Raw genomic sequence first — 144,179 nt, 5'->3', positions numbered from 1 at the left:
TATATAACTTTGCTTAATGTTATTCTGGAAACCATGTGTTGTCTAATGATGGGTTTCCTATGGGCTCCTTTCCCACTCTGAAGGGACACATTTCTGGCACTAGAGGAAAGCTAGGAGTATGTTATTTTCCTCGAGGTTCTGAATTATTGTATAAAGATTACAGTGTCTCTACCTGATATTTTTATTGACAGAGCAGGTATTTTTAACCTCCTGGAAGCCAGAGGCCTCTTCAGAAATTTTCCTAACCACCTGCTCAAGTGATGAACTGGAGTTTTGAAATGGAGGGAAAGAGCTGGCAAGACAGTAGCACTGTTAGCCAGGCCTATTTTCTTACCGGCCTGAACACTGTGACAGAACATGCCACCTTCTGTATCAGTGGTGACAATACTCTGAGGATCATTCTCAAGGTCTCCAGCAATGCAGTTCACCATCATGTAGCACCAATCCATCAAACCAAAATATACTTAGAAACAGCTAAGATTAATCACCTAAGTAAGGATACCTGGTGTGACTTTTTCAAGACATTTTCCACAAGTACTAAAACCTGAACTGCATCTGTGCATGCTCCTACCCCTTCTGCCTTTGCTTGGATCTTGGCAGTGCTTCTCACACATGAATGCTTCTCATGACTGCTCTAGAGGTCACAGGAGAGTTCAGAGAGGATCACTAACTGCTGCAAAAGGCTTAAGAGTATTTTTAACAAATAAAGTAAAATACAGTGGTGAACAACAAGAGTAGCAAATCATCCTGATATAATATTAAAAAAAAGCAGCCACTTTTCATTCAAACCCCACAGTATATGCCCTTGAAATGCTGTACCCTATTAAGGCATTCAGGGGACTTTCAGGAAGACAGAGGGATAAAAGGGCTGGTAATTTGAAAAAGTGAGAATTTCTACTTCAGATAATTAGCTTCTCAGTGGGGGAGGGGTTAGACTAACAGTGAGTACGCAGCAAATATCAGAGCACATTTCCAGAAGTAGAAAACCCTGCTCTGCCGCTTATGCTCATCCAGTCAGGGAACAGCAACAATTCCATGTGATCAAGTGAGGTTTCAGACTAAAATTGGTGCCCTTTCAGCATCACGTTTTTGGTTGTAAAATCAGCTGAGAACTTAGTTTCTTTGACAGAAATGACCAGTGGTGACCTGTGTGGTCAGGCTCTAATGATTATAACAAAACCGGTCCAGCGTGGCAGAGCGAGCAAGAAGAACCTGATGAGAAAAGGGCCCAGGACATCAGACTCTCTCTGGTTCTGCGTGGAAAGATGGGAGATGTTGCTTGCTGGGCCTTTCTATGTGGATGTCTTTGCAAGCTCATTTTGGTTGTGGATTTAGGTTTAATGAAAGGTGAAAGCGTGAGGTTACCAGAACAGTTAGTGAACTGTTAAAGAGCCTGTTAAAGGTTTGCCCCGAAGACCACACCTTGCGATGCCTGAATTTCACTGCCACCCCTTCCAGCATGCTTTCCCTCTGCTACCTTGTTATTGTAGTGATGGTGGCATTGTAAATTATAGTCCCAGCTGGATGAAGAGCCCTTCTGAACTGATCCTAGTGCTGTTCCCTATAGTATTGCTAATGATTACACAGCTGCCTACTAGGCATTCTGGAGTGTAGGCTCATGGGTCTGCCTCCAGCACAAGTTGCAATAAAGTTTATTTTCATTGAAAACAAAATATATTGGGATTATTGTCAGAGCAGCCCCAGAGGCTTGCATAGGGGGTCTAGTAAGCATTGGTAAGAATATTAGAAGCCTTGAGGTTATTAATGTTGCTAGAACAGCAAGCTTAGCGGCCAGCAGAGGTGTAATTTACCTACACTAGCATCACACACTGGAGCAAGGCAATCAAGTAAGAGGTCAAGGGACTTTAACATAACAGAGGATAGACATATAGCCCCAAGCTTTTGGGCCAGATTCTCAGCTGCTGTAAATCAATGTAGCTTCATGGGAATCAGTGGATCTATGCAGTTTTCAATGTGCTAAGAATCTGGCCTATATTCTTTATGGAAGTTATCCTGAGATCTGAAATGAATGCAGCAGCAAAACTAAATTTTCATTTTTGCTTTGTTTTAAAGCCAGTGCATGACATTTTTAGCTCAGCTGTGCATCAGTTTGGAGAGCAAGAATGTAGTTTAACACTTTTGGCAAGCACACATCTCAAAATGGTCGTGAAAAAGCTGATGAGATTCCATCAATACACATTAGCTAATAGAGAGAAAACTTAAGTAAACACAGAAGGAATGAATATCTATTTTTAACTGATTAGTAACCAAAGTTCAGGTAGCATATAGTCTTTTGCCTGCAACTGTGGTTTCTAGTCTATAAAACAGAAATTCATGTTCCTATTTACAAAAAGGAGTTAGCACATGTTTGAGTGAAAAAATAATATTATTTATTGTTGATTTAAGTGACATGAGAGTGTGCTGTGCATTCAAGCCAGGGGATACAGTGAGGAAGCTGACAGAGATAGCAGAGAGTATGAGGAAGACACCGACCAGTAGAATGTGTGCACCACTCGCTTGTGGATACACAAGGTTCAGTTCTTCTCCTGGGTATGTATGGATATAGATCCAAGCCACAACTTTTATTCATGGATTACAGTCCAAGTCTATGTCTCAGTGCAGTCCCAAAGCTGATGGAGTTTCAGGCAGCAGAGAGGGGGAATTGTGTCTAGTGTTTTTGTTCAGAATAATTTGTGGCAACTCATAAATATAAATCCTGTGGTAACACTTGAATCTCTACCAGACACTTTAGCCTCCAGTACTACTGCTTCCTGTTCTCAAGAAGTCCTTATATTTACTGATTTATCACAGTTATGCATCATGCCTGTCACAGACAGAAGATCTTACTACCTTCCTCTGATGCAAAATGTAAAGTTACGTACAAAGAAACTCCAAAAGAACAGGCATTTTTCTGAAGAGGGGTGATCAATCCATTAATCAGTCAATTTACCTTTCCTACATATCTGTGGGACCTGAGACACTTAAGGGTTGGGGTCCCAATTTTACTGTGCTCTGTAGCTGTTCTTGTCTTTACCTTAGACAAGAACCTGGCTCCAGTTGTCGCATGAGAGGAAGTTCAGGGCTGTAGTTTGCATTAATGCATTGCACTCTTGGACTCTTATTCTGTATGTATTGAAAGTCTGAGTTTCAAAACTGATCTGACATTACAAGTGGAGCAGACTCATTAACAGTCTTCAATACATATGTTATTTCTTGGCCCTGGATTTTAATCAAGTCATATTTTCCAAGTCAATAAGGTTTTAAAAAATGGAGATCCTTCTTTACTTTCTTCTCAGGGCATGTACAAAACTGGATCAGATAGTGATTTTGCAGGTCAGAACTGAAAGGAGACATAGCTTTTTGTCCATTTCAAAGCTCCTGATAATACTAGAAAAACAAACAAACAAACAAAACTCCAGATCAACAACAGTGCAAGGTGATAATATGTCCTGTGTTGAGAGCAGACAAGAGAGCAAGAAATGACAGAAGGGAATTACTATTTTCTCCTCTACATCATCTTTCTCTGAGTAGCTCTACTTTATTTCGGACCCTTGAATGAAGCAGTTTATTCCCAGCTATGCTTCCATACAGCCATTCTGGCCAGCAAGAATGGGAGTCTCTACCTACACACCTTCCTTTCTTTTATTTCCTGTCCATTTGCTCACAGTAAATAAAATCAAGCAAGAACCTGATGAAGCTTGAGGGAGCCTTTGGCCTCTTCTAGCCTCTGGCAAGACAGGCTGGGGTGAACGGACATGTTCTGTCTCCCACCTGTCCACCCTTCTGCACTGCTGGTGGCTGCTCCTCCCCAAGCAGAAACAGGAGAGCAACTTCCTCAGCTACCAGAGTTCACAGATCATCAGATTCATTAACACAAACTGAACTCAACTGTGACTTAAATTGATATACCAGACAGTCAATGGCAGTTGCTCTGGAACCAAATACATTAACTGTTCTGTTGCCACCATTGCTGCTGGAGAGGAAACCTCCAGCAGAGAACTGGGGACAGATAGATGAAGAGGATGACTTCTTAAGCTACTCCAAAACGGACCACCGCAATGCATTTGGAAGCTCCCTGTGTTACAGTCTGAGTGGCCCTGGAATAGAGTTGTAAAGCGTCTGCAGGGGGATTGGTTTTGCCATGCTCCCTTGTGTAAGTGAAACCCCCTGCCTTGCCCAACTCATCTCCTCAGAGGATCCATGCTTTCTGAAAGCAAATCTGCCTTCCAGAAGTAGGAGCTGGTCACAGGGGACCAGCTGGCATGCTTGTAACCCTTTGCTTTTATACAGGCAGTCTGCCAGGCAGATCAGTATCTAAATTTAACCGTACTGCTTCAGGTATTGTGAAAACACTGTGTTTCTGGATCACTAAGGATGCTGGGCAGTGAGCCACCCCAAGGACCAAGAGCCAGAACGTTGTCTACTGGCATGTTCTATGGAAAGCCTATAGCTGATTCTTTCTTGTCTGTTTATCTCCTATCCCAAACAAGAGGCAGACGTTTGAAGTTTTAACCCTTCCACATGTACACAAGGAGGTGACACAGACATTCATTGACAATTTCAGAATGAGTTGTCTGGTCCACTGCTCCTGTCTAAGAAAGAGAACTTAGCTCGTCAGGATGTAGTCCTCAGCTGAATGGTAATACAAGGGCTTGATTTCACCAATCTCTGGGGCATTTTGCCTGTCAATATTTACACAGAGCCTGACCCACAATTCTCCAGAGCTGACAGTATGGGATCAGAGCCCATACACAATGTAAAAAGCATCTCTTGGTGACTCCCAAAGCACTTGCAAACACAAGAGAGGATAAAATATGTGAGATGAATGGGAAGCCTGAATGAAATAGGAATTGTAAACCTTCAGGCAGCATTTCTCTCTGGAGAGTTCAGTCTCCTCTTACTAACAGGCCAGGATCACATGGCCAGTGGAGGATCACAGGCAACACCACAGCAAGATCAAAATATAAACATGATTCCTGTGTTATTTTAGCTAAACCAGGAACAAATCTGGCACCATTAGTCTCCAGCCTTTCAGCTCTGAGACAGGGCAATAACGGTATTCATGCCAGCTGGCTATTTGCTCTGCAAGTCAACAAGTTTCTTGACATGCAATGTCCTTCTATCTCATGTGTTGATTGGAGCAGTGAAATATTTATGAACCGCCGTCAGTGTCCAGCTTTTGAGTTTTGACCCAGTAAAGGATAAATATGGGACAATTTGCCTTTGGCCTTTCACTTTGGCCAGCAACCAGCTTTCTGTCCATTTGTGGTTTCAACTGGATGGGGAAACAACTGTCCCCTAGGTAAAACCCTTTCCATATCTATGACTTACTCCAGAAATAAATGATTTTAAAACCAAACACATCGAGTGAGAAACAAATCCCACACAGTTGTCCAATGGCCTTTGACCTCCTGATGGCTTTATGCCAGCTGGCTGCCAGCTGGCTACTTCACTACACTAGGAAACAAGTTTCTCACAGACAACGCTCCCTTCCATTTTTAGTCCTACCAAAAAAGAAAAAGCAAACACACCTTTCCTACAACACCCATTCAATCCAAAAAAGGGAGAAATGTGACACAGGTGGCTGCTGAACTTTCAACTCTGAGTGGCAAACTACCAACTAGCTACTGCTGGACTTCACACACCCATAGCAAAACAAAAATTTGCCTAGGCAGATCTCTGTCTCATCCCTAAAAAGAGGTATTTAAAAGCAGAGAGAGAGAAAAAAAACTCCTGAATTTGGCTAGAGATATTACTGCCTATTGGTACATGATAAGCAGTGAGTAAAGATATGTACTTTTTGGTAGATATACAAAGAGCTAAACTCCAAGCTTAGGCTCCATGCAGAAGTGTTCCTGCTTTGCACAGAGACGGATGAGATTGAAGGGATCCTTGTCTTGCAGTGGAGATTTTTCACAGCCTGATTCTGCAGACATCTGCCTTGCTCCTGAAACTAGAGCAAATATGTGCTTTCAACAGCGGGTGCGCAACCTTCCTGACCCTCCCAGCTGCCTGGCAAAATCTTCTTACAGCCAAGATCCATGAGATGCATACAAATGTCTCGGAGTGCTGAAGAAAGGAGGGCCTGGGAATAGTTTGCAGGCAGGTGATGGCAAAGGCTCCCAAGGGTTCAAGTATGCTATTGCAGGATGATGCTGGGCTGGGCATGCAGCTGGATTTGAGGGTGACCTGCCACTTAAGCTCATTTCCTTCCACAGCTGGGTATTGCGATTATCGGAGAGTCCCCACATCAACATACACGCTCACATGAGACAGATCCAGCCTGGGAAATGCATTCATATTACTCAGGAGCAATTGAACACCTATAGATTAATTATGCAAGGGTATGACTTTATATAGATTGTGTACATAAGGGATGTGGATATGTTTCTGCTTGTGTACACATATAGAGTATCAGAAATGGATGATGTGGTTCTTATTTTCCTTGGTGCAGTAAGCGTAGCAGATATAATTAGCATTAACTTTTACTGTTCAAATAATTTTTTTGAACTCCACTCATTTCCCCTTTCCCAAGACCCCGTTCCTCCTTTTTGCCCTTTGGACCATGGCATACAGACAACGGGTGTCCTCCCATTCTCTTCCCTGCTCTGCCTGCCCATGAAGACTTAAGCCGCTGCAGGAGACATGACTCTCCCGCTCTGTTTTTCCCATGACAGATTCTCTTCCATCCTGTCATTTACATTTACAGTCTGACTCTGGGCCCATTTATAGCCAGGGAAGCCTTTTCATTGACTTCTATGGGCTTTGGATCAAGCCTTTATAAACCACACATCTACCCAACAGGTATTTATTAACATAAACTGGCCATGTACTGTATGCCATGAATGTGGAAAAAACTAACAATAACTTTACAATTACCCACCTAAGCCCTCTAACAGGCTCCAAAGGCATGTCTTTTTGCCAAGCAAGCATTGAATCAAGTTTGACATTTCTAGGGTAAATCATTTTTGTGTTCTAAAAACCAAAAAAAGGGTTAGGAAAAAGTCCAAAGAGTGAGAACATCCCCATTTTTGGACAATAATATCATCCAAATGTCCTATCCAAGTGGCTTCAAATGTTCCAGAAGCAAATGTACATTCTGGGACTAGACTGCTGATGGCTAGGTAAAATTTCAGGTGGGTCTGTTTGAGGCTGGCAGATTAAGCAGAGGTTAAAATGGGTTTAATGGTGTTACCTTTTTTTCACATTAGCCATGGACATATTAGTGTTATTCACAACCTTTCCAGAGTGCTTAGGCAGCTCTGAATAGTAACCTCCTTACAAATTGACTTCTTACTTTCTGATGTTGCAGTTATTGCACAAGCTTTGCCTAAAGTTATCTTATTTTTGAGTTTAGAACATGAACTCAAATGTTATTTTTTGGTCTCTGCTAGAACTGAATAGGTGGAGTCTGTACAGTCAGAGAGGACAGCCCAGTGGACTTGGAAAGCCCTTAAATCACTGTGCTCTGGGTGAGGTCCCACAAAGGACTTTCCACACTTTTATCAGAAAGTAGCTCTAAGCCAAAAAAAAATGGATCCAGATCTAGATAAAAAGTTCCTCCCAGGACAAGTTTGATGAGCTTGAGGGTTTTCATCCAGGCCATTTTCTAGCTGTGATGTAAGACAAGAATATTTCCCTTAGTGTGTAAGTAAGTTTTGCATCATTCATTCTCTATTGCTTTTATTTTTTTCACTTTCTGCAACAAATAAATTATGATAATATTAACAAGATTTTGATTTTGTCTTGTACATGTTGTAGCACAGCTGGGTTTGGTCCTGGTGAAACATATATTGCTGAAAGACTTTTGTTTTGGAGGCGGATTTCTGCTACCAGGTTGTGTTATCTTGTTCGCAAAGGCCAAGATTTTTTAAAAAGTAAATGTCAAAAGGGGAGTTTCTGAGTCTTAAACAAGCATTTAAATAAGTGTATTGATTTTTTTTTTTTTTTTATGGTCAGTTATCCCAAGCCCACCTTTAGTAGTTCCTTATGAAAGTCATAGCTGAAATAGCTTATAGTCCTGTTCATAGAGTTTGGTCATCTTTTTTTCATTAGCTACCAACTGATGAGATATGTATCTTGGTCATTTTTTCTTTGGTTGCTATAGCTGCAAGGGTTAAACACAGAATTGTACTTTCACAGATGTGAGAATACATACTTTTTGGCAGGGCAAATGCACTAGGCAACTTCTGCATGTTTGTACTTTGAGTAAGGAGGCCACCTGCTTCTAATGTTACAGGAATATGTTGGCTAGTGGAAAGGCAGACACCATTTTTGACTAATTGAATAATCTGTGTATCTTATCCAAATGCCAGGAGATTGCTTCTATCCCATGATTAGCTGGGAGTTTTAATGGCATATTTTTTCAAAGAAAATATACATTTCAAAGTCAATTTCCTGTTTGGTCCAAATAATTTTATTCTTAGTGCAGAACGATGGGAAAATGGATATTGGATGAAAGAAATGCTAAGTAGGGGACAATCCTTTGCTTGGATTACCCAGTTTCTAGGTAGGGTGCTGTTTGGTAGGTAGGCATATTCAACAGTTTGGCACTAGTGTATGGAATAGCAAACACATGTAGCAGTTAAAATCAAGCCTGCATTAATGATTTCATTGCCTGAACTAAATTTGTAATGTAAATCATTCAGAGGTGCTCTAAGGCATTTCTATTCTTAGAAGAAAAGTCACAAACTGGAAAGTACGTCACCTTTGCAATCAGCACCCCCTTTAGCCTATAATGTAGAACACATGGTGGTTGAAGAGGTTACAGTGTTACAGAAATGTCATTACAGAATTTCTCTGTGTTAACATGTATCATCTGTCACATAATTGTTTGTTTTACAACCCATACCTATAATGGGCTAAGTGGGGACTATTTATATCAGTTAACAATGAGTGCCTTTAATTAGTATTTCATGCAACTGGAACATGTTAAAGATTCTGACACAAATCTGGCTTGGGTTGCTAAATTCCATATGAATTTCATTATGAAATTGCTAAGACATTACTGTTGCGCAGGTACTGAGGTTTATAAGTGCACTTCATCTGTTACAAAACTAGAGCAAGTCAGATGTATGTTAAAGAAAAATCTTCAAAACAACAGCTTGATAGCTGACACAGCTGAGTGAGTGTTTAAGGCAGGAAAGATGAAAACCTTTCACCATTTGAAATGTGTCTGTATTTGCTCTAAAACTGCAAATATACTAAAATTTGCATAGCTAAAGCCTAATATAGTATGGACAAAACTGTGTCCATACAATGGAGAGCCATATCATACATGAAAGTGACAATGAAAAGTTATTAAAGATGGATCGATCAACAGGGTTATTCACATGCTGTTGCTAGTATGTGGAATGAAAAGACTGTCTTTTGCTGATGGTTGAGGCTGGATAGTTAGAAGAAATATGACTGCTGCTCTGTCCTACACTTCCTGAGTGAATTCAATAAGCAAAATACTTAGACTGAGATCCCTACTCCCAGCCTGGCCTCTTTTCAGTGGATAAAAAAGACTGAAGTGGCGTACGGGACACTCAGGTGCTGTAGTTCACACAGAAGGAGACCATGAGCCTCTGTGGGACAGATCTGTGAGACTTTCCTCCATGGGCACTTGAACGTGCAATGAGAAGCCTGTGCTAGGGAACAGTGTAATATGCAGGGAGTGAAGTGAGAGGAAAATATATCTGATGTTCCTGTATTAGAAGATTTTGGACAGTGTCACGGTCCATTAAGGCAGATCAAAAGAATGTGCTAGGATCAGGCATATGTCAGGTTAGAATAGTTTGGATGATTAAGACTGGGAGAGCAAAGGATGACAGGAAATCCCAACAGCTTCCTGCCTCCACATTATACTGAGAGGTACGGACAGAGTCTCCATCCCTCTGTATGCCTCAGATCCCGGACTTAACACTGTAATTTTCTTCTATTCTTTTTATCAGACTTGTAAATTTACATATTAATGGCACACTAATTTAGCATCTATATCTAAAATCATTAGTCTTAAAGCTTTCTTCAGGATTTTTAGATGCTGAATTAGGAAAGGGAAGCAGCTTGGGATGTCTTTATTTTCTTCCTTTATTTTCTCTCCCACTTCTCTCCCCTAAAGTGCCTGCAATTCTCTGTCAAAACCAGTTTTCATCATCTTTGTTGTTAGAGATGACAGCAGATGCTTTTCAACATTCATGAAAAGAGAGTCCCTCCCTAGAGGAGCTCTCAATTGAAGATAAGAAAAACAGACAGAATTTAAGGAAAGGAGAGGAGCAACAGGCACTTACATTATCATGAAGTTACTTTACATAAAACTTCAAACAGAACTTTATGGTTCGTGTCTAATCTATCAATTAGTAAACAGGTTAAAGTATTTTTTATTTATTATTATTATTTATGGTACACAAAAAGCTGTAGGTTAGTCTAAATAAACTCATTTTAACTCCTTGTGAAATTACTAATTCAGACTCCAGGAAAAAATCCCACAGTATAGCTGATGATTCATCCTTCATTTTAATAGATTAAAAGAAAAAAAAAAAGTCATTTCCATTTGACCCCACACAGCATTTTAGCTGTCCTGTCCTAACAGAATGGAGTTAAGCAGTGGTTTGTTACTTTTGTTAAAGAAAAAAATAATTTCTGAAACATGTTGTCAGGATTTCAGACACTAGTGGCATAGGTCTTACAATACTGACCTTTTAAAATTATTTATTTTTTATAATTCTTTTAAAATTATTTATTAGAAGATTGGTGTTAGAGTTGCATTTGATTTCTACTGAGTGCCAAAATTTGAGCAGCTACTGTTTATGTGCAATTATATTCTCTTCCTCCTTCTATTCACCTGATTCCTTATGAAATACTTTGAAAAGATCTATTAACAGTAATAGTTGAGGTAGTCAGAAAATATTTTTAAGAGGAAACCATAGACTAAACTTCAAAGAAATAAGGGCTTCCAAAATGTTAACCTCCTGCCTCATGTGATTGCCTTATATTCCCACATTTCCTCTGCCAGTCTTAGTTAAACTTGTATTTACGTTAAGCTTAAATTCAATTCTTGGTTAAGCTACATTCTTCATGAAGAACCATAACATTTTTCATGATGCAAAGAACAAGGTGTCCTATGGGAATCCTCAGGCTTAGGACTTCATGAGAAATGCTATCTTGACTGAATGTTCACTATATAGAAGAGAATGGGTGTTTGAAGACTTCACCCACAATGAGAGAACATGTCAAAATATCTGAATCAAATATTCCAAAATCTGTTCATGTCAGATTTTGGCCAGATAGTTTCACCTGTACCCCCTTTTTCCTCTTCTCTATCTGCCCCCTCTCTCATCCCCCATATAATTTTCTTCCCAAACCTGTTTTTTGACTAATTGTGTCTGTTGCTCTGAATAACAACAAAAACTTTCTGGACATGCATGAAAGTAAAGTCCCTGTTCTTGTGAACTCACAGGTTATGATAAAAGACACAGATTTTCAGGAAATGGAAGGAACAATAGGCACTTTCAGAATTTATATATATACGTATATAAATATATATATATGTTTGTGTGTGTGTGATTTGGGTAGTAATTTTAAAAACTAAAGAATAAAGAGAAATTAATTGACACTGATTATCTGATTTTTGGACACTGGAAAAACTATTTTCTATAGATGGTCAGTCTGGGTTCAGTACTTTGAAGTAATAGTGATAACAGAAGAAACTGGTGAGCAATCATGCAGCTGACTTTCAAGGAAAAGGTATAAGACCAGTGAGTGGCAAGGCTTGCTCCCCAGTGATCTGTTGAAAGCTATGAGTAAGGAGGAGTAAGCTTCTTCAGTAGGGATATCAGTGTAAAACTTCAAGAGAGTTCCAGTGGCAAAAGTTAAGTTCTGGATCATTGTTTTGTTTTGAGGTTTGCTTTTGTTTTGTTTTGGTTTTGTTCTTTTAGGGTTCCCTGCTGGTCACACAAAAGCATTTATGCCCCAAAGAAGAGCTTCAAGTGTGATTCACCACCACACATTATTGTACATTCACACTATTGTCACCCCTAGGAAGAACAGTATTTATCCTGGCAAAATAGTTGGAGTTATACAGATGTGTCTGGCCTGTGGATTGAGGGATGTCAAGCAGTGGTGGTGTGGTCATTTGAAAAGTCAGTGCCTAAGACTCTTAAGTCCTCACATAGTGTTCACCCTTTCTTTCTCTTTCTTTCTCTTTCTTTCTTTCTCTTTCCTTCCTTCCTTCCTTCTTTCTCTTTCTTTCTTTCCTTCTTTCTTTCCTCTCTTTTATGTGCGTGGTTGCTTAGGTTTTTAGATCTCTAATCCTAACACACATCCTTCCACACATCTCAACAGCCACTGGAAATATAATGTGCACAGTAGTTTGTAAATTAAATATGCTTAAGTAGCAGAAAACTACAGTAAGTAGGGTTGATATATGGACTTGGAAGACTAAATCCAGCTTTGTGGATTCAATTATAATTACAGCTGTATGAGCTGGCGCATTGGCAAGATGAACCTGCCAAGACTGGCTTGCTAGAAACCATAGCAAGGCTGACCACATCATCAAAGAATAGCTCTCTGATGACATAATACCTGCAGTTCTCCAGCTGATGGCCTGCAGGTCCAGCTGAAGACACTAGCGGCTTTGGTGGGAGGAGAGAGAAGGACAAAGATTTGCAGCCAGAGTCAAGGGTAAGAGGAATGTTTCCTCTTAGAAAGTTCAGGGAGAAAACCTAAGACTCCAGAACAAAGAAGGGGAAATTACAAAAATATATTGGATTTTGTAGGAATTTGGATAGCCAAGGTGTGTCAGAGCCAGGTTACGGCTACTTATTAGGGAGGAAAGGTTCAGAAAAGCAGTGCTTAACACTCTCCCCAGCTCTGCTAAACTATTTATGAAGAGCTAACTATAATTAGAAATCCAAATTTAAAAAATAGTAAACCAAAAATTTACTTTAAAAAGTGGGCAGATGGCCAACTATTTTTACTGGGTAGCACTGGAATGTTAATGCAGAACATATGCAAAGCTGTTGTGAAATAAAATAATGAATAAAAATACACCTCTTTAATACTAATATCCAAATAGAATAAATGATAATTGCATTAGCCACCAACTGGAAGCCAGCACAGGCCCCTGAGAACTGGGAACACACTATGTGTTAGAGGATATTTGTCACTGACAGAGCTACTCTGGGACATTTTTCTGCAGAAAAAAAATATGAAAGAGGAGGAGGAAACACAATTTCTCTTGCAGAATGAATGAACCTGTTTTGTCAGTTAGTAGTAATCTGAAAAATACCTCTAATTGCATCATTCTTAAAGTGACTTTGATCTGAATTGCATGGGATGTGTATAACCTCATACCAGGTAATAGAAGTTGTGAATAATCTACATAACTGCTTTCCCAACCTGGATAGTCCATTTGGTTAAAATTAAAAAAAATAATCACCTAAATCTGCAGCATGATTTTGGCCCTTAACACATACCTACATGGAATCACAGGGAGAATTTATGGTGCGTGGAATGTAGTTATCTGACCTGGAATTTGCCCAGAACATGAGGTTAATAATGCAATGCTTTCCTGGCACATATTTCAATTCCTAATCATTATTTCCCTATGGTGGTCTTGATGAGGGGTAAGCCAAAATCACTAGGGTGAGAATTAAAGCAAAACATTTGAAAACCTGAATGCAAAGCTTAATGCTTATTATGTATTTTAGCAACAGCCACACCAGAGTGGCTCTACAAAATCAGGCTTCCAGGTTAGTGCTTCCTGCCCAGTGAAGGGGATCCTGTTACTGAGAGATGCGGCAGGGAAAAGTTTTGCCGGACTGGTGTTACTTCTCTCCATGACCTGCCTGAGTGTCTCTGCACCCTGCTTCTAGAACTGGGAAATGATGTGAGTGACTCTGCTTGGAGTCAGCCAGGTCCACCCAGAGCTCGTAGTTGTGTCTCAGCACTGGTGTTACCAGCACTAAAAGCAGAGCCAGCTACGGCAAGGGTGAAGAAGATCTGTGTGCTTGGGAGGAAAGGAAAAGACAGAGGGGACATGTTCTTCAGGTGAGTAAGGAGAACACCAAATGAAGAGCTAAAGGGAGAGGAGGATCAAGCTATAACTTATTTAAAAAGAAATTGTGACAGTCAGGGTAAAAATAAGGGAAACAAAACACTAAACCTCTGTACAATTGAATAAATGCAGTACACCCACACCTTGAACTGTGTTTAGGTCTGGTCCTGAATCCCCCAAAGGCCATAAAAGAACTAAGGAAAATACAGAGAAGAGCAGCAAAAGTGATTAAAGATATGGTACAGCACCCATATGATGAAAAATTTAAACTAGGAAAAAAGTCAAGTGAAAAAGACATAAAGTTGTGTCTATGCAAAATATGTGTGTATAAAATCATGAGTGCTATGGAAAAGGAATGATTTTTAATTGCATCTCAGTTTATAAGAAATAGAGATATCAAGGGAAACCATCAAGTAGGAGATTCAAGACAAATATAGTGAAATATTGTTTCATACAACTCACAATGTAACTGTGGAACTCATTGTCACAGGACACTAGACATGCCAGAAGTGGAGGAGGGCTCAAAAACTGGTGAGGCTCATCCACCGAAGAGAAGTACTCCAAGGGCTATTGGATACAAAGGTATTACCTCTAATTTGGGAAGTTCCTAATGCTCTGATGGCTGGAATTGGGGGAGGCTTACTCAGAAAAGAGCACTTCATGTTGCCCTGCACTTTTTCATCCCCTACTGTCAGAGGCAGGATACTGGAATGAAGAGATTTTTGTCCAGTCAAAAAGTGCCTTTTATACTGTTCTTATTTTGATAATTCATGACAATGTGCACACAGGGTACGAAGGACAGATGTTTCCTAGAAGCAGTGAACCTACCGCACAGATAAATAGGGACTCTGGAGATGTTGTACATTAAGCCCAGTGCTTCCTAAAGAGAAATCTACAGGTTTCAGCCCCACATGTATTTCTGGATATACAGCAGCTGAGTTGGAGGTGTCCAACTAGTCAGGGGTACCAGCCGTATGGAAGTCCTAGACAAATTTATAAACCCCTCAAAATCTGCCCAGATAAAACTTCCTGGCAGAGAAAGGAAAACATGCACAGGAAAATCCAGGTTTAAGGTATCTCAGAAGGTACTCATGTATTCAGAATGTATTAGTGAGCACAAAGGAAAAGAAGGTGGTGATCTTTACTTACCTGTTTCTATAGCACATAGCAAAATAATCCTACAGGAGAATAGATCCATGTTCTCGTAGAAAAATCATAAGATGTAGTACACGATCCACATTGGAAACTGAGTGATGGGTTTCTTTGACATCTATTTTGTGCCAGAAAAAAGTAAGCTGTGTTATCCTGGAGAATTTTAATACAAATAGCTTGTACTGGAAACCTCTGCTTAAAAACAAACAAACAAACAAAAAACAAACAAACAAAAAACCCAAAACAAAAAAACCCTCTCAATTTCTGGAAGTAAAATACGACAAATCAAAAGATCTTGCAGCCAACAGAAGGGAAATACCTAGTTCTCATCTTGGCATAAGCAAACCAAGTAATTGAAGAGGTAAAATCTAATAATCACCAAGGAGCAAAAATTCATGATTTCTTTCATTTGTGATATGGTGACATTAAAATGCATGCTGCTAGTGTATCTGACTCGTGCTTCAGGAGGGTTAATTTCACAGAGTTGACAAGAATAATGAATGCAAATCAAGTATAAAAAACAATTTTCAAAAAAAGGAGAGATAATGAGGAAGTGTTTAAAAAGGCTTTCTCTCTCTTATCCCAAATTCACAGGCCCAGAAAGCATAAAATGTCAAGGATGATAAAATAAAGTGACCTAACAGGGAGGAGAAATGATGACAGCATTACAAATACACAAATAAATATAATTATAAGGAAGAGGAATAGAGCAAAAAACAGCAGCAAAGCATGTATTAGACAAGGAATTGTAGCAAAAATGATGAAAGCAGCCAAAGGATACAAGAAGGAACAAATACTCTGCCAAATCAGAGAATTGTAATAGCACCAGACAAAATCTGTCAGTGTCCATGCCATTACACAGCTGGGAATGTTAAAACTACTACTACTGACACAGAGAAAGCAGTGTTCAAAAAGTATTTCTGCTTTGTATTCAGAAAACAGCCAGGGGACCCATTCTTATCAAAGGACAGTGCTAGAATGGTTCTCAATTCTACCTCAATGCAGGAGGATGTTAAATCAATAGGCAAGGATACTCATGTCTGAGATCAGGAAGAGAGGAAGCACGTGAGCTCTCTGGAATACTGAAGAAATTTCAGAGGTTTGAAAGAAAGCTAAAGTTGTGGTAATATTGTGAAAGGTTAACTATAAGCATACGACCCTGGCAAAATACTGTAGTGAGTCATCTATAATTCGTTCAATAAAGAATGAAAGAACGATATAATGAATGTCAGTGTGCACAGGTTAACGAAAACAGATCTTGTCTGTTTTTTCATATCTTTTTGATGAAATTAAGAGTTTCAGTGCTAATAGTGTTAACTTTATAGACTTCTGTAGGGTATCTGACAAGGCATTATCTTTTACTTTGACTAAGAAACATATTTTGTAGATTCAGAGTGTTGTTCCATTAAATGAAGCACTGGTTAAGCAGATGTATAGAACTGTGAACGGTTGTGAACAACTCACTTGTGAGATGTATCTGATGGAGTCCTAAAAGCTTTAATTGTTGGTCATCTGCTACTTAACATTATTATCTATTACCTGGAGGAAAACAGAATTTTTATATATAATATTTAGAGATGACCTAGGCAGAGAAGAGTGCTAATAATGAAGAGAATAACTCAGTAACACTGAATAATTTGGATTCTTTGGTCAATTGCAGGCAAATTAAGTGGATTTCAAAACAAGCAAACCATATTTACAGAATACAGAAGAAGCACCTCTGCCAGTGAGTTGTAAAGGATAAACAACTGAGCACGAATTCCCAGCAGTGAGGCAAAAAAGGATGATTGAACTCTTCAGTATCTTTGATTTGGAATCTGGAGGAAGTTACATTATCTATGTGCTGATGGAAACCACTAATGGCATACTGTGCTCTAAGTTGGTATCCTAAAGCCCTGTAGCATATTGTGAAGATAGGAAAAACTCAGGGACAAAATTATAGGATAGTGAAAGATATCGTACAACAAAGACTCATGGATCCCACTCTATTTGACAAATTTGTGAAGGAGAAAGATGACAAGAATCATGTTTGACATGTGACTAGATGAACAGACACTTTTTACAAAAGATTCTTCGATTTATCAGAAAAACCCTATACAAGACTCAGTGGCTGAATAGAAAAAAAAAAACAGTAATTTGACTTTGAAATAAGGTGGAAAGTCTCTTGTGAGTTAATTGATCATTGAAACAACTTACAGGCTTGGTTTGGGTTGCTCTATTCCTGGAAAATATTATATTTTGATGGGAAGTTTTTCTAGTTCAAACAAAAATAATTTGAATAAGGTTTATTGATTGCTTATTCTTTGAGTCAATTTAGCTAATCTTATCATATTGCGCCATTAGTGTTATTTTCTGAGGTAGATTCCTAATTATCTGCCCCAAGGAATGGATGCATGCCCACTCTTGAAGTTGGCAAGAGTTATCCATACTTATTTGGGACAGCATTTTGCTCCAGCGTGATTGCAGACTTAAAGCAAACCCAGAATGACAAATGCGTAAGTGGACAGTAATCAGAATGAAGCCCATTCTACAGAGTGAACCTACCACTGAGCACCCTGGGTTCTGGTGAAGAGACTAGTAGTGAATTCAGAATGACTAGAACAGCTTAGAGCAAAGATGACATCTTCTGTCACCAAGTTTTCGCCTTGTCTCTAAAGGGAACTCTCCATAGGAGGTCTTAGTGCTGAGCAATAGCAGGGTTGGGCTAATGATTAGAATTACCTGTGGGGTGTAAATGTTACCCCTTGTTACTTGAATGGATGGCTAGTCCTACTCGTTAAGAGAAGCAGCTTTCAGCAGTTCAGTATTTCAGTTGCAATTCTGAGTTGTTATAGGACTGTATGAAGTCTGTCTTTTCTGAATACCAGAGGGAAGTCGGGGAAAGAGTACATACTCCCATCTGCATGATGCTTTCAGTGAGCCGTCCTCCAAAGCTGCCTCTAGATCTTCTCTGAGGATTTTGCTGACCTTTCTACATCAGCTCATTCAGAGAAGACTATCAAGGAGAGGACTTCCTCCTTAGGGAGGGCAAAGACTTCCAACTCCAAGTTGGAGCAGGCAGGGAAGTAAAGGGACAAAGAGGCCTTCTGGTATGTTGGGTATGGACAGCACTAGTGCAGGGGAAGAGAGCAAACACTAGCTGTCTGCACTGGAAGGGACCGAACCATATGATGTAGCTCCTTAGTCTTTTCATAAGAAAGTCAGCTTTGCCCTGAAGGTGTAATTCTGAGTTCTTTAGAGTAAGGCTTTCATGCCAGATCCTTCCTATCCCTGGCAGCTCATGTAGTTCTCTGCTTCCTGGCTGTCCTTGGTGAAAATTCCCATCTATTCCTTTGTGCCAGCACAACTGGCTCTCGCAATGCTCTCAACCATGGAAATCATTTGATTCTGTGAAAAAATTACAAAGATTTTTTTTTTCTTTAAAACAAGCTAATTTACTGGTATGCCTGAGAACACAGCTACGTAGTTTCAATAGCAAAATCAAATAATCAATCAAGCCCAGAGGAGGGAAGGGGGTCTGTGGAGGGGAGTAAGCAGATGGAACAAGAGAGGAATAGAAAGGCACCTTTTACCCTTGTTTTGCTGCAAGATGCCACATAATGTGAGCTTCTCTGCACTTTGTTTTTTTCTCTCTTTCTCTAACACACAGATACATGTACACACATACCCTTCTCAAAAATATCCAGCAAAGCCTTCCTCCAAGATAGTTCAAATTCCTTAGTGGCCTTGGGTGTGCCTTTGTTTCAGTTTGAATATTGCTGTCACATCATAAATGAGCCTGTTTCTACTATCGTAAATGAAGAGTGACGGTCACACCCAGCAGTTCCAACTAGATTTAACCCAGCCTATAACAATATTAATCCTAGATCACAACCATAAGCTTCTGCATATGTTTCAAATAAGGGAAACTAGTGTAAACCTAGCACAGTTTTACAAGACATTGTTCTAGTTCACGAGTGGATAAACTGCAGTTTCAAAAGCTATTTTAGCCTTAACAGGAAACCAAATTATAACAAAAATGACATGCAAATCCTGTTTTCACTACAATGCTTAAAGTAAGAAAAGAATAAACTGAGATTATCAAAGCGCCGTGTGGTTATCTGTCTCAATGGCAATTTCAGCTGCCATCCACACTAAGACTAGGTACAGAAGTTGAAGAAATCTTCACCAGTACAAAAATAGCTTTCTTTCAAAGGAGGGGCTTTCTCAGGAGTGAAGGAAATGCTGGAGTAACACCTATAAAACAATTCCTTGGATAGATAGTTTCCTGGACAAACAGAGACCTGTACATCTGCCACACTTCTTTTTCTGGGTGGATAAAAGCAGTTAACTGACAATACCAATAATTTATGTTACTATATTGGGCTTTACGCAATGCTTTTTATAGTAGCCTTCCTTTTCAGTGAATTTTGATTAAAACAAAGTAGAGATTATGTTTTGCAGATTTATTTTTTAAAGTATAGACTATACAAAGCACAGTGGTAAAGACAATAGGACATAGGCATGTGGTTGCTTAAATGACTTAGGCAAATGAAATGTACATTCCTACATTGTTAGATACTTTAGCAAATATTCCCTCTGCTCTATGAATATGGATGTTCTTTTTGTTCATAAGGTTTTGTATGACTGCTTGCATACCTGAAAAGAAATAGTCACAAGCTAAAAATATTGCAGTGATACCACAGTGTTTGAGACAGTTTAAATTTGTATTTGGTAGAAATCTATTTATTTTTACATCCTTATTTATTCAAGACAGCCAGAAGGAAGTTACTAGAGGAAACTAGAGGAAGTTACTATTAGAAGCTGACACATACACAAGAATGAGATGAAGTGCAATCTGCAAGAAACTGTCAGAGAGATGAGCAAGGCTATAGGTGAGTTGATGACTACTGATTTCAGGATTTTACACTTTTTTGGTAATGATGATCCAACAGATCCTCTATTCACAGCTTTGTGATAATCTAAGATTTAGACATCTCATGACTCTTTAGCTATATAGTCTGCTGAAGAATCTGAATTTCTCCCACCACACCAGATCTCTGTTCTTGTGAAACTTTCAGCTTTCAGAGTGGTGGATAAAATGTTGAAGAACTGTACTGGTGCAATGTTGTTTTCCAACATAATTTCCTCACTTAGACTGCATCTGAGTTCTGCAATGTCAAGGTGACAATTTAGGTGTCAACACTTTAACTACCCCATGGCTGACTAATTTAGCAGAAGCTGCCTGCTAGTAGAGTAATGCCACAATTCACAACACCGTTCTCCCAGTCCTCAGCAGCCCACACCCATTCTCCCAAACCTCACATTCCCACTTCTGTGATGAACTTGTACTCTTATGAATTCAAAATAGCAAGCACATTCCAAATGGAAATTGTAGGAACAGCATAAAATTACGTTTAGCATCAGGATAAATAACACGAGGACTGCATTACAGACTACGTTGTTCATTTTACATGTAGTCATGAAAACTTCTATTATTCAATTTAAGTGAATCTGTCACATAATTTCCAGTCTCCCGCTCCAGAACACTGGAGAATCCAAGCGCCTTATTTCAGAACTCAGGTCCAGGTTCCCATCGAGCATACAGGTCCTGGAGCACATAGAAGATCTTGGGCAGCTTGTTGATGCTGTGGTAGCAGATACAGCCAGCCAAGAGTGTTTTTTTCCAGCTGTGTTTGGCAAGAAGAGCACAACCTTTCCTGTCACATGTGGTCCGTGCTCAAGTTATCATACTTTACTTACCACAAGGTTAGATTACTGTAATGCACTCCGTGTGAGGCTACATCTTGAGACCATTTGGCAACTGAATCTCTTGCACACAGTTCAACCACCTGTTTATTAAGTGGAGCATCATGCAGAGAGGACATAAAAAAAAAAAGACTCCAAAATCTGCAATGGCTGCCAATAAATTTCTGGTTTGAGTTCAAGGTGTTGGTTTTAACCTATAAAGACCTAAGTGGTTTGGGAATAGGTTACCTGAGAGACTGACTTTCTTTCCCCATGCAACAGTGCTTTAAAAGTTGATTTAAGGGGAGGAATCTGAGTTGGTAACTCTCAGGTTTAATGAGGGTGCTGCCAAGACTTTCATGTGAAAGGCCCTCCACAGTGTGTGTGCTATAAAGTTATCTATTGCAAAATGTCTCTGTTCATGGAAGAATTCAAAACTAGTATGTCAAGCTGGTTGTGAATCTAAGTTAGAACCCCTCACTGAGGCCTATTGTTATATCCTGTTTTCCTCTTATCTAACTATAGTTGTTATTTACATTGTTTAACCTTAGAAATGTAATTTGGTAATCTAAGTTAAACCTCATGCTGACTACTACTAACCCAGCTACTGCCAAAATGGCTTTCTGCATCCTGCTCTGAGGCACCCATTTCTCTTCTACATAGGATGGTACAAGATCTGATGAACTGCCTAAAGAGAGTGATATGCTACAGCAACCCAGACATTTTTCTTTGTCAGTTTTCTAGGGTGTCTGTCTCTGAGTCATGCTGGACTATTCCAGGCCCTCAGACCTATGGCTATATCTCTATCAGTAAATAACATTGTGCAGGGCCCACTGTCTGTTACGTAAAGTGTCGTGGTACAGTTTGCATCCATAAGGCTGAATTCCCCAAACTTAGTGGCCTCATGCATGCTGTTGAGAACAGTTCCTGGCCCATGAAATCCCTCAAAATGTGCCTGGGCACAGTTTGGGAGAACACTCATTAGAGTGGGCCAGAACCATGCCAGTGGGCATGCCAACATTTAAGCAGTGTGTATGATCACGGGAAAACGCTTGAGTTCAAGCCCTCATGTGTTTAGTTGACTCATAAGGAAGTAGCCTGGAAATCTTGAAGTCATTGGCCCCAGACAGTCTTTATGGCTGGTTTCTGTATATCCAAAGACTCTCAAAGGTTGATATTCCCAGCAGTGTCCTGGTCTGCTGAGCAATGGGAAGGCTGAGTTTACGGGAGTGGTCATGGGACTTTTGAAAATTTGGAAATTTGGCAATACTGGGCCCAATCTCCCTGGAGCATTTCCACTAAACTGAATTAGCATTTTTTCCCAGCCAGCTCCAGTAGAAGCTTCTCCTTTAACCTTCCTTTTTCTTGGTCTGATAGATTCTGATTATCTTAGATTTCTGGGCAAGTTGCAAAGTCCCCAAAGCAAGCACAAGGCAACACATGGCAGAATAAGTGTGAGGAAAGATTATTGATGGAAAAATCTTCCTAACAGAAAGGACATTTGGGTCCTGGAGAAGAAGGAGAAGACTTTCTGTAGAGGCAATGAAAGAAAAGTGAAAAATCTGTCCATGGTCTTTTGTGGTCTTTGCTGTAGTAATTTTTAGTATCAGACAATTGTTCATATGTTTTTATCTCATAACATCCTGGTGGGACAGGGAGGTGCTATTTCATTATATTTATGAGGAAATAAAACTTTGCAGAGATTAAGTGAGTTACCCAAAGTCATACTGAAAAGGGGGAGCTGAGCCAGGAGATAAAATTTTACCTCTGAAAGTCCAGACTTGGATCATGATCTATACTGATCCTTCCAATAAAATACAGGTCACAAAAGAATGAGGTATGAATTTACCTTTTCACATATTAGAAAAAAAACATAAACATGTTTACAGTCTTGTGTCAGAGGCAGTAAAAAAAAAAGTCTATGTCAGTGTTTCTTGCCCAGAGAAGGTTGTAAAGTCTCCATCACTGTATATCTTCAAGAGTAACATAGGTATAGATGATCCTGCTTTGGGCAGAAGTATGCATTAGATGACTACCTGAAATCTCTTGAGCCGTATGATTCTATAATCACACTTTGCTGAACGTACATTTCTGTTACTTCAAAATACAACTGAAACCATATTATTCCATCAAAAGTTGTTTGTACACTGGGATGAAGGTTGGTATATAGTCTTGCTCTTCAGGTATAAGAATAGGAGAAGACAGAATTTTCTTGGGGAATTATCTAGACTGTGGAATTAACAATCTTTACCCAACCCCTTTTGCTCCAGTTAAATTTTTCTAATGAAAGTACGTAATATTATATTTATTAAAAATAATAGACATTGCCCAGTGCGTTTCACACATTCTCTGCATAAAGAAGCCTCACTATACATTTCTGAAATCTGCAGTTTGGTTCTAAGACCCCACCTTCATAACAATATCTATTTCTTTTGGTTGATGTCAAAGATTAAAGTCATCCATACGAGAGCAGACTGAGAATATTCCACCTCACTATTCTTATGCTACTGGAACACATTGATTTGTCAAAATAAAAACTTGCCTCCAGAAGCATAGCCATTTTCATGAAACTTTCTTTGAAAGGTTTTTCATGTTAACAATTTTCTTATCCTTATGAACCTAAAGAAGTAAATAACTGTGTCACAAGGAGCTTGAAGGATATGGGGAAATCCACATTCTGCCTGATTCAAAAAAGGAAATTGTATCTCCAACTCCTAGGCTACTAGAAACTGTAGAAAAGTTCTCTTAAATTATGTAAACACTGAAGAGTCTGAGTTCATCCTGGAGCAGGCACCAAGATTTCTGATATCTAAAAATTTTTCCTGTTGAATAGAATCATTTCTCTTCCAGCTCTATGCAAAACTGATCAACATTTTTGGTCAGGTTTCTATAAAATTCAGTATCTGTTTGCCTTTTAATCAGCTTTTAATCAAACTTTTAAATCAACCTTCCATCACAAAGATTGCAAACTCTGACAGTAACACTTTTATTTGCTGCATACTCAAAGTCCTTTTCTTATCCGCCTCCACTATCCATGCTACCAGATTTTGTAAGCACTCTCAACTATAATGTTCAACATGTCATGAACCATAGCTGCTTCCCACTATGACACTTATGCTGTCTGTCTTGTGAGCAAGCAAAAAGTTGAAATTACTTTGACCCATAACTTCTTCTCTCTCGGGAATGATGAGGTCTTGTGCTAAAAGACCTTTCAAGCATCATAGACCATAATCACTTATCTCATGGTGAGTTCTACCAGCTATATCAGCAGAGGGTTCATGGTTCATGAAATGAAGATATTTTGACAATAAGGAGTCTTACAGGTTCTGCCAGCTGTACCAACAGAAACAGTAATGTCCATGACATTCAAGTGAAATACACTTTAACTATTAATGCTCCAGAGAATGCACTAGGTCCATCAGTGCTAACTAGCAAGCTTGAGTTCTCTGTTAGAGTCTTGCGAACTTTAATGCCACACTTCACATTCATTACTAATTTCCAGAAGACTGCATGAGGCACAGCTGGGACTCCAAATGATCCTTACTACTGCTTGATTGGAAACAAATACAGTAGGTTTGACAGGAAGAAGACTCTCCCTTGCCTTTATAATGTGTTTCCTAGCAGTATTGTTAAGGCTGCTTCTATTTTGGTGATGTGATTGGCTTGCGGATGCTAGTTTTAACATCATTTTTTCTTCTTTGTGCTGAAAATAATTGGAATTAAATTCATTCTGAGCTGCATTTTTTCAATTATTTTGATTAATTTATTCTCTTAATTTCTTTCTTTCTTTTTTATTTTTTATTTTTTGGAGGTTCTAGACCTCCTTATGTTGTTCAAGGTCTCCTGTCATGGATCACAGGGGTGGCTGTCTCCATGCAATGTTTTTAGCACTATTTTCTCCAGGCTGCCCAAACCTTGATGGCAAATGCAAAGCGTACTGCATTATCCTCTGGTCAGATGCATGTCATTTTTTATCATATGCCCTTTTGATAGGTCTGTAAGTGACCACACTGACTCTTGCAACAGAGTAACTTCTTGGGTCTTTCCTCCCAATCAGCTAAAGGGAACATAAGACCCCCCCCCCCCAAACAGTATTAGCATGTACCCCTCACAGAGCTCTCTTCCTCATCTACTCCTTCATACCTCCATGTAGCTTCCTACTCCAAGCTGCTGTACTATATGTTAATATATTTTTTGGCTACTCATACTCTCCATGGGCAGTTCAGTACTGAGAAGAAAACAAAAAGCCATGGTGCAGGTAACTGCTCTTAAGGCATTCATCTGAAGTTCATTAGTCTGAAAGGAACTCACAGAGTTGCTTCCTCTCTCTCAGAACCGAACCTGAGTAAATTTGTTCACTCCTTGATAGTAAGAATAAAGTGCAGATTCAGGTGTATAAAACCTGAAAGTTGACTTGCTAATCAAGGTGGACTCTCTCTATCCTCTTTGTAAAAATGCATTCAATTCTTCTGAGGTCGAATTTTAAGCTACAGTGCAGATTTCACTGGACCTTGCTATTTTTGTGAACAACAACTGAGGTCTAATAATGAGACTTTTTTTTTTTATTATGGAGTTAAATGAAAAACTTTGAAACATCTGTGTACCAGGACAAAGAACAAGTGCATTGCAGTCAGGAAAAATAACAGAAGCATATTCTGCTGTCGAGGCATTACAGACATTATAGACTTTGTTAACCTTGTATATCTTGTGTGTGTGCATCAAGATAAGATGTACTTCAAGGTATGAGGGTTGTAAAGAAAAGTAGACCAGCCCAGAGGATCTTGTAGGTCTCTTCTGGCCTCTAAAGTTTCTAAATCTGTGGGTCAGAGTGTGATAACTTCACTCGCAAAGGTTCAAGTAACAGTTTCTTCCTCTTTAAATATGGCTACTGGAGTCAATGGGACACTTGTGAGCTCTGGTGGGTAAGAGTGTAACTGAAATAAAGTAAGCTATGAACTTCAGATAGTTAAGTTTTGAGTTGTGTACAAATGATCCAAGATGAAGCATCAAGAATATACAGCAGTAATCTTCAGTTACACACCGCCCAGTAGTCAATGTGCTCTTAGGCTCTTACAAGGTTTGCAGTTTATGAAAAATATTTAAGTGTTTCTGTTACACATTTTGGTTGCCATGTTAACTTGGCTTCCATCAGACTGCAACAAACCCAAAACACCTCCTTACATACTTGCTTTATGACATTTTATTAGAATGCCAATATAACAGTTTTATAGTAAATGTAGGATATGGCAGGAGACTAAAATAACACCATATTCTCTGAACACTTTAATCTAGGTTTAATAATTTTAAGGTTTTTAGACATTTGTAACTTAACCTGTGGGCATAATCTAGTAGTAACAGTGCTTGAGAGAAGTTATGAGCAGTGCGCTCTGAGATTACAGTGGCTCAAATAACATAGTGGTTCCAAGGGAAACTAAATCTTTTTAAAACCCCTCAAACATCAGTTTAAACTGTTAACTTTAATTTTATTTTAAATTCATGCTAGCGTAATTGCATCAAGCTGGGATTATATGTTTTCTCTCATTCTGTCTTATAGCACTTCTGCCTCTTTTAACCATTTCTTAAACCAGCAGTTCTCACTGGTTGCCTATTAATGGAGGTTTCTCCCTGATGGTATATTCAATTAAAAAGATACCTTATCAGTGAGAGTTTTATTGCAGCATAATTTGCAGCATGTGTAATTTATGCATTCTGAAGGGAAGGATGCAATGCTTAGTGTATGTAAGGATCAATTATTTTGCAGCGGTTTCATCAGTTAAAAAACAGATACTCAATATCAAGCCTCATGATACAGGAGAAGATTTCTACTTTTTACTGTTTCAAGTGTACCTTCTTTTTAAACATCTAAGAACAGTGTCAAAAACAAAAAAATTTCCAAGTTTTGAAGGTCAGTATGTGTCCATGTTGTGGTACTTAACAAGGTGCACCTCACAGGAGTCCAAGATGTAGAAACTGTTGGGCAAGCACCTCTGAAAATCACACATCTCCTTTGGCCAGAACATTTGTAGCTCAGGGGAACTAGAACTGTTCTGGGAATTACAATAAATCTCATAATAATCTTAGAGAAAAAATAATATTGCCTTGTTTTACAGCAGAGGAAACTAAGAGACAGAAAGATTAAAGCGAAAAATGTCATGGAGACATTCAACAATGAAACTAGCTTGTTGTTTGAGCATTTTGAGAATAACTCCCATTCCAAAGAGGCTGAGGGGCCTACAGCAAGTAAAACAAGAAAGAAGCTTTATAAATGCTCATGTACATGCTTTTGTATATTGAATTTAGTTATGACTGCCTTCCTGGTTAATAAGCTTGCTTTCTAAATGGGCAGAGCCTCAAGGTCTAGAAACTGTTGTTTCAACAAAAGAAAGCAGGAAACCTCACCTGTGTTAACAGAAGAGAAGGACATAGCACCTTGCCAGGGAAACTCGAGTCCCCAGAGCAGGAGTGTGGTAGGACAAATAGCAAACACCAGCTGACATACCTCAGAACTGAGGATGCTGTATAGGACATACTTAGTCAAACTTTTGTCCACTTTTCCGTTATGTTGAACCAGATTAAATTCATTTAGATTTTACTTGGAGAAGAATTAACATAGGGAGTATGATCTTGAAAAGAAAAGAAAAGAAAAGAAAAGAAAAGAAAAGAAAAGAAAAGAAAAGAAAAGAAAAGAAAAGAAAGAATGGTTGCTAAAGAACAACACCTGAAAAGATAGACAAGAGACAAGTGGCTGGAGGAAATTTTTCAAATAATATTATCCGGCTGTTAAAGGAATCTGAATATGATCTGGATTTCCTTTAATCCTAAAATGTCCCTTGCCAAACTCTTGAAATGTATGTCAAAAGCTTTGATCAGTGGTTCTTGAATTATTCTGGAAAGGTAACGGTATTTTTTAATATCAACACTTACTTACAAAAGACTGAAAGAACAGTCAATACTCTCTATACATGGGTATATTGTTCAGTTTATTATATTTGGAGCCTAAATGAACAAAATGTTTCTGGAGATGTTTTATTTATAAATATTATGTCTTAATCTCCTCAAGTGTCACATTAAATTCACAGTTAAGATTAGGTCCTCCTCATTGTGCTAGGCACTGCCCAAACCAGTATTAAGAGATAAGGTCTACCTCAGGAGTTTATCCTCTCAGTAAACAGGCCAGATGAGAGGTGGAAGAAGAAGTAACCCACAGCCAAACAGTAATCTGTTTACAGAGCTGTGGGGCAGGCAGGCAAGGGAATAGGGAAAAGAGAGTGGACATTCCTTGCTTAATTTACTAGTATAGGCTTATAATTCACTTAGTTCCTTGCACATAAAGAACTGATGCTTTAGATTCCTCATTCATGGGCTTTCTTACAGCTTTTAAGAGGTTTCCTCAGCAGCTGAGCTAAAATAATAAAGGATATATCATAAAAGTAAAAGAATGTATTGATCCTCCATGGCTCTTGAATCTCAGATACTGAGGGATTTTGTTATGACTTCATTTTTTATATTTGCTGAACTGTATTTCTTCTGGGTAATGCTGGGTATTGAGCATTGTTACACCTTAATCGTACATAATCTGCCTTCCTGTGGAACCCTTAGCTGCAGGAAGAAGTGCCCAGGTGACCCTATACATAAGAAAGTGACTAAGAGAACACCACCTTCTGTATATAGTTGCCTGAAATAATGAAAAAGAAAAGCAAAGAAGTAGGTAGCTTCTCTTTCTACCACATCAGGCAATTATAGCCTCCCTCCTTACTACAGAACCAATCTGTCACTTCTTAGAAGTTTATTCAAAATGTGATGTGTCAAGAGACTTACCCTTCCTCCCAAACCTTGTTTCCTCTTCTGTGATATGATGGTGGCAAGATTTGTGTTTCCAGTGCTTTGGGAATGAAAGAGATGCCTAGTGCTACAGCAGGAAATAGGAGATAGGGCCTTTATATCTCATATGAAAGGAGCCTCTAGGTTCATCCCCCAGGAAATCTGTACCTGCTTAAATGGAAACTGCATAACCAATGAACAGAAGGCACAGGAAGGAAATCTGTCTTGGACATCTTTTTTTCTTGGCTATGAGAGCTAGTAAAGAAAGTTAGCAAGAACCATTCATCCTCCCTTCCCCAACATATACACCTTTCAAGAATGAATCCTGCACATTCTGCCCTTGTACCAACTAGTTCTGTTTTCATGATGAATGAATGGTGGTTGCTATCCTTGCCAAAAAGAAAACCCCTTCAAATGATTAATCTTTAATAAAACTTAAAAGGCTTGAGCATGTTCATATGTTATTTGGAAAAATATGGTTAACAGAAGTCACTGAGTTGTAATGTCACCTTCACTGAACTAAACATGAAATCAACAAATTTGGTGGGTTCAAGCCAATTCTTACCAGACAGGATTGTGCATTGCAAAGGCTGCACTCACTCTCTGGTATTAATTAGCAAGACTTGCTGGAAGTATCAACAGAGAAACCATAGATCGAATGAGGGCAGAATGGGGCTTTTTTACCACCCTGTATCCTGAAGGCCTGATGCCTGAAGGCCGCAAGCTCTCTGAAAAAATAGTTCTATGCTAAGGAGCAGGAGTGTATTCATGTGCAGCAGATGCTAAAGGAATGAGGTCTAAAATGGGCTAGATGAGTAGCACTCTTGAATTGCCTGTTTCTTCCCACTGTCTCCAAAGCAGCCTCATTCAGAGGCAAACTTCTACACTGCAGATTTCTAAAACTGAATAAGATGGTGGTCATTCCTGTTGTTTTTCACACTGCGTCCTCAGAAAACTAAGTTAAGTCAGTCATGATTGCTAGTGATTACCCATGACCACTCTCCTGGTAACACAAATTAAAAAAAAAATAAAATAAAAAAACCCCTTTTGACTAATTTCTCTGCTTCGTCTGTTTTCTTTGGACCATATGAAACCTGGTGCATGTTTCAGAGTGGGGAAAGCTCACTGTGTATCTGCAGATTCCATTGGATATTGATCTTCAGTCCAATACAATTCAATAATGACTATCCTCATCAAGCAATAGAAATTGACGGAAAGCTCCACCTGAGAAGATTGCCTTAAAGTGAACCTACCATCAAAGTCAGGCTGGCCAAATGATGCAAAATTAGTATTTGAGAAGAAGGATTGCTAAAGATCCTTATTTCTTTGTACTTACTTTTTACTTTTCGTCATTTTATTCTGTAAGAATGTTTGGAGAGCGAAATTTTATTTGCATGGAAATTTGGGGAAAAATAGGGTGCTGCAAAATGCCTACAGCTTACATGCTCATGCTGAAAGGTCTAGCACTCTGTTTTGAGCCAGAATGGAATAATAATGTATGATCAGAAAGTTAATGAATGTGTAAAAATACAAATCAGTCCCCATTGCAAACAGCTTGCAAGCAATCCATTTCCAGACAGACATTTTAATATGACATCCATCAAATAACTGAGAATAAAGCCCAATTAGGAAGAAGTTCAATTCAAAAAAAGCAGATGGAATGTCATGTGATATATGAGGTCCATTTGGTCTGAAAACTTAAAATCAAATGTGAAAAACTTGGTTGGTTGTTCCCTTCCCCTGCAAACTATATTTACTAATAGCATAGTTCACCTAATTCTGACTGTAGCTGACTTAAATACTCACTTTAAAAGTCTAAAGGATGTAACTAAGAACAGAAAAATACAGACTCAGTCTTTATGCAAAAAATACTTGCTGCTGAAAAAGAAATATAATGGGAAGGTCTTTGACAACTACAAAAAAGTGAAAAGGATACTGTAGCTCTGTAAGACAGGAAGCTAAGATTGTATGTTCACTGGAATGCAGTGTTGTTTGTTCCCGTGAGAAGTAGATGGAAAACATCTAAACTCAATGACAGCTAAAAACATCTGGATGCTCAGCTGCCCTGTTGGCTGAGAGGAACCAGGTACAATTGTCCTCTTGGTTAGAACTAGCCTTACACTGTTCAAGGTGGACATTACTGGAGGATGCTAGTGGCCCCCAAATGGAAACATGACTAGTCCAAACACTGGCCAAGAGATTCCCATGGTCTCTGTCTTGATTTCAAGAAGAAACAGGTACTGTCAGCAGCAGTAAGAATCTCATTTTTGAAGATCATAACCCTCTCTATTCTCTGTGTTTTCTCAGTAGGCTGTGTCCTTTGAGTCAGGCAGAGAGAGATGAGAACGCCTCAAGAAGACCTCTATTGAAGAGGAAAGAGACTCAACTGGCCTATACACTGCAAGGTTTCGTGTGCTGAGGTGTGCACTGACAGGATGTATCTGTTTAGAAGGCAGATTCATCACCAACAACATTGTTTAAGTCAACTGAATTGGAAAAAATAGTTAAAATGTATAACTGTCTTGGTCATGAATAGCACTGCCATTCTCCAAAGATGACTATATTTCAAATGACATGTTAGATGGGCCTATTTTTATGAATGAGTATCACTGAACATATAAACATTGAATACCCTAATGAACACATTTATTGGCACTTAGGTTTTGTAAAAGACACCAGTAAGACCTTATCTGCAGTAATGCATATCATTTGCCTGTGTACAAATTCAAAATGAAACAGACACAGTGAAGGTCTGTCAAAAAGAAACCAGATATGAAGCACTGATCCTTCTGAACAAGGCTTGCTTACCTTAGCATACAAAAGCTGAGGGAGATGAATACCAAGGAAGAGAATCACAGAATCACAGAATCACAGAATCACTGAGGTTGGAAGGGACCTCTGGAGAGGCCATCTAGTCCAACCCCCCTGCTCAAGCAGGGTCACCTAGAGCACATTGCACAGGATTGCATCCAGGCGCGTTTTGAATATCTCCAGAGAAGGAGACTCCACAACCTCTCGGGGCAACCTGTGCCAGTGCTCAGGCACCCTCACACTGAAGAAGTTCTTCCTCATGTTCAGATGGAACTGTCTGTGTTTCAGTTTGTGCCCATTGCCTCACGTCCTGTCGCTCGGCACCACTGAAAAGAGTCTGGTCCCATCCTCTCGACACCCTCCCTTCAGATACTTGTACACGTTGATAAGATCTCCTCTCAGCCTTCTCTTCTCCAGGCTAAACAGGCCCAGCTCTCTCAGCCTTTCCTCATAAGAGAGATGCTCCAGTCCCCTAATCATCTTTGTGGCCCTTCGCTGGACTTGCTCCAGTAGTGCCACATCCCTCTTGTACTGGGGAGCCCAGAACTGGACGCAGTACTCCAGATGTGGCCTCACCAGGGCTGAGTAGAGGGGGAGAATCACCTCCCTCGACCTGCTGGCAACACTCTTCCTGATGCACCGCAGGATACCATTGGCCTTCTTGGCCACAAGGGCACATTGCTGCCTCATGCTTAACTTGGTGTCCACCAGCACTCCCAGGTCCTTCTCCGCAGAGCTGCTTTCCAGCAGGTCAACCCCCAACCTGTACTGGTGCCTGGGGTTATTCCTCCCCAGGTGCAGGACCCTGCACTTGCCTTTGTTGAACTTCATGAGGTTCCTCTCTGCCCACCTCTCCAGCCTGTCCAGGTCTCTCTGAATGGCAGCACAGCCCTCTGGGGTATCAGCCACTCCTCCCAGTTTTGTATCGTCAGCAAACTTGCTGAGGGTGCACTCAGTCCCTTCATCCAGGTCATTGATGAAGAAGTTGAACAAGACTGGACCCAGTACTGACCCCTGGGGGACACCGCTAGCTACAGGCCTCCAACTAGACTCTGTGCCACTGATCACAACCCTCTGAGCTCTGCCATTCAGCCAGTTCTCAATCCACCTCACTGTCCACTCATCTAGCCCACACTTCCTGAGCTTGTCTATGAGGATGCTATGGGAGACAGTGTCAAAAGCCTTGCTGAAGTCAAGGTAGACAACATCCACTGCTCTCCCCTCATCTACCCAGCCAGTCATTCCATCATAGAAGGCTATCAGATTGGTTAGGCATGATTTCCCCTTGGTGAAGCCATGCTGACTACTCCTGATCACCTTCTTTTCCTCCACATGCTTGGAGATGGCCTCCAGGATGAGCTGCTCCATCACCTTTCCAGGGATGGAGGTGAGGCTGAGTGGCCTGTAGTTTCCTGGGTCCTCCTTCTTGCCCTTTTTGAAGACTGGGGTGACATTGGCTTTCTTCCAGTCCTCAGGCACCTCTCCTGTTCTCCATGACCTTTCAAAGATGATGGAGAGTGGCTTAGCAATAATGTCCGCCAGCTCCCTCAGCACTCGTGGGTGCATCCCATCAGGGCCCATGGATTTGTGGGTGTCAAGTTTGCTTAAATGATCTCTAACCCGATCCTCCTCCACCAAGGGAAAGTCTTCCTCTCTCCAGACTTTCTCTCTTGCCTCCAGGGTCTGGGATTCCTGAGGGCTGGCCTGAGCAGTAAAGACTGAAGCAAAGAAGGCATTCAGCAACTCTGCCTTCTCTGCATCCTTCGTCACCAGGGCACCCACCCCATTCAGCAAAGGGCCCACATTTTCCCTAGTCTTCCTCTTGCTGCTAATGTATTTGAAGAAGCCCTTCTTGCTGTCCTTGACATCTCTAGCCAGATTTAATTCCAAACGGGCCTTAGCCTTCCTCATCGCTTCCCTGCACACTCTGAAAATGTTCCTATATTCCTCCCAAGTGGCCTGTCCCCCTTTCCACTTTCTGTAGACTTCCCCCTTCTGGTTGAGCTTTGCCAGGAGCTCCTTGCTCATCCATGCAGGTCTCCTGCCTCCTTTGCTTGACTTCCTACTCATAGGGATGCACCGCTCTTGAGCCTGGAGGAAGTGATGTTTGAATATTAACCAGCTCTCTTGAACACTCCTTCCTTCTAGGGCCCTCACCCATGGGATTCCTCCAAGTAGGTCCCTCAAGAGGCCAAAGTTTGCTCTCCTGAAGTCCAGGGTTGTGATCCTACTTGGTGCCCTGCTGCCTCCTCGCAGGATCCTGAACTCCACCATCTCATGGTCACTGCAGCCAAGGCAGCCCCCAACCTTCACATCTTCCACCAGTCCTTCTTTGTTTGTTAGTACGAGGTCCAGCAGCACACCTCTCCTTGTTGGCTCCTCCACCACCTGTGTCTAGAAGTTGTCACCAATGCTCTGCAGGAACCTCCGGGACTGTTTGTGCCTAGCTGTGTTGTCTTTCCAGCAGATATCAGGGTGGTTGAAGAAAGAATTTAAGTTGCCACAAGAACACGTGGGTATAATAAACTGGCCATGATATGTAAGATGTGAGATGTAGGAGTCTGCAATAGCTTTGTAAGAGAGATAAACAAACAAACCACCCAAACCACTCTCAGTAGCCTTACAATGATGCATAAGAAATTAATGAGAAGACAATACAAAGTGGATGTCCAAAGAGGAGAGGACCAAACTGCCTTGACTCAGAAGAACCGTTCAAGTCCAGTTTCTAGCCTTAGCCCATTCCCATAACTATAGGGCACAGTTGTACCTTTAAGTTATTTTCATGAAGAACTGTAAGCATAGACCTCTTCTAGATAACGACCCACTCTTCTAGGTAACTATCCACAGGTGAGAAAAACAGTATCACTCCGTTCCAGCTTTGCCTTTCTCCTTTGGGAGGGGACAATAATAATCAGGGCAGTATTAATGTCAAGGAAGCTTCAGATAAAGTCTGCTGGAATAAAACTGAAGACTTGAATAAGGATAATAATGTCCTAGCACCTTCACTGTTGTCTACTCTTGGATTTCTTTCTCTGACATTTTAATGTAGACAGGATTAAGACACAAACTAACAAGTTACTTCAAGGATGTGAGCTTACAGCGGCTGCTCTTTTGCAGCTTTGCTTCTCCATATTGCTCTCTCTTGTGCTTCATGATGTATGTGGGTGTACTGCAAGTAAAAATATACAAGTTAGAAATGGAAGATAAGGTTTCCCTATGCAGCAAGTTAAACCATGCATGTAAGTAATTGCTACAAAGCAGCTGGCCAGTGTGGGACAACCTAGCCTGTAACTGATTTCTGTGTCCTATCTTCTCACGCAAGACCTGATGCACTTCAATGTGAATATTGTGTGAATCTTGTTTTTGTGACTTGTGCATTTGTAATCCACACCAATAATTTATAAACCTAAGATTAGCTCTGAAGTATGTACACATCCTGATTTGGGTTATTTTATAATGGTCTATCCAAAGCTGACTGGAGTCAATGGGATCTTTCATTTGGCTAAGCTGATTTTGGATCAGACACAAAGGAAAAAGGTAACATTACCTACCAGACTCATTTCATTGACAAAAAAAAAAAAAAAAAAAAAAAAAATCTCTGCTATCTCTACTACCTAGTCTAGTATTGCTTACTAAATGATCTATCAGAAAAAAGATAAATCATAAGATGGTGACACAGGGCACAGTTGTACCTTTACATTATTTTGCTGCCCTAAGGACTATGCTAAGAGTCACGATTTAGAAGGCAGCCTCTCCAATGCCTCTGCAATTTCTGAAGAACTGTAAAAGGTGTTCTCTTTCCTATTACAGGAATGAGAAATATTTCTAACGAGATGCTGGAATCTCCACTTAATATATAGTAACAATAAAATAGGAAATAAAAGACTCAGTAGAAACACAAACATCACAAAGGAAGCCACAAATCATACAACCATAAGGGAAAGAATAAGGATATATACATGATACAATAGCATATGAGAAAACTTACCCATACAAGAACATTTAAGTCTTAAGAGATGGTTATTCATGCTGAAATGTTTTATTAATGTTATTTTTAAATTCCAGAGCAAAATCATGTCATATGGAGATTTTTGGATGCTTTTTTCTTCACTAAGGCATAAGATCCTCCAAATCAATGCTTTAAATGGATAGAAGGTGTGAGTTCTGAATGATTTCAACTGCTGTAAACTAATAAATAAATTACTTTGGCAAATGTTGCTTTGAAAAGCACAGAACAAGGAGGTTTTTGACCAGCAGGTGGCGAGTTTTCTTCAGGATTGCACTTTCAAAAAAGATTTTATGATCCCTTCTGTTCCATAATACTCCAACTGTAATATTCCTACAGTTTTGCATACAAAAGCTTATCTCAAAATAACCTTAAGGGTATGACCTTAAACCACAAATAGCAGGAAATTCTCAGTTAGTGCTGAAACTCTGTCAGTACTTAACCTTCCCTTTGGGCCGAGGAATTACAGCATATTTTGGTATTTAGGATCACCTGATGGTGCACTCCCCTCCCTCCCCCCTCCGTTAGATGACCTTTATCTCTAACACTTCAGCATAGCTGGGTATGATAGAAAATGGTCTTTCTGACTTGACTTTTAACTTCCTTTGCTTTTGTGACTTTTAGCTGATCTCTCAGCTTTATTCCCATGTAGTTTTCAGTGGGAATTTATATCCTTTTAGAATGCTTAACCTAAAAAAGAAAAAAAGAAAAACAAAAGGAACTCCTTTTTTTTTTCTATAGTGCTGATACATATTTAGAAAGTGCTAAAAACAGGAAAAGTGTTGTGGGTAACTATATAATTAAAATGCAGATTTCTTATGTATCATTCTCAACAAACCCTAATTTAGAATCATTCCAAATAACTAAATTCTTGCCAGTTCAGCTTAACTATGTCCTTTAGCCAGATACTAGTTAGTAGCTATGTGTTAATAACAATAATACTTTGTGCTAAAATAACACCTTTCCACTGAGTACAAGCCAAGAAACTGAATCCACAGTGACACAACACTCCAGTTGTTAGCTATTACTGTCACTGAAGTCAATTGTAAAAACTCTTATAGATTCCTGTGAAGAAAACTGGAACCTCTCAACTGCTTCAAAGTCATGCAGTCATGTCAACAGTGTATTTGACTAAAGATCAACTGAGCCCTATAACTTTGATCACGATATTATAGGGGAGAGAGATTTAGAGGACTGGGGACTGATGTCACCAGAGTAAAAATGTCCTTGTCCACTATGGGATTTGGCCATTGTGAGTGCCAGTAGTGTCAGTCAATTAACAGCAGAGCTGCAGCCACAAAACTTGAAGCGGTGATAGATCCATACCTGATCACTGACTCACAGAATCCCAAAACAGTTGAGGTGGAAGGGACCTTTAAAGATCATCTAGTCCAAAACCCCTGCTCAAGCAGGGTCACTTAGAGCAGGTTGCTAAGGACTGTGTCTAGATGGCTTTTGAATATCTCCAAGGATGGAGACTCCACAACTTTTCTGGGCAACCTGTTCCTGTGCTTGGTCACCCTCACAGTGAAAAAGCTTTTCCTTATGTTCGGTCGGACCTTCCTGTGTTTCGGTTTGTGCCCGTTGCCTCTCATAACACTGGGCACCTCTGAAAAGAGTCTGGCCCCATCCTCTTTTCACCTTCCCTTCAGATATTGACTCCTGACAACATGCGTGTGTGTGCAGCAGAGAAGAAGGCCCCAGTGCATGTCTTGCAGTCCTGTAGTGGATTCCTGAGCCAGTCCTCTCACTGTAAAGGAATTGAAACAGATGTGAAATAGTGAATGTACCAAACCTGTTTTTAACACTGGCCCCTACTGACTATTGAGCAATGCTCAATATGTCTAACCCCCTTCAAAACTCTCCAAGGTCTGGGACCAGGATATTTAAAATATCATCCACATTTCTCTGCTGGAGACGGTTGGCCAACAGATCTGACCCAGTGGAGCTTCCCCAGGAACCTATCCAAGGCCGCAGAATGGGTTTGCACAGAACCTTCACAGTCTTCACTGTGTTGGTCTGCTTTCTGTATGAAATAGGCACAGCAGCAAGGACATAGAAACAAAATGCCATGATGCTCACAATCCTGGGAAGAGAGAGTGGGAGTTCTGTGGCACAAACACCAGTCTAATCTCCCCCTCATGCTACTGCAAGTGCACTAAATGTGTCATTGCCTTTGGGCTCGGGACCCTTGACTATCAAGGTGAGGAGATATTAATACTGGCAAGTGACTGAACACAGAGACCTATTTCACAACTTATCCCAGAATCTGTGCAGTGAAAAGAACCAGAAAAAGATCCCAAGTGATTAGGATATAAAATGCGGAGTCTTGTTTTTATTGCAATCTCTAGTCTGGCTAACCCCAAGGGAGCTGCACTGATGCTGAATTTCTGCCTTGAGGTGTTGCTGTGATAGGGCCTAGGAAAAACTTTTCCAGTACAACTGTTCTTGCACAGAAAAGGTCTAATTTTTCAGTCATAGCAAGATTCCTGTCTTGTAGGCATATGATCTATCAATTACTTCAGGTATATGCTTTATTACTGCTGAAGATAAAGCCTTGTATGAACACAGTAGCAGAAAAGACTCATATCCATCCCACTTCAGATATTATTGAGATGCCTAAAATAGGGATATATTATCTCTGTGTAACTGTCTTTGCATATGGTCAATCAAAAATGAAAGGTTTATTTGAAATGAGAATCAGATCTCAAAGTAGTCTGAACTTACTCCACTCTGAAGAGTCTGGGGGTCAATGTTCCTAATTTAGGCATATCAGTTTAATTGTAAGAGGAACATATCTGGAATAAAATACAGGTATCAGTGAGGCCATACAATGAGTTTCCCCTGGCTTGAGGAAGTTTTGGATCAGCTGTAGATTAGTAGCCCAACTTCACTGTGATGAAATGCCTAAGTGGAAGAAAAATCTTTTGGAATCCTCATTCCAGTCCTATGTCTGACAGACCACAACAGGCAAATGTTGCCCTTATTCCCAATGAGGTCTAGAGTCCTCCTATTAACTGTTACATATAGTAAACACAAACCTTATCAAATACCTATATCATTTCAAAAATTTCCAAAGATAAAACTGGCTGACATTCCTTGAATCAATATACATGCACCTTTAATTCTATCATGTGTATTATAAGACTTATGTCTTAATCCATCTCTTTATATATGAAGGCAATTTGCTTCTCTATGCGTACACACACATATCTGCATGTATATATAAAATTCCATGTATGTCTTTATTTCCATCTAGAAATAGCTCTTTCACCTCTATGATATATCATTCTTTCGGATCCTTTCTCCTAGCCCAACCTAAGCTAAATGAATAGGATGATACCCCTACCAGGTTTCCAGACTAGCAGAAATGCATATTTTACATCAGTAGAGAAAGGACTTTTCTGTAAAACATGTGGCATAGGCATAATCCACAGCAACATGATGCAATGTCCAGGCTCTGCTGGCATTACACTCGAGTGTCCCAATTCACACTGGTCTTTGCCTCATGGGCCTATTCCAAGCTCAAGTCACCAAAACCTTTGTATCCTATGGGGTCATTAAATCCTTGCTCAATTTCCAGCAGATATGGGAATTGCATGTGAGCAAATGCAAAGTACACAAATCATTCTAGCCACCCTTGTATTAAATGAACTTTTTAAAAAAGCTGAGTTTGACCTGATAGAATATAATGGTTTCAAGGGAACCATATAGCCATTACAATCCATCATATAAATGAATACTTAGGGACACCTAAATCCAAAGATTATTTGACTGTTATACATATTCTTGCACTAAGGGAGCTAGAGGGTAGACCCCTCAAATCTGCAATGAAAACATCTGTACTTTTAGGAAGTTCTTGTTAAATATGAGCACGTACATAAACTTTCTCAGATTTCTAAAATATTAGTCCATTTTAAACCAAAATGACCCCCAACATCAAATTACACTTTGGATGTATGGCTAGCAAATTATCATTTTCGAATGCAAAAGACTTTAGAATGATAAAGAGCATTTTATATGACTAGTTACAATTGCAGACTCTGGCTTCTCTATAACCTGATGCTTTTTCATGTGTTATTAATTATTGTGTACTGTGCTCCTTTAACATCTATGGCAGATACAGTAAAGCTTAGCAAAAGCAAGCAATATAAAATACAAAAATGTTCTCCAAACTCTGTTTTCGCTTCCTTTTGTTACTCTCTTGTAATGTAAAAACAGATAAATGGTTTCCTCTTTCAAATACAACAAAAAGAAATGACTCCTGGGAGGAGCCCTAGGATGCCAAGTTTGAGCCTGGATTGAATTTTTATGACCACTGTAAAAACTCCTGAAAATAGGAAATTATAATGGAAATGCTGACTCTCACTGCAGCAGTGTAAGCAGCACCATCACGGCATTATTAGTGATTTAAAGGGGCTGGAAGTTAAAGTGGAATCATTTACACAACCGACTTCACACCACTTTGCAAATAAGGGGGGGAGGGAAGAGGGGAGACCTTGCATTTAATTAGTTCTTTGCAAAGTCTATTGTGATTCTTGAAGATGACAAATTCCCTATCACTCTTTTCCGTGCCCTGGATTTTCTTTCCAGTCTGAAAAAGGAGCTGGCAGAAGTCTGTCCTTGCTGGGCGATCAGCCCACGGTGGGGAAGGGTGCGCGGGGCCATTCCACGCCATAACTCCTTGTGCAGACACCCCGCTTGCGTGCTGGTGGGCGCTAACCCTCTGCAGTAGCTCTTTAGCGGAGGGCAGCAATATATTCACGCGTTGAGTCAGAGCTCAGCACCGGGCTAAAAATCAAGCAATTTCCCCCTCGCTAACAAAATGGAGATGCTCCCTAATTTGGCTTTATTTTCAGGGAGCCCTAGAAGTGGAAGTAAAAAATGGCAAAAGTTGTCAGAGGAATGTTTTATGCATCTATCTGTTCATTTTTTCTTTTTTTTTTAACGGGGTGGGGGGGGCGGAGGGTGCTATCAGAGGGAGTATTTCCTCGCACTGCGTGAGCCGTTTCCACCCTCGTTGCTTGCTGCTGATCTTCCGTGTCTTGTCATTAGCAGCCATTGAAATAGAAAGGCTAAATGGAAATCGAGCTGCGCACTGAACGGGGTGCCGGGGGCGGGGGGTGAGGGGGTCAGTTTCGGAAAGGGGGTGTCGGGGCTGCTGGGCTCGGCTCCGCGCCGCCGCCGCCCCCCGCGCTGCTCGCCCGCGCTGCAGCGCGCTGCGGGCTCACCCGCGGCGGGCCGGTCTCCAGCGGCACTCCCGTCTCCGGCTGAGCCCGGTGTATCCCGGCGGTAGTCACAGCCCGCACTTCCAAATCCTTCACCGCGGTCAACACCAAAACCGCAACAAGGGGAAAAAATCGGGCAAAGCGAAGCGAAGGGTTAAAAAAAAAAAAAAAAAGCACCCAGGTGCCACTGAAAACCAGGGGTTTGTTGCAGGGGGCACCTTGCCCGGGGAGGGATGGGGGCGAGGGAGGACGCTCCGCTGCACTTGTGCCTACTCTTTCCTGCGGGTCTCTCCGGGACTGGCTCCATCCCTCGCAGTGAAGCTGCAAGCGCGAGGAGGTTTTGGAAAAGCCGTCGAGCTCAGCCGGCTGCTCTGCCCTGCTCCCCGCTCCCTTCCCCCGGGAGATTTGGGAACTGCAGAGCTGCCGACCGGAGGCAGCTCCGAACAGCCATCCCCCATCCACTGCCTCCTTGCGGGGGGGCAAGATATTCGCTGGACTCCGGGCGGCGAAGCAGCCCTTGAAACCCTCCGAGCAAGGACACATCCCCACCCTGCCCCGCCGGAGCCCGCTGCTCCTTGCAATCCCGGCGAGGCGCCCGCGGCTGATGCTTCGCAAGTGGCATGGTTGTTTCTCCCCAATAAAAGATTTTGCAAGGGGCGAGCGCGGTTACCCGGTGGGGAGAAAGTCCCAAGGAAGCAAAAGGGAGTTTTTTCCTGCACGTGGCTACGGCATGGGGCCGGGAATCGTTATTTTGCAAAAGGTTAAGTGGGTCCCGAAGGTGAAGCCGGGTGCCCCAGCTAAGGGGAACACCAGCCGGGCTGTGCAGCCCTCTCCCAGCACATGTGTAGGTAAATCCAGGGATGCTTGGCATTCGCACAAGCTTAAACCAGAGGAGGAGCGAGCCCTCATACCTGCGCTGGGCAGGATTAGCACCCGAGCCCAGAACTCGTTGGAGACGAGGTGACAGGCGCGGCGGGCTCCGCACGGCGGGGGAGGGAGGTGCCCTTGCCCGGGTCTGCTCGCAGGTGAGGCTCGAAGCCGCCTGCCCGGGCGGCGGCGGCGGGGCTGAGGCGCGGCGGCGGCGGCGGCGGCGGCGGTGGCGGGGAGCCGACCGCGGCGGGGCGGCCGCTGCTCGCCGGGATGATGCTCCCGGTGCCCGGGAGCCCCCCACCTTGCAGACACCTGGGGTGCGGATGGGACGGGTATCGAGATGGAGACGGGAATAGGGATGGGGACGGGAATAGGGATGGGGTCTCTCAAATCACCCTACAGATCTCTCTTGAAACGAATTGGGTTTCGCTGTCACGTCTAAATCCTACAAACGTGGCTGGCTTTGGGAGCAGATGCCTTTACTTTTTACGAGTCTCTTGAAGTTGCAACATTCCTAATCGACAGCAGTTCTTCACTGTGGAAAAGTGTAGTGTATTCCCTGCGTTTCAGTGCTAATAGTGGTTTTGTATCCCGTTCCCGGTATTAGGTTCCCCACCGTTACAAGTTGACATAATGCAAATTAGCAAGGGACATCATAAAAAAACATCCGAGGATAAAGGTTTTGGAAGAGCATTATCCCCATAACTTAAACACCAGATATTTAAACCAAATGCACTTAACAAGACAGCTAGCCTGAAACTTCAGTTCAATCGCCAGTGGGTTGACAAGTCCAAATATCTTTATTTTTAACAAATACGTAAATATCGGACAATACATTATCCAGGCAGCCTTCAGCTACACCATCCAGTTATGCTCTGGGACGGAATTATATCCCAACGACCTGCTTTGATTTTAAACTATTTTCTCGTGGGATTCATTTATTGTGCCTCCCTCCCCGCCAGACGTTGAGATCTTTTACTGCCCTTTATTTATATGTTTAAGCATTTGTTCAGGAACGATGGTCTCTGTAACTGGAAGTGCAATTTTTTTTTTGTTCCCTTAAACGGAGCACGTGCAGGTATCATTGCTGTTGTTAAATTTACCATCTCAACTAATCTGCTATATTTCTAAAGAGAATTACAACTTTTGTTTTATTAATACACGCACCCATCCCCAGCCATACAAAGAGCGAGATTCTTCCTTTGGGAACACAGAAATCTCCAGTTAGAAGAGTATATCTCCGGTCAGTTTCTTGGTTTAGGGAACCCTATATTCGTGTTCTGACAACAGAACTTTAAAACTACTTCTGAAAAGGCAAACTTATTCGAAGGCATCGGCTTACAGCGTCGACCACAGGATCACACTCTCGACATTTCAACTCCTAAAATAGGAATAAAACTACTAGATTTTAAGGGGGGGGGGGAGAAAAAAAAAAGAAGGAAAAGAAAAAAAAAAAGAGCAGCACGAAATGAGAGAGAACTGAAGAAGCCGTGATGGAGGAACGTCTTTGCTTCGCCTCTGCCTCTTAAAAATGTCACTCGTTTACAAAAGAAGGGAACGAAAATCTGTTCGTCTGCCCAGCCCTGCTTGTGAAAAAATGTTGGACCCTAGACTCTTTCCCGAAACAGTGATGTTCCTGGGATGAAATGTCAGGGCTAAGGTTTATTTTGCCACCCTGCCGTCGTGTTCATGAACAGTTATTCTCCAGAATGATAACGCGATGGGCAGTTGTTTTCTTGTTGCCGTTTTGTTTATTTGTTTGTTTTTCCTCCTGAGATGGGGAAAAATCAGTGTAACAACAGCAGTGACATGAACAATAAAAATAACATGCGTTATTATATGAGCACGGTACCATGTTAACCTGACGGATCTGTCTTCACTAGCGTATTATATTACCCTGGTTCTTCAGGACAATGTAATAGACCCAAGCAATTTTTCCCTCTTCGCGGATCTAAAGGAGTGTGAACGGATGGATGAATAGAAAAACAAATAAGCAAGGAGATTGTGGTCTCAGGATTAATTATAAAGCACGTTTTACATTTTTCTTCCGAGGGCTGTTTTGCTTTGCCTGGTTCGCCCGAGTGGTCTGACCTCCCCGGATCTGTGCGGGGCTCCGCACACGGCTCCGCGGCTCCTGACACCCGGGGGATCCGCACTCCGCGGAAACCCGCGCGGGGCGCAGGAGGGAGCCCGTCCTGGGGCGCGGGAGGAGGGACGGGAGGAAGGCAGCGAGCTCGGGGGAGCCGGGGCGGCAAGGGGAGCCTGGAGCGGAGCCGCCGGGGATGCTGAGGCGGGGGGAGCGGGTCCGGCCCGGCAGCGGCCTCCTCAGGTACGCGGATCCCGGGGTGCTCTCGGGGACGGCTCCAGAGAGGGAGGACGATTTCCGACCCCCTGAATCCTGCCAGAGGGAGCAGATCCCTCCCTCCACATCCCCCCCGCTTCCCCCCCCCTTTTCTTTCTTCCTTTCCTTCTTTTTCCTTCCTTTCTTTCTTTCTGTCTCTCTCCCCGCTCTCTCCCTCCCTGGGCAGTCCCCGGTGAGCCTCGGCCCCTTCCCCGCGGCTCGGCGGGGAGGGGGCGCAGCGAGGCCGGCCGGGGGCGGGAGGCGCTGCGCTGCGCGGCGCTGCGCGGTGCGGTGCGGTGCGGAGCAGAGCGGCGGACCGGGCCGGCGCAGGCAGCGCGGCCGCGCAGCGGGGCCGCCCCCCACCCCCCGCCCGGGGGGCCGCTCCGCCGCGGGGGCCGCGCGTCCGAGGGCCCCGGGGGAGATGCCCGGGGGACGCTGCGGGCTCCGGAGGCGAAGGCAGCGGGGCGGGGAGGGGGGATGGGGGGGAAGGGGGGGCGAGATCACACGTTTGCGGGCTGCGAGTTGTTGGCTGCCGCGGCGGCAGGAGAAGCGGGTTGAAAAGTTGGCTCTTCCCAGCCAGAAACTTTCTCCCTGCGTGCGCATGCCCGGCGTCTGGTGGGAGGTTGAGGGGGGGAGCCGGGAGGGGGGGTTGAAATAAGGAGGAGGCTGGAGGGAAGGGATCGGTTCAGTCGGAGCGCGGCTACTCCAGGGCGCGTTTGCGCTCAGGCAGCCGCACCCGCCCGGGCGGCAGCGGGAGGAGGGACGGCACCTCCGCGCCCGCAGCCAGGCACCTGGACACCTGGCCCGCGGCTCGCCCGGATCTGCCTGCCGCCGGCCGCAGGAGCAGCGGGGCGGGGTGGGGACAGAGCCGGGCCCCCCAGGGCCAGCAGAGACACTGACCTAGCCCAACCTTTTTTTATTATTATTATTTTTTATTATTATTATTTTGTTTTATTTTACCAGCTTCAATTTAGCCCAGGATCTTTTAACTGCTGCCAGCGGTGGAGCGCAGATCGGGATTAGGTAAATAAAAAGAACAACTCATTTTGTTTGTTTTTTGTTTTGCCAAGCCTCGAGGGTTGGGGATATCGATCCAAACGCCTCCTTTTCTCTCCCTCCTTTCTTCCTCTCCCCCCATTCCTCCCACCATGTTCTGGATGGTGCAGAAGAAGTGGGGGAATTCTGGTTCACGTGAGGAGGGCTATCCTCTCTGGGGAGGGCGGAGGGCTGGGGAAAGTCTTCACATGGGGCTTGGATATTTTGATGCTATTTAAAGATTTGTCTTCCCCTTTTAAAGCTGCTTATCCCCCCTTGCGGAGGAGCTGTGCTTTTAACCCGAGGTAAAAATGACACATATGAGCTGCAACAAGAAGTCTGAATGTCCTTCAAGGACTTGAACGTTCAGCTCTTCCCTCTCCTTTTCCTTCCCTTCTTCCCTTTCCTTCCTTTCCTTTCCTTCTTATTTTTTTTTCTTTCTTTCTACTCCATTTTATACTCCATTTATAGTGTTTTAAGGTCCAAGTAGCCTTGTCTGTTTTCTTCCAAGGCCATAAGAGAAATGAATCTGATGTTAATATTTGTCTGAATGGAGCAACACAAGTTCAGCGTAGACAGAAACTGGGCTTCTCTAGAGGCCGAGCCTATAAAGTGTCAGTGCAAAGCCGAGGATTAGGATATAGTTGTTATTTCTGGCTTTTGGGAGGGGAACTATAAAACCCGAACTTTTTGGAGATGACCGTAAAGGTGAGGGAATTGTCCGATAAACTGCAACCAGAGAAGGACGGTGAGAGCCGTGTCTCGGACAGGTGCACAGCGAGCCCGCTTTAGTATACCCGAAGCCAACCGAGAAAACGGGCCAACCCCTGAAACAGAGGCCAGCTCGGGAGCCCGGCGCGACGCGGTCTCGCCTCCCCGCTGCCTGCCCGCGCCCGGGCGCGCCGCGGCCGCGGGCGGCTGCGCTCGCGCCGCCAGGGTCCGGGATGCGCCGCGCAGCCCTGCGCGCCCCGAGGGGGACCCGCGCAAGGCGCCACCCGGCTGCGCCGCTCGCTCGCGCTCAGTGCGGGATGCGGCTGTGGGAAGCCGAGGGGTGCCCAGGGGAGAAGTCCTCCCTGCGGCGGGTCGTTAGGAAGGGCGGTTTGCTTGTGTGCAATGGAGGCACCGGGGATTTCTCGGGGGACAAAACGAGAATGAACCCTGTATTCGGGGGCCTTTCTACATTCGGGAGGATTAAAAAATAAATAAAAAGTACAAAACTCCCAGACCAACCCAAAAACTTCTCCAGGGGGAGGTTGGTAGAGCCTTGCCGCCTCCGGCCACCCCCGCCGGACTCACCCGCGCTCGCCTCCCTCGCAGCGAGCCCAGCGCCGGGGTTGCGCTCCCGCCCATGGCCCTCGTAGCCACTGTCCCATTAGGGTCCGGGCCCAGGGATTTTTTGTTTTTTGGGGGGTAAAGGCTGACCCGAGCACTGTGGAGATCGTTGGTGCGGCTGAACCCTGGTTATTATTATTATTCCGAGGCTAAAATCCGCCGCATTCATCAACATTCGCAACGGTGGTCTGGCGAGACTTGTCAACACTGATTTCGTGATAAAATGTGAATGATGATTTTATAAGGATTGAGAGGAGATATCCAAGGCACATGCTGACTGAGTCCTTCCAGTCCTCATTAATGTTAGCAATTAACTCTTTCATGCTCAATTAGTCCTGAATAAACCTGCTTTAATAGATTCTGCACACTTCATTAATACTTTGAATAAATCCGTGCTGAACAATGCACTTTATTCCTCAAGAGCACCACGCTCGAATAGTGTGGAGCGAAAGGGCAATTTTATTCCCTTTCGAGTTAGTTTCCCAAACACAGATAAATTGTAAACTCTGCTTCCTCGCTTAAACTGATAGGAAGGGGAAAATCTTGTCCCCGCAAAGGGGACAAAATTAGTAGTCGTCCTGGTAGCAAAATGTTGCAGACCGATGCGATGCACTAGAAAGGAGACGGCTACCAGACTTTAAAGGATTCAGAAAAAAATAGGGGGACTTTTTTGACAGATGAACCTGATTGCTGCAGTTTGAGGCTATCCCAAGAATGCAGCGTTTTATGCCCGCTACTTTATCATGTTTGTAAAAATAAGCAACGTTCTCAGGGTAATTTACCTCCTCCATTCTCCCATGTGGAACTAATTAGCAAACCTCATTATTTATGAGTCAGGTATTTAAGGTAACAAATATCCCTTTCAAAGGACACATCGGAAATTGACAATTCGAGGTAGAAAAGAAAAATACCTACTACTCACAGGATTACTTAAAAATCCGTTTAATTTCGCTTCGTGCTATGCTACCGGCAACAAATTGTCTGGGTTTTTCTTTTTCTTTTTTTGGTATATAATGGAGATAGAACTTAATCTGGAAGGTTAAGGTTACAATGGTCTTAAAACAATGGCAATTGGACAATAGCATTACCATATCTTCAAACAGGACAAAGGGTAAGAAAGCTGGAGACAGATGTAGTCTTTCAAGTTTATGATCCTATTTTGCAGGGTAAATTTATCTTGGCATGAGTGGGTTTTGTTTCAGTCAGAACACAAGTGTTTTTTTCTTAATTACTCAGCGAGCAGGTTTGTGTCAAAAAAGAAAACCTCGCATAGTTTTATTGTGATGGGGGAATTCAAGCAGAGAACTCACGGGGTCGTCTTCTTTAAAAATAAAAAAAATAAAAATAAAAAAGAAGCCCCGATAACGATCTGTTTACATGAAGCAGAATTAAAGGTGGAGGTGACACCGAAATCAAAGAAACATTGATCTCTCTGCGGGCAAGCGGGAGAGGGGAGAGTTACTGCACTGTGAAATACACGTTCGCTTTGATGTCCTGAAGAGAGGGGACTTCTCTGTGAAATACTCTGCTCTTCATCTATATTTTTGACTATCCCGGTTGTACAGAGCAAAAGTGCAGCTTACATTTCTGGAAAAGTGCCAAGAAACTTGTAATAACGTGAACACTCTGCTCCCACCTCCCCCCTTTCTTTTTCTTCTTTTTTTTCTGTTTTTTTTTTCCCCTGTTTTCTTTCTTTTTATTTTTTTTTCTTTTTCTTTTTGAAAAAGACGAGACTGCTCTAGCAAAAAATACTGGGGACAATGAATTCCATTATGAGCCAGTCGTATTTCTCTTTCGTTTCTGCCTCCTTCTTCGTTTGGAAAATCGAAACAGAATTTTTTAAATGTTTTCAACCAGGTTTTAACCCAAATTTTCATGGTAGATTCATGGTTATATATTCCAAATAAAATGTTTTCTAAGGATTTGAAGAAGGAGGGAGGGATAAACTCAGGAATGAACTCAGTTTACAGTAGGATGTTTCATGCTTCAAAGATCTAGGACTACCTAGTAGACATGTAGTCGTTGTGACATACAGAAACAGACATTTCAGGTATCTGGACAAGAGTATTTTCCGCGTTGTTTGTTCTCGGGGTCATCGATCGAGGTATTTGTGCTGTGAAACGGTCACGCCTAGTGTATGCGCAGCACAAACAAAAAAAGTATTTCCCCAGTCGAAGAACAAAACAATCTGGTTGTTTGATTGGCCCATAAACAGTTAAAAAAAAAAAAAAAGGAGAGGGAGGAGAATGTAATGTGTGCGTTTTTCAATCAGCCACTATTCAAAATGTATCCAATTAAAAAAGGCAAAATGTCACACTCTCTTATTCTGGGTCATTGAGATGGAATTCCTCTAAGTTTTGGGTCTCTCTTCCTGCTGCTGATTTATGTAAAACGGTGTGAAAGGTGGACTGGCGTACAGAGCTGCTCAGAGTGAATTTCTCCCTCTCACAACCTCTCAGCTGCAGCTCCTTGGTCCAGGCAGCAGCCCACATATAAATCAGATTTGTTTCCCTGATCATTAGGACTCTACTGCCACCAGTTTTTCCCCCTCGCCCCTGGCCTAGAGGGACAATTTCTGATCTGCAGCACTTTGCTACCTCCTTTTCTCCAAAAGGGCTTTACTCTTAATGTGGGAATAAACACTGCTCACCTGGGCCGAGTGCTGCGGGACCCTGTGGAGACCTTGCGGGGATCTTATAGGATCCTAAGGAGGCCCTGTGGTGATCCTATGGGGACTCTGTGGATATCCTGAAGGTATCTCACAGGGATCCTGTAGGAACCCTGCAAGGTTCTTACAGGGCCACTATGGGGACCCTGCAAGGATCCTTAAGGAACTCTGTGGGGATCTTGCCGGGACCCTACAGTGTCCCTGCACAGTTCTTGGAGGGAAGGAGCCCAAATGAGGGCAAACCTCACAGATTGCCAGGGGCAAGCAAGCACAAGCTGTGGGCCACAGAGGAAGGAGGAGGCTCCCTGGGGTTCAGGGGTGTGATGCCTCCAAAAGCTGCGGGTGCTCTCTCACATGCACAAAGAGGGGGATCTTCCTACCCACTACTGGCCCTCAGGAAGGGTCTCCTGCCAAATGGTTGACAGCAGCCAGGGCTGTGCTGGGGGCTGAATTTACGGGCAGGGCCAGATGCTCCTCCATGCTGCTCTCTGGCAGCGTTTTCCCTCCACCTTGGCAGGGGAATGGATAGGTATCTGTCCCTGAGGGGAGGCTGAGGGCTTGGCAGGACCCTGAAACACAACAAAACAGTGGTGCCTGGCCCAGTGTGGCCTTGTCCCATGGGGCCCTGAGAGTCCTAGCTCCTCTGGCTGGTGAGACGGGTGTCCCTGAGGAAAGGGTCTCCACAGGACTTGCCTTTTTCCCTTTTGAAGGGCTCTAATTAAGCGATTGCCTAAATTGGGACATGGGCTTGAAGCCAGATGCTTCCCCCGGGACGAAAAAATGGCACTTCAGATTTGTCACCCGAGCTCAGCATTTTCCTTCTTTTTGCAGTAAATGGAAGGACAACTGTTGTTTTTTCCCCCCCCTCTTATTTTTTTTTGAAGGAGGAAGGATGGGCAGCTCTGAGCACCCAATTCTCCCCACCGTCCAGGAGGCAGAAGCATGGCTAAGCCCAGGCTGCAGGGAGGTGTGCAACCCAGGGGCAGCAAGACATCCACACTCCCTCCCTGCATCACCCTGAGGGTCAGGGCTGAAGGTGGTTTCAGTGGAAAGACCCAGTGGGCAGTAGCCTACCATTCTGAAAAGGCTGTATGCCCATACAGAAAAGGACTTTAAACTGCCTGGGAGAACCCTGAACTTTGGGACTCAATATCTCCCAACTGCTCCTGCATGGAGGGTCATCAGAGGCCTGTGTGGCACAGGGATGCTGTTGGGAGAGTGAGCGGTTGTGGATGGAGCATACCCTGTGTGTGGGGAGGGTGGAAGAAGGAGGATCTGGAGGCCTGTGGGGTGCCCCTCCAAGTCAAAGGCAGTCTCCTTCCATGGCTTTGGAGAGGGGGACTAGGGAGGAATGAGATGAGAAATTCCCTTTGCTTGTATCTCTCTATAAATCCACCTCTCCCTCTTCTGCTCCTCCCTCATTTTTATTTTCCAGATCTTTTCCTCCCCCTTTCCCAAGATCCTCCTCCTGAGCGGCCACCATGGGAAGTAAGACCCTGCCAGCCCCAGTGCCTATCCACCCTTCCCTTCAGCTCACCAACTACTCTTTCCTGCAAGCGTTCAACGGGCTGCCCGCCGTGCCCTCTGATCACCTCTCCAACCTCTATGGCTTCAGTGCCCTGCACGCTGTACATTTGCACCAGTGGACTTTGGGGTACCCAGCCATGCATCTGCCCCGTTCCTCCTTCTCCAAGGTGCCCAGTGTGTCAAGCCTGGTGGATGCACGGTTCCAGCTGCCCACCTTCCCACTCTTCCCACATGTCATCCAGCCCAAGCAAGAGGCCACCAATGTGACCCTCAAAGCTAAGCCCCGCTTCGACTTTGCCAACTTAGCAGTGGCCGCCACACAAGAGGACCACTCTAAACTGGGACAAGCGGACAGCCAGGGCTCCCCACCAGGGCTGGGCTCTTTGCTTGAGGTAACTAAACTATCACCAGAGAAGAAACCCACACGGGGAAGGTTACCATCCAAAACCAAGAAGGAATTCGTGTGTAAATTCTGTGGTAGGCACTTCACCAAGTCCTACAACCTTTTGATCCATGAAAGAACCCACACTGATGAACGGCCCTACACATGTGACATTTGCCACAAGGCCTTCAGAAGACAGGATCACCTAAGGGATCACAGGTAACCATTCTTTTTTTCCCTGTCCCTTCCTCCTCAAGCACGCGTACTATCCCAGTTGCCCAGCTATGGTCATGAAGGTGCTTGTAAGAAAGGTCATGTACCTAGCCAGCAGGAGATGTTCCCTTCAGGCTTTCCTTTGCCCAGATAACTCACTTTGGAAGATAAGCTTGTTGTATTCACCCACCCTGAAAACATGTCTTGCACAGGCTACTAGCTTATATGGACATTTTCACTCACAGTTTGCATCATCTTGCTTGTGCTGCCCTAGTGATCATTCAGAACTGTCATGAAGACATGTGGCCTAGTGACTATGAAGCTCTCTAACCCTTTTTCTCTAAGAATGGCACTCTTGTAAGCCTCCTACACCCCTGTCTCTTCTTGCACACACGCACACAGAAGATCACTGGAGTGTCACACTCCAGTAGTCTTGGCCTCAGGAACTGGTGTGAAAGGGTCCAGGGTGGTCTGAGTAAGTCCCTGGGCAGGCAGGGTCACTGCTGAATCCAGGCTGGTTATTTTGACATCTTAATGTTATTTTTCTCTCTAGATATATACATTCTAAAGAAAAGCCTTTTAAGTGTCAAGAATGTGGGAAAGGATTTTGCCAGTCCAGAACGCTAGCCGTCCACAAGACACTGCACACGCAAGTAAAGGAACTGAAACCTGCCAAACTTAAGTGCTGAATCTCCAACTTCTATGAACTTTTTCTCCCCTTCAGACTTTATACCAAAACTAGAACAGAAACAAAACTGCCAGGATGGGAGCACTGAACTTTGTGTTTTGTTTTTGTTTGTACTTAAAAATGAGCAAAATCCCGCCAAGCAACTAACTTCTTAAGTTGTGGGTGAAAAAAATATTTTGTGTTTAAAATATACATGAATGACGTGCAGAGTGCTAACTGGCTTGTGTGGCTTTGATAAACTTTATGCAAAAGGTGGTGGCTCATGTGTTGGACAGGAATCTCATTAAAATCAAACAAAAACCCACAACCCCCCCCAATCCCAACAACCCCCCCCCAAAAAAAATTGTAGCTTCCAAAAGTATTACTTAAGAAAAAAAAACCTCTTATTTTATACTTATTTTTTGACTGTATAAAGCTTCTTACTTTTACACTTCAGGAAATACAGAGAGTTCCAGAAGATGATTAAGAACTGAAATGGTGGTTTCTCATCTGGCACCATTAGGACAAGGAGAAGGGCAACTTGCAAATCTTTTTGCTAGTTTGTTTTCTTAAAAGTAGAAGAAAATTAACTTTTGGAAATGACCTAAATCTCTCAAGTGGGGAGTCCTACTGTGCACTAGAAAACACATCTAGATCTTAGATCTGCAGGTCCCCTTATTTGGGACAAATCAGTGCTCATGGGACATGGAGACCTTGTTTTTTGCCTGCGGTCTAGTGCGCTGGAAGGTTTGTAACTTATGGACTTCTTAAAAAAAAAAAAGGAAGAAAGATGGCAATACATCAGACTGATGGTATGCACAACATGGTTTTAGTGGTACTTTAAAATCTGTGTGTGTCCTCATGAGAGAGAACAAATCTCAACCTGAGAGCGTATTTTTTAAATGCTGGCTTTCTGAACAGTGTATTCAAATTAAGAGACATTCCAATAAGTTTTGTTTATTAAAAAAAAGTTGTATGGCTGTTTGGCACTTTATGCTGATTATTGATAATTGACATTTATCACTGGATTGTGTGTGTTTTTTTTAAGTATTAAAATAAATCGTTATTTTACAGGCAAGTCTGCGTGGACTACACGTGTTCATTTGATCTCTGGTATCTTCTCTAGTAAACCCTCTCCGTCAGTTTTCAGAACCTTTTTTCGAATTTACTTAGTATTTCCTCAGTGCCTTTTTTTTTTTTAAACTAGCCTTGAAAAGTCTGGTTCTTTCCTTATGCATAAGCTCCCTTTTTCTTTTTCTTTTCTTTCTTTTTTCTTCTTTTTTTTTTCAGGCTGACAAAAGTAAACAGATCTGTAGGGAGTCAAATAATTTTGCGGCTAGTGTGGAAAAAAATCTTCTTGGGTAACTAAATCTTGGGTATTAGCAGATAAGATTAGGTGTCAGAAGTGTTATAAAACAAATCAGATGACTAATGGGCAAACTGTTACTGTTCTCACAGCCTGAAGGCACTGCAGGCAGAGCCGCCTTCGCACCCCCTTCTCTTCGCTTGTCAGGAGTGTGTATTTATCAATCGCATCTTCGCCCGGTTCAGCGCTGATTTGGGCGGCCTTTGATTCCCGGCAGCTGCCTTAGATCAGAGATGTTTATTCCAGTGCGAAACCGCCTTGGATCGAGACGGGGGAGAGAGCTCGGAGCGGGGGGATCCGCCTGAGGCTTTGAAGCTCCTCTTGCTTTCCTTTCTAGTCTCCTCGGCAAACCCCAAACCCTCTTCCCCCATGACAAGTCAGTGCTCCGCCCTGAAAGTCTCCTGCAGACTAGCAGTGTGACATATCCGAAATAACAGTGGACCCAACCCCGCGGCACTTGCATTTCCAAAATGCGGATGCTTGGCTCCGCAAGCCAATCGGTCCAAAGCGGTTCCTTTCCCCTTCCCCGCTCTGCTTTTAGAAAATACTTCTTTATTTGGTCAAGGAATCCTATGAGTGGCAGGAGGAAGAGTGCTGCAGTTGTTAATGTAAGGGTGGGGGGAAGAAACTTCTCTCCCCCTATTTATTTGACACCAATTCGAGCGCATCGTAGGTAATTTAAGGCACTTGCTGGACGGGTTGCAGAGTCTATCTTCACCGTAGGAAAGCCCTTGGAGAGCGCAGGGTGCTAAGCTCTGTCTGCACCCAGCTCCGGAGGCTGTGAGAAGCGACGGAGTTTGAAGGTGGTTTTACTTTGTTTCCCATCCCCCAACTCTCCTTCCTCTCAGCGTAAAGGCTTTTGGTTGTGTCTTAAAAGGCTTCTGAGAACCATCTCGGAGTAAGCAAAGATTGGGGGGAAATCACCCAAGCCTGTAGGAAGTCTGGGATATACCTCCGCACCTCGACAGCGACTGGAGCGGAGCCCTGCGCGGAGCCCGCCGGAGCAAGAAGCCCTTAGAGGCGCTAGCGTCGCATGGCGGAGCCAAATCGGGCGGCGTTTGCCCCGCAGCCTCTCTCGGGGGGCATTTTGCACTGCCTCTGAGGGTTCCCCTCGCTCCTGGTCGGGGCTTGGCTGCATCGCCTTGCTCAAACCCAGCGGGGCGGCCGCCGCACCCCGCGCGCGCCGCTGCCTGAGCCTCTCTCCTCGGAAAAGGCCGCCCGCCCCCATCAGCGCGCGGAGCAGCCCCGGCCGCCGCCGCCGCTGGACGCTGCCGGGGCAGGGGCACGGCGCCCCGCGCCTCTCCGCGGAGGGACCCGCAGCCCGGCACTGATACGGGGCTTGCTGCCAGCCCAAGGGCCGGGTGGCTCCCTCCCCGCATTGCATTTCTTGTAAAAGGAGCCGCAGAGAGAAAATCTCAGGGAAATCTCTCCTTCCCTGCTGCAGCCTCCTCGCGTCGTTCATGGCAGAGTAAGTGAACAGGGATGCTCGCGGTGTCCAGTCGCGGAGGGGGGAAGGCGAAGGGCTATGTCTCTTGGAGCCAGTCATTTTTTAAGGGTCGTGACTACGAGGTCGCTCCAAAGCGGGGGTGGTGGTGGTGGTGTAGGGAAGGTCACTCCACTGAGGAGTTCCCACGGTCGCTTCACTCTCTCCTTATCACCGCGATAACGAAACACCCGTGGCAAGGTAAGAAACCGCGTCGGTCATCGGTTCCTGGAAATCATTAAAACTGCGGGGTCGTGAAGGTGGAGAAACCTCTCCTCTCAGCTGGGCATGAAACGCGTTTCATTTATATGGCCTAAGCCTGGTGATCTGCCTGCCAAGAATTTCCCTGAACATATATCTTCATGTGAAAAAAACAGAATTGACACAATCAGAATTACAGATGTATCAAAACTACGTGGGAATACCGAGCACGGAGGGCACACACAGCCTCTTAACATCGTTTATACTATATGTATATGTTTATATATATGTGTGTGTATTTCCTCTCCCAAGAAGGCCACTTTATTCCCCGTGCAAACAAAGGGTATCTCTCTGGCTGTGCTGTTCACTGCACTGGTGAACAGTTCGCCTATTCTCTCCTTTTTTTTTTTTTATTTTCCTAGGCAGTGTCAGTGTGGTGATTCCGAGGAAAGCAAAGAAGAGGTGAAATTATGACAGTCAGAGGAGATAAGTCATATTAACCCCAAAATAAATGAAGGGAATTAGATGGAAAATGTGCCTTTTGATTCAGGATTGCAAATAATTTAAATGATTAATTACCTCTCCTTTCTATCTTTTTCTTTTCTTTTCTCTCTTTGCATGTGTTTTAATCTGACATTCATGCAGTGAATAAAACTTATTTAGGCCCCTGTCTGCCAATTGAGTGTTGATTCTGTTTTCACAGTTGCTTTAAATTTTGCATTTTCATCATAAAAATATCACTGGATGAGAGTTTGCAGGAGTTAAAACCAGGGCACCTGACTCCAATTGTCTATTTCTAAAAAGATTTACAGGGAAACAATTTTTTTTTTTTTTTACTTTTTTTTTAAAACCATTTCCAGTTACAGGAGAAAATGTAAAGATGTCTTGGCATCTTTCTCTCTCTCTTTTTTTCCTTTGCATTCCAGTCATTCTTTTTCTGCTCATAAACTGTTAATACTCTACAAGAGCCTGATTCTGCACAGCCTGCTCAGGCTGGTTTTCTGTTGGATGCAGGAAGAAGTCCCGTCAGATGGGGTCTTCAGTGAACATTCAGGAAGCAGAGCAAAAGCCTCCCTCAGACTGTGTACTGGAACAACAAATAGTTACTTCTCAGCTGTGGATTACATGTGCCTCTGAAGAGGGGATCACAAATCATTTGTTTTTTAAAGGATCCACATGAGTAGTATATTAATTCCAGTTTCCCTGGGGATCAATTAATCCCAGTTTCCCAGCATGGCTACAGACAATGCTGATGTGGTTGGGGGCAGGGAGAAGTGAGATGGGGAAAGGAGAAGGAAATTACGAAGATATATCATAGGAATACATGGCCTACCTGGCCACAAGTCATAAATGCTTGAGTTTCAGTACCTCCTCTACCTCTGCCACCATGTGAAGCAAATCACATCAGCTCCATGTTTTGGTTTCTTCATCTGTAAAATGGGAATAATGCTGCTGCTTTTTCTCCCAAGAGGACTGGACCACTCATGTGCATAATCTGCTGTATATTACTGCTGCTGGTACAGTGAGTCCTGTTCAGTCCTACTGTAGTGAAATAAGCTATTAGGATTCATACCTGGGCAGCTGAGAGCAGTGGCTGATCTGAGAGGTCTGGGTATAAGACAAGTTTGTATTCATGTGCAATTCTTTTTTATCTCTGGCAAATCTGTTAAGAGATGGAGTCCTAGAGCCCAGCATGCATTTCTTCCCTACCTTCCTATCTGGTGACTAACCAGCAGGAATGGCATGGGCCAAATTCATCCCTGGTGGGACTCCAATGACATCAGTCATCTTTATTGGAGCTTTTCGAATGAAGTCAATTGGATTTTACAAGGATTGAGTTTGGCCACAGGCATATTTAACTGCTCAGAGAGCTGCAGCAGCAAAGGAAGCTTTCTTTGTCTTAGAAAGAATCACTTCTTAGGCTGGGAAAGACAAGTTAAACCATTGACCTGTTTTACACAGTCAGGTTTACCTTATTTAAACTCAAAGAGCAGCTGAAGTGTGCTCAGCATCCAGCAGAGCATAGGAAAGACCTCAGCTGCCCCAAAATTCTTATAGCTTTTGATGAAACTTTGCATTTGTCCATACTGCTCTGAGTAGCACCATGCCATGAATACCCAGCAGACATGTTTACATGACACAGGGCAGCACTCTGCAGGAACATTGGCATGAAGCCTGCAAGCAGAATAGTGGCTTCAGCACAGTGCTATGCTGTGCACAGAGCTGTTTGGCTCTGCCCTTTATAAGACGGAGCTATTCCGGAATCTGTGTCATGCTTGTATGGCTCAGCCACTTCCAGCTCATATCCCCCTTTAGACAGCTATCTGGGACTATAATTCAGTTATACCTGATGAAAACGTGGACTATCACCAAGAGGGATGTTCCTTCCTCCCCTTGCTAGCCTTAACTGCTGGTGCTCACTCCCCCTTGATCCCTTGTGCCGGTGCTAGTACTCTTGTTAGCAATGCAGGGAGCTGGATTTGGGAACTAATCTGGCTGAAAGCTCACCTAACCAAAAGAACTGGTTTGCAGCAAGCTCAGATCTTCCTCTAGAGGGGCCTTCTCTCTGTTGACCGCACAAGGAACTTAGACCCTCTTAGATCAGCTGCCTAAGTCTTAGATGACTCAAACAAGGTAAGACCAGTTCTTCCTCATGTGACCTTTAGGCACTTTTCAAACATATCCATTACTTGGATAAGGCTTACAGTTTAAGGCCTCTTAGTGCATACTAATTCTGATGCTATTTTCTTTAGCATTTAGTTATCATCAGTATTGCAGCTCTGAATGGGAGGTGACCACAGGCAAAGGGGAAGTCAGGGAAGATGATTAAAGTAAGAGAATTATTGTTTACTTAGTTATTCCAACATGAACAACAAGATAGTCTTGATCTTCTGTATAATACATGGCAGTAGCTGTAAATATCAAGGCTTTTGCCACATTGTTTGTGCAGTGAAAGTCATCATTTTTTTCCTTTTCTGTGAGTGAACACTAAAATTTATGTTTGCCTCTGAGCAGGCTTTTGCAGAGATCTGTGTTTTTTTTTTTTTTTTTTTGATTTACCAGATCCAAGTGACCACAAGGTTCCTATTTCTTTTCGTAAAGCCTTTCAGTGATGGTCAATGTCATGATATTAAGAGATCGTATCCTGTTTCTCAGATAGATCTTTCTATATCCAAATTAAACTGATCACTTGTGAGTACTTCTCTGAGTGTATTCTTTCTTGTTCATTCTTCCCAACACATTCTTAATGCTTTACTCTATGGTCATTTCAGAATCAGAGTTAACATGGAAAAGTTGAGGAGGTATTTACATGGATAATACTGGGGACTTGATGCTAAAGTCTAAAAAACTATGTCAGAATTTGAAATGCGTGTATGTACACACACATATATACCTATCTACAATTTTTCTGTTTCCAGAATAACTATATAATTGAGAAATGTTATTTATCAGCATGCTTTCATTTTATCAGTCAAATCCACACTTTGAAAAATGTGTCTGGATTTTTTGGCTGCAGTAGTTTTACTGGAGTCCGATATCACAGAATCACAGAATGGTTGAGGTTGGAAGGGACCTCTGGAGATCATCTAGTCCATCCCCCCTGCTCAAGCAAGGTCACCTAGAGTACATTTCCCAGGATCGCATCCAGGCGGGTTTTGAATATCTCCAGAGAAGGAGACTCCACAACCTCTCGGGGCAACCTGTGCCAGTGCTCAGGCACCCTCACACTGAAGAAGTTCTTCCTCATGTTCAGATGGAACTGTCTGTGTTTCAGTTTGTGCCCGTTGCCTCGCGTCCTGTCGCTCGGCACCACTGAAAAGAGTCTGGCTCCATCCTCTTGACACCCTCCCTTCAGATACTTGTACACGTTAATAAGATCTCCTCTCAGCCTTCTCTTCTCCAGGCTAAACAGGCCCAGCTCTCTCAGCCTTTCCTCATAAGAGAGATGCTCCAGGCCCTTCTTCATCTTAGTAGCCCTCCGCTGAACTCTCTCCAGTACTGCCAAGCCTCTCTTGTACTGGGGAGCCCAGAACTGGACACAGTACTCCAGATGGGGCCTCACCAGGGCTGAGTAGAGGGGCAGGATTTCCTCCCTCGACCTGCTGGCAATACTCTTCCTAATGCACCGCAGGATACCATTGGCCTTCTTGGCCACAAGGGCATATTGCTGCCTCATGCTTAACTTGGTGTCCGCCAGCACTCCCAGGTCCTTCTCCACAGAGCTGCTTTCCAGCAGGTCAACCCCCAGTCTGCAGTTATTCCTCCCTAGGTGCAGGACCCTGCACTTGCCTTTGTTGAACTTCATGAGGTTCCTCTCTGCCCACCTCTCCAGCCTGTCCAGGTCTCTCTGAATGGCAGCACAGCCCTCTGGGGTATCAGTCGCTCCTCCCAGTTTTGTATCGTCAGCAAACTTGGAGGCTGAGGGTGCACTCTGTTCCTTCATCCAGGTCACTGATGAAGAAGTTGAACAGGGCTGGGACCCAGTACTAACCCCTGGGGGACACTGCTAGCTACAGGCCTCCAACTAGACTCTGTGCCACTGATCACAACCCTCTGAGCTCTGCCATTCAGCCAGTTCTCAATCCACCTCACTGTCCACTCATCTAGCCCACACTTCCTGAGCTTGTCTATGAGGATGCTATGGGAGACAGTGTCAAAAGCCTTGCTGAAGTCTAGGTAGACAACATCCACTGCTCTCCCCTAATCTACCCAGCCAGTCATTCCATCAGAGAAGGCTATCAGATTGGTTAGGCATGATTTCCCCTTGGTGAAGCCATGCTGACTACTCCTGATCACCTTCTTTTCCTCCACATGCTTGGAGATGGCCTCCAGGATGAGCTGCTCCATCACCTTTCCGGGGATGGAGGTGAGGCTGACTGGCCTGTAGTTTCCTGGGTCCTCCTTCTTGCCCTTTTTGAGGGTGACATTGGCTTTCTTCCAGTCCTCAGGCACCTCTCCTGTTCTCCATGACCTTTCAAAGATGATGGAGAGTGGCTTAGCAATAATGTCTGCCAGCTCCCTCAGCACTCGTGGGTGCATTCCATTGGGGCCCATGGATTTGTGGGTGTCAAGTTTGCTTAAATGATCTCTAACCCGATCCTCCTCCACCAAGGGAAAGTCTTCCTTTCTCCAGACTTTCTCTCTTGCCTCCAGGGTCTGGGATTCCTGAGGGCTGGCCTGAGCAGTAAAGACTGAAGCAAAGAAGGCATTCAGTAACTCTGCCTTCTCTGCATCCTTCGTCACCAGGGCACCCACCCCATTCAGCAAAAGGCCCACGTTTTCCCTAGTCTTCCTCTTGCTGCTGATGTATTTGAAGAAGCCCTTCTTGCTGTCCTTGACATCTCTAGCCAGATTTAATTCCAAACGGGCCTTAGCCTTCCTCATCGCATCCCTGCATACTCTGACAACATTCCTATATTCCTTCCAAGTGGCCTGTCCCCCTTTCCACTTTCTGTAGACTTCCTTCTTCTGCTTGAGTTTTGCCAGGAGCTCCTTGCTCATCCATGCAGGTCTCCTGCCTCCTTTGCTTGACTTCCTACTCATAGGGATGCACCGCTCTTGAGCCTGGAGGAAGTGATGTTTGAATATTAACCAGCTCTCTTGAACACTCCTTCCTTCTAGGGCCCTAACCCATGGGATTCCTCCAAGTAGGTCCCTCAAGAGGCCAAAGTTTGCTCTCCTGAAGTCCAGGGTTGCGATCCTACTTGGTGCCCTGCTGCCTCCTCGCAGGATCCTGAACTCCACCATCTCATGGTCACTGCAGCCAAGGCTGCCCCCAACCTTCACATCTCCAACCAGTCCTTCTTTGTTTGTTAGTACAAGGTCCAGCAGCACACCTCTCCTTGTTGGTTCCTCCACCACCTGTGTCAAGAAGTTGTCACCAGTGCTCTGCAGGAACCTCCGGGACTGTTTGTGCCTAGCTGTGTTGTCTCTCCAGCAGATATCAGGGTGGTTGAAGTCTCCCATGAGAACCAGGGTCTGTGATCATGAGGCTACTTTCCAGCTGTCTTTAGAAGGTGACTTCCTTTTCCTGATCAGGTGGCCTGTAGTAAACACCCACAACAGTGTCACCCATGCTAGCCTGCCCTTTAATCCTTACCCATAAGCTCTTGACTTGCTCTTCATCCACCCCTAGGCATAGCTCAATACATTCCAGTTGCTCTCTCACATAAAGAGCAACTCCACCACCTCGCTTTCCTGGCCTGTCTTTCCTAAAAAGCACGTAGCCATCCATGACAGCACTCCAGTCATGCGAGCTATCCCACCGTGTCTCTGTAATGGCAATGAGATCATGGCCCTGTGACCGCACACAGATCTCTAGTTCTTCCTGTTTATTCCCCATGCTGGGTGCGTTGGTGTACAGGCATTTCAGAGAAGTGATCGAGCATGCAGGTTTCCCAGGAGGGGTAAGAGAGGGTCCTCCATAGCCACATCCCATGCGCACTTCCCTGGCTGCATTCACCTGCTGGAGGCATCCTGACTTAAGCAGTCTTTTGCCAGCTACCCTGGCACTATAACTCTCCCCTTCCCCCATCTTTCCTAGTTTAAAGCCCTCCTTACCAGGTTGGCCAACCTGTTGGCAAAGACACATGTGCCCCGCTTAGTGAGGCGGGTCCCATCTCTCCCCAGCAAAGGGAAGGCCCAGCCGTAGTCGGCAGGATTTGAACCTGCACGGGGAGACCCCGATGGATTTCTAGTCCATCGCCTTAACCACTCGGCCACGACTACACCGCTGGGACCATGCAATACATATATTGCACCATACATTTAAAAATAATACTGATATTATTGTTACTGACACAGTGGCTATTGAAAAATAAAACAAAACAAGCCTGATCAGTCACAGCAATTATCCAAAGTTTGTCCACAAAGCTTTTCACCACTAATCAGTTAAAAGATTTGCAGGCTCTATTGATTCTGCTTTCTTATTTTATCTTCTAAAGAGCGACTCAGCTTTAACAGTCAGAGAACTACATAGCTAAGCTTGAGTAGCAGAATGTGTGCTCTGGTCATGTGAGGCACCTCAATTATTTTCCAAAGGACAAATGACATATTTTTTGTTCTGTTTTCTAACTTGCTTTCTGTCTTTCCTAGTTCTTTGTTTCTGTAACTTGCATTAGAGTTTCAATATTTTTACCGTATACATGTGGAATAATGACATCTGAGTTTATGGGCTTGTTCATCTCTTTTATAACAATTTGACTTGGCTGAATCAAGTGGAGCTATTCTAGTTTTGCAGTAGAAGTTATGAGAAGAAAGTTAGGCCTGCTGTTGGTTTTGCTGCAGACACAAAAATCTGTATTTTTAAAACCTACTATCTTCTTTTCTCTTTATTTTCCCAAGTTTTATTTTGCCACTTTGTCTTCTCTCCTTGTTTATCTGTATCTCATACTATGGCAATGTGAGGAGAAATAATTTTTCATTATTGGCTTTTCAACAGATATATGTCTTGTCAATTCTTCTGAGGATGTTTCTTTATCTATTTATTCTCTGGGAGTTCAGCACAGGGCTACAGAAAAATCTCAGGTAAGGTTTCAGAAAACAGAGGAGAAAACCTCCCAATAAGTAAACATTAAAGGTAAGTAAGAGCAGATTTCAGCTACAGGTACTCTAGGAAGCAGATGTCTGTATCCTAGATGCTGTCTTTAGGGAGTTAATATGTAGCGATAGGTGTGTCCTTAATCCTACTGTCCTTCCTCCCCCTGCTGCAACATGGTCAGACACATGTACAGAGGAAGGATTGTGCTATGCTCCACAGAGGCTGGAGTAGGACACCAGCAGCACATAACTATGTAATGCTGTTGGCATCTTCTTCTGCCCTGGGAAAGTCTTTTCCAGGCCTTTCCTTCATGCGAGGTTGTTAGTTCCACTATCAAACCTCATGAACATCAAATGCCTGTGTTTCTTCCCAAAGTTACACATACTGCTGAGGCCTGAGAGCACTTTAATTCGGTGCTCTAGAGCAGGTCACAGCCTTCTCTCTCCTGCTGATTTTCCTCTGTGTGAGTTGTCTCAGCTGTGTATAAAGACCACCTGCAGCTGGGCTCTAGTGACTCTTCCAGTCTGATACTCAGCTGATTTGACTAGGATCTGTTCATGGGTTGATGTGGCAGGCCACACTGTCATGAAGCCTTAAAGATGTTCTTTTTTTCCTATGGGATGAGTTTCATTTTAATTGAGCATGGTAACTGGACAGCTAATTACACACCCTTACTTTTGTTTCATAATTGTTTTATCCGAGCTTTCTAGAAATTCCATATTGTATCCAAAATAATTTTTCCCCTTTACATGGCAAATTTTGTATTATGAGTAAAACTATATTGGCTATGGGCTTACAGGTTCTTCTCCTAACAGTTTCTTTACACACATGAACCTTTGTTCATGTGAATGTTTTTGAAAAGCATGTGAAAAATAGCATCATCTGTGGCAGAATCAGTTTTCAACATAGAATTTGCAGACCTTCAAGAATGTCTTGTGCTGCTTTCCTTGGAACTGTCCATCAATTCTTGTGGTGCCTATTGTGTACTGCTTTTTGGATTCTTCCTTAAAATGCATTTCTCTTGAAAAATTACTTCTGCAACACTTTACAAATAGCTCTGGCTTGCACCACCCACCAAGTGCATAGCTGGTTGTATACTGAACATTCAGTTAATTGCTGGATGTTGTTGGTATGCCAAATTTAGATTGTGGGGCAAAGGCTGCCATGTACAGCATTGAGCACAATGTTGTCTGCTGATCTTAGTAACCAATAAATAATTAAGAAGCTATATATTTGATGATCCCTAAATAAGAATGACTCAGCTAGCCTTCCACTGTTGATTTGTTCATTAGCATAGGCATAGGTCCAGGCCAAGAACTGGTTTTCCCTTATGCATTTGTTTGGTGACCAAGTGGATGTGGCTTAAGAAACAGTTAGTGTTTCTCCAGCAGTTGGGAAGTGTTTACCTCCAGCTGTTTATTTCCCTCAGTGGATTAATAATCCTATTTCAAAGTGCAGCAAAAAGGAAAACTAGGTTTTCAAAACGGGAAATAAAGAGATCAGGGTTTTCATCAAACTCCCTTCTTCCTGCACCACAAAGGAGACATTTAGATGAATGGCTTGGGGTGTTTTAACTTCCCAATGTGCCTAATCAGATATACGAATTATGTTAAAAATAATAAAAAACAATTTTATCAATTGGGGAAATGGGGGAAATGGAAGGGACAAACAGACGGAGTTGTTAATATCCCTGAGCAGCACTATCACCTTTTGCACTGAGCTGATATCAACCTGGTTATCTAATTGTGGAAACAACTCTAGCTTTCTGCAAAGATTTCACTCAGTGTAAAACAGTCAGCAGGGAGGCCTCACTGTTTAGTGCCATTTAATTGGAGTCCTTGTGGCCCTTGAGGTCTTCTGCTCTTTTCCTCTGGTGCATTATAGTTTTAAGACTTTTGATCTTTTATACTGAGATCTTGTGTTAATTGTAAGATGACTAAGGTTGGGAATGTTGTGGCTTCTAGTGTGAGCATGAGGAAGAAACAACTATTATATGGCTGGCTGTCATTTACTGAGCTAGACTTCATATGATCCTTTTCAGTTCTAGGTGGGTGGCACATGTTGTCCTGTGCTCCTAAGGTACAGTTGGTAGGCTCCCTCAGATGGAGATCTTGTTAAAGTAGAAGGAGCCTGGTTAAAGTTGATCATGAGAGAAAAGTTCTCATTATTGCTGGCAGTCCTGTGACAGCAATGAGATGCAGGAGATGGGATTGAACAAAAACAAGAAAATAAGCCTATCTGCTAGGAATGCCAGTCTGCATGCAATCCCATGGCCAAGCAACCACACAGATGCACTGGGAAAAGTCTGTGCAGCACTTTGAATACCCTGGTGTATTTCTCTGATCCATCCCTACCACTATGGAGAAAATGGAAGACAAACAATGAAGAGAGGAGTGGCTAAACCTAGAGGTGTGAATACGGATTTAATATTCAGGACTCCAAAGCTGAATTCTAAACTTACATGTAAGCAGCAAACTCATGGTGTCTCAATATTTGGAGATGCAGAGTGCCAGAAAGTCCCAAATAAGTCTTTGTTGGCTGCAAGTTATTAGCACTTACAGCACTGGTTTTGGCGCTTGAATTCAAGATTGCTAGTTGACTCTAGTAGGGCTACCCAAATTATAAATCACTGCTTGTATTTGGCCCAATGTTTGTAGGTCTCCCGATGGAGAAGAGTGTGACCCAAAGGTGGATTTGGCAACTCTGATATGCCTTAGGTCAAACATCTGTAAGGAAAATGGGTCTGATTTCCTTACGGCTTCATCGTTTCAGTAGATGGTGTATTCAGTGCAATGCTATATCTGCTACTGAAATAACTGAATGCAAATACCAGGAACCTCTGGGAAATTTTAGTTAATAGGAAAATAATCTAAAACAAATTCATCCAGTTATACAGCCAGGAGAAAAGAAATGAAAATAAAAGCAATTACTGATCCAACCAAGTAGGCACAGAAATGAAACCCCTCTAGGATTTTCTTTTTAGGTTTTCCAAATTCCATTAATTTAACAAGCAAACTAGGTCTACAGCACAGCCTTGTTATGAATAAATGAATGCCATAGATTCACTAATATTAAAGGGGCCAAACATTCAGAATAATTTGCTGCTCTGCTGAGGGAGCTGTGGTGCGGCAGCTCCATATTTGGCTCTAATCCTAATTCAGCCATTTAGCTCTACCAGTCAATGCAACACAACTGCTATAATGAAAACGTAACTATAGAGAAAGAAGGATGCAGGATCACAAAAAATCAGTCAGCTCTGATTTCAAGTGGGAGTGAGATAAATCATGTAAATTGCATTTTGAGTTTCTACATTTGGTCTTTACGCTGATAAAAAACTCAGAGATTAGATCAAGATGTGGAAAGTTTCATCTCTCACTGTCATTACAATACTGATGTACTCTTCGATAACATAGTCAAAAATCAAAATGATTGCATAATTAAAAGACAGATCACAGATACTGTTTTCTGCACATACTGTCTTCTGTTTTGAGGAAGGAAAGCTTATTTACTGTCAGTTCACATTGGTTATGGAAAATCTCAGTGGACCCCAAAAGATAGCAGTGTTTAGTATAAATACTATTTTATTTCTTGTGTGATGGGTGGGGATCTTCATGGGAGATTCCCTATTACTTCTTTTTTTTTGCTATCCATATATGAAAGCAGAAAATTATGCAATTAAAACCTGTTGATTTAATGTCACCAACAGATGCCTTAAGTTTGGTCCTAAAAAGGCTGCTTTCCTGATTTAGAGTCAATAACTTCTTGGAACACAGGTAACATGTTATGTAACAGAATTAAAGGGAGCAGTCTGCAAAAAATTCAAAGATTGAAATATCTTTGTGTGAACAGCTTGTATATCTATAGAAACAAAAAGGCATCACAGAAATGAATAACAGCATATGCAGAAATATAGCCTAAATGTATTTATGCTGAAATTATTCACTTCATATGGTGATTAGAGCATTACGTAAAATACTGTAGTACTTTTTCCTTTAGACATACAAAGAACTTTTTGATAAACTCATCCTGAATTTATAAACTGGCTGTATATACTTCTGATTAAAAAAAAAAGTTTTAATTTTCTCCTTAAATCTAGTTGCTTACCCTTTGTCCCTACCAGATGGTGATAATCATAACATTGTACATTATCTTGTTGGACTTTATGGGAGTGCAAGGCAGGTCTGCTGTGGCTGTCAGAGCTCTTCAAGCTTGGAAGGGAAGGCTTATGTGTATTTAGATACAAGGAAAATAAAGAAGAAAACATCTACCCCACAGGCTGTAATGTAGCCATGGCCAAGTTACACCCAACTGGGGTTCTAATAAATGATCAAATTAATTGATATTGGTTATCTTTGAACAAGCAGAAAAGTGTCAATTAAATGTCTATTTTTTTTTTCATTTAGTTGGGGCTATTAACCTGTGAACCTAGCTATGTTGTTGAATTTATCACTACTTTATGTGCTTGCTTTACATAATGTAGGTTAGTGAGCCAGCATGTGCTCACGCTGAAAGATATACAGGTGCTTAAGCCATGCGCTAACTGGGGCCTTTGATTTCCAAAATAATTTGCATCAGCCTTTGTTTTATTTTATATTGATGCTGTCAGGAGCAAGAGTAACTAAGTCCTGTTGAGATTACACTCCGTCCTTGAAATAACCATTGGTGACAGCAGTAGTTTCTACAGGCATACACACATATGAATAGGCATATGCATGGCTCTTTAGTTGCATTCATGTACCCTTCTTTTATCTGCTGGCATCCATGATGACACACTGCTGTTTGGAAACTCCCGGTCTAGATGTCAGAGCTTACAATTTTCTCAGTTATCTAAAGGATAGCTTTATGATTCTTAGGATCTTGAGAAAGATTAATCTCTCAAAATGCTGACAAACTACATGAAGGAAGTAGTCTGGGCTTTAACTCTTCTTCATTTTCTGCTGGTGTGAAATGAGGAGTGATTTGCTGGAGAGGAATTTGCTGCAAGATGAGAGGTGTCTTTCAAATAAATAGTAAGGGTAGTTTATAGTACTGAAGACTTGTCTGACCCCTTCATAGTATAGGCCACCTCACAATATTTCAAATTGGGAATGTTTTCTTGTTTTGTTTTATTTTAAAAGTTTTTGTCATAGAAACAGTTCACAGTGACAATTTGACAGTCATGTGTCTGCCCACTTGAGGACAGTGTTCTACATATCATATCCTGAAGAGGCACCGATATGAACAGTACTTGAGATCTAGGATGAATTGGAAAACTTTATTCAATCTGGCCACTCTTTTCACTTATAACTGATGTTTCTATACCCACAGCATATCAAGCTATGCATTATTTGGCCTAGAGTTTACTTCTGTAACTTAGATACATCAATCTGTAGCCAAAGTTTGGCAAAAGCTGAAAAAATAAAAATACATTCAGAATGTTTGTTTAAAGCATAATACAAAATTAGTCAAATTTACGAACAAATGTTGGCTATTTGAGAGTATTAAAGTGTTTATATTGTATAGATAATCTCTGCTGTACAAATTGTTTGTGGACAGCCAATTGGCTAGACTGCCTGCCTGGCACTACTCCTTTTTCTTGATTAGATGTGTGAGTAGTACTTCTAATGAATATTTTTGCAGTTCTAGGTTCCCTGAATACTCACATACATGATCTTCACATCTGGTGTCTCTGAATGCTTTGTGCCAGCAAAAATCATGGAAACTGTGGCTCAAAGATATTAATTAATGAGTCAGGCAAAAGGATATATCTATTCAAAATAAATTGCACTATTTTCCCCAGAGTAACACACAAACACCCATGCTCTGGTGATAGACAATGCAGATACTTATAAAGAAATAAATATACATAAATAAAACAATTGAATTTTATTTCCTGTTTGCAAACTGTGTGTGGGTGGCAGCTTATTCCCTTCTCATATTCCAACTGGGTCAGATTCAAGTTGGACTTGAACATAGTTTGCATCTTGCCTTTATTCTTGTGAAACTGGGGACTTGTGGAAAGGGGTCTTTTGGCAGGGAGAAGTTTAGTGTTTAGAGTCGGAGTCAGCAGCAGTGGTGAAGCTTAGTTCATTGTACTCATACACTGGCTAGAAGCTGTTTGGTTGCTCATCTCATGTCAGCAAATCAGAAGACATATGTCTTATGCTTTTTCTTTATTTCCAGACACAGACCAGTAAGCGTCTCGCAAGGGTCAAATAAATATCCGCGTACTCAGAAACAAAAATCATGATCCTGTTGAAGAGTATAAAGTCAAATCTGAATGTTTCAGAATGTTTTTTTTAGTCAATGTCCACACCCAGGCTTTTGTTCCAAAGAGCAATTTGAAAATAAGAGATAAAATGTTTTAATATTGATGGAATTTTCAATAACAGCTTTTACATTTTTATATATACATATGTTTATGTGTTCATCTATGTTATATGTAAATATTAATCATTCTGTTTTATTTTTTATTGGTGTTCTGTAGCCACAATGTCTGTGTAGGCTGGCAGGAGTATGAGTTACACATCACACATGTGATTCTCCCCCCCCCACACACACACACTGCAAAGGTCAAACTATAGGTTTAAGCTCTAAATATCTTAGCTTCAATGTATTGGATTGGTCAGGACAGCATCCATCACATATGGCTTAAGGGTAACATCCATACTACTCATGACTGATAGACCATTGGTTCTTTAGATAACACGCTTCTGAAGCTACTTCTGTGCCAGTGCATGAAATGGGTCAGGGACTGCTCTCTGGTTGTGAGGCCAACTGGAACTTATGATCATACAGTTAAAATGAATAATTAAAGTTTATGTGTACATAATGAAAATGTCTTATCCCCCACACGCTGTTAAGGAAAAAGTAGTGCTAGGCATGCAATTATTCTAACTTTTTGTGATATCTGTAAGACATTGTTTAAGACTGGGAAATGTGGGTGTTGCATCACAAATGTATTCCTCAGAAAGATAATCATCCTGACTCTTATAGCCTCATGCTAAAAGGAATCCTGATGCAAGTCTTTGAAAATGATCTTGTTTGGCTGCGGGCTAGGCCAATGTGATATGCTGGAGTGGAGGTCTTGAGAAGCAGTGGGATAGAGGATAACAGGGAAAACCTTTTCATGACACAATATATAGAAAAAAGAATGTGTATGCCATTCTCACAAAGAAAAAATCATCCAGCAATTAGAATGCACCACAGATGATCTGGAAATGCTTGACTTCTTCTAAGCGGAATTTTCTTCCTCTGTTCTTAGAGGCTAGAAGAACTTGATTGTTAAAACATAGACTCCTCCTTTTTCCCTGGCAAATTTGCCGTCTGAAGCTGTCCTGTATCCAACAGTGCTTCTAGACTGACTGAGGCACTAACCTTAAATATCTGGTGATTCTGTCTCTCTTTCTACTGAGGCTGCTCAGCCAATGCCGTAAGTCTATCCGAGTACTTGTTTGAGAAAGTGTTTTGGCATTTCCCACTTCCCTCAGAAGTGTGTCCATAGCGCCCTAAGAAACAGAGTCTGAAGTCCGTTACTTACTGGACACCGGAGTCTATCTGAATCCTTGAGCTTTTGCTCCATTCTTCAGGAGTTTGAATGCGTTACTGCTAAAGCATAACTGAGTAGCATCTCTTGTTTCTAGTGAGTAAAAAATAATCTTTGAAAGATGGTCCCTTCTCATGTGGGCTCTTAGGACATGACTGAGCCCAGATTTAATAGCATTTTCAAACTTTATGCCTAGCATGTTCACCCAGTGGGGGAGAGGGACCTCCTTCCTAGAAAGACATCATACACTGCTGTAATTGACAACATGTGCATTACATGCAGAACCTAGAATTAAATTGACATGCCTCAGGGATTCCATCTGTTGTCAAATCTAACCGACCATGAAGTGAGAAGCAGAGCTAGGCCCAACACAGAGCCTCAGTCTCTTCTTTAAAAGAACTGCAGACAATGATATGAAATAGTGGGGATCAAGGGCACAGGATTTGTCACCATCATTCTTTTAATTCTGAAATTCTGATTATATCTGAAGAAAGATATGATCATCAGGATGAGTAATAATAACCAAAACTTGAAGTCCTCTTTGTCCCACATGATGATTTATCACTGTTTCTTACAACTTCTTCTGATGCATCTAGTGCTGTTCACTGTTGAGGGAGGTTACTGGCCAACAGATTCATCAGTTGACCTGATTTGCTATGCAAATTGTTTCTAGAAATGGGCCTGACAACAAAATCAAATAAAATGAATTATTAATGAGAATTAAAAGGACATCTGGCATCTAAAGGAATGTATAAATCTGTAAGCCAACAGAATGACTTCTAAGGCAAATATGACAAAACAGAGTCTGATCCTGTAGATGTTTGTTGAGCAGAGGGATTACTAACCCAAAGAGTCCCATTGGCCTCAGTTGTTTCCCCCTTACGGACAAAATGACTTGTGTTAGTGGGCACAGTGTTACAGGACTAGTTCCTCATTTTGCTGTGTTTTGTCAAAACGAAGTCCACATGTGTAGAGACTGCAATACTGATTTTAAAGTGAACAGGAGTAGGCATTTGCAGTTCATCTGTCAGTAACAGACAGAAAACATTTTCTTGACTTAGAAGATACTTATATTTCAAATATTTTTAGCTGTAATAGTAATCCCCAACTATTTAAAAAAAACAAACTAATTGGAAAGAACTGTTTATCACAGCCCAACATTCCCAGAAGGGGAATCAATTTATATAAACATGCTAAAACTGACCTATTTATGAAATGTTATGGAGAACTGAGAAGAGAACCACAACAGATCTTTATCTTATGTTCACTGTTTCAAAAGATCAATGGTAGGGTGAGGGCCGAGGCTAGTTATCACATATGTTTTAGACGTGAATGTTAAGGTCATTTAAAATCCGTTGCCAAAGCCACTGTGACTGCCAGCAAAATGTAAACTAATGTTCCATGGCCCTCATTATATGCTTAATATGAATATGCTTCCCTTTCCACATAAATCACTATGAATGCAGCAATCGGTTGCTCCTGTAAGTCACTAAATACAAATGTAGATGAAACGCTGCAAACTCTAAAGAAACCATCATAGGTTGTTGATGTAGCTCCTAGGGGAAAAAAACACACACACAAGAAAGCTATATTTGTAGATTAATATATGGAAATTCTATATTAAAAAAGTAACATAGGCATATGGGTGGATTTCTTTTTCATGCAGTTTCAATCTAGAAAATGAATATGCAGGTTAGAAAAAGAATTGAAAACATCAGATATGCTCTGCAAATTCTATTTCATCCATCAAATACATCTAGATGCTTTCAGAGAACTTTCTGCAGGCCTGATTTATGTTAACCAAGGAGGAAAATCCAGGCACTATTGAGATCAATAACAAAATTGCCATAGAGATCAGCAGAGCAGCAACTTCACCCAGCCTTATTTTTATATCAAGCAAAGATTGTCTTGTATAAGGACTGAAATATTTGGCTTTTCACTAGGTTAGAGACAGCTAATTATGCTTGGCCATGTGCACATAAGAAAGGCTGGGAAAATGCAAAAAGCCTTCTTCTTTTGTGACCTTTGTCTAACAGATAGGCAAAGCTCATTTGTGTCATTTGTTCATCCCCTTTATATCCAGAGGCTTTAGGAACCAAGAACTGTATTCAAACATCCCGCAGGAGGTTTGGCACATGCCACATCACCCTGTCGGGAGCAGGGCTACCTGCAGTATCATTCAGGAGCTCACCGTCTGTCAGTGATGATGTTTCTGATGTAGATACAGGTATTAGGTGCTCTACACCTAGCATCTAGTTAATGCAAAAAGGTTTAAGTCACTCCAAAACACTATCTCCCTGTTGGAGATTACAGCTCCTGGGCTCAGATTCTAAAGTTTCCCTAAAATCAGTGCAAATGTGAGGCAAAGCCTTAAAAAGCCTCATTATTACCAACCTACAAAATTGGAACAGATGGGAATGTTGAGATGAAGTGAAAGGATTTTCCAAAAGAGTGAAGCACACCAAAGTTTTGGAACATGTGTGGTGGAGATTATCTAATAATGCCTCAGAAAAGTGTTTTTGTTTATGATGTTTCACAGTAGCATTGCTAAGACCATCACAATGTAAACATGGATTTCTCTAACAGTGTTAGCTTTCTTTAGAGAGGAATTGAGTGAGAGAGAGAGAGAGAGAGAGGGAAGGTAAACATAGTGAGGAAGACGGGAGGGGAAAAGGCAACAGAAAAAACAAGGAGAGTGCCAAAGCAAGGGAGATAGTGTTTGTGTTTAAAAGAAGAACTTGAGGCTGTGCCAAATCAGAATTTTCTTTAGGAACCTGAGAGCCAACGGACTCTTCATGACCATGCACAGAGCATGGTCAGAAGAGTGACTGCAATGTCAATGTAATAGTACTGTAACGAGGCTGGGGACAGACAGCAGGGAAAAGAAAGAAATGTCCATTGACCATTACTCTAATGAACTGAGGAAGGTTCACTGGATGGACTCTGAGCCTTAGCAATTCTTACAGTCAGCCTGGCTCAAGCAGTCAACTTTTAACAAAACCCAGTAGCAGGCAAAGGATTTCATACTACTTCTACTCTGAGGCTAATAAATAAATCAATGAAATATACACATAAATACATAAACAAAAATTCTCCTGGTGGATTTGGTTTAGCTCTGAGTTTGTGGGGGGAGGTTTCTGGAAGCTGAAATTCTCTGGAACTCAGGCTGTATAAATGGACAAACTAACAAGGGTTTAAAGAAACTCCATGCAAGTTCACGAGGCTCTTGGAAAGGTACAAACACATTTCGACTGGATTTACACCACAGTTGAGTTCAGCCCAGGGAGTTTAGAGATTTCAGATTTGCTGCTTGGTGCACTGAGATCCCAGGGCTACACAAGACACTTTTGTTGGGAAAATACTGTTCATCTGAGAGATGATTTTGAAATTTTATTTCCAGCTCAGCATAAGTCTAGAATGTATGTGTGTGAACCGTAACTGTTATCAACAAAATTAGAAGAAACTATTTGCTTTTGCTGTTGTAAGCTACTAGATGATTAATCTTTTCTAATCTAGACCTAAAATATGGCATTTCATTTATGGGCTGCATAATTTAGAGAACAGTCCTCCTGCACCACATGCCTGGTTCACAGACCTGCCCTTAGACTATAAACTGTTAAACTAAGACAGAACCTAAGGCTCCCCTCTCCACAGAAGGAAACAGTGAGGGTCAGGGCATCAGTGTAAAGTGTTCTGAACATGTAATAAGGGATATTAACTCACAAGAGTTAACTGTCTTACCATCATTGAAAGTGTTCAATACCTACCAAAAAGGACGAGACAACGGGCCATCATTTCTCCCCTGTCCCTCTCCCAACATGGGGCAGTATGATGCACTACAGTGAAAGAAACTAAACACAGCTGAAAAGGTCTGTAAAACTTTGTGAAGCAAGGAAAAAGTGCATAAGGAATGACCGCTCACTGTCTATTCTATATATGCGCACCCTGTTCTTATATATTCTGTGCGCATCTGCCTATTGGCCTCTACCGGAGTCAATACACTGGACTAGTTAGATGCTTGGTTGACTTAGTAGGGCAGTTGTTCTCATGTAGAAAGTATCACTAATCAAAATGTTGGATGACAGTGTTTTGATCCTACACTTTCAAGGACCTAAGATAAAAATGCTTGGCCAAAACTTTGCAGCTCTTTAATGAAAAATGACAATGACATTTTCTCCAATATGCAACTCGGCAGACTTTCCAGACCACATTGTAAGAGGAAAGGTTAGAGTATCCTCTTTTCTTCCTCCAAGCATCAACACATTAAGTACAAAATAGAGGGTTCACAGAGTCATAGAGATGGGAGAGATTTCAAGAAATCACCTACATTGTCCCTGACTAAAAGGGGTGTATTTCTATCATTTCAGACAGATGTCAGTCTAACCTATTGTAGAGACCTCTAGTGATGGAAAGTCTACAACTTCCCCAGATATGCTATTTCTTTTTGAATGTGTTATCCTAAGACCCAAGATGACTCTTGCATGCTTCAGTTTCATCATGCTATTTCTTAGTCTGTTCAGTCTGGACAGGAAGAATAAGTCCATTTTGCTTTGCAGCAGGCTTTTGTATATTAAAGTATGTTATTATGTCCTTCTTTGGTCTTTTTTTTTTTTTTTTGGTAGATGAAGCCCTAGCTCATATTTGGAGTCAGATCTTGCTGCAGTTACTCCATTCCATCTTTAGTAAAAGAAATCGTATGTCATATAAGCAATGGAAAAAAATATATATTAAAAGCATATCATCAACAGGAACCTGTGGGTGTACAGCCCTTTGTCCATGCAGACCACAACACTGGACTGGAGTCCAGCACTCTGTGCAACCACAGATCAGAAGTTGGTGAAAGAATAGCCTGGCAGGAGTGTTCTTTGCTATTCTACATTTTACTGAAATACTTCACCAAACATTAGGTAAATGTCACAGTTACTTGAAAGCCACTGATACAATAACTAGAGCTGATCTGGCCCTACATTCATTTCGCACCAAAATTGAGAAAAAAAATAAAACAATATTTTAAAAGTGGAATCTTTAGAAATAGTTCTTGTTAAACATTACAGCCCCCCCCCCTTTTTTTTTCTGTAGAGATACAAACAACCCCCTGGAGAATCTGTGTGTTTATATACACACTCAGACCTGATCAACTAAATGGAGAATTTATATTAAAGTGTAGGATTTTTTCTTAGGCTTTTTTCTTTGAAGTATACAAAGTTTAATATAATCACAAATACTTACATCTTTTCAATACCATGATAAACTTGATCTGTGAAAGTGACTTTCATGCTCTCAAAATAATTCATAAAGTTAAAGACCTCTCTAACTTGCTTCACTGGATGTCTGTTTACTCTTAGGAATACTGAAGAGTTAAAACAGTATGACTCTGTCCTTTGTCCCTGATTATTAATTCAGCAGAAGAGTAGTAAAAAAAAAAATCAAAGAAATGAAAATAAGTGGCATGACACAGTAGACCCCATTCTAGCATTGTTGCAGCTCATGCTGGAAATGGAATCTCCAGTTTCATTTGTTTTGATGTACTGTATAAATATTTAAAGAATGCATGCTGCAATTTTAACCAGTCTTCGCTGAATTTGAGAGTGTCATGTCTTGGTAGGGGTTTTAATGCTGATACTAATTAGTGTTAGAATTGCTGGTTCAGCAGACCATTGAGGGATGTGCATAAGTCATTTCTGCTCAGAAAAGCACTTCAGCACAAGTTTGACTTGAAGTAAAAGTCCAAGTCTCATCAAAAGGCCATGGAAGTCAATGAGCCTTATACATATGTTTTGTTTTGTGCATCTGTGATAGACCTCATTCAGTATTAGTGATTGAACCTTTCAATATTACTGACATTCAGTCTTACTGACATGAACTTTTACTGTATTTCAGGGCATCGCATAGACGTGTTCATATCTGATGAAGTCATTAGTAAGAGTGACTAATTTTAAGTAGCCATGTAACTTAAAGCAAATAAAAGTGTCATTAAATAATATTTTGTGATAATTTTATATAGCACATGAATATGTATATGAATATCTCATAACCTGCTGGGCAAGAAATCTCATCCTTATGAAATTAGAAAGCCAGGATACTCCATCTCACCAATTAACAGTGGTGTAAGACCTTGACCTCAGGAGTTGAAGATTAAGATACTAATGTGACAGCTGTCATGCTGTCTGACACACTTGGGGTTAAATTGAGGACCTCCAGAACTAAAAATACGAAGTGAAGAACCTAGGCTTTCTAATATGGGTTAATAATAGACTCATATCCTCCAGTAAAATCTGTACCATGGGGACATGTAGTTTATCTGGGAGAATGAAAAACTGTGACCTAAAAATATATCAAAGACTCCCAGGAAAATTATTCTTAACTGTGATGTGAAAACTTGGTGGAAAAAATAAGATACACTTCATCATTTGGTTGTCAGTTCGACACAGTTTCTGACTTGGTGTTTCCTAGAGAGCCTGTGTCACTTCGGAGAGGAATTCCCTCTGTATTATCAAAAGGATCAGGGTAAGCAGATGCTCTTTAAGTCTCCATGTCTCCATCCATGCAAAGTGTTCAACTTCATGCTTAGTTTCACAAGTAATGTCACTGAAGACAATTGGAATGTAAAACCCCTCCAAACTGGTGCGTGAGATCCCAACTGGTACCTGGAGAACCTGTCTAGAATTAAAATGTTGGTAATCTCATTGCTGTGCTGGAACCCTTAACCAAAGATGTGTCATTGCTGGCTATTTTACTTACTTATCTTTAACCTATAGGTGGCTGCCTTGCAATTCTCAGTAAACTCACATGGGCAGCCAAATTCGGCCTCTGTGGATACACAGATCAGACCACTCAGAAGAGCTCTGCTTAGACAAAGTGGGAGATGCTCCTCTGATGTCAATATTTAACTACTATGGCTACTTCTGTACTATTAAAGAAAGCCGGCCAGGGCCAAATCTCTGGCCTGAAGCTAAGTGCCAGCACGTAATTCCCATCCCTGTGGCCAACCTGGCTTGTCCGGCAGAAGAGGCTGTCTGGCTCTGGGCTGCCTGCTGGGAGTGTTATCTGGTGCCTGCTGTTTCCAAGGTGCTTTCTGGCATTGCCTAGGAGAGCACAACATGTCACTGTCCAAACCTGTGCCATGGAGTGTCCTAGCAGTTAAAGGGCAGGGACAATCACAAGGCAATACTTGCTTCTGTACCCTGACCTTGTTTTTCAGTAATGTAGATGAAGTGCATGGACAAGGACTTTTTCAGTCTAGTCCATATACTGGTAGTGATACCAGTAAAGGAAAGGGAAGGGGTTGTATATGATTTGTCTCCAGCTGTCTGGCTGCTCGACTAATTGTCTTGCAGAACACAGTCCAAAGTTTAGTTGGGAAAGACTTGGTTATTTCTGATGGACTTCAGCATCCTGCCTGGTTCTTCAAAGGTTTCCCAGACTAGTACTTTCAGGTCTTTAGGCTCTAAATGTAAAAGAAAGTGTTGGCTTTCCATATAGAATGCTGTTTTTTTTTGTTTAAAGAGTAGATTAGGAAACAGAGAAAAAATACTGTTAAATGTTGCTGAGGTAGGAGCTAGGAGCTAGGTTCCCTTGATGATGGCACATAGGAATCTGTGGCTCAGCAAGAAGAGGAAATAAGGGGCTAATAAAAGATACAGCCTGATTCTGGAGTCTGAGGAGGATGGCAGGCAGCAGCAGAATTACTGGGTTGAGCCCCAGAAAAACATTTCAGAAAAAAATCAGATTTTACTGAGAAAATGAAATTGCATTTCAGCAAAAATTTTTATGAAGTTTTATTTTGTTTCTGACAACTTCATTTCCATTGAAAAGTTAGATGAAAAACTATTTGTTTTCATTAACATTTTCCAAGGCAATCCTTCCCTCAAAATATTTTCTATTCACTTCAGGGAGAACACATGTTATATGATCTCCTTCCTGGAAAAAAGATGTCCTGTTTTTAAGCATGCCAGTAAAAAAAAAAAAAAAGAAAACCCCAAAAGTTCCCCAAAACGGGGCATGGATGTACTTCCATTTGTCAAAACACTAATGAACCTAAGACTGAACTTGAGTTGCTATTCTGACTTCTAAGCAAAGTTGCCTTGTCTTTTCTCTGAATGATAGGTCTGTTCTTTCTTGAGCTGACAAAAATATACTGTTATATGCTCTGTGCTTGACTATCTTTAAGATTAGAGAATACATTATAGAGAGACTCCTCATTTGGCTTCATGAAATTTAGGTAATTCATAGTGCTATGCAAATAGCTCTTGATATTTGGCACATGGTCAATAATTAACTCTAACACCCTTCTGCCTTTGTTGTGACTGAACTATAATTTACTTCCTTTGAGGAGTTGTCTGTTTTCAAAGACAGGCCTCCATTTTGTTTCTGGTGCAATGAAGAATTTCAAAGAAATCATACAATGTTCTGTCCTGTAGTCTTCACTTCTGGACTTCCTTATTTTGCAATTTCTTGCTAGTTTTCCATGTCTCAGAATCCTGATAAGAACACCTGGGTTAATCAGCAAAAAGCTCAAAGTGGAGAAGAGGTAAAGAAACTTCCTGATTAGCAAGAAAAACAAGGATTAAATGGCCAATATTATGACAGATCTTCAATACACTTCCAGTTAAAAAAAGAACAGATGGAAATATGTATACAAAAGTATAACAGACCCATAATTATATTTGCCCTAAACCATTGCTTATAAACCTATTCACAGAAGATAGTTTATGTATCTGCTCTGGGATTCTTCTGGTTGAAAGACAGTGTATAAATATAAGATCATTCTCATGCAACTATGATCACATTATGTACTGTATGTTGGATAATCTGAGAAATTAAAAGCATTAATATGACAGATAATAGAGTGTGCTGTTAAATAGAACATTAACAAACAAATGTGTTAATGAGAAAATTAACATATTAAGCACAATATGAAGTGGAATTTGTAGTAGAAAACAAATTGTTTGCAGATGACCTAGGTTTGCTGCTCTAAAAGCAGAACCTTAAAGTAAAGCGAATGCAGATTCATTTCTTTCCTTGTACCCAAGTCAATTAATTTTTGCTTTCCACAGCATTCAGGGAGGAACCTAAGATTAGTTTTTGGAGTGTTACATGAATGAGTAAAATTAATATGATTTCTCTATCTGCAAAGTGCATTTTTACATGTGAGGATAAATTACTTTTGTGTCACTTTCAAATCTTAAATAGTCTCTGTCAAGAGAATAAAATATCCATTAAAAAGATATTTTTAATGCTTATCAGAGATGTTTCTGTGCCAAAACCACACAATTCTGTGAAGTACAGCGGTGTGCTGGTACTCCTTTGATCTCAGTATCCTTCATCCTGGTCTGCTGCCAAGGATCATTCACTCTCTGCACACATCAGTTGAGACAAGAAAAAATGAATGAAACTGAACTCTTGAGCTGAATTCACATCTCACTTCCCCTATTCCTCTGTCTGTCTGACTCTGGTCACTCCAGTGAAGTTATTCCTGATTTACTCTGGTATAGGTGACACCACCTGCAGCTGTGTCTTCAACACAGACAGATGGCATCTTCCTTGCTTAGTAAAATAAAAGATAAAATATCTTGATTTAAGATTGTAACTGGCCATGTTATGATGACTTTTCTGAGGAAAGACAGCCTGTGGGCATAGATACACTACAAAATGCAGTGCAAAGATACCGAGCTAGTTCTGCCAGCTTCAATACGCAATCACCTCAGCATGGCACTACTAGTTCAGGTGCCATCATTATTAGTCCAGGTGCAGTAGTGTGCTAACATGGCTCTGCTGCTTCCAGTATCCACATTATTTTCCCTGCGAAGCACTGTCATACCCTGCTTGGCTCTGCTGTGTGTGGCTGTACAAGGATCTACAGAGGTGCCCTATCTAAGCCATGCCTCCTTGTAGATACTCCCACTTGGTATCAGCCCCACACTTGGATCTAACCCCAACACCTCTGACAGGGTAGGAAATATTCCTCTTCCCACTGCTATGAATAGAGAAGAAGCAAGGTGACATATGCAGAGACTGTAGGCTTAATCCATCAACAGGAACCATTATCCTGCCCACCAACCCAACTTCTTTCTTCCATTCAGTATTCAGGTTTTTGTGTCTTTCTTGTGCCAGGTGACTATGGCAGGGATTTCACTGTGGATGCAATCATGGATTTTGGACTTATTCATTCCTTGCTGACGCTGGCTCTCCAACACAATTGGCTCAAATAAATTAAGTGGTGAATGGGCATTCAGTAAAATCTCTGCCTTGAAGAATTCACCATCTTCATAGAGGAGGAGGAAAATAAGGGTTTGCCTGTAGAAGCAGATCAATGTGTGGTAAACTGGGGTTTGAATTTGCAGTGTATTAATTCCTTCTTGCCTCTGTGGATGTTGTCTATGAGAAATGACTGCCCCTGTGCATTCTAGCTTACTTCAAGGGAAGTCACTTCACATTTGTTGCACACTATGGCTTAGTTGCTGCCTGTCAAACTATAGACACCTAATCCTGACAGAGGGGCTGTCCCCTGGCCCTGAAGCTAAGCAGCACAACCCAGCCAGGCTCTTCCACTCACCACACCACGATGGCTGTGTCCATCCTGCCTGCTTGACAATTGTGAAGTGCAAGTTTACAGTGAAATAATTACTAAATGCTGCCTTCTCATGCTAACACTGTTGCAAGCACAAAGTGTGCAGAAGTTTACAGCCCTTTGGAACAAGAATAACTTATGAGTTGCCTGGAAACATAAAGCAGGGTAATTAGAGGCTTCTGGAGTCATATCCTTGAGTCTTCAGATAACAATTCCCTCATGCAATCATATTATCATAAATATGGTATTGCAATATCAGATATCATAAGGCCTCAGATTATCTTAAAGGTAACATATGATGTTTTTTCAGACTAGACTAGCTTTTCTGAGAAATTTTTTCTTCTTTGTCCTGATTCTTACCATGCTTTTAAGGTGGTTTTAGAACTTCTTTGCTGTAATATGAGTCTGGATCTGGCCCTATATATCTTTCATTGATTTATCATGTTTTTACACACTCTTTCTGCGTAGAACTTGATATGATGAAGATGTAATTTTGTACTTTGCCCTGAAGTGTTGGCTTCAAAGAAAAGATAGCAATGGATCCAATTCAGTAAGTGCTTTGCACACATAATTCTTGATAGCTTGAACTTTCTTTTTTACAGTAAAGCAGCATAAGTGTGCCTTAGAATGGGATTGGTTGGGATTACTTATATCCATTTGAAGGCCCTTTTATACTGTAGGAATGGTGGAAGAGCGCTGACTGTAAATTAAAATGAGGCCTTTTTCAGTCAAGATTGCTTTGAATTGATGTATTCATTTAATAATGGCAGTATGCTATCTTGATGCATTGCAAATGTTTCATGCCTGAAACGCCTATGACATGGCTCACAATTGTAATCCTTGCAGAACCAGGTATAGTGGTGAATGCCAGAAATTCTTTCATTAATATTTCAAAGGATACGTGTATTTCTGCATATGTGTCTATGTGCGTCAGTCTTTGGTATTGAAACAGGCCTTGTGGTGTGCAGTGCTCACACACCTGGCTCCTATTCTTGTCTGTAAAGAGTCAGAGCATCACCTTTTCTTTCAGTAACAGAGGTTACATAGGGTTACATTAAGATGATAGTGCTACAGCTGCAGTTATGCTGGAGAAATGAGCGGTTTGCTTGTTTAAGTTATCCACTGCAGATGGCAGATGTGAACGACCCGTTACCTGCGTCTGGCAAAGCCTTGCGTGTTGGCATTTTTTTCTTTTCCCTTTGAAAGACTTCTTCCAAAATTCCCCATTCTGTTTTGAATTTCTCTCATGATCATTTTCATCCTCACGTAAGATGAATAAATTATGAATACCTTTTTGTTTACGTATTAGTATCTGATGAGGGAAAGCATTTCTCATGCAATACAACATAGGAAAGTATCACAAGACAAATGTTCGGCTTCTGCCCAAAGTGGGTCTGGTTTTCCAGAGTCTTGTACCTCAGTCAGTGATTATGCATGTATGAAGTATAGATCTCCACTACTACGGTAGGTGCTGGATGAGGGAGAAGCCTTAAATTAATATCCTCTTATACCACCTACTGTATTAAAATGGCCTTAAAGAAAATGTAATTTCACGCCCCTTTATATTGCCAGACAGTAAATAACAGTGCAGTCCCTGAATTTTGAACTTATATTGCACAGATGTAAATGATTACACCAAGGCTATGCGAACTGAGGCAGCACATGCCGATATTTGGGCATGAGAGTCTTGACATTTGCACAAATGTCTCCTATGGGTGAAGTCTGAAAGAAGCAGAAAAATTTCCACTTTCTGTACCCCACAAGCCAGAATTTGCCAACACAGGGATGCTCAGGAGAGGCAGCATGAATTAGCAGTTGAAGTAGATTAGTTAAGGATAACTAAAAAACTTCAGGAACCCTTCAGTTCAAAAGAAAAGAAACCTCAATTATATTTATCTTGCTTTGCTCCCCAAAAGAATATAAGCTACATAAGTTTCAGATTGTGCATGCACTTAGGCTTTTGCAAATGTGAAGTAAGATGTATTAGTTTAAACCTCTTTTACTGAGAAAGAAGTTAATGTATTTTACACCACATTCACCATAGAGTTTAAAGAATATACAGTCATTACCTCATCTCAGCTGATGGGTGGAAACCTGTTTGGGTGTGGTACACTGTATGTCTGAGCCATGAAACTCCCTTTCACTATCAGTGACCTGCATTCTGGTGAAAAGGAGTAAGTGAAAACAAAACAAAAGAAAAAAAAATCCAGCTGAATGAAAATGACCAAGTGAAAACTTATTCCTTCATATATGCTATTCCATGGCACGTTCAAGCGAAATGGAGGGAAATAAAACCTCTTTGAAGCTCTTTATGTGTTCAGTGTTTGCTGAGGTGTGGTGCTTTGCACCTGCATTTTTGAAATAAGATGTATTTTGAAGAGGGGTAGGGTTGATTTTGGAAGGCGAGCTGGCTCACTTTTTTGTGTGAGAGTCAAGTGCAATGGCAGCACACCACAGATGCCTGCCACATGTTGCAGCACATTTTAATACTCAGTAGCAAACGTTCTTATTATATGAGAGCAAAAAGAATAACGTTCACTTCATGAAAGCAGGTGAAGTAAACCCCATTGAGATGTATGTCATATGGAATGCATAATGGATGATGGTCCAGATGTATCCAAAAAATAAATGTGCTTTGTGTGCAGTTGAGATAGGGAAGCTTGTGGTAAATTCTACCCTTTGCCTATGAGGCTTTGGCTCTGGACAAGGATTCTTGTCATGCATTTCTGCCAAATATGTTAGTATTTAACCCATATGTATTACCGTATATGGGTATCTACTTATGCAGTTTTGTGTTTACCATGTGCGTATTTTTTTTCCTTTTCATTCTAGCAGAACTGCTTAGTTAAGAATTCAGTGGACCTAAGGATTGTTGAGTTTTCATTTGTTCAAGAGCAAATACACACTTGTACTTCAGAATAATTAGAACATATGGAAGAAGGAAAAAATCAAGCAAATGGAAATTCTCAATGAGAGAACATTGCAACCAAATTCTGCCCTCAAAAATGTACTTAGCTACCAATGCCTTTACAAGGGAAGTCGTATGGGTAACTGCACAAGCTGGATTTTCCTCCAGTGGGTGATACAGGTCCAATCTGGACTGGCCATTTTAGATGGAAACTGCTGTCCAGGGCAAAGGACCTAAATAAAATGTCATCTGCTTGTCCAGTTCTGACTTTTTCTGGAATCCTTGTCCAGATTAACTTTCATAATGGTGGTAACATGAGTTAGTAGCCACGGGTCCCTCTTCTAAGACAGGGCTTCAATGCTATTAAGCATTTTATTATTAAGCATTTTGCTATTAAGCGTTTTGCAATGCTATTAAGTTTTACTTAATTCAGATGACAGAGGTCAGGAAATAAAACAGGTTTTTACCAGAATGTTAATGTGTCAAATCAGACTGCTTATTTAAGTGTCTAAACATGGATTTATTGCCTAATGTTTGTATTTTGCATTAGATATGCATGAGTAACATCTGAAATCTTACATTCCTGGCCTGAACAAATGAGTAGAGAGCTTCTTTAAGGGGGAAAAAAAAGAGGAAAAAACAAAAAACCCCAGAGCCTTCATTAGGTCTTGTGCTAACCAACATTCCTATGTTTTATATTCAAACCAACATATTAACATGAAACAATCATTCCAGATGGAAGAAAATATCTCTTCTAGGGTCAAAAAGGGGGTACATAAAATTCTGGCAAATTAGGAGTAGAAATCTACAGGGGCAAAAAAACTCATTAATATGTACTTTAATCCCCTTGTGGATCATTGTGGTTTGGACCTGCAGAAACTGAAATGAGAAAATGCTACCATGAGCTGACTAGTTTTAGAACTGAATAGCTAATATCAACAATGTTCCTCAGGCTTCCAGGGAATGAAAAGCCTTGAATGTATATGTATATGTGTCCTACCAAACAGCTGACTGAGTAGACGCCTACCCTAAATTAACATGTCTCAGATTATGGTGTGAACTTCAACAGAAAACATGTAGCTAGCCAAAAGCCAGCATAATTTAGAAAGTAAAACACTTTATAGCCATCATATTTTAAAATCTATTTTTGCTGAGGAACAGAAAAAAATAACAACCAGAGAACATTTTAGTTTTGTCTTGGGGATAGAATTTTGAGAAACTATGGTTTACGCCATGCTTTAGCTAATCTACCTAAATACAGCATCTGTAACTCCTTTATGTGGTATGTAGTATTTTGACAAGAAGATTTTACTAGTTTTCTGTCATGGAACATTACCAGACTGTGCTAGTACATGCTCTAAATTTGAGTTCTAAAAGTAGAATCGGATGCTTCTTAATTTTATATATTCAGCCGGATAATATCAATGATCAAGTCTCAGTTCCTTTTGCCATCCCTGCCACAATAGGTTTGGTTGTTTACAGTGTCAGAATTTTCCAGGAGCTACCACAAGGGGCACAAACCCAAAGAATGACAAGGAGCAGTTTTTTAACTATCTTCAGCTACAGCACCTGGCTCATGGCACATTCTGCTGGGATCTACATATCCATCACCTGCAGGGTGAGAAGTGAAACTCATTTTGCATGAGCTCGGATATGACCATGACCCAAAAGCAGGAGCTGAGGTCTCAGCATAAAGCAGCAAAGTCAAGCACGTGACAGTGGCACTGTACGAATTCATCAGCTAGCTGTCTGTTACCAAAGTGAATGTCCCTGGTCAGGAGCTGCAAGGATTTCAGGTGCTGTTTGAAAGGCAGCCCTTCCATTTAAAACCTTCCAAAGCAGTATGTGATTTACAACTGGCCCAGGACAGGCCTCTCACATCCAAACATCTTACTGGAGGAAGTCTTTAAATGCACAAACTAGTTTCTATTTTTCTTCAGTTCCTTCGGGATCTCTCTTACCTCCATACATAATGTTTGCATGCATGTTACTCATATAATACATATAACTGTTGATTATTTCAAGACACTGGAACAACAGAAGCTCAGCAAAGAGTAAGGCAATTCTTTCAGCCAGAAACCTGAAACATTTCTGAAATGTTTCCTAAACATTAACAGGAACCAGGAGGTATTTTGATAGACTTATAAATTTAAACTCATTTATAACAAATACTAAACTTATTGGTTTATTATGCCAACAGGAATTACATATTGTATTATAAAATCAAAGGCCAACATAGTTCAGATATCTTCAGCTATAATTAAGACTTCCATGTATTTTACAAGATTCTAGAGAGAGAAATACTATAAAATTTATGGGCCTCATTCATTAAAAAAGCTGCTTATGTAATCAATTCACATTTTTCAATGTGTTTTATAGGCATCCTGGAATATCTACATTCAATACATATTGGATAATTTGAGTTATACTTGTGGCATTTATGACTGTGGATCTACATATACAGAAGAGATACGGCTGCTAAAAGGTAGGTCTGTTTTTATACTTGTTATTATTTATCATATATCACAGTAGCACCCAAACTGAATGCACATGTTTAATGTCACGCATACAATCAGTCCCACTGCTGTCAGCAAGGTCACTCCTAGATTTGTTGTTGAGCATTTGCATGATTGGTGCTCTGGTCTGTGTACAACAGTGGGATCCTTTCAGAGGAAGGGTGTTAAATAAACCAGGGTTTTCTCAAACTGGGTTTGTTTGAGGAGAACAGGAACAGCTCCTGGTTTCTGACCTCCATATCCTCTCTAACTTCCCCACACCAGGACTCCAATTCCATGCCCCTTGCCTTGCTGATCTTTCTCTCAAGCCCTTTTAAGCCTCTAGCCTCCATGTATTCCTTCATTTAGCTCTATGCAGCTAGCATGACACACTACCCCAGGATCCTAACACCCATTTGGTACACAGGCTTGCGCCACTGTCCCCATCCCATGCACCTTACCTTATACAATCACACATCTGTGCCAGTGTTGGTCCATGAGTAGTAGTTCTGCTCACAGACTGCAAAATCAGGCATTAGTGCCAGCTGGCAGCTTCAGGGTCAGCTCCAATGCTGCTTGTATGCAAGGTAATGAATGGGAAGTCACAGCTTTGCAGAGGTCTTGTTCTGCAGAGGTACAGTTTCTCACAGGGTCAGTGAAGCACTTATTGCACTGTTCTTGTAAGATACTGCACATAGGCAGAATTGGATGCTAGCACAGTTTAAAGGTCCGTATATCATGATTTGGGGACCTCTGGTATGAACAGTTTAGTTATAATTAGCATCATTACTGCTATTGAAGTGAATGGTCTCTGAGGTGATGACTGAATTCCTAATTTTGCAAGATTTCTGTGACACTAGCATGCCCAAAATGTCTGATACACAATGAGAATTATGGGGTATACCCCTCTATTTGTTAAAAAGGCATCTGGAGTAGAAGACTGGTGGGGGAGGATGCTCAGAAAGCCACCTACCTCTTGTCCAGGCAAGCCTAGAGATTTCCTAATCCATTATACCACTTAGTGGTTTCCTTGCATTAAGTTGTGAGGTGATTTCTCCACAGCTTAAAGGGCTCCACTCAGCTGAGAGGATGGCCTCCAGTCAGGCCTGGGAAGTACTTGTAGATTTGCTGCCTGTGTCTGCAATTAATTTGTTCTGGAGTGTCGTAAAATAACTTGTGGGCATTCCCATGGGAACTTCAGGCTGAAAATACATGAAGAATTGGGCAGGATCAGATTCAAAGTGATATATTATTCACATTTGTGATTAGTTTTTTGATGCAGATTACTGAACTGTAGGGTTTTACCACAAAGATTTTCTCTAACAATCAACCTTAGTGTAATATTTAAAGTAGGACGATGCAAAGAGAAAACTACTGCATAACTCACTAGAATGGGGGAAGATTTATTTATCCAGAGAGATTGCAAGTGGACATTTAGGTACTGCCACTGTGGCAGATGAATTAGCATGGGAAACTGCTGCTGATTCTACTTTCCAACAGACCTAGTATATTACCAGAAGACCATGGGCTGGAAAAAATTATAATCTACAAATGGAAAATTGAAATATACTGAAATTTAACCAGGGAGTTGAAGGAATATGTCTCCTGGAATGGCTCCTGTGCTGGCAGAAGTGACTGGGCAGTGATCCCAGAGTGTATTAATCTCCAGTCATGAAGCTAGCACAGGAAGGTCATTTAGTTATTAGGAAAATAAAACAGGTTTTATAAACTGAAGTTTGGTGACCAAGAAGGGATTACACTCCTACCAGTTTTGTTCAAGACTGTCCACTGGCAAGGACAAGGGCAGCAGGACTGTCTGAGACAGGGATTGTCCCCTGCCTGGCACAGCATGGCTTGCACGCAGCTAGGCTTTCTCTCTTATCCCAAATAAGATATCCACACTGCTTACTGGAAATAGTCCCCAAACTGTGCTGAGCTTTATGTCTGAGAGTGAAATCTGGCAAGAGCTACAACTGTGACAAAGAGGATGTTAACAGTTAAAAGAGTTCAGGCAGTTATGGTCCACTGCTTTAGCCAGCACATTCTTCCCATTTTATTTTCTGGTATAGACATGTATCTTACAACAGCTATCTGCGCAAGGTATCCTACTGCTGTCCTTTGGCCTCCAGGAGCAGCTTAGGACACTGTCACTAAAGAGGAAAGTTTGAACCTTAGCAGGCAAAAAAGGAGGTAGAATACAAGACTGAGATACTTTCTACCAAATTGTAGCTATTTATATGTTAGATGTCTACTTTCAAATTATTTTCCCTAGGATTTGTTTATGGATTGAAATAAGCACTTTCACAGGCAAGTCAGCTCATCCCAAGTTAGAGGTTTGAGTTAGGTCAGCTGAATAATCTTTTAGAGATGCCTGTTTCTCTCCATTGAGAACCCAGGGTGACTTACACATCCAAGTTTTAGATCATAGGACTGTAGGCAAACCCACATCAGAAGGGACCTCAGGAGGTCTCTAGTCCAACCTCCTGCTCACAGCAGGATCAGCTCTGGGGTCAGACAAAGGTTGCTCAGGGCTTCATCCAGTCTGGTCTTGAAAACCTCTGAGGACAGAAACTGCACAGTCTCTCTGGGCAACCTGTTCCAAAACCTAACTGTCCTAGAAGTGAAAAGATTTTTTTCTTGTACCAAGTCAGAATTTCTTTTGTTTTGATTTACGTCCTACGTCTATCATCCTCCTGCCATGGAGATCCTAACTCCATCTTCTTGATAACCTCCTCGTAGGCACTAGCAGGCTGCTGTTAGGTCCTCCCAAAACCATCTCTTCTCCAGGCTGAACCAGACCAGCTCCCTCAGCCTCTCCTCATAGCTCAAGTGCTTCAATCCCAGATCATCCTGGTGGCCCTTTGCTGGACTCACTCCAGTTTATCAATATCTTTCTTGTATTGGGGGATCAAAATTGGACTCAGTATCTAGATGTGGTCTAATGAGTGCTGAGTAAACAGGAAAGTCACCTCCATTGACCTCTTGGTTGTGCTCCTGTTCGTACTAGCGCTTTTTCAAAGTGCTTTTCATTTCACTTTTTCAACTATCACTTTTCCAAACAATTTCGGGCACAGTTCAGGAACTAGCATGGAGCCAGGATCACCTCCAATAGGCAGCTCAGATGGACCACCCTCTTTTGCTGGAGAAGAGACTTTAACATTATGGGCATGGTGAGACTCTCCTACTTGGTGTTAGGCCAGAGAACTTGGTGTTAGGCCCTGGTGCAGCCCAGGTTACTGGTACAAGTGCAGCTGATATGATGGCATAGACTGTACAGTGTGGTAGTTTATAGGATAACTTGATTACTGTGGTTGCTCAGAAGTCAGATTTTACTGTAAAGATTGGATCTCAGCTTGAATCAGTTCAGCCTGAGGCAGCACATTTATGGACTCCGTCTAAACAGGATCTACGGCTTTAGAGTAAAACTAGCCTCCCTTCCTTTCAGCAGACCTCAGTAACTTTTAGACCGTGAGTACATGCAGTTAAACTACTTCCAGACTTGATCTGCTAGGTCTGTGCTGCGCAGCGAGGCCTGACAAGCTTGCACCAGTACTGTTACCTCCTCCGAAGGTTGCTCTGAGCTTGCCAAGCAGGACACAAGAAGGGCCATCCTTGAAGCAAGGAATGCTTCCTCTCCCCTCCATCCTCTCCTTAGACTTGTACCTCAGAGAGAGATTTGAAAAAAGAGATGAGAAAGGAAAAAAAAAAGTTGTTTTCACTAGATCTGTGTTTTCATTTGCTTCATATTTTAGGAACCATCAGACAAAAGGGCAGGAGAGGAAGCTAAAAATCCTTTTCAAAAGGCAGAGAAAAGAAATGAAAAACAACAAAAAAATGCCAAAAGGTAATTTTGAAATAAATCCTTAACTTCTAAGCTGGAGAGCCAGACCCTGGATATTGCTAATGAACCATTAGCCCTGCCTTAATCACAACATCTCTTTCTTTTGTTCTCACACCCCACTGCTTTTTCGCAGCCGGAGACACTTGGATTTTCAGAAGTGACAGCACTCCTCATGAGCATAGTTCATGCTGGTTGTAATGGACACATCTGTGCTTACAATGTTTGTCCGTCATATCCACTGTTTGCTTTAAGCAGCACGATGAAGAGTATGTGACTGTGTGTGTGTGTGCGTATGTGGGAGCAGCAGTAAGGAAGAAGCAGTGAGAATGCAGAGACTACTTAAAACCCTGCTAAGCTGCTCTGTTTCTCAATACTGTATTTATTGCAACTCACTTTGTAGTCAGATGAATGGAATATTTTTTTAAAGGAATTTTACTCCCAATTGTTTTTACTACAACATAAATTTGCTGACTCTTTATTAGACAGTAAGAACTCAGGCAACCCTTGGTGAGACTTGATCTCCTATTGAAATATGTACAGCTTTGCCTTGTAAGTAGGCCTTTAAGCTGAATAGCAAAAGCTTACAGACAAAAGTTCCCTTTACAGACATAGCATTGGATTTCTCTGCACAAGTCTTCTTCTACCACCGCTCCTCAAATCAGTTCCCCATGGCTGTGTCAGTGCTGGTGAATGAAACAGGGCTAGGGCACAGGTCAGAGTGCTTGCATGCAATTGCAGTTGCAAAATTGCTAGCATGGTCCTTGACACGGTTTTGGCCCAGGCCAACTAGCAGTCCCCTGGACAATGCCTGGCAAGGTTTGGGGAGCTGCCTAAGCAAACTAGATATGGCTATGCTGATGTGGGGAGGAGGTGAGTTTGGCCGTGTGGGTGTGAGTCACGTCATTTCTTTGGCAGTGAAGGCTGCATGAGAGTCTCTCTCTAGGGCTCCCGGTATTTCTCCTAAGTGTGAAATTGGGTCTTTGCACCATGACAATCCCATAGATCCTTAGTTACACTGAGGGTGAAACCTACAATACCCTTCATAAGTCAAATTGCTTGCTGTCCCTGAAACTATAGAAGAAATAACCACACAATTCATTCAGGGATTGGATATGAAAGCTTGTTTTTTGCTCTTCTTGGTTTTTCACTTATGAAGACACACAAGAATAGTTTTTTTTGCTCCCATTTTGCTTAAATAATTTTATGGTTCTCATACTTTGTCCTGAATTTTCATCTCAGAATGCAAATTTCATGCTGATTATTTTGTTCATGTTTATCTTATAAATTAGCATGAAAGATGCAAGGCAGTGAAGTGTTAGGCCTAAAGCATAGTTAGACTTCATTTGTCCTCTTGTGCATTTTCTTACAATCATTCATTCAATCCATTATTATGTCAGCTTTTGTATATTACGTCCTAACAATCCCTTTAGAACATTTTCAGAACACATATTAGCCAAAATGGATATTGTGAAGCTAATGACAGTAAATATCAAATTAATTTCTCTATTGGGTGGATATCCTTGGGTTAGTAATAGGATGGTTTGAAATAACCATCATTTCAAATACAAACACTGTTTCTTATGTATTTACTTTTTATTTCATTGAACCAAACAAGAATAATGTGAAGGAACAATACAAATTAATATTAAAAAGATTCATAATTTACTTTTCCTTAGTGATGCTGATAGCTGGAAGACCAATGGCAAATATAATTAAAGTTGCATAACTCTTCCATTCTATCCTCTTTTTAATTCTCTCATAGTTTTCTTAATTGATTACTATTCATTCCCAAAGTTTGTATTCATAGTTTCTGTCTGAAAGAGATTTTGGTGAAAATCTATGTAAAAATGTTCCAGCAATTCTTGAGAATGGAAAAAACCCTACAAAACAAAACAAAACTGAAAACAATCTCCCAAAACCATTTTTTCCCATAAAAAGAATAACTAAAAAAATCTGTCTGTTATGCATAGCTTTCATTAAAAAAAGCTTCAGGAGAAGGATGAAGAGCCAAATACTTTGTTGGTATAAATGGGAAAATGTCAGTAGGAAAACTGGGACTTGTGGTCATTTTCACGTGCAGGAAATCTGGCCCGTAATTTGCCGTGGAAATAGCTTATTTTGAGAGGAAGTGATTTGGGAAATATTTGCTGTATTTTGACCAAAATGTGAACCTTTGGAAACTAAGTTCTGTTCTGCAGTAGATTTCTTGTGTATAGCTGTGAGCTGTCACACAGTGAATAGATGATATATCTGTATGGTGAGTGAGAAACATTTTGGAAATTTGTGTGGGTTAAGCAAAAGTTTTGCCTTCACAAAGTTTGTAGGATAAGTAAGGCTTTGACACTTATGGTATCCAACTTCACTGAAACTCATCTCTGACAAGAATTATCTGCTAGAGGGACAACACAGCAAGGCACAAGCAATCCAGGAGGTTCCTGGAGAACATTGATGATAACTTCCTGACATGGGTAATAGAGGATCCAATGAGAAGTGTGCTGCTGGACCTCGTACTAACAAAGAAGGAAGGACTGGTTAAAGATGTGAAGGCTGGGGGCAGCCTTGGCTGCAGTGACCATGAGATGGTGGAGTTCAGGATCCTGCGAGGAGGCAGCAGGGCAATAAGTAGGATCACAACTCTAGACTTGAGGAGAGCAAACTTTGGCCTCTTGAGGGACCTACTTGGAGGAACCCCATGGGACAGAGCCCTAGAAGGAAGGGGGTCCAAGAGAGCTGGTTAATATTCAAGCATCACCTCCTTCAAGCTCAAGAATGGTGCATCCCAATGATCAAGAAGTCGAGCAAAGGAGGCAGGAGACCTGCATGGATGAGCAAGGAGCTCCTGGCAAAACTCAAACAGAAGAAGAAAATGTACAGAAGGTGGAAGCAGGGACAGGCCACTTGGGAGGAATATAGAGATGTCATCTGAGTATGAAGGATGGGACTAGGAAGGCCAAGGCCCATTTGGAGTTGAATCTGGCAAGGGATGTCAAGGTCAGCAAGAAGGGCTTCTTCAAATACATCATCAATAAAAAGAAGAGTAGGGAAAATGTGGGCCTGCTGCTGAATGGGGCAGAGGCCCTGGTGATGAGGGATACAGAGAAGGCAGAGTTACTGAATGCCTTCTTCGCTTCAGTCTTTCCTGCTCAGGCCAACCCTCAGGAATCCCAGGCCCGGGAGACCAGGGAGGAGGTCTGGAGAAAGGGAGACTTTCCCTTGGTCGAGCAGGATCGGGTTAGAGATAATTTAGGCAAACTGGACAGCCACAAGTCCATGGGCCCTGATGGGATGCACCCACGAGTGCTGAGGGAGCTGGCGGATGTCATTGCTAGGCCACTCTCCATCATCTTTGAAAGGTCATGGAGAACAGGAGAGGTGCCTGAGGACTGGAAGAAGGCTAATGTCACTGCAGTCTTCAAAAAGGGCAAGAAGGAGGACCCGGGAAACTACAGGCCACTCAGCCTCACCTCAGTCCCTGGAAAGGTGATGAAACAGCTCATCCTGGATGTCATCTCTAAGCATGTGGAGGAAAAGAAGGGGATCAGAAGTAGTGTATGGCTTCACCAAGGGGAAAGCATGTTTAACCAATCTGATAGCCTTCTCTGATGAAATGACTGGCTGGGTAGATGAGGGGAGAGCAGTGGATGCTGTCTACCTTGACTTCAGCAAGGCTTTCGACACTGTCTCCCATAACATCCTCATAGACAAGCTCAGGAAGTGTGGGTTAGATGAGTGGACAGTGAGGTGGATTGAGAACTGGCTGAATGGCAGAGCTCAGAGGGTTGTGATCAGTGGCACAGAGTCTAGTTGGAGGCCTGTAGCTAGCAGTGTCCCCCAGGGGTTAGTACTGGGTCCCAGCCCTGTTCAACTTCTTCATCAGTGACCTGGATGAAGGGACAGAGTGCACCCTCAGCCTCCAAGTTTGCTGACGATACAAAACTGGGAGGAGCGACTGATACCCCAGAGGGCTGTGCTGCCATTCAGAGAGACCTGGACAGGCTGGAGAGGTGGGCAGAGAGGAACCTCATGAAGTTCAACAAAGGGAAGCGCAGGGTCCTGCACCTGGGGAGGAATAACTGCAGACTGGGGGTTGACCTGCTGGAAAGCAGCTCTGTGGAGAAGGACCTGGGAGTGCTGGCGGACACCAAGTTAAGCATGAGGCAGCAATATGCCCTTGTGGCCAAGAAGGCCAATGGTATCCTGCGGTGCATTAGGAAGAGTATTGCCAGCAGGTCGAGGGAGGAAATCCTGCCCCTCTACTCAGCCCTGGTGAGGCCCCATCTGGAGTACTGTGTCCAGTTCTGGGCTCCCCAGTACAAGAGAGGCTTGGCAGTACTGGAGAGAGTTCAGCGGAGGGCTACTAAGATGAAGAAGGGCCTGGAGCATCTCTCATATGAGGAAAGGCTGAGAGAGCTGGGACTCTTCAGCCTGGAGAAGAGAAGGCTGAGGGGGGATCTTATCAATGTATACAGATATCTGAAGGGAGGGTGTAGAGAGGGTGGGGCCAGATTCTTCTCAGTGGTGCCCAGCAACAGGACAGGAGGCAATGGACACAAACTGAAATACAGGAATTTCCATCTGAATATGAGGAAAAACTTCTTCAGTGTGAGGGTGACTGAGCGCTGGAACAGGTTGCCCAGAGAGGTTGTGGAGTCTCCGTGCTTGGAGATATTCAAAACCCACCTGGACAGGGTCCTGGGCAACATGCCCTAGGTGAGCCTGCTTGATCAGGGGAGTTGGACTAGATGATCTCCAGAGGTACCTTCCAACCTCAACCATTCTGTGTTTCTGTGAAGCTTTTTATTTTTTTTTAACTAATTTATATAAATTATTGTAATTTTGGCTTGGTACTTATCTTAATTCAAAATGCTACTTTTAACCCAAGATCTACCTGAAATGTCAGCTTTCTTTTGGCTGACAGTTCATCATGTGAGGTTATAATCCATTTTATTTACCCACCACCCAAAGAATTTTCCACTTCTACTACCTTTTTTCTGCTTTTTTCAACATCTGGACATTTATTGACATCTGGCTTGGATTTGACTGAATATATAATTGCACATACAGTGTAAATAAGCAGATCCCCCTTTTGAAAGGAATGTAACCGGGCAAGCCTAATGGTTTGATCTTGCCCCAGATATACTCTCAGCATCACTTATCCTAGAAAAGCTGTTCCTGTTTTTGTACTTAAATCATTGAGCAAAATTGTAGTGAATGTCAGAAGGAAAAGGCAGAGCTAATCCTTAACGTAGATTGTAGGTTTTACGAATCACCTGTCAGTAAAAGACTAGCACACTAATGATGAGGAGATTTGTTTTGAAGCACAGCTGGAGCAGGGCTTCAGAGAAACCTGTCACTGCTATGAATTCTGACCCATCAAAATTATTGAGGACGAAATCCTTTAGCCTTGACTTCAACCATTCAGAAGTTAGGCATCTTGTTTAAACTGGTTACTTAAGTTCATCCTGTAGTCAGTGGAGGAAAAGTCCTTCTGGATGGTGATGTATACTGCCTCTTAGATGATGATGATGAGATGGGACAAACTGTCCTCTGGAGGTGCTTTTCTCATTCCAACAGGTTTGGAGAGATCTTCATCGACTGTTCACTCTAGGCACCTAACTCTTAAACTGCTAAAGGCAAGTGAGAAAAATCCAGGACCAATTTCACTGTCACCAGCAGTATTCAGATAGGACCTACAAATCTATTGCTCAAGTTCAGCAGTTTATTAAATGATCTTTTTTTAATGCCATGAAAACAGGGCTAGGCTACACCTTTCACTGGAAGTGTTCCTGGGGTGGGAGAGGTGACGTGAGGAGAAGCTGTATACCCTTCACCATCCTAGGAGCAGGTTCTGTCAATAGAGTCTCAGAGAAACTTCTTGTTTCTGTCTCATTCCAGGTGGAACTTACTCTGGAAGTCTGAGATGTCCTGCTAGTGCTATTTATTGTATAGCTAAAAATAACCTTGTTGGCACAGCCTTGCTCCATGCTGCTCCTGGGTGGGAGTGAGAGCCGTCACTTTTAAACACCTTTGATTTACTCAGTGTTATAAAAGAGGTCACTTCATGATATTTTACAACTTCTGGACTATTATCATTTTAAAACCTGTTAGTTTTGGTCTTTGTCGCACATTCACTCCCTCAGTCAGTGCCTGATCAGTTCAGAACTATGTTTTGGCTTCTAACCCTGAAGTTATTATTTTCAGCTGGTGTAAATGTGCATTGCTCTCTCTCTTTAATCCAGCACAGGATCTGTCCCTCCTATAGATTTTTTAAGCTGTGACTCTTCAGAATTAATTTCCACTTTCTTTTAAAAGTTATATATGAAAACATAAAGAGTTATATATGAAAACATAAAGAGTTCTGAACTGATAAACACACACATAAAATGAAGGTGTGAAAAAGAAACCATTTCATGGCTCTGAAACCAGTGACCACAGTATGTTACACAAGACCACCCCACAACAAGTAAGAAATTAGAAATGTTGAGGGCTGTTGAACACTAAATTTTCACAGCAGATCAGCACAAAGTTATTTAGCACAGATGTTTCTGTAATTGTGATACACTGGGAAAATTCTCAGTATTCAAACTTCAATGGCTCCCAGACTCACACTTCCACCTGTGTGTTGTGGTGGTCTACTCTTAATACACTGGTCTGTAATGTGAAACATGTGGCAACATGTGTCTGGCTCAAAAACTTGTTAAAACCCCTCCCCTCCCCCCACTGGTGTTCTCACATCTTTAGACTTATTTCCTCATTTCTAATTTTATGTTTAAAGGATTTACAAAATGGGAGAAAATAAAGACAACGCGAAGCTTGTGGGACTGGAGATGTGGGAGGGAGCTAAGTTCAGGTACTTCCAGTTTGGTAGTGATCAAAAGTTGTTAGCTGCTCTGTGCAGTGCATGCAATGGCCTTTGAAAAATGAACATGGTGGTGCTCGTTACAGCTGGTGGACCTACTTGTAGGAGAAAAATACTGAATGCATCGATTCTTTTTTCCTGTTAAGATGCTATTTTTAAAAGAAGTTTTTCATTATTGAAAAATTGTTTCATGCCAATACATTTCAACCCATTTACTTTTCTCATGAAATATTTATTTTGACCACCGTTATTGTAATACCAACTAACTTTCATATAATACTTTGCCTAAGTAAATCTTAGTGCATTTTCTCAACAACGCTCATTGTTTGTTTGCTGTCAGAGATTTGCTACTGAACTCATGATCGTGTGTGTTTGTGTCCGTGTGTGTCTGTGAGAACAGATGATTCTCAACCTCCTGAAGCAGAAAATGTGAACAAATAGCTAACACTTTTATAAATATATAGTAGCCTGAGGGTTCCTGAAATGTGCCCATACCTCTTATTAAAAAAGACATGTCTGTAAAAATATTGGTAGTTAACAAAAAGGGCATACCTTACATGAATTCAGCTAATATTCTACTGAAAAAAATGAACAACATACCTCTTTTGCCTCAAAGTCCTGGTTAAAGAAATACAAGTAAGTTGTATATTACTTAGGTATATATGTATAATCTCACATACTCCTGGCTATTGTGTTCAAGTACCTCAAAATCCATAATGTGCACAGCTAGAGCTTCTTGGAAATTTTCCCACAGAATGTTTTTCCCATGGAAAATTGCTGATTCACTGAAATCAACGTTTTACAGAAGGACAAGGCTTGTAGTGAAATTATTTTTAAAGGAAAAATACAGAATTATTTTGATAACATCCAAGCTATTCATTTTGCTGTTTTCCAAATAGAACAATTTATTTTTTTAAATGCCATTTATTTTTAAATATATTTTGTATTACAGTATTTTCTTAAATTAATCTTTGGAAGATAAATTTAATTGTTTTAGAATATAATTTCCTAGAGAAATTAATTTCATATAAATTTAATTTTAGGGACTTTTTTTTTTTTTTTTAATTTGTGAAAGAGTAGATCCAGTTCCTGGACAGCTTTATTTATAGTGTCCATGTTATTGATACTTGAGGAATGGTGAAGTTAGACAGGGATGCAAGCAGTTTTTCTGCAATATTCTTAAAATAGCAAAGCTATTCATTACTAAAGTTATCTCAGTTTTACCACAGAAAAGCTCTTATATATACAGAAAGCATTTCAGTATAAGTATTTTTTCACAGGTTAAACTTTGTCCAACTTAGAGACAGGCAGTTTTGTTGTCTTCATACGGCACAGTTTGAGCCTATGTATCAGTTAGAAGTTGAGCGTCACCTGTGTAGTCAGCTTGGGTCATCTAGAAAAGCCTTTGAGCAGATAAAGTTTAAAATGCAGATGTTCAAGGATATGTAGACAAAATCTACCATTCCAATGGGAAAAAAAATCTAAAAAATCTTTTAAACTTTGGGACTGGTTCCTTCAGGAAATATAAAAACTGAACTAAACCAAATATTGAAGTGAATCCCCCCCCAAATCCAACCCTTTTTTCCTAGCGGTTAATAGTAGTAAAATAATACTAAGGTACAGATGGAAACTGTACCATGACAGTTCCTCAGAAGCAAGGCTGCCCATCTGGATGCTTCCCGCAGCCCGTTGAAAACATCTGTGCTTCGGCAGGCCTCCTGGTCCTTCCCCAACCTTGGGCTAATGCCTTGCCACAGCGTCACCAAACAACAGATTGATCACCCTGAACGTGCGAGTTTCCCAAAGGTTACACAAATAACTTCTAGTCGTTAAAACTAACTATAGAAAAAATCTGATTTTTTTTTAAAGTGATTGATTCACTCACAGGTTGAGAACAGAAAAGTGAACAAATCCACTGAATAAACTCCTTTTAATAAATAATTTGTTTATTTCTAATTAGCAGGCCTGGTAGATAACAAAACAAACAGAGATAGACATGAATACCCTCTATTCCTAGGTATGAAAATTATTATTTTATACACATTCAAATTAGAGTTGCCTCATATTAACATTGCAGAATAAAGTTCATTGCTTCTGCAAATGCTATTCTTACACTTGTGTTATTGTAGCGTTGATACATCTGAGTCATGACTTAAGGAACGTCCTTGTCTGTACTATGAAACAGAACAAAGTGCTCTTTAGCTCAAGAAGGTGAAGATTAAAATTGGTTAAATTAGAAATATTTTATATGACAATTTTCTAAAAGAAACCCTTTTTTACTGAAATTCAGTTTTTAATTGTTCAGCATGTCAAAGCTTTGACTAGCTTTCCAAGTTTTCAGACAGAAGATGACCTGTAATTTTTTTACAAAGACAGAATCTCTTTTTATCAAAATGCAAGCTTTCCAGAAACAATACTCTGAAATATTTTAATTCAGGGAAAAAAAGCAAGATTATTCTCATTTTTAATTGAAATTAGTTAATTTGACCAAAAAAACCCCACACAATAAAATTCAAAACATTGTGGTAAGAATTTCACTTTTGGGGATTGTTAATGCTCGTCTTTCAGAAAAACTGAAAATGCACCTAAAATCATGATATTCAAAAAGTAGAAGTTACTCCTACATTTTTTGATATGTTGTATATCTTTGAATGAAAAAAAAAGTATTTCACAAGATCTTGCTCCCTTTTTTTTTTTTTTTTTTTTCCTTTTTTGCTTCCTTTTGATAATACAAAATGTAAGGCTGGTGTAAAGAGCTATCTGAAGATTCTTCTTGCAATATACCCAGACTTCAAGGATTCTGGTCTTTTGCATTCTGTTAAGTGGCCAGATGCAAAGTCTGCGTCATGCTACACACAATAACAGGGGACCATCACAGTTGTTCAAACCTTCTGGAATGGCCACCTGTTCATAAAACATGACTGTGGTAGTATGTTACCTTCCCATAGCTGGTATTTCTGCTCTGCTGGAAATTTACTTCAATGCAAAGCTAGCCAGTATAGTTTAAACGTTTTTTAGAGTGTCTATTCTAAGCGCTCTAGCTACCTATGCAAGAAGATGCTGATGATAACCTTAGAGAGGCTCTTGTTTATGCCAAGGACTGAAGAGGTCCAGTACCAAGATCACGGGGGGGCAAGTACAAGGATGATATATCTTTGCCCTGTTTTCTGTAGAGTTGCACTCCAAGATGTATCACATTTGCTTGGGCTTATATATTCTCTTTTGTAGGGAAGAGGAGATATATTATTCAATCTAAATTTGTAATAATTACAGGTGCACTTCCTTCTTAGTTGTTTTTTTCTTTGTAAAGGCTGTCTTTCACTACAAGGCATGGAGAACTAATATAACTTGATGAATTAGCCCTTAAGCAATCAGGACTTAATGATTCATTTTTGCTTCATGCCTTACAGACAAAAGCTGATATAAAATTTATGTTTCTGCCTGACTTTTAATAAGCATTATATCCTATTCAGAGGACACGATACTTATAAAAGTATTAATAAGTCCTATTTAAAAGGCCAAATAAACTCTCTAATTTCTGTGAAAAAGTATTTCTTACAAGAAGCAATGGGTCTATTGCAGCACTCAAATGCTTAGGCTAGAATTCATATGCTTTGACTTTGAAATTTAGATTCTCTGCAATGTCTTGAAAGCTCTTGGGAGCTTGAATAAACAGTTTGGAAGAAAATGCTTTGCTTTAATGATGTTTGTGTTTTCTTTTTAAACTGCAATGGAACCTGGTAACCCATGGAAGACATTTGTGGTTCTGGTGTTTTCACCTATAGATGAGATGGAATAGGTCTCAGTGCTAACTAATGCTTTCATTTACAGTTTGGAAATTTGGAAATTCATAAAAAGCATGAAAGGTCCCTCCTTCCTTCACCCTACAATGCAGTAGGTTTGGTGATGGAGGCTGTTTGCTAAAGGGATTTCTCTGGGGAAATACAAAGGTTTCAGCAAACTTTTTGCTGGAGATGAGCTGAGCTATACTGGCCCCTCAGACCCTGAGGAAAAAGAGTGATAGAAACATGATACATTAGGACTGAGGGGAAATAACATCAAAATCTTCCTCTGAGGAGAACTTTTATATCAGTTTATGTGCGGCTGAAAAAAAGGAGGAGGAAGCAGAGCTGGGTAGACAGCTGGGTTAACAGTAGGTAAGCACTCGCAGCCTGGGGACGTTTGTGAAAATAACAATATTTTTCATTTTCAGAGTCCTCATTTAGGCAGCCAAGCCTTTCAAGCAAGTGTGATCCCTGCAGAGTGAGCTCCTTTCATAGGGTAAACTCATGTGTCTGCGTATCAAATACCTTTTTCATTGTTCATATATGTCACTTTCTTGCTTTCCTGTCTACTTTTCTGAGCTTTTCTGAGTTTTTTTTTTTTAAAGATCATTGACAGGTGTTGTGGATTGAATGTGGATGGCACCATTTGTGGAGCCAGATCAAGAGAAATACAAACCCATTTCAACTACAGGTTCTGAAGCCAGTCCTTCAGAAATAACAAGCTGGGGCCAAACCCCTTGACTTTATGCTGTCTCTGCTTACTACAACTCCTGCAGCTTGACTGCACTGGAGTGTCTCCTTCAGCCCTTGTAAAAGCACCAGTCACCTCAGACTTGACCTGCAGCAGCTCTTCCTGCTGCCAACTTGCAGTAAAATTTATTGTGCTGCTTTATCAGATGACATGAAACAATGCCAGCAATTTCTCCAGTGCTATCTATATGTGATCAAACAACACTAAAGTTACCCACACACTGAGCAAAGATATGCTGGCTTCTCTTGAATAATTTTGACCTATAAAGTCTACTGGAAGCATACTTGTTTGACAAGAAGCAAATAACAGATCTTTAATCCGGAAGCTTGTCAAAAAGAATGCTTGACAAGCCAGCCTTCAAAAATGCTGGGAAAAAGAATCTCATTTTATACTGCAGAACTCTGGAGTATCATTTGATTCAGAGGTCAGCCTCCTAAAGTTATTTACTGTTCAGAAGGTGTTTTTAATCAATTTGAAAAAATATGGCTTCTCTCCAACTATGCCTCCCTTCTCCACAAGCACGAGTAGTCAGGATTAAAGAAGTTTAAATAACAACAAACCAAGCTTTGTGTTTGCGTCTAGTGTCAACTTGCACTGCTGTAAGAGAAGGAAAGATCATTTTTCTTTTATTACAGTGCACTTAAAAATAGGAAAAAAAATCTATATTCTACAATATTTAGAGGTATCCCAAAGAATTCTCCAAGTCCTCTGTTTCACAATGCTCTTTATACTTAAAATCTCTGATCACTCATTCCTTAAACCGAAGAGCATGTCAACATTTGCAGTGGAGTGTGGTGCAGATATGCCTGTGCTGGTGGAAATGGAAGTCAGTAAAGTCTCTCTGTGCAATGCAGCATCCTGCTGATATGTTGACAGGAATCCAAAAGGAGGACAGCCATGTTCATGCCTTGCTGTGACCGAGCCTCTTTGAAGTTCTTTGAGAGCTTTTTCTCTCAGTGTAGCTCTGTATAAATGCAGGGATCTGCTCTGAAAAACAGCAGGACTGTCACTGCACTGCATTCCCCCACATTCCCACCAATATGTATAGAGCCCAGTGACACCTCTTTGCATCTGCAATAAGCCATCATCTAGTCTACTTTTATGGTTGTTATTACTGCAGTTCCTGAAAACCTTTTTTTGCTGTATTTGTAATAACCCGAATTCCCCATTAGGTAAGGAAGGCTATTAGCCCATTTTAGAAGTGAGGAATTTAGGCATGGAAAAGTTAAGTGACTTGCCCATGGTCATAGATGCAGTCACTTATGTAACCTGAAACATCTATCTTAAACACTCCGAGTTTCCCATTTCCTTCCAGTGATATAGAGAACATCAGTTCCTAAATAATTTGAATAGTGATTAGTCTGCATTAGATGCTGCAACTACCTTGTCCCCATCTTCAGTTTAGCATTTCCTGTCTTTCCTATCTGCAGGGAATAAAGGTGTGTCAGCTTATAGAGCAAATCCTGTACTTGTTCAAAACATGAGGAAACCTTGCATTGCTCTCCTGAAGTCCTTGGCAGGAGTTCCATCTGGTATTGAGAAAATACCTTGCTAGGTTACACAAACTTAGTGTGTACTAGTCAGCTATTAAACGAATCTTCATGTCTTGCATACTGTTTTCATATCCATTGTCTAAATTACTATATTCACCATACAATATATGTTTCTGATGGTGAAAAACATTCTAAAAGCAAAATATGAAAGATTAATAGGGGTTTCAGGCCTGCTTCTCAATGTCAATGAGAGTTTGCATGTGTGGAGAAAAACTCCAGCATCGCTCAAGTCAATGGGAATTTTGCCTTTGCCTTCAGTGGAGCCAGGGTTTCACCAACAGACTTTCTACGCATTATGTTCTCATTTTGCACAAGTGTGCATTGCTTATTTTTAATTTGGTGGTATAAAGTATGCTCCAAAGCTAATTGAAAATCACAGTGCAGTGATTTAGATGTATTACTGTTCATTTTCATAACTTGGTCTTCTATGTTTATTTTTGGCTAGGTTCTCTCTTCCTTTCTTCCTTTTTTCTTTTCCGTAGTGGCTTTTGCTACTTCTGTAAAGTTTTATAAATTTACCTTCTTTCAGTAAAATATTTGGAAACAACCATCCTTTTATAATTAAAGTTTTACTCACTTCTTCCCCACAAACATGTTGGCAGCTAAGTAAAAGCTAAACTATCAAGTGGTATTTATTTAACTGTGATTTTCTGTAGTTATTTAAGAGGGGTTATTGCATTAGGGTTATTTAAATCTATCTACATTGAAAAGAATATGGTCTGTACAGATTTACATCAAATTTGTATAGCCCATAATATTAGACTAATATAGCAGCATTTTTTTGGGGGGGGGGTTAATATTTCAGGGATTTTTTTATGAGAAAGATGTAGACATCTGCATGGAAACAATCCCAACATCATTATTAATATTTTACCAGGAGAAAGCCTGACCTTTTGAGTAAAGTAACTGAATGGAATATGTCTTTCTATGAAGATTATGCCTTTAATATTGTACAAGCTTTATTCTTCTCTCTTCAACCCTTTGACATTCTGCAATACACTGTGGGCAAAAATGTCCTTATAAACTGGATGGGTAGGACTGGAATTCAGTTCCTGCCCAACCAAGGCAGAAAGCGGTAGCAAATACCCTCTTTCTCTCTTGCAAGGAGTATTCATATCTATTAGCTGTCTGCATGGAGAGAGAGCACCCTCTGTAGTGTTAATCCTGGTCCATGTAGGTGGGATCACTCAGAGCTTTGGATCTGTTCCCCACACTGCACCAGCCAACATGAGCTGGCACATGGGAGTGGAAATTACTTGTGCCAGGTGCAGCACTAGTGCAGATTAGTGCAGGGGGACCAGGGACTGCATTACAACTGAGTCACAGTCTAGCAGGCTCCCCCGCCCCCCGTGCAATGTAACTATACTCAGTGCTTGTGGCAAAGCCATAGCTGATTGCTAAATTAGTCGATGGTGCTCACGGCAGGTTTTCAGGACATGCCACATAACTTACTCTCATTGGTCAGCATGAAAGGAAAAAACAGGGAATTTGCTATTTGCAGATTAGGTAGTTGAAGTTCTTCGTTATCAGCTGCTATGAAAAACTGCTGGTTGTGGACCCAGAAACCACCACTGCTGCAATATGAAAATGATTCTAGCTTAATGAAAAAAGAAAGGTGATTTTGCTTGCATTAGTAAAGCTCTGTTGAAGAGCTCCTAAGAGAAAGGGGGCTGACGAAAGAGGTGGGGAGATCAGAGGAATTTTAATTTTTTTTGTCCTGACTTTTTATAGGAACTGTGTTAGTAATGGCTTTGCAAATGCTTGTTTGTCTCCATGCGAAGGAAGATGGATGTGTGAAGAGTCACCCAAGTTCCAGGGAGAAACTGAGCAAGACAGATTAGTCCCACCTCAGCCTGACACCTGGGGCACATCCTTATCTGAGGGGATAAATGGATCAGAATGTTACTGCCCGTTTATTTATTCTCCTTCTGTTTGGAGACTTTCCCTGATTAATTACTCTCTAGTAATTGCTGCTGTTAACTAATGTCAAACCTAATTAACCTGGAGTGCCTTCATCCAGTACCTCCACCATCCCTTTGCAAAGACGAGAAGGTCATCAGCTAGGAGGTTCTGAGGATGGCCACACTTTTCCCATTCGTTTATTTGCTTTGGGCCTTGTTTGCTATTCCTGCTGCAATGCCTGGCGACAGCTTTCTAGAATTCCCATCAAGTCTAATTGGCCTGCTGAAGCAGCAGTGAACACAAGATTTAAGAAATGTTTTCTTTAAAAACTTCTGGTCCTACAGACACTTTGAGATCAAGTTTCACTCTGCTGAAATCACACACGATTCCCTGTGATTTTCATGAGAAATACTGTAAGAAAGTATTAAAAGAGAAACATGTCTCAGTGGTTTGGAGTGACTGATGGCCAGGGGGGTTGAAGAGTGGGTGGTGGTAACATAGCAAGGCATCTACAGAATCTGTAGAGTTTGCCAAAATTAACACATACAAGGTATTCAGTATCAAAGTTTTCAATATTTGGCTCCATAAACACAATACCGGTTGCAAAAACAAAGCTAAGGATTTCATGCTGATTACTTAAATAAAAACTGTTTAATTATGAGCATTTGGGAAATGAAGTTATGAAGAACTGACCAATATTGCTATGGCTTCCTAGTGTTCATACCAGACTGTGAACACTGTGCCAGCATCTTACTGCTTAGCGTACTGTAGATTCAGCTATGGTAAACAGTTCTAAGACTTAACGTGTCTCAGCCAGATAGTTCAATGCAGAAGGAGGTCTAGCTCATCATTAAGGCCTGTCACTTCTAACTTCAATCAGTTGTGGACAATATAGTCCAATAAAAGTTGCCAGCATCATCTGTAGAGGTGCTGATCAAGCAGGTCAAATTCCTGTCTTCTTAACTTGATTTTATCTGCTTTTCAGGCATTTTCATACAATAAAATAAGAAGATTTATTTTAGAAATAGAAATAAATCATGTTAGTATACAAGAAATGTTGGATGACATTTCATTTTAGTCAGAAAGATCAGGTTTGTCTTCCTGGTTCTTGACAAGAGCTCTGTTTTTTTATTAATATTTTATCATTTATAGGATAAGGACATTTTGGATTGGATTGTCTAGCATGTCTAGCATCCCTGAACAATTTGCAGGCATACTCTGGGAGTTAGCAAGTACCAGGCTTCATTCCTAGTAAGTGGTTTGGCCACAGCCACCCTGCTTTAAAAATTAAGAGACTTCTATAATATGGAAGTAGGTTTTTCCATTACACTCAGCCTCATGGCTAAAGAGTCCTCTCCTATCTTCGCTAGGTCACTTTGCATTCCCTCCTTCTCCTCTCAGAATTACATTACTAGTCATTTAAGAATATGTCAGTTATTTTTAAATAACTAACATCGGAATTGTGTTCTGCTTTGATTTTCCTATGAAAACAGAGTAGGAGCAAGCTACAAAACTGAAGGGAAAAAACATTCCTAACGTTTCTAGCTGAAATACAACAACAAAGACAACAGCAACGGTGATGATGACAAACCTGCTCAGTATAATCCTAGAATAGTTTAGATTTCCTATGAACAATAAAGGAAATGAGCACTGCTGCTAGTATCTAAAGCAAGAGAGGAATACTTGTAAATATATATACATGTATGTATACATGTATACTGTTATAAATTTCAGCCAATCATATGCAATTTTGTTAATGCAATGAAAAATGCAGGTGAAAACATTCATTGTTTCATTTATATGTTCTCAAGGCCTTAAAAGTATTAAATTTCTTGAAAAAATAGTCTATTGTATAACATTGTTGTATTATTCATCTACCTTCCCTCTGGAGAAAACAGAATTCACAGGTGCTAACATGAACCTGTGGAAAACTGCAGAATTCCTTCAGTTTTGTTGTCCACCTAGGAATGGCGTCAAAGTACCTATATTCCAGCACTAAAACTCTCTTCTTTTTCCTTTTTTTTTCCCTATTCTGTAGTAGAAAAAAAAAAAAAACTAAAAGAGGAAATGTGGGAGAAGGTTTAGCTAGATATCATCTGAATCCCAACTTCTGGAGCTCTGAAACTGTCTCTGTAACAGTTAAAGAGTACCTGGAAACATTCCCAGGCAATGAAACTCAACCCTGTACTGTTAAATTGTTAGCATAGTCCCTGGCATGACTTTGATCAACTCCAACTAGCATCCAAGCATTCCCAGACAATACGCAGGAGTTTGTATGGGTGGGGACCATTCCCAAGAGGTAGTCTGGATAGAGTTATTGTTGAAGGCTAGGACCTTAATTTTACAGATGTGGCCAAACTGTGCCGCTTGACCAGCATAGAGGGCTTGGCACTGTTTAGTTTACTAGAACAGATGTTACCTGAAACTTTCAAGATCTTTCCACACATAGAAGCATTCTGTTACAGATTAGACCCCGATTTTGTAGAAAGATTTCAAACTGGTCTATTGTAAGTGCTTATATGAATACTATTCTTAACTTGTTTTAATCTATAATTTTTAGAGGATCTTCATTTTTCACAGATTTTAATCTACCTAATTATACAAGATGTATAAAGATCTGGACTGGGGAAACATCTTCACCCTCCCCCCCCCAACACACACCTTTTTGTTCTGACTCTACCTACAGGTTTTTTTGACAAAATAACATGAGTGAGGTCCAAGCCTGAAGCCTTTGAAGTCAAACTGAGTCTAAATTTTGAGAGGCTTAAAACACAGTAACGAAACATATTAAGGAATGGTTAGAGCATTTTCCAGCTCTATTTCACCTCTTTGATGATAATATGCAGATGAAACCATGTGACTCAGCTATTGATATCAGTATTGATTCTAAGTGCTCAGACTTCTCATTGACATAACTGAGAACAGAAATATTCACTAATTACTGGTCCTTCAGTTTTTACGAACAGGTCTTGTCTATGCTTAAAACTGACAACCATCAGATACAGGGATGGGCATTTTTTGCCTCCCAGATGCAGTTATACTGACAAACCTTGCATTTTGCTTTAAGAGCTTAACCTGAGCAGGAAAACTCAGCTAAGCCAACAAAACACTTATTCTTTAAGCAGGCTTGCTGGTATATTTCTACCAGTTAATCTATACGAGGAAAACTTGTTATTTATAGACAAGGGCTAATGCTCATACATGCTGAATAAAGAGAAAATCTCCCTGTAAAAATTAGCAACTTGTTAGACTCAGTCTTAAAGTATACGTGAGGGGATTTGCCAGAATAGTTTATCATTAATACTCCTGAACAATGAGTTTTATTGTAGCGAAGACAGGGTGTAGGCAAAACCTTCTTAAGAGTCTTTGTATTTCCTAGGTGCCTCAGGCAGTTGCCTTTATGCAAAGTAAGTTACGGTGTGGTTATCCACCGTAGACAAATGTGCTGACTTAATTTTTGCTAGAAGAAGGTATGTGCATTTCTACCTCACGTGACAGATCCATCTCCACAGCCTCTACTGACAGTTTAGGTCTTCAGAGGATCTTTCATCGCCAAAGAGGAAGACATGTTAAAACTAGTATGTGTGGCACAGGGTTCCGACTTTTGGGTGAAAAAACTCAAGTGATTGCATTCATTTAGCTACTGTAGTTGGAAATACTGTACAATGCATATTTTTGTGTCTCCCAAGACATATTAATTGACATGCTTAGGAAAAGTGCAGCCCAAGAAACAGCTCCTATGAGACAGGCCTCTCCAGTGAGGTGTAAATACATTCCGGAAGACCAGTGATATGAAAAAGAGCGAAAAAAAGACAGGAAGAGGAAAGTGGAAACAATGGATATATTAATAAATGAGGTTCAGCTACAAAATTCCTGGGAACTCACAACCTGGCAGACTTGTGAGTACTAACTTTAGGTGTCTCTCCAACTTGGGACAGACCAAAGTCAAGGAGAGCTGTGGGTGCTCACTGAGTATTTAAATCCTGCACATTGTTACTTATTTATTTGTTCACTGGATTTCTGGCTCCTTTCTTAAAGGTAAGATGGAGATAATGATGTTTAGGGTTTGTTTGTTTTTCAGTCCCAAAAAAAGAAAGAAATCAAGTTTGATCTGTGGCAGCAGTTGGTCTACCTGCTTAGTCCACAAAACAGATCGTGGTGCGGAGATCCGTGAATTAATGATTAGCTTATTATATAACCAGTATAGCCATATTGTCACACTGCCATGCCTTGTCTAATCATTGCTCTTGAGAACTCAGGCTTCTGGACTCGGTACTGAGCCATGGCTGGACTGCATCTTGAGTCAAAACCAGAACTGTGAAATGACAAATGGATCCAACACCTCATTTAATGCTATCTTTGGGTAGTATCTTAACACTACAGTGGAGGTAGAGACATACCTTCAGGAGTTTTGCTTTTCTGATCCCTGCTTGTTTCTTTGGGTCATGAAAGCTGGTAGGAGAATTCTTTCTCATGATCACCATTATAATGACCTGAATTTTCTCAGGTATTGATGGACTTCCAATATTCTAGAAAGTTTTTATTGCACTAAAACACCTCACTGTGCCTCTCGATATTCAGTGCTGCTTTTCAATGAGCAGAAATACCGAGGTTTGTTGCCCGTGAGATTCCAGAGTGTTAAATCGTAGATCAAGTATCAAACCTAACAGAAAATCTTGCTATGCACACATGAAAAAAAAAAAAAGTTCAGTTTTCGTGTTGTCCAAAGAGCTGAACAAATTTCCTTTATACGTGGTTTATTCCTGATCTAAAGGAGAAACTTAGCTTGGGGTAAAAATGAGTTCACTTTCTCATTCGTTTTAGCTGGGCCAAATTTTTGAGGGGAACACATGCGTAAAAAGGGCATTTTATACTGATAGGGTTCCCTGAACTCTGTCAGGGTGTGCTAGCTGATTAGTAATAATATTGCCAGAAAGTCTGAAAAACAGCAACACGGAAATTGAAAGTAGCAGAAACTACTTTTCAGTTTTAACTAGTTTGTGAAAGCTAACTGTGTTACAGAAAGAATCTGAATTTTGGGCAAGAAGGTATAGACTGAGGCAAAAAAATAAGAGGTTAAGAGAAAAAATTGTTAATTAAAATCAGTAAAGATTAGTTAAAAATAAATAGATGAAGGACTGGACATTCACATTGCAGCTTAAGTTAAATTCTTATACCAGCAAAGCAGTCTATTTTAAGGCATACAAAAATCTATCCTCCTTGTTTGGAATTGATAACGTGCTATGTCTCATGGTACTATTTAATCAAAGATTTCACTCCTGATCCTGTTTGTAGATAGCTGTGCCTCAGAAGTCCTATAGCCAAGTCAGGCTATAAATAAGGTGCACGACTTAACAGTGAAGGCAGTTAATCACCCAAACAAACTTACACAGGAGTTTCAGCAATTCTTCATCACTGGGAGTCTTTATATCAGGACTGGATGGCTATAAGACATGGGCTAACACAAACAGAAGTTACTCACAGTATAACATAAGGTCAAACAAAAAATGTAGGCTTAAAAATCTTGGATCTTACCATTGGTAATCATGGAGATGTGCTTCATCAGTCTAGAGCAGTTCAGTGCTGAAATACAGAAACAGAGATCGTTGACTGTTTTGCATTGATATGGATGAATTTGAATCTTAAAGGGTTGCAGAACAGTGTAAGCCAAGTGAATATTGTGTGTAAACAACGCAGTTGAACTTAGTTTGTAGATCTCTGTCATCCAATATCATGAAATGCTCAACACTTGTCAGGGTTAGAACAAACCCAGAAAATCAGTAACAGTTTACAATATTTATTAAAGAAACAAACAAACAATTCCTAAAATATTTGGCACCACACAGTAGCATATGTTGTTAGCCCTTTGGCACTATGTGACTTGATCAGAATTTCCTCCTGCTTTGGATTACTTCCTACACTTGCTCAGATTTCTTAAGACATAGTCAACTATTTAGAGCAGAATTTGGATACTCTGCTCTTAAAAAGGGAATCTCAATTGTATTCTCTTTCCTTCCTTTGTAATTAATTCATTCTCTTCTGCTTCATATCTGCATCTTTTATATCTCTCCCAACAGGGCACAGCCCATTTGTGATGCTTTTAGTGTCATTTTAATGAAGAATTTCAACAGCTTTTGCAATAACTCCACCTAAGATGGTGGTCTTAGGACATACAAAAAAAGTTCCTTTTTAAGAACATCTGTCATATCATGCAAGAGAGAGAAAAAAAAAAAGTGGTTGAAATCGTGCGGTCATTCTTGTCAGTAGTAATTTTGTGATTCATTTCAAAAGGTTTATTCATCATTTGGTCTGCTATATTTCACCCAGTTTTGGGATGAGATTCTGCCTTCAGTCTCATGTTAGATGTCAAATTAGACAATCCACTTCTAGGCAATCTTAGGCGATCCTTTGAGACTTTGCTGTGTGTCCCAGCTGTAAGCAAACACATCAAAACAGTTCTTGTTAATACACACAAAGTTGTTTTTTGTTTTTCCTTAGTAGATCTTTTCAGGCTTGACAATATCCTTCACTACCAATTTATCAGTAAAATCTAAGCATCTTTATCCAGCAGTCCCAGCCAACTGCAAGTGGAGCCTGAGATATCTAAATAAGACATCACTGTTTTTACTTTCATCTCTGCCAACATCTTCTCTTCTTCATCCTTCTCCTTCCAGCTACAAAAGGCCAAAAAATTCAAATTCAACAAGTTCCCACCTCTATTCTTAGCATGAACTGATATTTTCTAGATTACTCGGAATTCGAGTTAGTTATCAAGGAATGGCCTCAAGTATTATGTTCTCTGAGCCATACAATCAATCTGCACAAGCATAGCTCTGATGCAGTTTCTTTCTTGGCTCCAGTTTCTATGTCAGTGGTAAAGAATAGTTTAACAGTTAAATACACTTGCCATGTGTACTGTACAGTAAATTATAGATCCTATTGTTCAAAACATCTCCTGTGAAAATCCCTTTAAATACTTTTGACGTCATATTTGTAAAACCCTGTTTTCTTTTTGTTATGTCCAGATCCCTTGTCTGATGGCGTTACCAAATGTCCCTACTGGTTATCTTTTTCTTATATACCTAGGAAAGAAACAGTGTCAGACATTAACTGGGCTCAAGAGATGTTTTAAAATTAGCATCACTTTCCATAAAAGACAATGTATGGGGATTCCTACTACTTCATCCATCTCTTTCTCTTCCCCCCGGGTGTCTGAGAAGGACCATCCCATCTTGGCTCTAACCCTCCACTCCTGCTACTGTTGTTGATATTGCTGCTGAGTCTCTGTTGTCATGACTGATGTCTTGCTGACAGGCACATAAATCATGTCTGTTCATAATGGTTGATGTCGGTATTTGCATGTATTAGGCATGTTTTTGCTCTAAAACACTTAGCACCATGTGTGCTGCATTCATTTTGCTACCTCAGGGTTTTGGAGGGAGAGGAAGGGAGTTTGCCATTTATAGATATTTCTGTTTAGGCAATGGGGATAGCAGAGATCATTGTTAAAAACCCATCCAGATGAAAAGGGATGAACTTTGCAGCTGGAGTGCAATTCACTCAGACTACAGGACCCTACAGGATATATTGTCTGGCTGACAGTATATCGGCAGCTGCAAACAAAGGTGCAGCCATGGTATCACTGGATTTTGAACCATACACTGGGGTAGGAGTGAGAAAGAAAGATGTTCCTTAAACCCAAAGGTTTTTAATTCTTTTCACAGCCCTTTGCACATACCTAACTTTTCACTGATGATTCTTGAAGAAGGTGTAACTCAGATTTTGTACACTTTACCAGTACAGTCTCATTTTTCCCCTATTGGCCTGAAACAACCAAGAAACTATTCTTATTATTTCATAATATAATTATACATCACAGTTCCTATGTTTCAGTCCTCTCCATAAGTTCTCTGAAGGGAACAATTTGTCCCAGAATTTGGCAGCCTGGAGAGCCTACAGTTTATAAGAATCCTCCTGATGGGAATGAAGCTTTGGCAGCTGACGGAATCACAGAGAGATGTGAAAGTCAAGACCGAGGAAAATCCAGGCTCCAACCTCCAAATCTGCAGAGAGATTGTCCCTTTGGGGTTCTCTAGCTCTTTGATAGCCCAGGTCATGGAGGCTGCCTATGACCCTTCCCATGCAGTTGCAGAAGAGAAAGTTAATGACATGAATCAACCCATTTCCTTCTCTGTAGACAAGGCTTTTTTCTTTGCAAAACTAGAATTGAAGAGCAAATGTTCTAATTCGTCTTATTCATTTGCTATGACAATCACTGGCTTTACTTTTTACTATTAAATTGTTAGCATAGTCCCTGGCATAGTTTTGGCTGAGACCAGCTAGCACTATTCCAAAAGATGCCTAGATATAGCCTGAAGCTTAGCACAGCCCGGAGATCATTTTTAAATAAGCACTTTGGATGAGGCAACTTTTACCTTTAGCCAACATAAAGGAATCTGTACATGCTTTTATTCTCACAGCAACATCTTAGTACTAAAAGAAAAAATACTGTAATGCAGTAAAATAATTGCAAAATGGATCCCAGTGTGATCTAATTGGACATCATTAAAACAGATATTACACCAGAAGCTGTGACAGAAGTCCAAAATAGGTGCGCACATTTAAAAAATGGAAAATAGCTCTGTGGACCTTAATGTTCCGTAGATAGAGAGAATAATTGTTAAGGGTTGCATTTTCTACTAGTTGTAGTCCATTTCATTACTCTATAGTATTTTTCCATGAAAATTACAGAGAAAAGTAAGTCCTCACAATGAAAAGGGTTAATTTCTTCTCCCCCTGGGTAGTGAACCCAAGCTCTTTGGTATATCAGACACCAGTGGTTCCTGTAAATGTCAGTAATGAATAATTAAGGGCCCAGTTTGAAAGTACTTATTGAAGCAAAGCTGTCATTTCAGAGGACATTTTGCTTGATCAAAATGAAACGCTCAAATTTTACATGGTTAGAACTTTAGCTCTGAATTTAAAAAATATTGAAATGATGAAGGACTGTTCTCTGAAGAAATCTTTCCCAGGAAAAAATGGCTCATGAACTTTAATCTGGAGGCCAAAATTATCTATAGATTTTTGGTCAGGCAAATTTAAATTCAATATACTGCTATTTCTCAGACGTTCTTCAGGTAAGAGACACCACCTAAGAGATTCAGGTCTAAGACTGAGTGGATGGCAAAAGCAAGATGTTCAGCTGCCAAAAAAGGCATCTGTTTTTATTTTCTTCTGTCAATTATCAGGGCACTTACAGACCATCATTAATGTTTTGCTAGAAAGAGCAAAAATCTTCATACCAAGAGACAGCAAAAGAAGAGAGAATCTTGGGCAGGTGAAATGAAGACATATTAAACTTATATGTGAATTCTTAGTTGACAGAAGTTTATTGAAGGTACTCCTAAGTTTTTTTTTTTTTTAAGAGCTAAAGAAGGAAAGTAGGAAAATGAAGCAATGCTGTGAAATTCTCAGTTAAATATACAGGTAATCAAATGTCTCTTAAAAATTATACAGTTGTTCTGATTGCAGTAGTAAAATGTGAGCCAAGGAGGAGGTGCCTGGCTTTTTTTTACTATGCAGATTATGACAATTTCTTGTTTTATGAATTTTATATGGATCTCAAAGAGTAAATTTTCTTTTATATATTCCTTTGACCAACCACAACATGATAAAGTCTAGCCATTGGCCCTCCATCAGGATGAGACTTCGTGGCACACATTTTTTTGTTTTTTAATCTGATTTTTTAAAAAAATTTCAATTGATTTCTATCTTCTTAAAAGCATTTGGATACTTGTCCTTACATAAACATTCCTGAAGAGGTGCAGAATACTTTAAGACACCTCAGAAACATTCTTCCCTGGCTTAGCCAATAGCATAAGGATTCTGCAGATGGCAGGATGTGGCCACTTCAAGACAGCCAAGAATCTGGGTCTCCACCCTTCTTTCTGAGCATGTGTAACCAAGCTGTCTGTCTGTCAGACAGTGGGAGAGAGACCAGTGTGGGAACTGCATGTACTATTGGAAAGCTTTCTAATGAGTATCACTGTCATAATTAAGAAATTATCTTTATGCATTTAAACAGAGGTCCCACTTATACATTGTATGAAATTCTTACTTTACGTCTCTGGAAATCATAGAATATTTCTTTGCATTGGCCAAGAACCCACAATTTAGCACATGCATTATGGTAAGTATGAAAGGATTTTTTTTTTTCATGATCCATTAAGATTAAGAAGTACATGCACCCATTGCCAACAAGCACACCATCTAATCAATCTTGCATTCCATTATTCTGTTTCATACTATTTTTGATGGGAAAATTCCACTGGGTGGGCCGTCATCCCTTTTATAAATTAAAGAATAAAATAAACAAACAAGTAACCCACCCGCAACCCAGATTCATTCTAAGACTCAGAAGGTTCTCATATATTAAATGACTGCATCCCAAAGTAACATCTACTTTGTATCTGAGTGCAAGCAATTCAAATGAAAATTAATGGCAGTTGTGTGCATTTGCGAAAGGAAGGATAGACCCCAAAATGTAACACTATTGCTTGACTGTGATGGATTTGGAAGGCTTGCAGGTCAGCTTCCTATCAGGGGAGAAATCAGTGATACAGAATATCTTAGAACCATTTATTTATACTGTGTACAATAGTCACTGAACATAGGTGGTCATAGACTACATGCAGGCAAAACTTTATTTAGAAGTCTTAACCCAAAAGCCACTTTCCAGTTCTCAGGAAGTAATTCTCACCAAGAATTGAATCTAATCAGAGAGCATAAGATAGAGTGAACTCTCTGGTTGTTTACAAAAGCTCCCCCATAAACCCAAATCACCAAAAACTAACAATACGGCATTCCTTGAAAGTGCGTGTATTCCTCATAGACTAAGAGAAGGAATGTGTAAGATTATATTTAACATGACCACCTGGTGACTCCTACCATAACAAAAGAAAGTTAATATTTTCAAAGGTGCTTAAGACTTTCTGACTTTAGTGAAAGTCAGGCTTTATATTCCATAAAGGATTAAAAGCCAAAGTCCACAAGTAGGTTTCAAAAAGTGGCTGGCATGTAGCCCCCAGATGCATTGACTGTTTACATGAACATTCTCTAGGCACAGAGGTGGGGTTCATCTGACCAAATATAGTCATCTGCAGTGCATAAATCTATAACTGAGCTCAATGCCTACACTCCCTTTTTAGTCCATGGAGGGAAACAGTCTATATGGTGACAGTCATCTCATCCTGAAGTAAATGTCTGAACAAGGCCAGAGAAATCTCTATTGGCAACAGAGGCATTCTGAGAGAGGTTGGCTGAGGCACTGATTTCTACACTGCAGAGGTCTAAATTTGGGCGAGATGAATCCCATTGCTTGTGTTATGGCTGTTTTTACACAGAGATCAAACTGAGTTTTGACAGTACTGAGTGGCTTGTGCCAACCTAGCCCAACTAAGCTCCAGAAGCAAAGTGTTCCTCTTCTTAAATCCTTTGGGAGTTGTGATATTGATGGCCTCTCAGAGCACCCCAACATGCTCCAACAAGTGAAGGCTCTTCACAAAATGTTACTGTGGCTGCCTTCTTTCAAACCCCCTAGCAAAGGCCCCTGCCTCGTATACAACAGGGACTGTTCCCCCCTGGCAGATGGTGGTCAGGTTCCCCTTCCGCCTGTGGGGTTCTGGGACCACATCTCCCACCCTCCATGGGAGCATCCCGACCTCGATTGCATAAGGGGGAGAACAGACTCTGCCCCTCTTGCTGGAGATGCTCTGTCAGGCCAGAAGAATAAAATATTTATTGAACCAGACAGAGAGACCAGCTGGGACTCTGTGACATTTGAACAGTGGCAATTAAGGACATTATGACATAGGAAAAGGGAGATCTGGGTGAACTGGGTTACAGTCAGTACTCTGAGAACCTTTACTATTTTGTATGAGAGAAATCACGGATGAAATGTATGAAATGCAAAAAGAAAAAAGAAAGAAGAGAAAATATATGTCTCATAGGAGGAAAAAATATTTCACTTGAATACGGTTAATTAGAGATATGTAGATGGCTTTCTTTTTATGTAGTATGAACAGAGAAAGAAAGCAACAGAGAAACCAATAGACTCTGAAACTGTAAAACTGGAGTAAATCATTGACAAATAAGCCCAGAGCTGTTCAGACATTTAACTGACTCTACATTTATATGGCAAAAATGAGATTACTCTGAACACAGCCTACATAGTTGTGAATTCTTTGTGTGTGTCTTTGAATTTAAAGAGTAGAAGATGGGAGTCAAGTTTATTAAAACTGATAAGGCAGAGGGAAGATTTTGCAGGAGTGTGCTTGAGCTTGTTTACCTCTCCCAGGCCTCCTTCAGTTAACTTTCCTATGCATTTCCAAATCCCAGAGGCTTTAGAGTTCAATCCTTAGACTGTAGTATAGTATTTAAGCAAATATTTTAATAGCTTTTCAACTCTTGTTCAAACACAAGCATTGCTCAGCAGAAGTTTAAGGGTTAATAAAAACACATGAACACAATTTACTATAATTTTATCCTGAGTGTATAAAATGAAGGTGTTATCAGTAACACTTTAGTTATTTTGCCGTTCGTAAAATTGAAAAGGAGTAGTTTAGGTGGCAGATTAAGTATGAAAACACTGGATTTCTCTGGTGCTTTACATTGGAACATATCTGTTCACTTTCTATCAGGAAGAAAAACATTCTCAGAAGTGTCCATTCATGCTAGGGCTTATTTTACTCCACACCTGGAGACTGCACATTTCTGATTTTCATAGCAAAAGAGACTCAAAACTTTAATGTCCTCATGGCGTCCTCACCATTTAGCTCCTTCTCTGAAAAATCAGTCCTGTCCATCTTAAAATTGGGTATACAGAAATTAAAGCATTCAAAATTAATGGAAAATTCACATTCCTGTTATATTAGTTGGTTATCAGACCTGCAAACCCCTCACCATTGCTTTACCAGTTTCAACAAGCACTGAAATGCTGCACAACAGTTCATGGAAAGAATTTTAAAAGCATGCCATAGAGAAATGCGACCGCTTGGGGAACGAAGGGTAGGCACCGGGTAATGACACAAATTAGAATTCAGCCTGGGCAGAAGGGTAAATATCTCTATTATTACAAAATTCACTCTGGGATCTTTAATGACGTTCTCCTTCTACCTTCATGACGTTAGTGACTTCATTAAGATCTTACTGTGTGCTGTAAGTGAATTAAATGGAAGGGATCTACAAATGTGGCAGAGGTAGGCAAATCTCAAAAGCCTAAATGCTTATATGAGTTACTTAATTGCCTTTGCCCTCTACTATTGGGTTGCAACCTCATGACAGCATTCTCATAAGATGGCAGGTGGACAGAAGGAAACACAAAAGGAACTATTCTCGCCACGTTCAGAAATTCTGCTTCCAGCTGCTCTCCTGGCAATTTTGGAACTTCAGGATAGATTCTGGTTTAAACTTAAGAATCTAGATGAAAGTTCAGAAGTGTTCCAATTTTATCCAATTTGGCTTGATCAGCTCTCTCACTTAAGTGGGCAGATATTGCTTCATTTTGTATGTGCTGGTGACATTTGTAGTTGTTGCTCTATAATGGAGGTACTCCCAAACTAAAAGGCAGATGCAATTTTGATACAGCTTAAATTTGCACACCTCTCGTTATGTCTGTTTGATGTATTAAACCCCAAACTCCAGGTGAGAATAAACCTTAAACTTTGGAGAAATGTGGGCAGATTCACTTTTGCTCACTGTTAAATCATTGATTCCATTTTTTAAGTTGCAACTTCAGAGGTCCTGTGGTTTGTTACTTCACGTGAGTAAAAACTCCTGTATTATAGTAGCTTAAGTGCATGTTGTACCTTATTCAGATGTATCCCCTAAGTGGTTTATATTCACTCTGTAAAGTTTATCCCTTACAGATGGTTTATACTCACCTCTATTAATGACAGAAAGTTTACCAATAAACCAAGGACCTGCACTCTCAGATAGTTTAAATTAAGCATTTTTAAATGAAACTCCAATTTATAATTCCTCTACCTCTATACTGGAACAAGATGGCAAGTAAAAATCATGTAATGTTTCTGTTTAATTTCCTTGGCAGTAAGGATGAAATTTCTAGACTGAAATGATATTGTATGACATCTGAACCAACAGTCTGGCTAAATAGAGCCTTTTCCTTCACTTTTGGCTGTCTGGATAAATTATTTGATGAGTTAACTAACAAAGAACAAGACTGATTGTAATCTCCACCATGCTAATTTTACATGAGTGTAATTCTATGGACTTCAGTCACTTTACTTCTGATTTACACCTATGTAAGCAAGATTACCCAGAAGCAAGGATCTCAGTTCTTGCTGGTATAAACAGATGCAGTTTTAATGAGAGGATCATTGTCATGTACCTCTAAATAAAGACAGAAATAAAATCTTAGTCTGATCACTTCTAATTTCAGAGTTAATGTTTACACTGTCTACTTAAATAAGTAAGTTTAAAATATAATTCTACAAATAATAAATGCTGCATGCCAGGTTCTTTGCCAGGAGGAGTAGACTTAGTAAAAGAAGGGAAAGTTGAGGTCCACCTGTAAAATTATTTGTCCCTGTAAGCAATAATAGGCATATGTTCTACATCACATTTGGGCCCAGTTTCTGTGGCCCAGAACCAAAGTAAACACATTTTTCTGATGTAATTGTTGATACTAGTTGAATTAGTGCAATGCAGTCATAGCTGTGAGAAACATTTTATTTGGACCAGCTCTCAACCAGAGCTCAGAGAGGTTGCCTACCTGGCAAACCAGCAACAGTAGCTTGTTTTCACAAAGTTCTCCAAGTTCTGTTCTCAGAGGAGCATATAAAAACATTTTAAAGCATGGGCTGTGGTCCTTCTCCAACTGACATTTGAGCAAATTAGAAGTAACTACAACAAAGTCAAATGCAACCTTCCTGGCATATAAGAGATGGGCTTTATGTTCCACTCCCTTGCTGTTTTCCGCTCTGACATACGTAACACTCAGAGAAGCATACTCATATACTGTTGGGAGACACATACCTTGATTTCTTGTCTCCTCCCTTCATTTCTCCAGCACAAGAGCTGGCCACTAGACCAATATGTAGCAGTAGCAACACTGACTGGAGCTCACTACCTGGATGCTTCACCAGAAATGCCTGCATTACACTAACGACTGTGGAAATGATACCACTGCATGCACTCTGACCTGTCCCGACTCAAATGCCTAAAAAGGGGGGGAAAGTAAGAGAAGAATGTACAACTTTTTCACTCTGCACAACACTAGCAAGTGCTTTATACATTATACGTTTTTGAAGGAAAAGGAGTAGAGTTACAATAGCAAGATTTTTTTCAAAGATTTAAATATGACATATCAGCTCCTGGGTGTGATAAAGTCAACAGAACTCTCTGTTTTGACTTTGGGAGGCTCAGGATTTCACAAAGTTTTTGGAGGGATAAAACCCTACACGCCTCTGAAGACAGGTGTATTAAGGAATGAGTAAACCGCAAGTAAGCACCTGAGGTTGGGAAGAGGGAGACACAGGAATAAACTCATAAAAAATTATGGATGACTAAAACTATTTGCAAAATTGAGTTGATTTTTTAATATACTTTCAGGTAGGAAAGGCATTACAAATTTAATTTCTTTTATATTTTTTGTGTTTTTAAAAAGTTCCAACTTTTTATTCTTAAATTACATTTTCATTTTAAAATTGCTTGTTTTTTAAGGGCTAAACAAAAGTCAAATAAAAGTTTTAAAAATTATCTTTTTACCAAATTCCTGAAAATTGTTCTAAAATAACTGTTTCAATTTCCCTGAATCCCCCTCCCCACTATACATAGAGATCTACTGATGACACGCCTGCTTACTCATGCATTTAAAGTAATCATTAGAAGATCTGGATTATTTCTTCCCAGCAATGGAAGGGCAGAACTGGAGAGAAGGAGAAACAGAAGGTGAGAAAGGAAGTGACAGAGGAAAAAGGGAGCAATTAAATCTTTAGACATTTGGAATGTGTTTTTGCTATGCTGTAACGATGATCTAACAGAGTATACAAACAAGAGCATTAAATCACAAGAGCTTTCAGTGGTAGGGACAGTGTGATTGCTTGAAGACTGAACATTTTCTCACAGAGTGTCTAAGTAAACTCGCTCACTGATATTTTGTGTGCACATGGAGATGCAAACGATGTACCATATTTCCATTCAGTATTCCCAAATGATTCATAGAAAGGCCACAGATTCATAAAATGACCTAAGTGATAAACTTTTTTTATTTTTTTTCATCTATACAAATAGCTAATGCTGAAAGCTATCTTTCTTCTGTTTCCTATAACATTGCACAGGTGGTTCATTCATTGAAAACACTTTCTGCTGTTCCAGATAGATTATCATACAAACAAACAATGGAAACCTTTGCACTGGAAAGAGAAAAAAAAAACCAACCAAAAGTCATTGAATTTGTAAGGTTTCTCCAGCTTTACTCACTCTCTTCAATCAAATCCTTCTGTGAATCAAAAAGAATTAGCCATAGACCATTTTAAACAAAAGATGTACATCTAGAAAGAGATTACCTAAGTGCAAATGTACAATGGAAATCCTGGAGTCACAAATAATAATCTCTCTCTGGGTTCTTAAATGTCTTAAGCCAAAACACTTAGCTTGCATTGTATGTTTTCTCACTGGGCCTCTGTCACCTATATTCTTTTGTGCAATGAATTCATTCAGCACTTGGAGGGAAATCTGGTTCTAGATGCCAACTGGATTTAGCAGTCTGTTAATTCTTATACTATGGGCCATGCTGATCTTCCCTAGCATAGTTGTGGCCTTAGCCAGTGTCAAATCAGTCTTTGTACTTGTAATTTCTCTTCTAAAAACATCCTTCATTTCTTGTTAGTTTTTCATTTGACAGATAAATGCTGTTTATGCATGGAAAATACGGATTTCAATGTTACAATGTTTGATGTAAAAGGGGAATTAGGGGCAGAATTCAGTCTATTTAACTCTTGCCTACATCTCAGGCATCTAAAAGTAGTAGGTACCTCTCTTCATTGCTGAAAAGCTCCCATAGTCACTTTGCAAGTTTTATTGCTCATGCATGATCAGAGATATCTGCTGCTGGGAGATGATACTTAGCGCTTTCCTATGCAGTGATCCAGTTTCAGGTCCAGGACAGTCTAAATTCTGACTAACTTCTGCCGAGAAACCAAAGTTAATGTGGTCAGACTATGGATGGAGGCAGGAAGGTTAACGAATTTTGCAAGGTCTGAGAGGAGAAGTCAAAATCTGAGTTCCCTGTCTGGTCAGTGGAGTGAGAGAGCAAAGCAAGAAGGTTACACAGGCTGGCTCTCCCTTGAAAGTCTTGGTGTCTCCTGCTTTTCTCCATTAACAGCCTAGGTAACTTAGGCAACTCCTTTAAGTTTGCCTAAACCTAGAACCAAGTGCCTATGTGCATAACTGTTGATCCCCTCTGGTAATCTGCTGACTAGTTTCAACCACATTTTAGATCTCTTTCAGACATTAAATTCCAGCATGTACTGTGAAAAAAGATAGCTGGGTAAAGGAGAGAGGCCATAGTAATGTCTGCTGAAGAAAAGCATGTAGTGCCAACTTGACTTTGACCAGACACCAGAGGAAAGCTTCATTTGAGGTGCACTCTTAATTAGTCTCTAGAGAATGCAGGATTCTCTCCTCTGAGGAGCCTGTGATGTCTAATAATGTATTTTTTTCTCACATTGGGATATTCATTGCCTCTTTCTCCCATGTAGATAGTGTCTCTCATGAGGTAGCTTCATTCGCATGTGTAGATTCACTCACATGACGGCAGTAATGCAGAACAGCTCCAAACGATTTATAGGTTACAGTCGCACAGAGATGCAGAAGGTGGAAGGGCAGTGGTGGCTCTTCATGCACCTCAGACGTCTCATGGATTTTCTTCCATGACTACCCCTCCTCTTCTCCAAGTTGACTGGTTCAACAATGAGGAGAAACCAGGGAGATACACTTGTGGTGTTTGAAAGAATAAAATATCAAATAACCTAGGGAGAGGCACAGGATCATTGCTAAGATAGGTGAAAAACTTTCGAAAAATGTTAGGTACTGAGAAAAAAAAAATTATTTGCAAGTGTTAAACTTTTATTATTATGAGCTGTAATTGTTTTCTGCTAAAATGGACAAGAGCAAGAATCTAATTTTTTTTGCATTTAATTGAGAAAGGCAGACAGAAATATTCCTGGATGCTCTAGAAAATAGGCAAGAACCAGGGCTGGAGTAGCATCAAAGTCAGAGGTCAGACTGGGAAGCAAGTGGAGTCTTTGATTTTCCAGAAACCAACTACACAAATTTTATAGGAGGTCAAAATCAGCTTCACTCCAGTAGAATAGACTCAATCAAAGCTAAAGGAATGAAAATAATACTGTGCTTTTGTCATCTTGTCTCCTTCTGGAGGTCTCAAAAGATCTTTAAAAAGAGCTAGGATGTGTTCACAAAGGAGTGTACAGTAGCACCAACCTCCACGCATGCTCCGTAGTCCCATGCAACTGTGTGAAATCCTCACACCCATGTGTCTCATGGGGTCAGAGAGAAGGTACTTTTGCAGCGAGAGGGCAAAGCAGATGAACTACTGCTTGTGCAGCACCATGGGATGTGAGCATAATAACAAACCTACAGAATACACAATAAAATGGGGTTTACCTCTTTGGGAAGCTTCTGCGACTGCTTTACAGGGTTTTCTTAACTCTATCAGCTAACTTGCTCCTAAATTTGGGATAGTCAACCCTCCTAGCAGAAACACCTAAGTTCTCAGTAGTCAGTGGTAAGAATGGTTGCATTTGAATGCCTCTAGAGGGAGATCCTGTCTGTTGACTTAGGTACCCACAGGAAAAATAAGACCTTACTTTAGGAAGACTGGTTTACTAGACCCAGAAAATTTAGACAAAAGTTCAGGACTTATTTTAGGCAGACTCAGTCAGATCTCCAACTTTCAGTTCTACAGTAAGATCCAATTTATATGTTCATTAAAGACCTATACTTTTCAGCTCTCTCTATAAATTTTGTTGGAGTTGCTTGACTTTGTATTACTTACTCACAGTAAGAACACTAAAATGTTAGGAGACCTGAGCGAACTTATTTAGGCAATGCTTCAAATACTCGAGTGATTGTTTTTGGTTTTAGTGTCTGTTTTTGTAACAAAATCCCACTGATAATTGTGGTTACTCTTACGGCTTCTTGAATTAATTAAAGAGGATTATTGTCTTTTTCACAATATCTCTTGATTTTTTTTCAAGTAGCAAGTTTGGTCTCCTTGTCCCAGCTCTCTTCCTTCATGTATCTGAGGCACCTTATTACACATCTGAATGTACAGATAGATTGTTTTAAAATGCATTTACTCTGCTGAGCTTGAATTTTATTATGTGTATACCAGGTGGATAAATGCTTTTAAGAGACTACTTTTGCAGTTGTGTTTTTGTGATTGTTTTCCTCCTGGATTTATATTTCACATACCAATCTTTATTAATGGAGAGAGAAAAATGTGAAGATATAAAGATCCTGTCCTTTCCTTAGTGCTCGTTTTAGAGTTGTATCAGGGATACACTGAACAGTCTTGTTTTAAACCATGAACTTATGAACTGATGATTTTATTAAATCCAACTCTTACTGTTAATATAATATAATCTTCATTCACGTCATCACCCATTTTTTCTGCAAAGTCAAATCTTGCTTTCTTTTCCTGTAGGGACACATGGATGTCCATGCCCAGCTCCATCCATCCTATGTTGTGGCAAACACTGAATGATCAGATAGGCAGAGACTGAATGCGAGGCACTCCCACTGACATCAGTGGCTGGATGTTTTTCCTATGCATTGGGTACATGATCTAGTCCCAGGGTGACAGTGTTTTTGGCCTTTTCATCTGGTTCCTGACAGTCAACTATAAATCTGTCTTTTGGGCTTTTCTTTTTCTTCCCATGTTAAAGAGTGAATTGGGAAGCCATTTGAGTTTCTTTTTCCCAATCTAAGGTAAAGGGAAACTGCTGTTAATTTATCCCAGGCTTCTTTGTGACATTAATGCATTTCCATCAGCTGTTCCTTTTGATAGTTTGCAGGTAATATATTGTCAACACTATTTTCCTGGTGAAAAAGACTGCAAGAAATAGTTCAAAAAAAATAGCAGCAGTAGATCCAGCTCCCAACCAGCTTCATTCATTTAGGTCTGCTCTAGGAGTAGAACTCAGTGCAATAAAATCTTTTTCCAGTTCTGTCACATCCATGGAGAAAAACGGTCCAGAAATCATGGGTGGGGTGGTACAGCAGGGAGGAGAGAGGCGGCAGACATCACCAGATGGCGCTGGTACATACGGTCTCACCCAGCCACACATGCTTTGAGCACTGCTGTGCTTTTACTTGTCTCTGGTTGAAGGCTGTTGTTGGAAGAGATGTCTGAAGGAGCAAGGTGCCTTGGACCTGTAGGTCTTGCTTCTCTTGCTGTTCCACTTGCCTAAAAATTAAATATAAATAGGGAAAAATATCAAGTCTCTTGTGGTGGAATAAATTCTGATCAACTGTATGGCTATATTGCATTGTACTGTATTACAGAATCACAGAATAGTTGAGGTTGGAAGGTACCTCTGGAGATCATCTAGTCCAACTCCCCTGATCAAGCAGGCTCACCTAGGGCATGTTGCCCAGGACCCTGTCCAGGTGGGTTTTGAATATCTCCAAGCACGGAGACTCCACAACCTCTCTGGGCAACCTGTTCCAGCGCTCAGTCACCCTCACACTGAAGAAGTTTTTCCTCATATTCAGATGGAAATTCCTGTATTTCAGTTTGTGTCCATTGCCTCCTGTCCTGTTGCTGGGCACCACTGAGAAGAATCTGGCCCCACCCTCTCTACACCCTCCCTTCAGATATCTGTATACATTGATAAGATCCCCCCTCAGCCTTCTCTTCTCCAGGCTGAAGAGTCCCAGCTCTCTCAGCCTTTCCTCATATGAGAGATGCTCCAGGCCCTTCTTCATCTTAGTAGCCCTCCGCTGAACTCTCTCCAGTACTGCCAAGCCTCTCTTGTACTGGGGAGCCCAGAACTGGACACAGTACTCCAGATGGGGCCTCACCAGGGCTGAGTAGAGGGGCAGGATTTCCTCCCTCGACCTGCTGGCAATACTCTTCCTAATGCACCGCAGGATACCATTGGCCTTCTTGGCCACAAGGGCATATTGCTGCCTCATGCTTAACTTGGTGTCCGCCAGCACTCCCAGGTCCTTCTCCACAGAGCTGCTTTCCAGCAGGTCAACCCCCAGTCTGCAGTTATTCCTCCCCAGGTGCAGGACCCTGCGCTTCCCTTTGTTGAACTTCATGAGGTTCCTCTCTGCCCACCTCTCCAGCCTGTCCAGGTCTCTCTGAATGGCAGCACAGCCCTCTGGGGTATCAGTCGCTCCTCCCAGTTTTGTATCGTCAGCAAACTTGGAGGCTGAGGGTGCACTCTGTCCCTTCATCCAGGTCACTGATGAAGAAGTTGAACAGGGCTGGGACCCAGTACTAACCCCTGGGGGACACTGCTAGCTACAGGCCTCCAACTAGACTCTGTGCCACTGATCACAACCCTCTGAGCTCTGCCATTCAGCCAGTTCTCAATCCACCTCACTGTCCACTCATCTAACCCACACTTCCTGAGCTTGTCTATGAGGATGTTATGGGAGACAGTGTCGAAAGCCTTGCTGAAGTCAAGGTAGACAGCATCCACTGCTCTCCCCTCATCTACCCAGCCAGTCATTTCATCAGAGAAGGCTATCAGATTGGTTAAACATGCTTTCCCCTTGGTGAAGCCATACACTACTTCTGATCCCCTTCTTTTCCTCCACATGCTTAGAGATGACATCCAGGATGAGCTGTTTCATCACCTTTCCAGGGACTGAGGTGAGGCTGAGTGGCCTGTAGTTTCCCGGGTCCTCCTTCTTGCCCTTTTTGAAGACTGCAGTGACATTAGCCTTCTTCCAGTCCTCAGGCACCTCTCCTGTTCTCCATGACCTTTCAAAGATGATGGAGAGTGGCCTAGCAATGACATCCGCCAGCTCCCTCAGCACTCGTGGGTGCATCCCATCAGGGCCCATGGACTTGTGGCTGTCCAGTTTGCCTAAATTATCTCTAACCCGATCCTGCTCGACCAAGGGAAAGTCTCCCTTTCTCCAGACCTCCTCCCTGGTCTCCCGGGCCTGGGATTCCTGAGGGTTGGCCTGAGCAGGAAAGACTGAAGCGAAGAAGGCATTCAGTAACTCTGCCTTCTCTGTATCCCTCATCACCAGGGCCTCTGCCCCATTCAGCAGCAGGCCCACATTTTCCCTACTCTTCTTTTTATTGATGATGTATTTGAAGAAGCCCTTCTTGCTGACCTTGACATCCCTTGCCAGATTCAACTCCAAATGGGCCTTGGCCTTCCTAGTCCCATCCTTCATACTCAGATGACATCTCTATATTCCTCCCAAGTGGCCTGTCCCTGCTTCCACCTTCTGTACATTTTCTTCTTCTGTTTGAGTTTTGCCAGGAGCTCCTTGCTCATCCATGCAGGTCTCCTGCCTCCTTTGCTTGACTTCCTACTCATAGGGATGCACTGCTCTTGAGCCTGGAGGAAGTGATGTTTGAATATTAACCAGCTCTCTTGAACACTCCTTCCTTCTAGGGCCCTAACCCATGGGATTCCTCCAAGTAGGTCCCTCAAGAGGCCAAAGTTTGCTCTCCTGAAGTCCAGGGTTGTGATCCTACTTGGTGCCCTGCTGCCTCCTCGCAGGATCCTGAACTCCACCATCTCATGGTCACTGCAGCCAAGGCTGCCCCCAACCTTCACATCTCCAATCAGTCCTTCTTTGTTTGTTAGTACAAGGTCCAGCAGCACACCTCTCCTTGTTGGTTCCTCCACCACCTGTGTCAAGAAGTTGTCATCAGTGCTCTGCAGGAACCTCCGGGACTGTTTGTGCCTAGCTGTGTTGTCTCTCCAGCAGATATCAGGGTGGTTGAAGTCTCCCATGAGAACCAGGGTCTGTGATCATGAGGCTACTTTCCAGCTGTCTTTAGAAGGTGACTTCCTTTTCCTGATCAGGTGGCCTGTAGTAAACACCCACAACAGTGTCACCCATGCTAGCCTGCCCTTTAATCCTTACCCATAAGCTCTCGACTCGCTCTTCATCCACCCCTAGGCACAGCTCAATACATTCCAGTTGCTCTCTCACATAAAGAGCAACTCCACCACCTCGCTTTCCTGGCCTGTCTTTCCTAAAAAGCATGTAGCCATCCATGACAGCACTCCAGTCATGCGAGCTATCCCACCATGTCTCTGTAATGGCAATGAGATCATGGCCCTGTGAGCGCACACAGATCTCTAGTTCTTTCTGTTTGTTCCCCATGCTGCGTGCATTGGTGTACAGGCATTTCAGAGAAGTGATCGAGCATGCAGGTTTCCCAGGAGCAGTGCAAGAGGATCCCATGCACACTTCCCTGGCTGCACGCTCCCGCTGGAGGCATCCTGACTTGAGCTGCATTTTGCCATCTGCTGTGTCTCTATAACTCTCCCCTTCCCCCATCTTTCCTAGTTTAAAGCCCTCCTTACAAGGCAGGCCAACCTGTTGGCAAAGACAGGCATGTCCTGCTTAGTGAGGTGGATCCCAGACCCTTGATCACCATCCCCAGAGCTCTGAAATCCTGCTTGATGGTCTCCAGTTTGCCCTTGGTGTCATTGGCGCCCACATGGAAGAGCAGCAGTGGGTAATAGTCTGAAGCGTGGACAAGCCTTGGCAGTCTTTCCATGACATCTCGTACGCGAGCCTCTGGCAGGCAACAAACCTCTCTAGACATGAGGTCAGGTCAGCAGATAGATGCCTCCATCCCCTGCAGCAGGGAGTCACCCACAACAATCACTCGCTGCTTCTTTAGGGTGTTCCCACAAGGCACAGGGTCTGTTGTCCCAGTTGCTTCCCTTGAAGACATGCCCAGCTCCTCCTCAGCCTGGAGGGCACTAAACCTGTTCTTCAATTACAAGTCTTCAGGAGGAGTAGCAGCCTTTCTCCTCCCATGAGTAGTGACCAGTTTCCAGCCTTCTTCTACAGTGTTATGATATACCATTTCGCACGGCACAGAGCCTTCCGGCAACTCCACTGCTGTGGGGGGCTGGGACTCCTGGAGCTGTATGGTCTCAGAGAATGCCCTGTCTATCTCTTGCTCAACTTCTCAGATGCTACACAGCCTACTGACTTCCTCCTGTAACTCCTTTACCTGATGACACAACTCATCAACAACAGCACACCTTCTGCAGGAGAACTGACTGTCAGTCCAAAATTACATTACAGCACATTGTTTGTGCTGAACAAGTGAATTACGATAAAGTGCTGTGCATTAGGGTTTTTCAGTTGGTACTATGCCCAGACACCTTGCAGCCTGATAAATTATGTGGGAGACTCGTGCTCCTACAAACTGAAAGGCAGTCAGTTTCAGAAAAAAACAGCTCCCCTCCCCACCCCCACCAAAACCACAGTAATTGTAAAGAGCACAACAGAGTCATGCATGCTATTTGGGGCCAAAAGGTTTGATTACTGCTTATTTCATTGAAGCTATTTGGCAATATAGGTGTGTATCACCATCACTAGAGTTGTTAAAAAATGCATGAATGAGTACCAACTTTTCCTCCTCCCTGAAATGAATGAATGATGACATTTCATTTTGTTTATGTTTTTCAGATCTTCAACTAAAAGCATAGTTTTCTGATGATTTTTTTGTTTAAAAACATCATAAATTTGGGAAAGATCATAAAGAAATTAGAAAGCATCTTCTTTTTCTTCCTTTTGAAAGAATGGAAAGCATTCATTTATTTTTAACATTTGGTAGCAAAGCTTTACTCTTTTCAGCTAGCTGTAGTAATTACCTATAACAGAATTCTGCCAGGACATGAAAATTGACGTATTTCCCTTCTTTCTTTTCCCACTCCCCCAAGAGTTTAGTGGGTTCTTTTCTGATCACAAATGGTTGGGGGATCTGACTTGTGGTTCAAAATTAGTGCATTGAGAAAAAGTGCCACCTCTTGAATTATTAATATCACTTCCTGCAGCCTCTAGGGATCCTTAGATATCTCTGATTCTTATATGAACCAGCTTGATTCTGTTTAGCTTGTAAAATTTGATAGTATCATAGCTCAAAAAGGCTGTGGTAGGTGGACTGTCTAAATTTTAACTCCTTGATAACCTCATAGATGTGCCTGTATGTGCAGATATACACATACCCATCTGGGACTGCATCCTGTAAGGTGCTGAGCAATGTGGCTCTGCTCCAGCAAAGCACTTAAACAGTGTGGAGCCTCTGGGCTCCAGCCAAGACAGAGGTACTGTGACGTGACTTGCATTGTGAATTGCATTCATATTTATGGCTGGAGCTGGTCTGAAAATGAGGGTAGGTAATCCAAATAAGGTGTTTGTTTTATATTGAAAGGGAGTATTCACAAAGGTTAGCTTAGCCTAAGAGAGTCACTCCCAAAGGCCCTCCGGGAAAGCCCATCTCGCTCCACTCACTGTAGAGGATGTCTAGAGAGATTAACCTTGTGAGGATAAAGTCAGCCTTTGTGAATACCCTCCAAAATGTCATGCTCATCTTATATTTCTGACCTGCTTCACTTCTTGGACTCTGGATAACATTTACAAAAGGTTCTAAGGCACTTGAACATTTTGGAAATTGTTACCTATTTGTATTGCTCTTTGGTTAATGCTCAGGTGGAGGGTGTAATATCTGCAGTGGTGTTTAAAGCTGAACCTTGGTTTCAATGCTTGTGTTAAACATAGTTTTATCCTTACAATTTTCGGTTGTTCTTTCAGTTTCCTGATGGAGATGTGTCACTGACATGCCATTTATTCTTTCTGTGATAATACATTTTTGCTAAAGTGACTTCTGTTTTTCCAAGTTGTTGAGGTGGATCTATGATTTTCAAATCCTCTTATCTCAGCCAATTACAGTGACATTGTTTGTGCTGAGCAAGTGAACACCAAGGTATTAACACAGTATACAGTGAATGTGTAATCTGGACAGTAGAACAGCTTAAAAATGATGATACATGATCGTAGAATATTATGTAGGATAAATATGTGCAAGAGTATGTTAGAGCATCTCCTCTTAGGTTCTCTGTGCATTTTGGATTTTAAGGCTATTTTCTTCAAAATGTTTCTAACTTTGTTCTGTGTGCAGAATTAAGCTTGTGTTAATCCTCTGGGGCACTGACACTCATAATCTTATGGCAAGAAGGACAGAAAAGGAAAAGACAACAACGAAAATCTCAGTGAATAGGGCTGAGTGGGTGGTTGTAGCATCTGGTTCCATATTAGTTTAGACAGGATATTTGAATGTGATAGTCAGTAAAAGATTTCATAGGAAGAGAGTGAGTCTAGGAGGTTATAAACATCTCCAAGAGCCATGCAAGGATTTTGATCACTTGACATGGTTGTGGCTGAATCCATTCAAGTTAGCTTTCTAGTCCTCCGTCTACTCAGTTGCTTCAGTGTATAATGTGTATTCCTTCTGTCATCTTATAACTCTGGCACCTGGGCATTACTGCAGATAAATAATCGTTTTATTTGGCAATCCTTTTCCCCCATAGAACAAGGATTACCTGGTGGTCTTTGTTTCTGATTTACTCTAACGTAAATAAATTCAGACAGTAGCTTTAAATTTGCTTCCTACTGGAGCTCAAATCCAAAGAAAGGAAAATACAAATCAAGTGATCAAAATAATGATTTTTTTTTCCATGTGAAATAGTAAATTACTGTGCTTAGTCAGCTGAAATAAGAAAAAATTGTCTTATGCTTATTTTGGTCTTGATCTTATAACTAATATATAATTTTTAAAAAGTCAAATGATACACAAACGAAGAAACCAACCAGACACTGACAATAAACTGAAGGTTTTCTTTAGAGAGGCAGCATGTGAATGACAGTCAAGCTGTATGTTTTCTATCCCATACATGATTCTAACATCTAATCTTCTAACATGTCTGGTTCATTATTGTTTCTATGGATGCAGAGCCCAGGGAAGCATCTGTGCCATTTGGACTGCACAGCTGTGAAAGTTACTTACTACCCAGAGGGAATGTTTTGACTGACCATCACAAAAAGAGAACTGTTTCCTAAGGGGAAGGAGCGCACTGGTACAAAGTTCATGTCCTTCAATACATCTGCTGATTCACACATTGAAAAAAAAAAAAAGTTTATTGGAAACAAAGATCCTTGAAACACTTTTTGTAGGTGAGAACTTCAGATGGTGGGATAGAAGATGGATGGAGAAGGATGTGGTCCATTGTCCAGCTAACATCTGTCATCATCTTCTCAAGTACAGCACCAGCAGAGAGCAGGAGACTTCTGTCAATCCATAATCAAATCCTGAATTATCAGTTCTGAGAGGTAGAAATTTTTTGTTTCTATTTAAAAAAAGACAGAGTTGAAAACACATGTTGAAGCTGTACGGGGTCTGAGCTGGAGTAACTCGTGCAGGATGCTAGGCCCAGTGGGAATTGAAAAGCCAGACCCACTTCCCATCTTCAGGCTTCCTCTCCCAGGCATGCAACAAATGTGTTATTCGTTCCCTGCCCCTTTGCACACTGGGCTGACCTCCCCCTGAAATAAGTCAGCCCAGCGTGAGAGCAACATATGGAGCCTTCTGGGCCTTTCTCTCTCCAAAAAGTTGTGTCATTTTTAGGCAGTATAGTATCCCCAGTAGGACTGACCTTCCTCCTCTTGAAATAAGTATCAAGACTCTCATTGACTTCTGTGGAAAGGGGATCGGGCACTGAGCTTGCTTCTCGGAAAACAGAAAATAAAAAGGCAAGCTATATAGATCCCTAAGAGTCCATAATACAGACATTACTCATGCAAATTCAATATTTAGACTATCTTAAATGCATATGAGTTGGAACAAGGCTAGTGATTTTCTCTGCAAATAGAGCTTCTGTTTGTGCAAGGCAACCGGTGTGTTGCAGCAACACAGCGCAGCAAATAGCAGCCCCCACAGTGAGAGAACAGTAGAGAGTAGGAAAGGGTTGAGGAAAAGCACTTTGCACCAAGTCCTTTACTTTAGAGAGGATCCTGGTATAAGCACTTCGTGATATTCAGCTTTCACTCTGGGCTTGTTAGAATTTCCATCAGATCGTGAATATGGTCATTTATGAGTATTAACTGTACTGTCTTGGGAGAGAGTTTGCTGTGCATTTTTGTGGAAGGCAAAGTATGAGTTTTTTGAATGCTTAGGAGAAAACAGTACAAGTTTTCTAACGTCTGCAGTGCTGCAGTGCTGCTTAGAGCCTAAAGCACTTAAGAACAACTCCAAAGACTTGGGTTCTGTTCTCAGACCTGCTTGTGGACTAATAGAGGTCTTGGTGACACCCATCCCCCCAGGTCACTTCCCCGAGTCATCCTGATGTCCAAAAAGTGGACATGAGAATCTGGACCCTGAACAAAGTCTGCAAAATGCTAAATAAAACCCACAGTATTATTCTTAAGGAAGAAACAGCCAAAGCTAGAACCAGCAGCACTGTGATGGGTGGGTGTAGATATCTGCAACTTTATAGCTACAACTGTATCTGACAAATTGGAGTCCACGCATTTCTTTGTATGGTAAAAACTGAGGAAACAGGTTAATCTTTCCCCTTGTAAATCTATATCTGATCATCCCTATATATTAGCTGTGCGCTAAGTCTAATAACAGATCAGTCAGGTAATCAATCCAAATACCTCCTTATTAGATGTTTTCCAGGAGATTGTGCAAAAATATAACACCAACTGGAACTGCTGAAGCTGACAAGCAATCTTCTTTGTTCTGATCATTGCAAAATGCTGCTCATACAAAGGTTACTGTGAAAAAACAGAATAAAGTCAAAAAAGACTCATTCCCTTGTTTATATACCAATGTATGTACTCTCTACAAACCAGACTGTGTAATGATGGGACTGACCTCTAAGTGTGGGAGTGCAAATGGGCATGACGAATCACCTTCTTTCTGCGAGAGAAACCTTCTCCTGGAAACAGACAAGCCAGGCAGTGTGCTTTTTAATTAAAATCACATCCTGGGCATTTAAGTTTTCAAAAATTATTAGTATGACAGAGGTTACCTTTTCTTGTGACTACTATTATTACTGTCAGACTGCCTGCTTCAAGTGGGGGGCTGAAGGTTACATATGGGATGGGGGAATGTAAAGTTAGTTGGAAGGGGTTAGTACACAGGGCCGTAGCCCTGGAATGCTCTTTGTTGGCTAATGTTCACTAGCTGTCTTGTCTACAGCTGTGCAAAAGACCCCTTAGGACATTATGTATAGCCCTCAGCAGTGACTACAGTGCTATAAACTGCAGGTGACTCCGGTCAAATCCAATTTCTCTTTCTGAACAGAGCACATACCATCACTGCTGCAAATTCCTTGCCAAGGTAAACAGGGATAACAACTTTATGGATTATTAGAGAGATTTTCTTTTAAATTTATGCTTGAAATTGTTTTATTTTTAAAATAATTTTGCATGGTTTGCATTCCTTCACTTGTAATTGCAGCTAATGGAACATGATGGAATAAGCTGACATTTGAATACATATAAATAGTCTTACAGATGAAAAGATGAGCTATTTCACTCAGTAAAGGACCACACTTGTCTTTCATGTAGCAAACTTAGGACTCACAATGAGGCTTTCTAGGAACGTCTTAAATTTTTTCTCTACTCACACCAACTTTTCTGTGATTCACGAATGCTCATTTTACAAATACAGCTGTGCCACAAAGGAATGAAATGACATATTCAAGGCTGTACAAGAAGTTGTGGTATGGTCAGCAGTTGACTCACTCTCTTAAAACTCTGTTCCATTCTACTGTATTATTCTTTGGCACCTAACTAACCCTTGTGCCTTGAAAAATCTTCCCCTCCGGAAACAAGCTTTGTTTCAGTTCTGCAGAGCACAACCAGTTTAAAAACAGAGGAGAAAAAAGGACATCTTTAGAGAAAAGTATAAAAAAGGCACAAGAAAAACAAATTATTTCATAGTTTAAAATTCCACTTTGAAGTGCATTCTGGTGATTATCAGATAAATCCCTAAGAACAGAATTGGAATGACACTATATATGTGCTTGAAGCAGTCCTCCCTTTAATGGATCTTTTGGAACTTGCTTAAGTTGCCATGAGAAGACCATTTTTATCATGCTGTATTGTAAATATTTTAGTACTAAAGTTGGCTTTTAATAAAATTAACTACAAGTTCAAAATGTTTAATGGACTCCATGGCAGTAAAATTAAGAAGAATGTCATTTTGTCTCTTTAATGTGCCCTCAAACATTCTTGCAATGAATTAGAACGTTGATTGTTATTTTTCAGCTCAGGACTTGGCAGGTGTGTAATGCGACTCCTGATAGCAGGACAGCAGATTACATTCTCCTATAAAACCATTTCTAAGGGACTTGGCACAAAAACTGTTATTGCATGTCTGCAGGTGTTTAGTAATTGGATTAATGCAGAGCAGAAGGAATGTCTGACGCCCCAGCACTGAGAAACGCTGAGGAAAGACACATTCATTTCTGAGAGTAACCTGGAATGTATGATGACAGCCTGTTCACACACATAGAGCCAGATCTAAGCCTGCGAGTTTAAAATTAACTGCTGTGAGCAATCACCTTCCAGAGAAAAGTTTATCCAAACCTAAATACAATAACAGGAGCTCTGTAAGTAAGGGGGTAGAGAGCTTTGGGCTATGTTTTGATCCTATTCCAAAAGCAACTTGCATAACCTTAGCAAAAGTCTTTATATCATGCATATCACGGATCCCTAAAATCCTAGGTGTCTAATAAAAATGTCCTTGATAAACATGATAGTCCCTTGAAATTCTGTAAAGGTATAGAGAATATAATATAATCTCAGATCAAGGGCTTTCAAGGTAAATTCATGTTCTTTTAAGTATCTTGACCATGAATGAGAACGGCTTTTGTAATGGCCAGGGACCAAAGACATAAATCTTTTTATACTAATGAAAATATTAAACTAAGATGACCATTTAAACCAGTAAACACTAGAAATGAATTTCTAAAAGGGTCTCATTTTAGATCATGTCAAAGTTCAGAGAAACATTTGCATGTAGTCTTTGGTTTCACTAAGTTCACATGTACGGCTTAAGGTTGTTCCTGAGAATTCATTTCAACATGGGTACTGCTTTAGAGAGCATCTCTTGCACTTGTAGCTTATGATTAACTTTAGCAGCAGAGGAATTTAGGTATATAAACAGTTTTTTGTGTAATCCTGTGCTGGGAAACCAGGACCCTTGAGAAACAACTCTCTGCTGTTGGGGCTCCTGGGAGGACAGAAGTGATGCAGGTCCAGTGAGGGCACTCTAGGAAGTATCATCTTTTTTAACCTCTCAGAGTATTATTTTCAAGGTCCATACTGTGTTCTATTCATGTGAGGAAAGACAGGTACCAAAGTGACAAACCAGCATGCTTTTTGGCTATCTTCCTCCGTAAGAAGCAGCCCTAGATGCAGCTAGGAGAGACCATAGCCCTGTAACCAGACTATTGGCCGATTAGAAGAATGACCACAGTTTGGATGATGTTCATGCCTCACACTTATTGGGATTTCCCCAGTGCCTCTTACAGACCATGCCTCACATGAAGATCTAAGTCCTTCTGCCTTTAGCTCCATCTCTCTGGCATTCATGACAGAAGATGAGGAGACGGTATGACTCCATATCATCTTATGTTGAGTTTAGAAGCACAATTTCCTGAAAGGAACAATAGGTTGATTTCAAGACGAAGTAAAATTTGCAGTCTCCCTATGAACTTACTAGCAAATAAGAATCCTAAGGGATGAGAATATGTTCTTAAAATTAAAATAAATACAGATCATTTTCTTTAGATCACATTGCTTATGGAAGAGATATATCTTCCTTGGGGAATTTAATCAAAATATCCTTGCCTTTTGGGAATAACACTGAAATATTTTACCAGAGTTTTAATAGCTTAATCTTATGCAGTGTAGGACATTTTACTAGGGATCAGGAATTTAACTCTCTAAATAACCATGGGGCCAGTGGCAGCCTCATGGAGGTCATTGAGAACTGTGTGCTGACTTCCAAATGCAGCAGTCACAAATCACTCCCGCTGCAGTTAAAGCTGCCAAACAACTTCCATTATAACCTCATCTTTTACATGTGCATAATTTCCCCCAGCTTGATCTCTGTCAGAAGGCATATTGTTGAGTACATGGCCAATAGAGGACTGGCTGCATATGTAACAGAGCTCATATTGCACTGATAAATGCACATAAACAACATATTTCTTTAAAAGTTATTTAGGACGAAAAGTGAAGCTACTGAAAGTCAGGGAATGCCATATCACCATTCCCTTCACAAAGGTAGCTCTGCCTTGGTTTACATCCTTTCTGTGCTTTGCATGAGGAGGCCCTAGCTTGCCTCTGTTTCATTTGATGTGGGGAATGCTCAGTTTGGATTATTCCAGCTTTCAGATGTTTGACTTTGGAGCTTTAACACTCCTTGATCATCAGCTTTTATGCATTTAATTTCCTATTTTTTTCAGATGAGGAAGACTGAAGAAAAAAAGGTTGTGGTGAATCCACAAGTTTGGAGCATTGCATTCTTGTGGCACAGAACTGCTATGCTGAATGATGATGCTCAGCATACAGGCTGACTGCAGGCTGTTCCAACAGGGAAAGTGAACATTATTTAACTGGCTCATGGAATAATAAAAGGAACCAGATTAATATCTAACACCCTGTCCCCAACCCCCACCCCCCGCAAAAGGTGATCACGTTTTTGTCTAAGATTTCCAGCTTTACTCCTCAAAAGTTGATCAGTCCCTGAAAAAACTTCAGACAATTCCAAGCAAAGACTCTGAGGCCCGAAGTTCCCTAGAGGTGAAGCAAAGGCTGTTGTACTAACAAAGCATGTGGGAATGAAAAGGACTTAAGAAGTAAGTTTACACGTTTCCCCTGTTTATACGCTTCTGTATGTATTTAAGGCTTACTGCTGAACACGGGAGAATGGGTTAGCTGGACTTGGTCTGACTCAGTAGACAGTCCTAATGTCCTTATGTAAATCTGAAAATTAGAGAGTCCAGGTTAAACCAGTTGCTTCAACTCCCTTTATTGTCAGTGGATAGAGACAGGGTGATATATGGGTGATTTGGCTGAGTTGCCTTATAGAGGTACCTATTTTTCTCCACTGACAAGAAAGGAACGTTGCATAAGTCTAAGTCTGGTTTAGACTAGATCTATACTCTTAGACTGTTGGTTTAACTGATCTGAATCCTATTCCAGCCTATAATATCAGGAAGGTTTCATTTTGCATTGGTAGAGTGAAACAATATTGTCTCCTCTGAACGAAATGAAACTATCCCATAGAAAATTTTTGCTCCTGAAACAACTTCTGCTGGCACAGTTATATTAGACAAGGCTCACATCTCTTGACATAGCTATGCAAGAAAAGTCTGCAGCCTAGTGATCAGATCCTGATACTTTTACTCACTGTGTCTAGAAGTGTTGTCCACCTGTATTCTCACTAATTTCAGTGACCATTCTCTGGGAGAAGACTGCGCTTCAGTGTAGCGAGGTTGATTCTCCTGCCCTACGTGTGCAATTTACGGAAGAGTAATACTCGTGAAAATAATCATTCACCACCTTTGTTGTAAGAAGTTTATTAGTTCTCTTTTTACATAAATATTAGTATTAAAATAGAATGATCTGACTGGAAGATTCTAGTAACACAGCAGACAGTCTGAGTCATTGCCCTATTCTATACCCAGGTTGTTTTTTCACATTGCACTCAGACAGGATGAGTGCAAATTAAGAATTTTTTAAAAGCAATTTACTGCACAAGCAGCAGAAAAAAATGCAGATCTCACTCCAAGGATATATGTCAAGATCATTCTTTAATTGTATACGTGCTTTTTGAAAAGAAATATGGGAGAGATGGATTACCTGCTTGTGATATACAGTTGCTGTCTGTGTTTTAAAGGAGTATTAACTGTGCTTAGAAACAGATCTTTGTATTGTTTTTAAATAAGATTCAAATCCCTACCATGTCATTGTTTGCTTTAGTTTCTTTTCCTTTATTTTTTTATTTAAAAAAATGCAGAAACATGCCGACTAGAAGTAGAGATATGTTCAGACGTGTAACCTTACAGCTTCAGGAAGACTTCAAAGTTGAAACGGGCAGGATCTGATTACATTTCATCACAGAGGATAAATTTATGCCTGTAAGTCATAACTTTTGGTCAGTCTTCTCTATCTCTTCCTATTGGCTAAGACATATAGTTGTGCTGTTCATCTGCCATGCAGTCACACTGAATAAAATTCTTGCTGTTTTTTTTTTTCCTTTTGTTTTATTGGCTACTTATATCTTCAACAAAGATGGGAGCTATCCAAATTGACTATTTGCTTATATACAGAAGACAAATCAAACTTATTTTATGATATCCACTGTGCCAATGCAAGGGATAGTGGTTGCTCATGTTGCTGTAATAACTGGAAAAAGAATGTAGAACAGGTGTTATTCACAGAGCAATAGAATCCAGAAAGTAAATATTCAGTCATTATTGGCAGTGCAGTTGTGCAGCCGCAGTGCAGAACTCTGTGGCTACTTTTATATCAGTAAATAAAATGGGCCAGGGAGCTCCTTTGGCTCTGCGGCCCCTTAACATGAGTAAGCTCCTGATCAGCCAGCTAAACTCTCTTACTCTCTGGAAGAGTGGCTGCCTCCAAACAGCCTGTTGGTTTTGGGGTTAGCTAAGACCTGAAAATTGTGTCCAGGCATTATCTGGAAGAGTATTACTTTGGACCAAAACTGTACCAGAAAGTGTGCTAATAATTTAACATCATGGCCTAGCCCTGTTTAGTGTGCTAATATAGAAGTAGTCAAAGGTGCCATGTGCTGCACAGAGCCAGAAACCAGTGCTTGCCACTCAGACCTTGGGGTAGGCAGCAATACCAAGAAGACAGCTAGATATAACCCTGGGTTCTGCAGTGATATAGATCATTTTCCTTCTGCTCTGCAGAGCAGAATGAGCAGACAAATTTTCTGAAAAAATTTGGAAACAGGTGTATGCTGTTTCTGCTACTTTCAAAAGTCTGGGAGGGGGCATTTACTTTCTGTCATTCAAAAATGCTCCTTTTATCAATGGAAGAGCAGTGTGTGAACAATATATTACAAGTTTGTCATGAAAATCCAGCTTCTCAAAACCAAAACAATATGAAGCATTCTCCTCTCCCCAAATTACGAGAGTTTCAAATTTCAACCTGAATGAACAGTTCTGTTTTCCACCCAAACATATTTCTTGGACACCTCCTGGAAACCTAATACATGAACACTACTCTTTATGGGAGCTCTTCTGATTTCATGTACCAATCTATACCTGTATTCTATATAATGGTGTACACTGAAATAGATGGTTGTTCATATTGGGAACCATGAAACTATGCAGATGTGTCTTGTTTGCCTTCATTGTAGAGTTCACTAGGATATTACATCTACCTTCTGTTTTTTTTAAAACATGATCACTGTACTGAATTCTGATGGTGTGCTCAATGCAGGCCAGCTGGTTTCACAGTGAAGGAACTAAAGCTCAGGTTCCTATTTCACCTGACTGGGCAAACTCCCCCCGGATCTCCTCCTCATTTTATGGTGAGAGTAAATCCCTTGAATGGGCCAAGATCTCCTGGGCACAAACAAATTATTGTGAGAAGACACTGGAAAACAGACAAGTCCTTCAATTTATTGTGAAAGACATAAGTATCTGATTTGGCTTCAGGACAAGGCGCCTCCAGCTTCTATCTATGAATCAGTGCACCCTAGGAAGGACTTAGTAACTTAGCTACAAATTTCTTTCATTGCTGGCTAGAGCTAGCCCAGTCACAGAGATGTTGGTGCTGATTATCTAAATTATCTGTCTACAATGAAGATATTCTGTTCAGATTTGATTTCAGGAATCAATTCTTGCCTTTGGGCTGAGAAGAATTTGGCTGCTGGTCTTTTGAGGTACCTGCAGTAAAACAGAGGATGTTGCTACCAAAATTACTGGTTCCAATTCTCCCTTGCTAGGAAGGATCTTACTGCTGGCTGATGATACTTATCCAAGATGAGGTTAAAACTTTCTTGTGTTCTTAAGCGTGTGATGTGCCATCCTAACCAAAGGCAACTTACTGTTAAAAGTACAGCTTTACTGGCAAGAAGTGCATAAAAAAAGCAAGGCACAGCTGGTGCCAAATAAGGCTTCTCCACACTTTTGCAAAACACAGACTGCAGCCCAAGATGAAGCCACTAGAAAACCTCAGAGCAGGCAAGATACACAAGACTGTATAGCCAATGATAACAGGAAAGTTTAACACTAGATCAACACAAGTATAATTAGCCGTTTCAAGTGGAGACATTATTCTTCATTTCCTGCCCTCAGCTTGTTGCTCTGAACTGTTAAACAATAGCTGTGTTTCATGCAGGAAGGGTAGTATTTCAGAGGCTGGTGAGATGGCTCTCCTGCAGGACTGGATCCAAAGGCAGATAGATTCACTGGGAGAGTCACTGGGCTACTCCAGGTGGGCCAGAACAACCTGACAAACACAGAAATGATGGAGCAAGGTGGCTAATCTGGCAACCAAAAAGACTAGCATTATTTCAGCAGTATTTTCATTCACTTGGTTTCAGTCCCTTTGCCTCACATAGGCTTCATATCCACTGGACTAAAACATGATCAAGGGTTCCCTTTCCTTTTTTTTAGTGAGCTCCAGATGATTAATATGGGGATAAATTTTCTTTTTCTTTTTCCCTACTAGTCTGCGTGGACAGTTCTTTTTTCTCCTCACTCTGCCAGTCTCCTTCATCCATCTCCCACCTTTCAGTCATATTCTTTCAACCATATTTTTTCTTTCACTGTTGTCTTTTCTGCCTTTTACCAAGTTTCAGATGCACTGAGACTTTTTTCCACAGATCCAGACCTCTTCCAGTCCCAGCAGGGATTACTAGCCTTTGGAGGCAGGCTGGCCACAATCTAATTCAAATTCCTGGGATAACAGGTAATCAGGAGCAGCTAGATCCAGGGAAAAGCTGCCCTCTTTCTTCTGATTATAGTTTGTTCTGCAAGTTTTGGCAGAATCTGAACTCAGTATTCAATAATTAGTCTAATGTGAATGCAGTGATTTTGGGTCTTCCTCCAGCTTCACACCCACTCTGCAAACCAGCAATGCCCGGCATCGGTCTGTGAGGTAGGAAAAACAGTTGGGAAATGTCAGGATGAAAAGTTTATATAATGATACCAATCATTAGATCCTTTGTATAGTATATGTGCAGACTGTAGTTATGCACATGTGTATCTAATCCTTTTGGCTTAACATAGTAAACATTTGATTATTCCAGCTGTGCCAAACTTTCTGCCATTTTTAAGCCTAGGAAAATTCAGGTTAGATGCTTCAAACACTTAAAAGTTATCTGCATGTATATATGCTATCACTGAGACAAATTTTGTCTATCTGCATATGCAAACAACATGACATGCAAAAAGGATTGTAGATAATTGGAAGATGTGATTTGGAAAATTACTTCTTTTGCTCATACTCTATGTCTTTATTTGTTCTTGAATGTCTTATTAACCACCCCCCCCCCCAAACACACACACATACAAAGAAACAAACATGTACACTGTACATCAGAACCTGGAAATCTCCCAAGCCACAGTCTAGCATTTGTCAAAACTATCAGATAAGACTGAACAGAAAAACTACAATGTGATGATGAGCTGATTTTGGAGACAAGATGTACTTCTAGTAGGGCTCTGAGATAGTAAGCTCAATTCTTCCTTCTGCTACAGGTTTCCTACGTTATGATGAGTCATTTCTGAGTCCTGTGCCTCAGTTTCCCTATTCTAAATAGTAGCATAAAACTTTTTTTCACCATATTTTATCTGGCTTCACTTTTTGTAATATAGATAACTCTTCAAGGCAGAAAATGAGCAGAATGACACCTTATTCCTAACACAAGTCTCTACTGTGCACTATTCTCTGATAAATAATAGCATGTTCGTGCATTTAGGTGGTGTTTAAGTAACAATGAAACATTTTTCTGCAGAGGTGCTTTTGTTTTTTGTTATACAGAACAGTAGGTCACTCTTTCCTTGTGCCAAACATTTTGTTTTGTCCTCCTTTTAAAAAATATACAAATGGCAAAACAGAAGGGTTGCATGGATGGTGTGAACTGGGACAGATAGGACAGGAAGATTGGGAAGAAGCTGTGGAAGATATATAAATGGCTGGGGAGTGTGTGTATAGACTTTCTCTGCAATCTCTAATCTTTAAGTAACATTAAACTGTCTGCATTAGGTCTTCTTCAGCTGTATCACTCTACTCAACAGATGTCGATCCCGTGAATCTTTCAAGTGAAGACATTCCGTGATTCACAGAAAATTTATGATTAAAAGATGGTATAAAGATGAGAAACCACCCACCATTATGAGCCATGATGAACATGTGTGCAAAGTTATTGCAAAAGACACTCTGCATTCTGCTCCCAGAAAAGGGAAAAAATGTTCCCTTTGGTTGAATAAAATGTATAAATTAAGTAAAGATGGTCCTCTCCTACTGTTTGAGTCTTTCATATCAGTTTACAAGCAGTAAAATCATAAGAGCTCAGCAACGAGTACAACATTACTTCTACTCATCTGTCAATTTCAAGAAATCAGAGTATATAATTTGTTGAGTAATCCTTTGAATTCCCATCTGAACATTAAAAAAGAAATGCGGTATCACTTGATGTACCTGTCTGTGACTTGTCAGACTGTAAACGACTCTCAGTGTCTAGTTCTGTTTGGGTATCTGAAACCACGAGGCAGATATTTGGATTAACAAAGAGTTTGTTTAAAACTGCTGTTTTTATCTAATGAATGCTATGGTTCTTCCCCCTCCTGAGGATGTATAGAAAAGGCATAGAAATGGCAGAATTTTCATGGTGTTACTGGTTTCACTGGGAGAAAGGAGAAGAAAAAAATGCCATGTGAATTAAGTAACTGCCAAATTGAAGAAAAGTGCACAATTCTGACTATTCACAGCCATTTCACAGAACAAGAAAATTTAAAAAGTTTTGCTGTGCATTAGAAAATAGAGATACAATTCAACTTTGCAGATTTTATCTTTTTTTTTCCCCCAAACTCTCTCTAAATTAAATACTGTCGAAAAGTCAAGAATTTTTTAGCAAATTGAAATCTGACAGCAAATATTCGCAGCATGTGTGTCAGGGAGCAGTGAGGGCCAGCTGCTCCCAAAGGGACTGGGAACCCAGTAGTGCTTCCCAGCATGGCAGAGGCCTGGCCGGTCAGGGGCAGGGCCATGCTGGGGCTGTAGCCAGCACTGCTGCAGCATCGCAGGGCAGCAACTGATGGCCCCAGGCTGGGTTGAGTTGGGGCTGGGGCTCGGACTGGTGGTGGAGGAGGAGGAGGCCTGGGGGCAACATGGACAGGGAAGTCTGAGGGTGCCCTCAGGGCCTGGACACTGAGATTTTAATTTTTTTATTCAACTTTGGTCTTTATTGCTCTC

General features: G+C 41.1%; 1 protein-coding gene, 1 long non-coding RNA gene and 1 other non-coding gene across 6 annotated transcripts; 2 read left to right on the top strand and 1 right to left on the bottom strand.

Annotated features, from left to right (window-relative positions):
* Positions 1 to 44,677: 44,677 nt before the first annotated feature.
* On the top strand, positions 44,678 to 52,896 carry OSR1 (odd-skipped related transcription factor 1). Of its 2 annotated transcripts, XM_013955100.2 has the most exons (4): positions 44,678 to 45,017; positions 49,914 to 50,065; positions 50,465 to 51,157; positions 51,705 to 52,896. In XM_013955100.2, exons 3-4 carry the CDS (start codon positions 50,511 to 50,513, stop codon positions 51,838 to 51,840), a joined length of 783 nt encoding a protein of 260 aa, XP_013810554.1. In that variant the 5' UTR covers positions 44,678 to 45,017; positions 49,914 to 50,065; positions 50,465 to 50,510; the 3' UTR covers positions 51,841 to 52,896. The 2 variants fall into 2 exon arrangements, with proteins under 2 accessions (XP_013810554.1, XP_013810553.1); XM_013955099.2 differs by lacking the exon at positions 49,914 to 50,065.
* A 1,082-nt stretch (positions 52,897 to 53,978) lies between these two features.
* Positions 53,979 to 143,154, top strand: LOC106494742 (uncharacterized). 3 transcript variants are annotated; one of them, XR_010883914.1, is made up of 6 exons: positions 53,979 to 54,652; positions 85,791 to 85,896; positions 137,186 to 137,578; positions 138,176 to 138,291; positions 138,742 to 138,862; positions 142,971 to 143,154. It is a non-coding gene; the product is annotated as an uncharacterized lncRNA (long non-coding RNA). The 3 variants fall into 3 exon arrangements; XR_010883915.1 differs by lacking the exon at positions 53,979 to 54,652 and adding an exon at positions 62,384 to 62,395; XR_001294352.2 differs by lacking the exons at positions 53,979 to 54,652; positions 85,791 to 85,896 and adding an exon at positions 131,765 to 132,032.
* Positions 61,516 to 61,597, bottom strand: TRNAS-AGA (transfer RNA serine (anticodon AGA)). The gene has a single exon. It is a non-coding gene; the product is annotated as a tRNA-Ser (tRNA).
* Positions 143,155 to 144,179: the final 1,025 nt, after the last annotated feature.

Source organism: Apteryx mantelli, chromosome 3 (genome assembly GCF_036417845.1).
Source record: "Apteryx mantelli isolate bAptMan1 chromosome 3, bAptMan1.hap1, whole genome shotgun sequence".
In the NCBI taxonomy this organism is placed as follows: domain Eukaryota; kingdom Metazoa; phylum Chordata; class Aves; order Apterygiformes; family Apterygidae; genus Apteryx; species Apteryx mantelli.
Note: the sequence above shows the minus strand (reverse complement) of the source record. Positions and strands in the feature narration are given on the sequence as shown.

Coding starts and splice junctions, on each gene's coding strand:
- OSR1 (XM_013955099.2), top strand. CDS start 50,511: ATGGGAAGTAAGACCCTGCCAGCCCCAGTGCCTATCCACCCTTCCCTT. Junction 51,158..51,704: donor GATCACCTAAGGGATCACAG/GTAACCATTCTT, acceptor TTTTCTCTCTAG/ATATATACATTCTAAAGAAA.